Source organism: Tasmannia lanceolata, unplaced genomic scaffold (assembly GCF_043159265.1).
Source record: "Tasmannia lanceolata isolate RefF3 unplaced genomic scaffold, GAP_Taslan_0.1 ptg000008l, whole genome shotgun sequence".
In the NCBI taxonomy this organism is placed as follows: Eukaryota; Viridiplantae; Streptophyta; class Magnoliopsida; order Canellales; family Winteraceae; genus Tasmannia; species Tasmannia lanceolata.
The window spans coordinates 62,124,894-62,228,039 of NW_027518685.1; the positions used below are offsets into that span (position 1 = coordinate 62,124,894).

The 103,146-nt window shown below is 39.7% G+C and overlaps 1 protein-coding gene across 1 annotated transcript; it reads right to left on the minus strand.

Moving 5' to 3' along the window:
* Window positions 1-241: 241 nt before the first annotated feature.
* LOC143885435 (kinesin-like protein KIN-UB) lies at window positions 242-91,107 on the minus strand. Its single transcript, XM_077389605.1, has 19 exons — window positions 90,750-91,107; window positions 70,574-70,674; window positions 70,272-70,394; window positions 68,868-69,053; window positions 68,241-68,462; window positions 67,953-68,118; window positions 65,449-65,598; window positions 43,383-43,471; window positions 41,303-41,506; window positions 32,896-33,042; window positions 28,208-28,342; window positions 27,963-28,094; window positions 27,085-27,223; window positions 26,871-26,963; window positions 21,239-21,364; window positions 20,977-21,102; window positions 1,671-1,814; window positions 771-899; window positions 242-688 (listed from the first exon to the last, which is right to left on the minus strand). The coding sequence occupies exons 1-19, from the start codon at window positions 90,916-90,918 to the stop codon at window positions 528-530; spliced, it is 2,742 nt and encodes a 913-aa protein (XP_077245720.1). The 5' UTR covers window positions 90,919-91,107; the 3' UTR covers window positions 242-527.
* Window positions 91,108-103,146: the final 12,039 nt, after the last annotated feature.

A 103,146-nucleotide genomic window follows, 5' to 3' on the forward strand; every position in this document is an offset into this window, starting at 1 on the left:
CCCAACAACTCCTCGATATTAAAAATTACAACCCCCCAAGCTCACACACACAAAAAGAAAAAAGAAAAAGAGGAGCCAGACGTGAGAGAGAGGGTCGAAGTATAAATGACTAAGGAAAACACGTGAGGGAGCCACAGGTAAGTTATTTAGCCCCTAAATAGGCAGGCCTTCTGAACTCAAAAGGTCAGCCGAGGCTGCCCTTTCGATTCTTCATCCCAACATCGAGATTGGTTAAAATTCATCTAGTTAATGATCATGTCAGCTTAAATAGTAGGTAACAAATAAGAACATTTTAAGTTCAAAGTTTGTTTTTACCTCCTACAACTATCTTCTCACTGTACGTACATAATCAACAATTTCCCCTTAGGCAATGATGCCATCCCAACAAATTCTAAAAAGAAGGGAGACTCAAACAAATTCCTTTCTAATACAAAACCCAAGCACACTTCATTTTAGCAAAAACTTTGAAGGCTCCAAACTGAACATGGGCGGCTTACTTATTCTTCTTAAAACAAAACCTTCATTTGCTAAAATTCTACTCGCAACCGTCGCAATTCAGCTTGGAAAGTGGGGCTGGAAGTCAGTGTCCGGTATGCAAGATTCCTTATGTCTTCTCGAGAACAATCCCGCGAAATGCGAACAAGTTCCCACAAGGCCCCCCCACTAATCATGTCCTTTGCATTCACTTCTGAGAAGAGAAAACGAGATTATGAGTCTTAAGAGATTGATAAGAATCAAATTGTTGGGTCAAGAAGGAAAATCCCACTCACCATGTTGCGCCAAGTGGCACAGTGCAAGTTCGATATGGCGTCTAATTGGTGAAGCGTCATTGTTGGCATTCTGTACAATCCAAGGCAGCGCTCCATCATCAATCAGGAAAGACTTTCCCGCCTTTGTGCCTGTGATGGTAAGAGGTTATAAGTATTACATATCAATACAACAACCGCAATTTTTCTGTGCAAGTGGTACTTAGGACATCCACATCTAATTGAGGTTGTTCAGTTTAAATGTGCTTTGGTGATTTACAACCAATGGGGGCGCCCTTTCATCCCTCTATTGGAATTTGGAAGGCACCCTTCATTTTAGAACTACTCTAGGGTAAAACTTAAAAGAAATGAAGTACTTGAAGTTTTGGGTTTCGTAGCACTTAAAACTATCACAAGAAGAATTTACAGTTTCAAAGACTACAAGGGACTACATAAATTAGCTAGAAATGACTACAGGAAACTAAATAAATTAGCTAGAAATGATTGCATGGTATTCTTGATTTATTTTACTATATGTTCTTGATTTAAGATTTCCAAAGCTGACAAAGAAAGCAACCACAACCACACTGCCTGAATGATGGTTGTGCGTGAAGTAGAAGGGAAAACTAAAGTACACTTAATCCAGTGGCTACTACCAGGGGTTTAATGGTAACATACAAATAAGTATTAATTTTCCAAAATGATAAATTATTGTTTCCCCGAAAAGCTTTTCCTCCATTTATACATTCCTCCCTCTGGATTAACAACCCAGTTCACAATCACAATATTGGAAAACCAAAAGTTAAGCTTAAGTTTGTGGATGAAAATAATTTAAAACGAATTTACAATTTAAATAGAATTATAAAGAGTAGGGATTCACCAAAATGATAAGTGAACTTTAGAGGATGCAATGTAAGATGTTACCTTGAGAAGATGATCTAGACTCGCATTTTGCGAAGTTTGCAATGCCACGTGCAACTTGGGCAAGAACATCAGGATGCCCACATCGTACCATTCCTAGCAATGCCTTTATACCACCTTCAATTCTTAGCTTTGTTTGGAGCTTGTCTGAAGAAAAGCAATACAAAACATAAAAAGAGTGACAACAGAGCAATCACACAAAAGTCATATAAAATGAATAATGACCAGACAATTCTCATAACTCTGAAACATGAAATGTTTCTTGATAACAAAACATTTTAGAACGAATATCAACAAATGGAAAAAGTCCATTAGGTTTTGCCAAATGTTATCTTATTTTCCAAGAAAGAAATAAACAAAACAACCTTAAGCTAGGAAGGAAGAAATTTTTTTCCTGTTCTTCCTTCGCAAGAACTGGTGACCTTATCAATAGAACAAAATGAAAAAGTGGAAGGAAAGAAATAAAGGAAATGTCCCTGAAGTAACAGAGAATACATAATACAAATAGAAGAAAAAAGGCATAAAAGATCCCAATCAAGGCTGTTTAAACGAAGGTTTAAAATTTCAGTTTCGGAACCGGTTTCGGACCTTGAAATTTCGGTCGAAATCTGGTACAAAACCAGAAATTATTATTTTATTCAATATTAAATTTCGGTGAAATATTAAATTAATATTAAAAAAATTAGATTTTTTGCATCAAATTTCGGAAAAACCGAAATTTCGGTCGAAATAAATGACTGTTTCGGTTTTCATCAATTTCGGTGTCGGTCTCCACCGAAATCCGAAATTTCAAATTTCGGTCCAAAATTTCGGATTTCGGTCGAAATTTAAAACCATGGTTTAAACAGAGTAAGTCTCAACTCTTGACATCAAGAAGATTTTGGACGTTTTTACTCCTTCCCGACCATGTCCACCACCTTATTGGAGCTTCACAGGACATGTTCAAGGGGAGGAGTGAAATTGGTACTAGGGTCCACAATCTTTAAAATGACCATCTCTAAGTGCCACGAGCCCGGACCTGAATTTGTAGTGGAAGCAACCTCATTAGCCGAGACCCACCTCCAGCACAACAGCCCCTGTAGATGCTCCTTAAATATCTATACACCAGCGAGTAATGACACAGCTTCCACCTCATAGAGACATCATTCTTGATGATTGGGCTGGAGAAAGTTTTGATGTGTCCCTCCATGTTCTTATTGTTGTGGAGAAGAGAAGGGAAAAAGTGAGTTAGGGCATGACTCCCCCTCACTAAAGTATTTATATAATAAGAGAAGACATACAATGACCATAATGACCCTATGAACAGGTCTTATTCTAACACTCCCCCTTAAGCTAGAATGTATAAATTATACATTCCTAGCTTGTTACAGATATCGTTCAACTTTGCTTTACTTAATGACTTTGTGAACATATCAGCCAATTGATCTGCAGAATGAGTGAATATAGTACATATCTCTCCCTTTTGAATCCTCTGACGAATGAAGTGACAATCGACTTCAATGTGCTTGGTGCGCTAATGGAAGACTGGATTTGTTGCAATGTAGATGACAACCCTGTTGTCACAATACAACTGTGAAGGCAAAGAAGATACGATTCCAATCTCAGACAAAAGTGATCTCAACCAGATAATCTCTGTACTTGTATGTGCCATCGCTCTGTATTCTGCCTCGGCACTCGACTTTACAATGACGTCCTGCTTTTTGCTTTTCTATGATACTAGGTTACCTCCTACAAAGGTACAATACCCGGTAGTTGATATCCTGTCTGCAGGTGACCCAACCCAATCAGCATCTGAGAACCCCTCAATTCGCATATGAGAATGTCTCTTGAATAATAGGCCATTTCTAGGTGCACCCTTCAGGTATTTAAGGATCTGAACCAATGCGCTCCAGAGTGAGGTACGTGGGGAGCACATGTATAGGCTGACTACCCCCACAGCATAAGATATATCAGGGCGAGTGACTCTAAAGTATATGGGCTTACCCACCAATCTTCTATACCTGCCAGGGTCTTCCAATAGATCCCCTTCTTCTAGAACTAGTTTTACATTGAGACCCATAGGCGCAGATACATGTTTTACTCCAAGATTCCTTGTCTCTTCCAACAAGTCTAAAACATACTTCCTCTGTGATAGAGACAAGCCATGAGAGGAATATGCCACCTCTATCCCAAGAAAATATCTGAGGCGTCCCAAGCCCTTTGTAGCAAACTCTTTTTGTAAGAAAGTCTTCAGTTCTGTATTCCCCATGAATAGTACATGTAATGATGTCATCAACGTTCACAATTAATAGAATGCAGCCTGCTGAGGACTGAATACTGAGTGATCTATCGCACACTGTCTCAGGCCAAAACGCACAATGGCTTCACTGAATCTCCCAAACCATGCTTGTGGAGATTGTTTCAAGCTATATATATATATATATATATATATATATATATATATATATATATATAGGGAAAGGTGTGCGTACTCGGTCGAGTAGATAAGCTTATCTACTCGGTCGGGTTAAAAACAGTGGGGGCCCACATTTTTGGGGTGATCCGAACCATTCATTTGAAAGGCCCTTACCTAGATAGGGTGTCCACAAAAAATCAGCCCCATAGGATCATCCTAACCTACGCAACAGTGGAGGGAAAAATGGGGAAAAATGGACAAACACAGCTTCTCCACAAATCTGCCCATTTTTCCCTCCACTGTTGGATGGGTTAAGATGATCCTATGGGGCTGATTTTTTGTGGACACCCTATCTAGGTAAGGGCCTTTCAAATGAATGGTTCGGATCACCCCAAAAATGTGGGCCCCCACTGTTTTTAACCCGACCGAGTAGATAAACTTATCTACTCGACCGAGTACGCACACCTTTCCCATATATATATATGAGGAAACTGTTGGTGAGCTTAAGCTCACCAAACTTATGGTGAGCTAGCTTGCCCATTCACATGGGGGCCCACTTTGTTAGGATGATCCAAACCATTCATTTGAAAGTCCCTTACATAGATGGGGGGTGTACCAAAAATCAGCTCCATAGGATCATCCTAACCCCTCCATTTGTGGAGGACAAAAATGGACAGACACAAATCTGCCCCATTTTTGTCCTCCACAAATGGAGGGGTTAGGATGATCCTATGGAGCTGATTTTTGGTACACCCCCTATCTATGATAAGGCCTTGCAAATGAATGGTTTGGATCACTCCCCAAAATGTGGAACCCATGTGATTGGGCAAGCTAGCTCACCATAAGTTTGGTGAGCTTAAGCTCACCAAGAGTTTCCTCATATATATATATATATATATATATATATATATATATATATATATATATATCCTCAAGCAACAGACAGAGGAAGACAACTCCCCCTGAGCAGCATACCCTGGAGGCTGCTCCATCATGGAGGTCGCCATGTAAAAAAGCATTCTTGACATCTAACTGGTGAAGATCCCAACCTTTTTTTTTTTTGAAAGATGACTGAAATTTCATTAATACTTGTAAGTTATACACCGGGGACCAAGGGTCACATCAAGTATTACATAGCGTCAAAGAAGATGGCCAGAAGTATACTTCTGGCCATAGAGATAAAAGGAAGCATATAAACAGAAAGAGACAACGTTAACTTGGGCAACCCGTCGCCCACACCAACACCTCTGCTTCATTAATCTTTACGATTAAGAGCTTCTACCGCCCATCAGTTCAATCCTATGATTGGTTTTCCCCTATAGAGTACTTCAAACTTTACCAAAAGATGGGGACCCGCAGCCCCTAGCGGTTTACAAACGTGAGGGCAACCATCAAATCCAAACAACCTTATCTCTGCATGTCAGACCCCACCAAAATACCCTAAAAAATGTCTGACTCTTCACCAAAATCCCATAGAGATAAGCTAGATTGAGGAATTCTTTAATTCCAGAATGAGACCCACTACTTCAGAGGTGAACATCTCCTCATCCAGAATTAGGACTGAGAGCTCATCATCCGATGGAGTTTTCGCCTCTGAAGATCTTTTTCTAGAGATCATTGATCATTGCCTCTAACTTCTGCATCCCCATCTTCTTATCCTCCTCCCACCGAAGGCACCGGGAAGCATGTTCTTTCTCCAGTAGCTTGACGAATAAGGGGTGCTTGTGCAAAGGGGAGTGGGATTCTTTAATGGGCCATTTACCAGTCAGCCTAAAAAGCGCTTCCAGCATCCCGTTAGCTTCCTCTTTAAATACCTTCCACTGTTGTTTTAAGAAGTCTCTAGTGACTTCTTTTTTAGTAGGCGAGTGTTTGGAAGCATATTCCTCCAGGTATGCCATCCTTTTCAAAACTTTTAGGGAGGTTACCATTTCTAATAAATCCACCGACAACTTCCTCTTTTTGCCAAGAGGTGAAGAAGAAAGAGCAGAGGAAGGAGAAGACAAACTGCTCTGATTTTCCATCTCAATTCCAAGACCCCAAACCCACAGGAAATAGAAGAGAGAATCACCCAGAAAGAAACGTATCGTCTCGAAGTGGAGGCTACGGAAAGGCCAATTAACCAAATTGAGGAAGAGCTCCTATTAAACATCATTAATTGTGCCGAAGCGGCGCTTCCCAAACTCTTCATTAATTCTTCCTTCAGTTTCTACAATTATTCCTACTACACGTAACCCATTCGCCAATCCTAAAAAAAACAAGTGTATTTGTATATCTCCTCGATTAGACAGATCGTTTCATTTATCATTGGTTTCTGTAAAGCACCAACACACTTCTTCTTTATGACAGTCACAAGGAAAACCCCTAGACCGGACCAGCCACGTGTTCAAATACGGATTAAGGGAAACTTTTAGGACTCCTGGCTAACTTTTTTGAATCTTGATTGACCCTGACCTCAGACAGGTCTACATTCAGTCCCTTGTTCCAAGGTAAACCGAAACCATACTGAGGGCTTAAGCTGGAGCCCAGATGTTCAAGTTTATTTTTCAAATGAGATTTTTGATCCCCCAAATTTTCCTATCCTCCCTTAACCCCTTATGTTGCAAAATCCTAGCTTCATCGGGAGCAGGGTTTAGAACTCCCAAAGGCTTCACCGAGTTTCTTATACAAAAATTTCTAGGTGGTTGCAGCCCAAAGGAACAACACCCACTTTTTGAATATCGAATGTGGCCTTTTTGCTAACTACTTCCTTGGCACAAGTCTGTCCCCGTGTTTGATGAGATACCTCCCCCTGAATAGCTGGAATCCACCTATGTGAATAGCCCTTTATTCCGTTCCTCAGGACTTCTGGCTTTTTCATTCCTTGTTTTAATATGCGCAATGCCCAAGAAACTTTTTCCTGCAGACTGGCCTGGCCACAGGTAAGGGTACAACAGTCAAATCACTCTCCTTTGTCTTGTTCGATGCTTCCTTCCAGGCCCTACTGATAATATCCGGTCTAGAGACCGCCTTAACCGGTTCTGTCAGAGTATTTTGAAATTTCAAATTTGAAAGTTCTTTCTGGGCCCACATAGGGGGAGGGAGAGGTGTCTGAGTCCGTCTGAGGCGCATTATCATGCTGCCACGTGGCCAGCGAGCTAACGGTCGTCTTCTCCACGGCAGGCAAGTCTTCGGCGGGAGGTGCTGCCACCAACATAGAATCCTTTAAGACCTTAGCTTGATGCGGCGCCTTCCACCGGCATGAAGATGGCCGATTTTTGTCTGGCGACTAGGGAGGAACTACCCGATCTACTCCTGTATTCCTTTCAATGACTCGAATCTCGTCTTTCTCCATACTTTGAGGGGGGGAAATCTCAACACCTATTTTAAACAGTGAACCCTGTACCTGGAGATCCACAAATGAAAGGCGAAACTTTCACTCTGGTGCGAGAATTTTTGCCGACGCATATCTCATACAGTCAAAGTGTTGCCCTTTCATGTCTGTTTCAAGAACTTCACCAAACATCGTCCCCAGAGCTTCAACTGTTGAGATGGCCCATGCGTGGAGAGGAATTCCCAGGAATTTGACCCAGGTTACTTTAGATCCCTGTTGATAGTTCTTATTCCAAGGTTTGAGGGATGACAAATAGCTTCCACCTGCGTTCTCCCCGATTTACAATAATCTGGAAGCCATCCTCTCCTCTTCAAACATAAATAGGACCTCGTCAGGAGCAAGTATGGAAGGTTTCGGGAGAGATGGAATATCCCAAAACCATTTAGCTGATCTCCACAGGTCTTCTAGATTCCACTTTTTTTGTTTGATCCTCCCGATTAAGCATGATCGCAGAATCCGCTTTCGCTCATCAGTTTCTTCTCTAGAAACCCTTATAATTGGGGCTCCATTTCTGTAATTAATTGAGGTCTTTCTAGAGTTTGGCCAGACATTCATCTCCTCCCGTCGTCGGCAAGTCAGGGGTTCACCTTTAGTAGTAGCGGATACTTCTCCAGAACTTTTACCATTACATCGCCTACACACCTTGCGCCATTTGAAATTCATGTACCTGCAGCTTTTACAAGTCCAGTCCCCCGGCCTTAGAAATCCTTCATCTTTTCCAGACATCCTTCTTCTCTCCCAATGGCACTTACATTTGTACAATAAGACTAAATCAAACTACAAAGTTCCATAAGATAGACAAGGTGATCCACCATCTTCCTTTCGGTTTACCATTGTGGGGGAGACTCTTAGTAGGATGTTGGAGGAGGCTGAAAAAGTGGACTTCATTCCCAAGATCCCAACCTTTATTAAGTGCAAGGGAGAGGAGAACACGCACTGATGGGATTTTGGCAAAATCAACCCCAAAAGTCTGAGTATATCCTTTAGCAACTAGTTATGCCTTCAATCTCTCAATAGTTCCATCAGGTAAATACTTGAAAGAGAATACCCATCGACAATCAACTGGTCGAGCACTAGCTGGAAGAGGAACCAGATCCCAAGTCTGGTTTGAATGTAGTGCACCCATTTCAAGATCCATGGCAGCACGCCAACCTGGATGAGTAAGAGCATCCTGTAAAGACTGTGTTAACACAACAGAAGACAAGGAGGAAATAAAGCTTTTAAATGTAGGAGTCAGACGATCATAGGAGACAAAGTTAGAAATAAGATGTGCAGTAGAGTGGGAATGAGTACGAGAGGCAATATGAGTCAGAAGCAACTACAGATGGGGGTAGAGAAGATACCTGGGTAGAAGGTAATGGGATCTCGGTCTGCGAAAACGATGGCTCGAGCTGAGTCGGTGGAGGCCCATCTTTTCGCTGACGCCTCTGATGGTGCTTTGTAGTAGGTGGTGGAGCCGATGGTACAACAGAAGAGTCACCTTGAACAGCAAGAGGCTGAGACGGTGGTTCTGATGGTGGAGGAACCGGTACCCGAGCCGACTCAGGAAGCACATGAAGAGAGACTGAAACCTTAGGTTCCAGAAGAGTGGCACTAGGCGCAGATGGAGGACTAAAGAAGGGCTCAAACTCAAAGAATGTAACATCAGCCAACACAACCACCGATGAAGACAGGGACTATAACAACGATAGCCTTTCTAAGTTAGCGAGTAACCCAGAAAGACATCATTCTGACCTAGGATCAAGTTTGTCCCTACCAGGACCTAAATGATAAACGAAGCAGACACACCCAAAAATACGAGGTGTTAGGGGAAAAGGGTCTTGCTGAGGATATAAGACCTGAAACGGAGAAGCACCACGAAGAACAAACAACGGAAGACGATTCACAAGGAAGCATGAAGTCAAAATCGCCTCACCCCAAAAGCACTTAGGGACGCGCATCTGAAACATTATGGTGCAGGTCACCTCGAGTAAATATCGCAATTTCCTCTTGGCCACACCATTCTGCTAGAAAGAGTAGGCACAAGAGGATTGGTGTAGGATCCCATGAGAGGAAAGTTAATCCTGAAAGCCATGAGTACCCGAGAAAAACTCCCGAGCATTATTAGTACGAAGACATTTAATACTGCAATTAAAATGATTCTTTATTTCAGCATGAAAAGTTTGAACAGCAGAAAAGACCTGAGAACAATCCTTTAGCAAATACACCCATGTCATACGAGAATAATCATCGATAAATACTACGAAATACTTAAATCCATTATTTGACGAGACCCTAGAAGGCCCCCATACCCCCATACATCTGAATGAACTAAATGAAAATGACTATCAACTCAACCAACGACTCGGGAAGGAAGGACACCCGGTGGCGCTTCCCGAGTTCACAAGACCCGCACTGGAATGATGAAATAGAAGAAGGAACTAAGGACATCTGCTGGAGCCGCTGAAGTGATGGGTGACCAAGGCGACAGTGCCACTGAAAGGCATCCATAGAGCTATGCAACACAGCAGTAAAAGGTCCGCAATCAAGGCGATAAAGGCCATCCACCTCACGACCTGATCCAATCGTCTTCCCAATCGAAAGATCCTGAAACAAACAATAAGAAGGATACAATGAGATGGAGCACTGAAGATTTTTCATTAGTAAACTGAAAGGAGATTTAGGAACACATAATACAGAAGACAATGAAATAATAGGAGATGGACACACGATACCAATACCAGTGATGGGAGTAGTGGACCCATCAGCTAGAGTAATGGTCTGATGAAAAAGAGCGAAAAGATTAGAGCTGAGATGAGTTACCAGTCATGCGATTGGAGGCTCCTGAGTCAATAATCCAGGACGGAGCTAGAGAGTAAGGTCATGGGTGAACTACCTGACTGAGCAAAGCCTGTAGTGAGAGCTCAAGTACTCAGACGAAGGCGTTGTAACTCCTCATAATCCACCCTAGTGAAGGTAAATGAATCATCAATAGGGGCAGGCACGACAGTAGAGGGTGGAAGAGGCGCCTAAGAGGAACTGGCCGTCGAGAGATGAGCCGAGCGAGACAGACGAAGCTCAGGGTGAAGAGCATAGCATGTCTCAATCTAGTGGCCATCACGCCGACAGTGGGTACTGTAAGGACGACTACGGCCACCACCAACTTGCCCACCACCACGGTCATGGCCACAGCCTCGTGGAAAGGAACCACCGCCCCGAATAGACCGACTACCACTATCATACGCTGCGAGGGCAGAGCTATCAGAAGGAGTTGCGACGGAGACTCGCCAGGACACTGCTGAGCACGTGAATAAGCCTATGTCAGTGACGAAATGTTTCATAAACTAAGGATCTGATGGCACAGATGAGTGAACTCAGGGCCCAGACTATCAAGATAGTGGACCACACAAATTTGTACCCGTTGTCAGCGAAAAACGGTAACATCAGAGGAAAGAGGCAAGAAAATGTCAAGCTGCTGACACAAATAGACAAACTAGCCATAGTGAGCCTCAAGTGACATATCACCACAGCGCAGTCACATCCACTCAGAGTACTTGTTATAAATACGGGTGAGGTTCTCAACCCCAAAATACATCAAGGCAGTGTGATCCCATATCTCCTTCGCGGTTGGTGGGAGAATCACGGTGGATGAGATAGACGGTGTCATGCTCTGCCAGAGGAGAGTGCAAATCATGGCATCCTCCTGTTCCCAACAAGCGTACGTAGGATCTTTAGGCGAGGGAGGCTCTTGACGAAGGACACTGACCTTGCCTCGCCCAAGAAGATATGTCTCAACAGCAACTTTCCATTATAAATAGTTGGTCCCATCAAGCTTGGCAGTAGTCAGTTGTGGGTAAGATCCCTCCACAGGTGCTAAGGTAGTAGAGGATGTGGTAGTTGAGGGTGGAGGTTGTGCACAAACCTCGGTGGTCATGCCCAGGGAGGGATCCAAAATAATAGGTGCCTCCATAGCGACAACAAACGATCAAGAGAAAGAAACCCCCACAACAATCAACCACACCAAAGGGAAAAATAAGAAAGAGATGAAGAGAGACCCACTAGGCAAAAAAGTGGCTCATAATGCGGCTTCGCGAGACAGGGACGAGCGGAGAGATGTGGCCATGGAGAGAGGGAGGCAAAGTTGCGAAGAAGAAATCAATAAAATAAAAAAAAACAGCACATGATGGTTGTGAAAGTATGGTGTGTGGACAATAGGTTAAGGTTACAGAAAATAAAAGATTTTTGGAACAGAAGAGGGCGAGAGAAGGTGGAGGGGAGCCGGGGCCTACTGTGACAGTTAAGGGGTTGGGGGGCGTACGGTGGTAGAGAAGAAGGGGGGGCCGACGGTGGTAGGGAGAAGGGGATAGGATAAGGGGGGTTTGGGGGGTCGAGAAGAGGTTACGAAAGAAAAGGGGGGGAGGGGGGGTATACGGGGGGAATGTTACGGGGAGTTACGAAGGGGGGGTGGAGAATACGGGGTTTACAGGGGGAGTTACGGAGAGGGGGGCCATGGGATACGGGGGGAAAGGGAGTAAGTATGCGTGGGTTACGAAACAGAGACAGAGAGAGGGTGACGGAGGAGGCCACGGGAGGCTGGGTTTAGGGTGAGGCCACAGGAGGTGAGGGTGGGTTTGGTGATGGAGAGAGGTTGGGGAGGAGGGTGACGATGGCGGAGAGAGGTAGGGATGGAGAGAGGTTGGGGAGGAGGGTGACGATGGTGGTCCCTAGGGATCAAAACCCTAGGGCTCTGATACCATGTTGTGGAGAAGAGAAGGGAAAAAGTGAGTTAGGGCATGACTCCCCCTCACTAAAGTATTTATAAAATAAGAGAAGACATACAATGACCACAATGACCTTACGAACAGGTCTAATACTAACACTTATCACTCTGCCTATCCCAGTTATGCCCAAGTTGCCAAGTGAGCTTCCATAAAACTAGAGCTTGAGGATGTTAGGGGGAGGATGGGTTCACTTAGCCACCAATTTCAACAACTTAGAACAAGCAAAGGGAAACATTTTCAAATTACAGAGACTATCCCCCATTTAGAGATCCCAAAACTCTTTTTAAAGGAACCCATAGAGCTATGCAGTATTATGTTTGTATTTTCCATTGTATGTAGTCTTGACCCCCCCTCGGTCGGGCTCCTTATTTTCTCCTATTAATAATAGACCTACAATTCACAAAAAAAATAAAATAAAATAAAATAAAATAAAATAAAATAAATAAATCTATAGAGCTATGGAGAATTTAATATCAACATTTTTTTAAATGTGGTACCGCTCAAGGGATCACACGCCAAAGGATCTTTCTCTCGTCCCAGAATGGAATACGGACCCAAAGAAAGAAGAGATCAGCTACTAATTCTAGGAAAACTCGAGGTGTAATAAAGCTATAGAGATTTTTCAACCAAATACTACGAGCCACCATACAATGGTTAAAAGATGGCAATTGGAATCCTCGACTCCCCTACCAAGATTGCAGTGGTTAGCGAGCCTAATTTCTTTTTTGAGCATGTCAAAAGGGTTAGACTTCTTAACAAGCGCCGCACAACAAAAGACTTCTAAGCTACGAGGCACGGGGCTCCCCATATCATAGCTAAGGGAAAGTCAAACCATCTAAAGTCGAGAGAGCCTTAAAAAAGAATTTTACCAAAAAATACCCTGGGGGAATTTCATCCACACCCTGATGAAGGGAAAAGGAAAAGGAAGAACAGAGCAACGTGTGTTGGTAATAAGGTTCAATGTATTGCAAGTTTGAGTTCAGATATTTGATGAATAGACTAAAACAATACAGTTGGTTCTTTCTCATTGTCCATTAAAACAAGAATAACATACAAAAGATCTGCAATGGGCCTGCAGCTTATTAAGAGACAAAATTTTGTAACTAAATAATAAAGTATCTGTTTATTTGTCCTAGTAATAAGATATGGCCACTTTAACAAATGGATATGAACTCATTTCACCATGCTAAGTTGGAGTTAGAAATCTCCTAGAAATAGAGGTCCTAGAACTAGAGGGGTACAAGTCCAAGGTACATGGGAAAGTCAAAGAAGGCATATTGCTTAAAACTATTTGTTGTGAGGTATATGTACCTTCCAGACACTCAAAAAAGAAGAAGGTATATGTACCTTCCATAGGCATTTACAGTATCATGAAGATCTTGTAGCTGATGATTGCAACGTGATATTCAGAAAGTTTGGCAAGTTTGACAAATGGATGAAAAGCACGTTTACCTTATTGTTCTCAAAATCTAGTATGTTTTGAGTCTTTTGGCTATGAGAGGTGGTCACTAACTCACTATTACCCTTTGGGTATCAAAGAGTTTATATCCAAGTGCTGATGCGAAGGAGCTAAGACTAAAGTTATCTAACAAGAATCTTTCCCAAGGATGAAACCAAGAAGTTGAGCATTTCCTAGAATTGGAAGACAAACTATAAGCAGATAGAGACTCCTCAGGGGATAAATGGAAAGGTGAGACTGCATAAGTTATGAGCTGCTGAACATGGGCATTTTCAGGAAGACTGCCAAAATGTTTTAATACTATCAAGGCCTAATAACAAATATGCCTTCGGGATGGTGATAGTTCATGATGGCTTCTTGTAGACCTTGTATAAAAAAACTGACTGACAGGATATGTTAGTGTATGTATATGCCTATGGGCATATCCGTCTTTTGTACATTTCTCATTATACATAAATACATAAGTGAGGGGGAGACTCCCTAACTCACAATTTTTTTCTCTCATTCTCTTCCTCAACATGGTATCAGAGCCCTAGGGTTTTAATTCCCTAGGGACCCCCATAGCAGCCCCTCACCCTCCCTCTTCTTTTCTCCCTTCCCCTCTTCCTTTTCCCCTAACTCCTCCACTCCCTACTACAGTAACATGTCCCACCGCCTCCCCTCCCCGCTACATTACCCGCTACAGTACCCTTAAATAAAAACCATTTCAATACCCTAAAAATCTGCTCCCGCAGCCTCACTTTCTCTTTGTCTTTCTTCTCCTAATGGCTTAAATCTCATTTACCTACTTTCTTCTTCTTTTCGCAGCTCCGATCTTATATCCCTAGATATGTGTGTCTTCATCATGTCAGCAAGGGTTTCTTTCATGCCCTATTTATCATTTGTCTCTCTTCGAAGCCGCAATCCCCATTATTGATTTCTCTGCTCTCCGCCCCGGCATCATTTCTTCTCGTCAGTTGATTCTCTCTTTGATTATTTACTCAGAGATAGCCCCGTTATTGAGGATCCCACTCTCGAGCAGCCCCCTGTGTCTACTATTCCTACGGCTCGCCCATCCTCCTCTTATAACCCTCCGTCTTCTTCGATGGATGGTTCTTTTCCTCCCATGACCACAGTCAGGCTTGATGGTTCCAATTACCTGAATTGGAAAGTGGCTGTGGAGACCTATCTCATTGCTAGGGGGAAGATTTCTATTCTTCGTCGTGACCCCCCCTTCTAGTGATTCCACTTATGATAAGTGGGAGCAGGATGATGCCCTTATCCGTACTTTCCTATGGCAGAGTATGTCCCCTGAGATTTCCGGGACCATGATAATCCTTCCCACTGCTCGCCAGGTTTGGGATCATACTACTACTACCTTTTGCGGGAAAGGCAACCTCTCTCGAATATGTTCCACATATTCTCAGTGGATGAACCTTCGCCGCGGAGACACTCCTCTCCCGACCTACTATAGTCAGTTTGTTTCTCATTGCTAGCAGTTAGATGTTCTTATGCCTCTTACCACTGATTTGACTACGACCGCGCAGCAGCGTGATTAGATACGTGTCGTTTAGTTTCACGAGACTTTGGGTCCTGAGTACATGCATCTCCATCAGCAGATATTTGGATCTGGCGCGATGCCCACTCTTCAGGAGGTTTACTTGAGTGCCCACCAGTGTACTCTTGGTGACTCTGTGTCGACTCCTTCGGTTGATATTACTGCCACTGCTGCCTATGGCGTAGGTGACCGTGCTGCTCGGGATGGAGGCACCTTTGGTCGTGGTGGTCGTGGCGGTGGACGTGATCTTCCTGCAGGGCGTAGTGGCCGACCGCGTCCATATTGCTCGCATTGTCGTCGTGAAGGATACTATATGAAGACTTGCTATGTTTAGCACCCTGAGCTTCGTCCTTCCTTTGAGGCTTGTTTTGGCCGCTCCGCACACCTCGCTGCACCAGATTCTTCTGAGCCCTCCTCTGCTTTCGTTCCGCCCAGCACTGGGCCTCAGGCTGATGGTGTTTTTATGTCTCGTGCTGACTATGATGAGTTATAGCGTCTCAGGTCTACCAGCCATCCCCGACTGCTACTTTTGCTCAACCAAGTTGCTCCCCTGCATCTCTTCTTACTACCTCCAGATCCTGGATCATTGATTCTGGAGCCTCCAATCATATGACATGTACTTCTTCCACACTTCATTCATTTCGTCCACTTTCTGACCAGTCCATCACGCTAGCTGATGGGAGCTCCACTCATATCTCGGCTGTTGGTGATATTTCTCCTCCTGTTGGACTTACATTGTCCTGTGTTTTATGTGTACCTAAGTCACCCTTTAATTTACTCTCAGTTAGTCAGCTTACTAAAAGTCTCAATTGTTCTGTCTCATTTTATCCCTCTTACTGCTTGTTTCAGGATCTCTTGACTGGGAGGACGATTTGCTCGGGCCGTGAGATAGATGGGCTTTATCGTCTGGGCTGTAGCCCTTCTCGTACCATTTTACACAGCTCCAGCGACGCATATCAGTGGCACTGCCGTCTTGGACATCCCTGTCTTGATAGTTTGCGACGGACATCTATAGTTTTTTCTTCTGTTACCCCCTTTACGTGCGAGGCCTGTGAACTTGGGAAACACCATAGGGTGTCCTTCCCGTCTAGGCCTATTAGTCGGGCCTCACACCCTTTTGATTTAGTGCATTCCGATGTATGGGGTCCCGTGCGGACTACCTCTGTTTTTGGACATTGTTATTTTGTCATTTTTATTGATGATTATTCATGTATGTGTTGGCTTTATTTACTGAAAGATCGCTCAAAAGTATTCTCTATTTTTCGTACTTTTCATTCAAAAATTACTAACCAATTTACTCTCAAATGCCTTCACACTGATAATGATACGGAATATTTCTCAAAGTCCAATGGTTTTGAGGAATTTCTTTCCACTCGTGGTATACTACATCAATCTTCCTGTGCTCACACCTCTCAACAGAATGGTGTCGTTGAACGGAAACTGCAATCATTATTGGATGGAACTCGCACTCTTCTCTTCCAAATGCGAATTCTCAAATCTTATTGGGGCGATGCAGTTCTCACTGCTAACTATCTAGCCAATCGGCTTCCATCCTCGGTTCTAAGCGGCTCATCCCCTTTCTCAATTTTACGTCCTCATCATGAGCCATTTCCTCTTCCTCCTCGAGTATTTGGGTGTGTTTGCTTTGTCTACAATCTTGGACCTGGTTTGGATAAATTAGATCCTAAATCTGAACAATGCATTTTCCTCAGCTCCTCACACACCCAGAAAGGTTATCGCTGTTATGGCCCTCGGTTACGTCGATCCTATGTCTCGACGGATGTTTCATTCTTCAAGACTGAGCCCTTCTTTTCGAGCTCTCCGGATACGACCCCTCTCTCTCATTCTTCAGATCTTCATCTACCGACTCCCGTTCCTGATCCGGTAGTCTGTCCATCTCCATCGTCTCTCTTACCTTCTCCTTCTGTGGTTTCTGTTCCAAATACCTCTCCTCCCTTACAGGTACCTTCTCGGCCCCCGGCTCCATTAATTAAGAAGACCTATCAGCGACGCCATACCTCTGCAGCTCATCCATCTCCGGCAGCGCCATCGCCAGGCCATCAAGAGCTCCCTGCTTCCACATCTGAGGTATCTATCGACTCTCCTATTGCCTCCCGCACTCGGTCTCATAGTACTACTCATCCTATTTCGTCTTTTATTTCATATGATGCTCTCACGCCTGCTTTCCGCAGTTTTGTGTCCTCTCTATCTTCTGTTTCGTTGCCAAAGTCCTTGGCTGCAGCACTTGATCACCCGGGGTGGCGCGCTGCTATGGACCTTGAGATGGATGCCCTTCAGGCAAATCAGACTTGAGATTTAGTTCCACTGCCTCCTGGAGCACGCCTTGTTGGTTGTCGTTGGGTCTATATTGTGGAATATTTGCCCGATGGCTCTGTTGAGCACCTTAAGGCGTGCTTGGTTGCCAAAGGGTACACCCAGACGTTTGGGGTGGACTATGGCGAGACATTTTCTCCTGTGACGAAGATTCCTTCAGTGCGTGTTCTACTTTCTCTTGCTGTTAATCAGGGCTGGCCTCTAAATCAGTTGGATGTCAAAAATGCTTTTCTTCATGGTGAGCTCACAGAGGAAGTTTACATGGAGCAACCTCCTGGGTATGTTGCTCAAGGGGAGATGTCATCCTCTGTGTGTCGATTAAAGATAGCCATTTACGGTCTTAAGCAGTCTCTCCTAGAGCATGGTTTGGAAGGTTCAGTGATGCCATTATGCGCTTTGGTATGAAGAAGTGTGCAGTTGATCATTCTGTCTTCAGCTGTCAGTCTACAGTTGGGTGTGTACTCTTGATAGTCTATGTCGATGACATCATCATCACTAGCAGTGATACAACTGGGATACTTCTTGGGTATTGAAGTTGCATATTCGACAAAGGGGATTTCTCTCTCATAGAGGAAATATGTCTTAGACCTGCTGGAGGAGACAGGTTGTCTTGGAGTGAAACCTGCCTCAGTTCCCATTGACGCAAATGTGAGGTTACTACCTGAAGAGGGAGACTTATTAGATGACCCATGCAGATACAGGAAGCTGGTTGGTAAACTTATCTACCTTACAATCACACGCCCAGATATCTCCTTTGTTGTTGGTGCTGTCAACCAACATATGAGTTCACCTCGTACTTCACACTGGGCAGCAGTTCTTCAGATTCTTCGGTATTTAAAAAGTGCTCCAGGTAGAGGGTTGCTATTCAAGAAACATGGACATCAGAAGATAGAAGGGTACACAGATGCAGATTGGGCAGGATCTCTAACTGATAGGAGATTTACCACAGGATACTGCACATTTGTGGGAGGTAACCTTGTGTCATGGCGGAGTAAGAAACAGGATGTTATCTCCAAATCTAGTGCAGAGGCGGAGTATAGAGCTATGGCACACACAAGTGGAGAGCTCATTTGGTTACGTTATCTCTTGTCAGAGATCGGTTTCTCCCCAATCTCCTTCTCAGTTATATTGCGACAACAAGGCAGCGATTCACATTGCCACAAATCCAGTCTTTCATGAGAGAACTAAACATATCGAGGTTGATTGCCACTTCATTCGACACCGGATTCAAAAAGTAGAAATATGCACAGTGTTCACTAGATCGGTGGACCAATTAGCGGATATGTTTACCAAGCCATTGAACAAAGCTAAATTGAGTGATAATTGTAGCAAGCTAGGAATGTTTGACATATACATTCCAGCTTGAGGGGGAGTGTTAGTGTATGTATATGCCTATGGGCATATCCGTCTTTTGTACATTTCTCATTATATATAAATACATAAGTGAGGGGGAGACTCCGTAACTCACAATTTCTTTCCCTCATTCTCTTCCTCAACAGGTTACATCACTGTCAAGGGCGCCCATGGAAAGGAAGGAGCCCCCTCCAAATATTTTACACCTACATAAGCTAGCAAGGAATCCATCAAACCGGGCATTCATCATTTGCACAAATGTTCAACTTTGTTTCAGGTGTTCACATGTTGTTTTTAAGAAGATACAAGCGGTTCTCTGCCATCAACCATTGTTTAACAAATAGGTGTGCTACTATGACAAGACAAGCGTGTGACTGGTCTAGGAGACTTTTTGGGGGAAAGGGCCAATGACACATGCTCGATAAATTGGATGTGATATGACTTCGATCAAATTCCATCTCAGTGTGCACCATCAATCCATTGGAGGAGACAAGGTGCTCGACTGGAAGTTCAACCTTCAACCATAGACCATGAAAGATGAAACAACAAGCAGATTCATCAATGGACAACTGATTAGTTTAGCGGAAGCAAGAAAAGAGGTAAGATCAGCGCCATAACCTGGGGCAAACCTTGAATCCACAAGGTAAAGATAAAAGAAAATTAAAAACTCAATATTATTCAATAAAAACTAACTCCATACACTCTCATGTCCAACATTTATAGAGTTCCCATCTCCTTCACCCTTGACTTCTTAACCTACTCAAACTCCACATCCTGATAGCACTCCTATTAGGACATCTAATTAGACTATGCCTATGACTCCGAATTAGCTCCTATTAGGACTTCTAATACCACTTTTATTAAGACTTCTAATTGATGTAGACTAACTTCTCTAAATACACACACAAGTAGAATTCTAACCCTACTAGAACTCCTAGTTAGAACCCATCCTACATCAACATTCATGCATGCGTGCCTCCATAATATAGACTCCATTGTCTTTCCATAGCTGAGAGATTCAGCAAGAAACCCTTGGACATGATCATGTCAATGGATCCGTACAACATAGTTTGGAGTTAATAAAGGTCAAATACAGCTAGATTATTTGAAAATAATTAATTTTCATGACTCTTGTAACCATCTTTCCCTACTCAGTAATTTCAATATTTTGCCCTTCTGTCTATTAATGAACAAGGCAATTGTTAAATTGACTGTTGATTTTGATTGGATTCTTTGGAGCATTGCTCTTATGGCAGACAACGTGAGCGAAGTTTTCATCATCACATTTAGTGATCTTTTCTGTACTTCTTTTGTGTGTATTGCTGCATGTGTGCCACCATAAGATGCAGTCTCCTTTGTGTTTGTGTTTCCATAGCTGAGAGATTCACTAAGAAACCCTTGGACACAAACAAGTCAAGGTATCCATAAATCATTTGCAAACTTGGACAACACACAAATTCAGGGTTAATAAAGTTCAACGACATGGGAAAAAAATTAAGAGATAATTTGAAAAGAAATAATTTCCATGACTCTTGATAAGATCTTTCCATGGTCAGGAATCACAATATTTGCCCTTCTGTCTATTACTTAACAAGGCAATTGTTACATTGACTACTTGATTTTGATATCTAGAAGTGGGGGTTCAGTCCCAACTAGAGTAAGATGATTTTTGCAGAGTTAAGACTAATAGATAACAAAGTCAGTTTAGTCAACTTAATTCAGGGGCAGAAAAATGCATGTGTAAATCTTGACTGGCGTGATTGCAACGAAGGTTTGAAATTTCGGTTTCGGTTTCGGTTTCGAAATGAAATTTCGGTGGTGTAAATCTTAAAATTTCAGCCGAAATTTCGGTTTTGGTTTTAAATTTCGGTCCCGGCCAAAATTTAAATCCATGATTGCAACAAAGATGACTCAAAAAAGTCCAATCTCAAGTTATTCTCTAAAAATAGAGAACTTTAAATCACTATGGGCATTAACCTCCTGCTTTTCCTGAAAGTACTAATAGGCACTTTATAACCTAAATTAAAAAATCAATCAATCAACGCTACAATCAGCAACATCAACTGAAAACTGCAAACACAGATACAAAGATGTGGCTTACCATTGCCACATAGATTAGCGATGGCTCCAGCAACCATTCGAAGGGTTTGAGGATCCTCAGCATCAGCTGCAGTCATTGACAACAAACTAATTCCCCCTTGAGCCATAATAAGTTCCTGGTTGGTTTCTGTAATACAGAAAAGATTGATAAACCAAAAGAATGGAGAATTTTGAACACAAACAGACCTGTTCAGTAATGAAGTCAAGAAAATCATATATGATAATATATGTTCCATAAACATTACAATAATACAACCATTTACCATTCATAGCAAGGTTCGCAATTGCACCCGCTGCTACTCTACGTATTGTCTCATCTTCTGAACTTCTAAGAAGCATCAGTAAGGACGTAAGACCACCAACTTCTACAATCTTCTCCTGATTTGCTTCTGCACATAACATAAGTTCAACAGCACAACTGGCCAAGATCAGACAGAAGCAGAAAAGGCAGGATACACCCAATTGATCATAATTTAAATACTGTGAACAATGTAATAATTCGGAAATGGGGGTATAATATGTATTTTCTGGACACCTGCATTTGTGGGCCTTATCAGAAATCTCCCATCACACTTACAGGACTATTATGAAGTCAAAGATGTTGAGCATTTTTTTTACATTGTAAAGATTCAGTTAATTGTTATTAAAGAATTAGATACTTTTTTGTTTGAAAATTGAAAAGCATTAGATACTAATGCACCCAACTTAAAAAGCTAAGAATTACTAATGAATAAATACAAGAGTTTATCAGAAATTCATGCCACATGTTACTGTTCATGACATGCCACGTGTCATTAATCATGAAGAGCCATCTGAGACTGGTAGTGCTAGTTGGTTCCATCAAAATCACATGCTTAAATGCTTGTGGAGGTTGAAGGTGGTTAAGCAACATATATTCAAAATCTCATTGGAGGTTGAAGGTAGTTAAACACATGCCCAAAACTAAAATCACTAATATTCATAAATAAAAATGGCAGCTCTCTTCTAGTTTTAGCTCAAACTATGTCCGTTCACATCGCATGCAGCAACAAAGCCTTTGAACCTGAAAATTGTCAAGGCCCTACTCGTTTTGGATTTTGAGAACTGATTTTCAGTCCAAAACTATTTATTGGGCTCAAAATTGCATTTTATTTTGAGAGCCTGTTTCACCTCTTCATCACCCAAAAATCAGCCTTTCAGTACATGCTATAGTGAAGCAGACCAAAATTCAACATAATAGAGGGCCCAGTGATATCGAGATACTTTCATAGACCCAAAGTACCTATGTCAATAGAAAACGACATGGATACATGTGTGGGGTGCAACAAGATACACTTCCATGAGAAGATAGAGAAAAGGGAGTGATTTTGGATCCACATCTGCCAAACGAAATCGCAGAGAACTTAAGTTTGAGAACATATATTTAATGAGATTTTTAGAGTAACTACACTCCAGGCATTATCTCTGAGAGCTCTTAGTAAGCAATTATTGATTTTATTTTATTTTTATTTTTTGAAATGGAAAATAATGAGATAGTTTTTTCTTTATTTTTCGTTTCACTTTGGGCTCGTTTGGTTTGTAGGAAAGGTCTTTCCACCCTGGAAATGCTTTCCAAGGAAAGTCTTTTCTTTTCCTTTCCTTTCCAGGGAAATCTTTTTCGTCGTTTGGTTTAACAAAGCTGAAATAAAAAGCTTTCTCCTAGAAAGGTATTCATCTTGCATGGAAGCATGCTATTTGGAAAAGAAATACGAGAATAAGGATAACAGGTGGGTGAGAGAAGCTTGGTAGTCCATTGTATAGTTTTTGGGGGCTTTTCATGCTCCCATCACTCCCACCCTCTCAAGTCCGCCCATCTCTTACAACTGGACCCAAAATATTCCATGAAATATTTTTTCATGGCTGCCAAACAAGACCTACTATATCACTTTCGACACATCAATTTAACATTTGTGGATGAAAAAATGGAAGTGTCTTTGAGAATAGGCGTGTCAATAGACCAAGATAGTCCGAATGATCTAAAGGCTCTGAATGTTAATGGACATGATTTGGGCATAGAAGATGGATCTGATCATGGTCCTATCATAGCTTCATGTAGGGGTGCAACTCGGGTGGGGTTGGATCGTGTTCAGGCCAACCCTAACCCAACCCGAGATAGCATTCCCTCAACCCTAACCCAACCCAACCCGAGCCTCCGGTTGAGGATGGTCAACCCTAACCCTAACCCAACCCCTCTAACCCGAAATCGGGTCGGGTTGAGTCGGGCTGGTTTGGGTTCACCTTGGGCCAAACAAAAATATACAATAACCCAAAGAAAATCAATATAAAATTAGAGGACGGAGGTCGGGTTCGGTTCGGGTCGGGTTTCCAAGGCCTCAACCCTAACCCAACCTAAAATTTAATCGGGTTGGCTTTTCCCAACCCTACCCAAAGAAATGCCAACCCAACCCGAGCCACAATCGGGTTGAACCCGTCGGGTTCGGGTTGAGCCCGACCCAAGTTGCACCCTAGCCTCAAGGCCATTATTTATGTAAAATAAGGGCAAATCAAGGTGGATACAAGGTTTTCAAAGTGTGATGAAATGCTCCACTGGTTAAGGTCGCATCCCTTTGGAGATTGCAATCATCGTCTTGAATCCAAGAAATTAACTAACATGAAGGTTAGCACTTAGTAGTAGCACAATGTGGAGATTCATATGCCCAATAAAATTGATGACAATGGCAATATTGAACGTGAATGGAGAACTGAAACTAGATAACACATGGAACAAAATCTTACAGGTTACATTTGGTGTGCAACCCAATTACACACCCAAAACGCAATTGGATTGGACACCCAATTACTCTACCCACTTAGAACTACTAACAAACACATGGTCTGATTCTTCTTCAACTTGGATTCTGCCCATTCTACCACTCAACCCACTTAGAACCACTTGACTCTCGTAACTCTAGATGCATCTGAACTTCATCTCTGATATCCCATGATTGTATTCTTCCATTGTGGCTCACAAAATGCCTAGTAGTTTTAGGTTCTCCATTTCTCCTTTTTCAACTCTTCGAGATTGAAACAGTCAGAAGGAACCCTTGAAAATAACGATGGTCAATACAAAACAAAACAAATCACAGAACATGTGCTCTTTTACCTCGGGAAATCATACAGTTACCTCATGGGGAGTTAGCTGCACCCACGAATGATATAAATACTATTGTTGCTTTAGAATTTTTTTTCTTTGAGCCTAATTGCTTTTTTTGCATCTGGCTCCAATAAGTAATTGGAAGTCAATGTAGCGACCGAAACATGCCACTAAAAGACTCTACTGAGACAAAGACAGGCAAACGAACCAGAGCCAATCCGAATTGATCCTGTAACAGATCTGCTACAGAACGAATACGTTTATTTTTCAAGTGATTCATATCGTCACGGGTGCCCATTGCAAAGCAACTCGGTATCAAGGTCATCATCCATATCGATATCATCACTATCATTAATATCGATATCATCAATAAGATAACCTTTAGGCGCCCAATCATTCCAAATAACGCTTGCATCCTCTGTCTTACTACGGCTGCTGGCACAGAGTTAGCCGATGCTTATTCCCCAGATACCGTCATTGCTTCTTCTCCGGGAAAAGAAGTTCACGACCCGTGGGCCTTCTACCTCCACGCGGCACTCCCAGTTCTTCAGCGCGGGGTAGAGCAGTTTGGTAGTTCGCAAGGCTCATAACCTTAAAAGCTTATCGACTCCCCGAACGGTACTATAAGAATCCGTACTGAACATCCTTCCTGTAATAATACAAGCTCCCATCGCAGTGACATATTTTGGTTCAGACATTTGCCCATATAATCTCACTAAAGAAGGCACCATTTTCATTGTTACTGTGCTGGCTGTTAAAATTAGGTTTGCTTGCCTAGGACTCGATCTTGGTATTCTCCCATTTAATCAATGTTATTAGTAACTTGTACAGTTCACACTCTTTGGCTCTACCCATAAATTATCCAGTGATAGGTCTTTTCACAATGAGATCCATCCATACGGTGCCGGCATTTAAGTATGAAGGTTGGCTAGGTAGCTAACCCTGTTAGTCTCTCATCTCTTGAACCTATTAGGTATTTCCCGGATCCAAAATTACCCCTCCCCCAAAGGAGTTCGGGTTGTGAGACATTCAAATTCAAAATGAGTCGAGTCCCAAAAAGAAAAATAAAGAAAAAAAAAATTGGAGGGAAACAAAGTGACTTAGACAAATCTTGTTTGTCGATAACCTCGGACCAATCAATCGAATATTGATTAATACGTAATCGATCGAAGACTACTTGAAAACGGTGCTTCTGTTCAGAAACAAAATGTTCCAAATGTTCTTGGAAGTTCTTGCTCCCATTGGACCATTTGTATCTATGGGAATGGTCGACATCTTCTCCTCTACAAGAGGAACTGACCACGAGAGCAGGAAACGCACAGGCATGGTCGACAACTTCTCAAGTGGGCTTTGCTCAGTGTGGTAGCTTCTTCTGATCTCAAGTGTAACTGCAGATTTCCCTCCACAATAATGCTACAATGGATCAGATTTTATCAAAATCAGATATTTCTGCTTGCTGTTGAGTCAACTCACTAGCGGACTCAGTCGTCTTCAACCTCCAGCCATTCACGATCGAGTATGGGCATTTTATCTTACCCGTTTATTCTCACCAGTAGAATCTGATCCTGACTTACCCGTGTTCCACATCGAGATGCAGGTTAGGTTTCCGGGAGTGCGGCTGAAAGAAAAATGGTCTTCTTCAATCCACTTGCACAGTTAGAGGGCAGAAACGGGAAGGAACAAGGGTGAGTGTGGCTGAAGGTGAAATGGGTTTTATCTTCTTTTTTTCAAACGAGTTGAATGGGAAACCCTGGCAGTTCTTTCCATCTTGGAAAGGAAAGCTGCATCCAAGGTTTTTAGGCGTCAAGGATTTGAGGGATTTAGGAGCCCTTTCTTTTCCACATGGAAAGGGCCTTCCATCTTGGATTGTCTTTCCTAGTGGAACCAAACAATGGAAAGTAGGAAAAATTTGGAAAAGGCTTTCCTTTCCACCACTTTCTTGTCATCCAAACAGGCCCTTTGTTATCTTAGGGTTTTGCTTCACCATCTTGTTGCTACTTTGCTGTTTTGTAATGCTGATTTGGATCTATAAAGGGAGTACCTTCCCAGTACTTGTTTTTTGAAAAAGAAAGCTTCTTCTTTCTTTTCTTTTTTTTTTCTTTTTTTTGAATCGTCTTCTTTCTTTTTCTTTACCTTTCTCTTTTATTTTGAATCTGATTAAAAAAATGTCTGAGACAAGCATACACATACATACCCACAGAATCACAGGAACCGGTCAATTTGGTTAGCAATACTCAGTTCATGCTCCAGAAAACCGACACTGGGAGAATCACAGTTGTCTGTTACCCCATTCGTTGCTCTTTTTTTCTCTGTGTTTCATGGACATCTCAATGGGGCAACTATTACAGCCCCAGCCAGTGGGATGTTGCAAATTTGCAACACGACAAAAATAGGGACTGTGTGTGTGTGTTCTCTTTCTTGGATTTACCGGACACCATGCTGGGCCATCCTTTCTATGTCCATATTGTTCCTGTCTCCATGGCTAGTAGAGCTGAATCATGAGCCAAAAAATAGAACTGTATTGCTAAAAGGTACATTTCAAGGAGCACATGTTTTATTACTGTAATAAGTTATCAGGCCCAGTTACAACATGGAGAAGCTCTCAAAAAATAACTGAAACTGACAGAGTTTTGGAGCAATAAGTTCACAACTTGATTATGGGAAAACTCATAACCAGAGGCATGTTAAGAGAATCTAGAACAAAATTATCTGAAAAGAATCTTAACATAAAGACGCAGTTTAAGCAGAAAACATACGTATATGTAAAGATATAAATAAGATACCTTCAGCTGCTAGGTTAGCTACAACCTTAACTGCATGAATCCGAACATCAGCATCTTCTGATTCAAGCAAGGACAATATCTTTTGCAATCCCACTGCCATATTGATTGACACTATTAGAGACCAATTAAAAAAAAATCGATACAAAAATACCAGTGACCAATAATTTAGTAATTTACTTCCAAGTATAGGTCGGTTCAAAGCTAGGTGTACTACCTTGTTCAAAGAGTTTGGCAACTGAAGCCTTCTGTCCATCTCCAGAATCTTTGGTTTGTGGATGCCTAACTTGGTTCATCAGGGAATCAAAACCATTAAACATTTTTCCAGAGCCACCTCTGTCGAGACTCCTCCTTGTCTAATAAGACAGAATTTATATATTAAAATGGAGGAAATTTGGATCATGAGGGAAAATATAAAGTGACAAAAAATCTCATATTCTTCCCAAGAAAAATCCTTTCAAACGAGTTTTTCTTTTCAAATAATCATCATGCTCATTAGCAAGAACGCTCTTTGTAGGCATTGGCCTATGCCACATCTACAGCGACAGGATCCACAAATTTTGAAATTAATTCAATAGTCTGACCCATTGCCCTTGAACCCACCATCAACTAATGAATCTAGCCTCTCAAAGTGATTAAAAAAATTGCATCTTTCTTGCTTCCAGCCCATTGATTGTTCACACGTATCAATCTTGCGGGTAGATCTCCTTTCGGCATGAGACTTGGACCCACATGGTTGCCCAATGGTGGGCCATCGGTTCAAAAAGGCCTGACCATGAAAGACTTGTTTGGTGCATCAAGCCCGCTCTTGCTAATCAAGATGGTAAATTCAGAAATGCACACGGCCAGAGGTTGTAAGATCTCTGTATAAAGGGAAATGATATTTCTACCTTTTTTCCCGCATTTCCACACCCTTTTGCCATTTCTTTTCCTAAAAATGGATGCATTTTCAACTACTTTTCTGTCATTTCCTGGAAATGACTTTATTTTCAGGAAAAGAAAGAGAACGCGTGAAAATGCCGGGAAAGGGGATGGAAATATCATTTCCCCTCAATAAAATACCCCAAGCAAGATCAACCTCTATAACGAACATACCTCGTCAGCTTCAAAACTTAATTGCAGCAACTGACTTTTTAGAATTGCGATTTCTTTTTCAAGTTTTTCTTTCTGTTGGGCTTCATCTTCCAGCATCTTGCATAGCTTTAAAATTTCAGCACTTCCGCCTGCCTAGGATGCCCAAAAGGTCATCGTATTTACCACTAATCGCATAAATACACAAATCTAAAAGATACTAAATTATGAGAAAGCAATCATCTGCATTAATTGACGTGTAATCATACCTCTGACCTTTCCCGCTGAACCAGTTGGCTTTTAAGATTATGGAGCTCCTCTTCAGCAGCCTGTCTTAAACGAATTTCATTCTGAAGCAACTGTTTGGCTTCAACAATTTCCTCTTGGGCAGACGACATCGGCCTCTGGGAACCAGACAGGAAATAGTGAGAACCAGTTTCAGAAAATTAATCAGTAAGCTAATCAATAATAAAAAAATGTTGGGGAGCTATCCAAACAAATGCCAAGAAAATTAGAGATCATATGGTTTAAAATTTATAATTAGAAATAAAAAATAACACAATTGAATAAAGTAATAAATAACATGAATTGTCTATCATCCCAGCTGGTTCCATGAAAGAACATAAACATCTAAGCATTACTGAGATTTTTTTATTTTTTATTTTTTTTTTGAGATACTAACTGAATTTATTAAATATAAAACAAAAATTACATCAGGGGAAGAGATTGCCCCACATAAACAACATTTTTCAAAACACCACCCTTGGCTAATGAGTCTGCAATCTCATTGAAACATCATGTTACAAAATGAAATGAACTCCCCCAACACAAATCTCAAATCCTATTTTTAATAGTAATTGAATTAAATCAAAGCAAAAGGAACAAAGAGACCAAGGGTCTAAGAATAGAAGAAAACAGCAATGAGATAAAGCCAAGAAAAAAGAAAATACAGAGAGTAGCAAATCTCAAATCCTATTAATGATGGAATCTTGACACATGCCTATACAATAGCTCCCGAGACTTTTGCACTTGTTGCCAGACTCAATTCTATGCATGTGATCTCTATTGCGGCTAACAAGGGTTGGTGCGGCAACTTGGAGTGGAAAATGCATTTTTGAATGGTGAATGACTTACAGGAGGAGGTGTACATAAAGCAATCACCTAGGTTCGTTACTCAAGGAGAGTTAGATAATGTTTGCAGGTTGAAGACATTTGTGACTAGAGACAATCTCCATTTACTTGGTTTGAGAAATTTAGTCGTACTGTCACTGCATATGGTTTTTGTAAGAGCCAAGTGGATCATTTAGTATTTGCTTGCAGAAGGTATGGTAGGTCTATAATGATGACATTGTTATTATTGCTGATGATTAGAAAAGTATTGATTCGTTGAAGAAATAATTATTGCAACACATCCAAAGACTGGGTACAATATTTTGTTCGGACAGCTAGATCGGAGTTTGGTCTTAGTTTGTCCTAGAGGAATTATGCGACAAATTTATTGAAAAATACTAGCTTATTAGGTACTAAGCCAATTGATACGATTATGGATCCCAATGTTAAGCTATTGTAGGATATTTTGGCAGATACAAACATCTGATTGGGAAGCTTATTTACTTGACTATTACTTGTAGTGACATTAATTTTGCAGTAAATACGTTAAGTGAGCTTATGTGTTCTCCTAGAGTTTTTTATTGAATTGTAGAAAATTTTATTAAAAGAAAAGAAGAAAACAGAACGGCGAGTTGGTCAGTACAAACATGAAACAAGGGCAAAATACAGAAAAGCAAAGGCCTTCAGATCTTACGGGGAAGGAAATAAAAAAAACCTCCAACCAGGGTCTACCAACCCCGCCCGGGCTAACCTATCTGCATCGCTGTTAGCGGATCCTCTCACGTGGAAGGAGGAGACTAGAAAAGGCATGAAGCATGTCCAGCGAGTGGGTAAATCGCCAAGGATGAGGGTGGCTACCAAGCATCCACTTTATGATAGTGAGGGAGCCTCCCTACACCACAAAAGAAGTCTAAGACTCTCTCATCGGTGAGTAATACCTTGAAGGAGCACCCTTAGCTCGGCTTCATTCGACTATCCCTATAGGACTGGAAAAAGCCTACTTGATACCGCCTCTCTCATTCCTAACAACTCTTAGCCCGGCTGGCCCCGAGTTACCAAAGCTTGAACCATAAAAATTCAGCTTATACAACCCTAGTCAGGAAGAGCCTATCTGGAGCAAGGGGTTTCCTTCTATTCCATGCTAATGCAAATCTATCTCCAGTACGGCCGTAGATCAAAGCTAGAAATGAACCTAAAGCAAGAGAAAGAATTCACCCAAAAGATAGTGAGCGATATAATTTCTGTGAATGCAAAGAGCGAGCAAATAGTCGAGTTACGAAAAAACCGATCATTGCTTTCCGTCCATATCACCCAAATGGTAGCTAGAAAAACTACTTTCCAAAGGATTGTCCATTTTCTTTCCCAACGAGCCATGGTTCAACAATCCAACAGATCGGTCATACGAGAGGAGAAAACCCACCAAATCCACCATGAGAACCTTATCCAGGAAGGCTGTTGATGGCTACAATCGTAAGGACCAAATTTTAATTTTTAGGTTCCTTTAAGTTCTTTATGTTATAGTAGGGCCATCATAGTCTTTTCTTTTCTTTTCTTTTGAATGGTTCACCATAGTCTTTTCTTATCAAAATCATTTAAGTTTTTTGAGTTACGAGTGTTTTAAATATGCCTCACACATGAATTACGGGGATTTTAAATAGGTAACTTGTTTTTAAAGTCATTAGAGGGTATGTTAGTCTAAAAGCGTTAAATTTTTGTTTAGGTCTTTAGAACTTTCTAGTTCTATTTTTCTGACAGAACTAGAAAGTGAGCTTCAGGGCACTTTTATTTTAATAATAAAGATGATAATGAATGATGTATTGATGGGTGCTATGGAATGATGAAGGAATAAAGCTTTGAAGTTTTTTCTTTCTTTTGTGGATGTGATGTCTACTCCTTGCAAAGGTGAAATGGCTTCATCTTTCCAAAAGTGAGAGGCCTCGGGACTGGTAGTGTGATTCTAGCATAATCTTCTTCAGTTTTTGTGAGATGCCAAAACGCCTTTGGTGAACTGAAAACTCTTGGTGGGATGCCTTAAGGTAAGTATCTTGTTTCCGTTACTTGCAATCTCTATTTTTCTTCTTTTTCTAGGTTTCCTCAACACAAACAATATGCTCAAGAACCGAAAATATTCCTTTTCCTTGCCTAAAACCTCAAAATTCTAGTTTTCTTCTTGTTTTACCCATCCCATCTCAGTCTAAACCTTGATCTTTCCCAAAACCCTTGCCTGAGCCGCCCCGACATACATCTCCACCTTCTCGGCATACGCATGCACCCTTCTAAACCTACACTCCCTCACCCTTCAATGCATGTTATGTAAATCTAATATTTTCCCACACTGATCCATCTTCTCTATCCAGCATAACACAATCCACTCCCTCACCCTCCAGTGCGACGAGATCATGGCGAGATGAGCCGTTTATCATTATGATAGGTCTCAAGTGGAAGTGCTCTGACGTATGCAGCTGAGATATCCAAACAGATCGAGAGATTTGAACTGTTCCTGAACCTTGTTCCTACATGACCTGATCAATTCGATCAGGTGTCATCTATTTTCATTGTTCAACTGTTTGACAACATGAAAAAACCAAAAGCTCTGCCCACCCTCTCTATCAAGGGATGGAAGGGTAGAGGCCTCGACCAACTTCCTATGAAATCACTGTCCAAATTAAACAATTGAAAATTATTTAGTGCCCTGCTAATTAGCATATTGGGGAAAAAGATCAAGATAAATAATAGGGCATCTCAAAAATATTTTGTGAACACACACACATATTTAGTGCCTTATTTAAATCCATTTGAGAACCATGGTAACCTAACATAACAAGAGAAACCAATTAGTGAATCTCTCTAGAAAGAACATGAAAAAAGAAATGACATGAATCGGCTATGCTCATCTTCCAATTCAGAAGCAAAAGATGTAAGGTCAAAGAACCTGGATTCCAAGTTATACACCAGTCACCAATGCCTACACAAACAAGCATTGGCGAAATAGACAGGGTCAGTATTTATCTCAGCTAGAACATAGTGTGGGCTCTTCCATGGCCATGCAGACGTGTAATTACAAAAGGAGAAGAAAATTAGTGCCAATGGGAATATACTGGAAGAAATTTTGTTTGCTGGGAATACAGATAATAAAAAAACAGGATTTTTCCAACTGCAGAAAACATTTGTCTAGCAAGACGATGCACATGGAAACATATCTAAACAAAGAGATGATAAATATGAAGCAATCAATTATGTATCTCAAATCTTATTACCGTACATCATAACACCAAGAATGTGACTTCCTATGCAACTAGATGAATGAGATGCAAAGAAGACTAGTGGTAAAGAATAGGACATGATATTGGAGTCCCGGGGCAAGTAAACTAAAAAATAAATAAATTCCCATTGAAACAGCACATACATGCATGCAAGCTATTGGCATATGATCTACAACAGCACACACATGCATACAAAGAAGATTAATAAGTGCTCAAAGTCATCCCAGTTATCATTCTGCTACATCAAGATCATGAATGAACATAAGAGATGAATAAAATGCATGAAAAATAAATAAGTAATCTAATCTTTCAAAAAATGGGAACTTGTGACAATAAACATTATTCAGGAAGGAGGAATAAACCTCCTGTAGCAAAAAATAAATAAATTCTCATCGAAACAGCACAAACATGAATGCAAAGAAGATTAATAACTGCCCACAGTCATCCAGTTATCATTCTGCCACATCAAAATCATGAATGCACAAAAGAGATGAATAAAATGCATGAAAAATAAATAAATAATCTAATCTTTCAAAAAATGGGAACTTGTGACAAGAAGCATTATTCAGGAAGGAGGAATAAACCTCCTGGCTACAGGTCTTATCCAGCCATTCATCTTTGGCCTCAATTCCTGTTCTATCATTGCCAAGCTTTTCCTTATTCACTACCCACCGTTCCTCGAGCTTCTTTATTGATTCCATATAATCCTCTTGGAACTTTAACCTTTCATTCTGTAGCAAAGAAAAAGGAAAACAAGGAAATGTTATTTGCATGAAAATTAAATTTTATGTTAAATTAAAGGCAACAAACATAGCAAGCACTTAAATCCCGAAGATGAATGGGGTAGTGAGCCCCAATAAATAAGCTGAAAGAATGGCATGACATACAGATAAGGCGGGCTGCAAAGTTATAAATTCCATTTCGTTCGCCGTTTCGTTTTGGCTACCGGAACGGAACGTTTGGGTGTTACATCTGTTTCGTTCGGCGTTTCGTTTAAAACTTTTCGTTCCGCTACGACGAGGGAATTTTTTTTTAATAGTTAAAAATATGAAAAAAAATCCAAAAAAATTAGAATTTGTGAGAAAAATAGAAGAAACAGTTAATTGAACAAAATATGTAGAAGATCCAACATTTACTTAAAGGAAAATCACTATCAGCTGAAGTGCCTGTGTTGACCAACATGTTGACCAGTGTGTTAACCAGTGCGTTGACCAGTGCCTGACAAGATGAAAAAAATTTAGAGACCAAATTATAAGACTTTTTTTACCGGACTTTTGGGATTTAATAATGTTTGGACATGATAGATTTTATGAATTTTTAAAATTAGAAAAATATCCCATTGTTTGGATGTTAGGATTTTGATCCGACCCATTTTTTCGAATTTTGTACTAGGATTGGAAAGTTGACTTTCTATCCTTTTAGATTTGGGTCTTGAAACTATTTTTAATAGATCCAAATGGGGGGTATTCCCTTATTTACATCTAAATCTTAAGTAAATGGACAATAGACAATAAAAATAGTAAAGACATTTAGAAGAGAGAATCAGGAAGCATAAACGGGAAAACGAGAGAACAAGGAAGAAGAAACAAGAAGAGATAAAAAAAATAGGATTTGGGGAATTCCGGACGAAACAACACATTCCGCCTATTTCGTCCGGAATTCCGGATTCCGATGGAATTCCGGCCGAAACGGAATATATGGCTGTTCTGTTCCAGATTTTGGCCCAGAACAGGAATTCCGGTCCATTCTGGCCGGAACGGAACGGAATTTATAACTTAGGCGGGCTGACTTACATAGGAGACATTTTTTTTGCTTAGTTAAGTGAGTCGAATGTAGAGATACTATCAACTAATATGTTGACGATATATGAAAGAACTTACCACACAATGAACCAAGCAAACAACAAATACCCATAGCATGAGTAAATGACTACGGATTTACGGATGAGTACATTTTAAATTAAATTGTCCTAATTATTCAATTGTTACCAAAAAAAAAGTAATTACTCAATTCTAAGATGACATGCCTCTCTTTTACACATGACCGTTACAAGTTGCATCTTAGATCATGATCCACCACATTTCACTTATGTATCTCTGTCACTGATAATAATGGCACTTTGACTTGTGGCGTGGCTTTGAACTTTTTGCAAGAATCTGGGGAGCATCTATTAGTGAAGGATATTTTAGCATCTATTGGTGTTATTGCTTGGGAGTCTACAAGGACTTCAGACCCTTATAGGTTGGTGCACAACCTAGATAAATTTTGGGATTTATCAAATGGTTTAGCGGTGTCCTCTATTCTTGCATGTGAGGCAAACGGGTTAGCAAATTCCCTGGTTAGGGAGGGTGTAAGTATTTCTGTTTTATTTATTGAGAAATTCTTGCCTTTTTGGTAAAAAATTTCTCCATTCCTTTACTGAAATTGTCATTATCTTTGGCAATATTAATAAAGTTACCATTTATAATAAAAAAAAAGAAATGGAATTTCGATAACGTATTATCACAAATCGAGCCAGGCAACTAGTGCAATGTTCAACTCCAACAATTGACCCTCTATGTCAGGCAATATTTTAGGAGGGCTATGCCTCAAGCATGGTTTTAAATTTCCATCGAAACTGACGTGAAATGACCGAAATGTTTCTCTTTCCATCTCCACCGAAACAAAATCTCAATAGATTCCTTACACTCCATTATTTCCTTCCAAATCCAACCGAAATGATCAAAATTTTGAGAGAAAGTTTTAGGCTGAAATTCATTGTCGTTGTTGTTGTCACAAGTTGACGACTGGATCGTCTTCTTTTAAAAAAGTCGATTGGATCGTTTGGTTTGATTGGATCTTTTTTAAAGAATTTGATTGTCTCGGCAAGGGAAAATCTCGGGTTATATTATTATTTTTATTTTTTGGATTTGTATCGGGAAAATACGCGAACAAATAAAATATATAAAAATATAAATTAAGAAAAAATAAAAAAATATTTTAAAATTTTCGTGATATTATCGCGATAAATGAAAATATTGCTATATTTTTTTAATTCTCGGGATTATTTCGGAATTTGTCGTTCCATCAAAATGTCATTATAAAATCACTATATTTTGAAAATGTCAGAGATATTTGTGACCTAGCAAATGGGTCACAAAAAATACTTCTGTTAGCCGAAAGTTTAGACAGAGAAAATAAATGAGTTAGGATATCTTTATACTAAAACATAAAGGAATGTACGAATTCCTAAATGCCCTTAGGCAAGTTACATATTCCCACACTCCCCCTCAAGCTGGAATGTAGATATCATACATTCTTAGCTTGTTACATATATCACTCAATTTTGACTTATTTAAGGACTTTGTAAACATACCAGCTAATTGGTCCCCTGACCGAGTAAACATAGTGCAAATCTCTCTTTTCTGGATTCTTTGACGGATAAAATGACAATCCACTTCAATATGCTTGGTGCGCTCATGGAAGACTGGATTGTTGGCAATGTATATTGCAGCTTTGTTGTCGCAATAAAGCTGCGAAGGAAAAGATGAAATGAAGCCAATTTCAGAAAGAAGTGAACGTAGCCAAATAAGTTTCGTGCTTGTCTGTGCCATTACCCTGTATTCAGCCTCTGCACTGGACTTAGCTATAACATCATGCTTCTTACTCTTCCATGAAACAAGATTGCCACCTACAAATGTACAATACTCAGTGGTGGACCGTCTATCTGCTGGGGATCCAGCCCAATCTGCATCAGAGAAGCCTTCAACTTTCATATGGCCATGTCTTTTGAACATCAATCCCTTCCCTGGAGCCCCTTTCAATTACTTGAGAATATGTGTCACCGCAGCCCAGTGAGAAGTACGTGAAGAGCTCATATACTGACTGACAACTCCAACAGCATATGAAATATCTGGCCGAGTAACCGTGAGATATATAAGTTTACCGACAAGCTTGCGATACCTGCCAGGATCCTCCAACAACTCTCCTTCTTCTGGAACGAGTTTCACATTAGGATCCATGGGTGCAGAAGCTAGTTTAACTCCAAGATTGCCTGTTTCTTTTAGCAAGTACAAGGCATACTTTCTCTGTGATAAGAACAAGCCTCTAGAAGAACGAGCAACCTCTATCCCCAAGAAATACCTGAGCTGACCCAAATCCTTAGTAGAGAATTCCTTTCACAAGAAGGTTTTCAAACGTTGTATACCTTGTGAATTGCTCCCTGTGATGATTATGTCATCCACATAAACTATCAACAAAATACACCCAGCTGAAGAGTGATAACTGAAGACTGAGTGATCCACTGCGCATTGTTTCATGCCAAAGCGCATGACTGCCTCACTGAATCTCTCAAACCACGCACGCGGAGATTGTTTGAGGCCATAGAGTGACTTGCGTAGGCGACACATGTAGGAGGAAGTCTCCCCCTGAGCAACAAACCCTGGTGGTTGCTCCATATACACCTCCTCAATCAGGTCGCCATGGAGGAAGGCATTCTTCACATCCAGCTGATGAAGGGGCCAGCTATGATTAACAGCAAGAGACAGGAGCACACGGACATAGGGAATTTTCGCAACGGGACTGAAGGTCTCAGTGTAGTCAACACCAAAAGTAAGAGTGTATCCTTTCGCGACTAACCGTGCTTTTAAGCGCTCGACAGTACCATCAGGGAGGTATTTGATGGAGAAAACCCACCGACAACCAACAGGACGGGCACCAGCGGGTAGGGAAACCAGATCCCATGTATCATTACTATGAAGAACGCTCATTTCTAGTTTCATAACATCACGCCGGCCAGGATGGTCAAGAGCCTCAGCCACTGACTGTGGTAAAGACATAGAAGACGAGGAGGAAACAAATATCTGAAAGGTACTGGTGAGCTTATCATAAGAAACAAAATTCGAAATAGGATGTGCAGTGGAACGGGATCTCGTACGAGATCCAATAGGAGAATCAGAAACAACAGAGGAAGGCGGAAGAGAAGATACCTGAGAGCGGGAGAGAGGGATCATCGGCTCAGAAGATGATTGTGCGAGAGGAGGTAGAAGAGACCTATCTGTAACTTGGCGCCGTTGATACTGCTGTGTAATTTTAGGTGGAGCTGGCTTCTCCAACGTGGCAGAAGAAGTAGAAGCTGCAGAAGCTGGCCGCACGGAAATAGGAGATGACAGAAGAGAAGCAGGTAGATCTGGTAAGGGAAGCGAGACCTCGGACTGGAGAGAAGGGGTGAAAGATGCAGCGCCATGTTGGAAGAATGCCTCAGACTCAAAGAACGTAACATCGGCTGAGACAAACCAGCGACGCAGACAAGGGCTATAGCAACGATAGCCTTTCTGCGTACGGGAATACCCCAAAAAGACACAACGCTCAGACCGGGGATCGAGTTTGTCACGGCCAGGTCCAAGGTGATGAACAAAACAAATGCATCCAAATACACGAGGTGTCAGAGGAAACTGTTCCTTACTAGGAGATAAAATCTCGAAAGAAGAGGCACCCTCTAAGACAGAGGAAGGAAGGCGATTTGCTAAGAAACACGCCGTGAGAAGGGCATCATTCCAGTATGCCTTAGGAACACTCATCTGAAAAAGAACAATGCGACTTACTTCAAGCAAATAACGAAGTTTCCTCTCAGCAACACCATTCTGTTGAGAGGTGTACGCACATGAAGATTGATGTAAAATCCCATGTTGAGAGAGATAGGATTGAAAGCCATTAGTATCAGAAAAATATTCTCTAGCATTGTCAGTACGAAGACATTTAATATTGCAATTATATTGATTCTTAATTTCAGAATGAAATGTGCGAAAAGCAAAGAACACGTCGGATCGACTCTTCAGTAAATATAACCAGGTCATGCGTGAGAAGTCATCAATAAACACAAAAAAATACCGAAAGCTAGTACTAGACGCGACCCTAGAGGGTCCCCATACATCAGAATGGCCTAATTCAAATGGACTAGACACTCGACTAATGATCTGGGACGGAAACGACACACGCGGTGCTTCCCGAGTTCACAGGACTCGCACTGAAAACTAGAAAAAGGTCCGGGAACCAGAGAAGTCTGCTGCAGCCGCTGAAGTGAAGGATGCCCCAAGCGACAATGCCACTAAAATGTATCCACAAAGCTATGTAAGACAGTAGGCGGCCGGCAGTCAAGACGATAGAGTCCATCTACTTCACGACCCGTTCCAATCGTCTTCCCAGTCGAGAGATCCTGAAACAAACAGTAAGATGGGAAAAATGAGACAGAACAGTGAAGAGATTTATTAATTTGGCTAACTGAAAGTAAACTAAATGGTGATTTTGGTACACATAAAACAGAAGATAAGGTAAGAGCAAGATGAGGGGAGATATGACCAACACCAGTGATAGGTGTAGTGGACCCATCAGCAAGGGTGATAGACTGAGAGGGAGACGAGAAAGAGCGAAAAGAAGGAAGCTGAGAAGAGTTATCAGTCAGGTGATTGGATACGCCAGAGTCAATGATCCATCACCCTGAGCTAGATAGAAGAGTAGTGGGTGAACTACTTGACTGGGCGAAACCTGCAGAGGGAGGACGAGAACTGAGCCGCAGACGTTGGAACTCCTCATAATCGGCACGGGATAATGTATAGGTAGAATCAGCTGGTGCAGGAACAGAAACAGAGGGAGCGCAATCTGAAGCCGAAGCAGTAGTAGCACCCATGTGAGCCGAGCGTGCCTGACGAAGCTCGGGATGCAGGGTATAGCAATGGTCAATATAATGTCCCTCGCGCTAACAGTGAGTGCAAAAAGAACGGCCACCACCCAAACGACCACCACCACGGCCGGCACGGCCACGACCACGACCACGACCAGAGGAGGCTCCACCACGAGGCGGGCGAGTACTGCCATCATAGGTCGCGAGAGCAGAACCATCAATAGGAACAGATATCACTGGATCACCAGGAGAGCACTACTGGACACGGGAGTAAACCTCGGTAAGGGAAGGAATAGCGCCAGAACCGATAATCTGCTGACGAAGATGCATGTACTGTGGACCCAAACTCTCAAGGTACTGCACAACACGGATCTGATCCCTCTGACGGGCAGCCTCTGTGAGATCCATGGTAAGCGGCATGTAAACATCAAGCTGCTGACAGAGGCCAACGAATTGGCTGTAATGGGTGGCAAGAGGAAGATCACCACGGATTGGCTGTAATAGGTAGAGCAGATCCGACTAATGTTTGCCACGCCAGAGTAAAGAAGAGTAACCTGATCCCAGATCCGTTTCGCAGTAGGCAGAAGCATCAAGGGCCCAGAGACGTGAGGGGCCATACTCTGCCACAGAAGGGTACAAACAAGAGCATCCTCCTGTTCCCATCAATCAAAGGTGGATCCGTCGTAGGAGGAGGATCACAACGAATGACGTGGGCTTTCCCACGGGCAATAAGATACTTCTCGACGACTGCTTTCCAAGTAACGTAGTTTGCCCCATCCAACTTAACAGTAGTGATATGTGGGAATGATCCATCCACAGAGAGAGATGATGACGAAGAAGACGCCAAAGAGGGTGTCAGACGAACACCAGGAGCCACTCCTGTGGAAGGATTGTCAAGCACCTCCTCCATAACAACAAGCAAGAAAGAACCAGACAATCCAAACCAAGACGAATAACAGGAGATAACAGAATAGGTGGGCAAACTAGGATACGCTAAGAAAGCTAGACGCGGCTCCAAGAATGATGGGCATCGACAAAGCTTGACAAGAGGTAAGCCATGAGGCACAGAGGGGAGCCGCAAAGACAAGACAAACTAGAATCAAAGTAGGGTAAGAGATGAAGATCTAACACATAATAACAGGGAGAAAAGAGTGGTAGAGTTTACCAAGGGATGAAAGGAAGAGGAGGAAAAATGATGTGGGTTGAAAAACTTGGAGTGTGAGGCTTACCAACAAACCTAGGAATTGGGGGTTGGAAAAAAAAAATTCTGATGCGAGGCGAAACACAGCCCTGGAAACTTATTTCCAGGAAAGTGATTTTGTGGGTGGGGGGGTGCAAATCCTCGGTCCTGGAAAAAGTTTTCCGAGTTGGTGAGAAAATATTTTCCTGGAAATTTTTTTTTGGGGGGGCGGGGGGGTGCAAATCCTCGTTCTTGGGCCCTGGGTAGAAAATGTGTGGGGAGTTGTTGCGCGGGGGTACAGGACCAGGAACTATGCGCAGAAGAGGAGAAACGTGGCGGGCAGGGGGGAGGGAGGGCCTGGTGCCTTCGGCTTGGAGAGAGGTTGGGTTTCGCGGTGAGAGGGGTGGCGGAGAAGATGGAGGCTGATAGAGAACCCTAGGGATCAGAAAACCCCAAGGCTCTGATACCATGTTAGCCGAAAGTTTAGACAGAGAAAATAAATGAGTTAGGGTTATCTCCCCCTGACTCATATCTTTATACTAAAACATAAAGGAATGTACAAAGTCCTAAATGCCCTTAGGCAAGTTACATATTCCAACAACTTCAAATCAAAAGATCCAATCAACTTTAAAAAAAAAAAAAAGGCAATCCAGTCGTCAACTTGTGCCGTTCAAAAACAAATGTCTTAGGATAGAGGAAGGCATTTTGAAGTCATAAAAGGGATCTTTAGGATCATCTCGGTAATGTTAACATTTTCACGATGACTGCTACATGGTGTCCACCTGTTAAATGATTGAGAGCAAGCATTCATGTCATTCACCAAATTTACAAGGAGCTGAAATCCTGTTACTAAAACTTGTATTAAGCAACCATTTAAAATATTTATTGACTCGGTTAAAATATAAGAGGTGGTTATATTGAAATTAAAAAACGTATTTAAAAGTGGGATTAGACATTATTGGTAGATTTGAGCTGATTTCTGGTTATTATGCAAAACTTTAAGGGGCTTTAGGTTGAGAAACTAAAGTCAAGGGAGAGTTTGGTAATATTCCCAATCAAATATGATGTCTAACTCCAACCATATATTAGTTGACAATTGCATAGAACAAGAGCTTGTACGCAAACAAAATAAAGTAGATATCCAATAACTAACCTCCAACGCATTTGCATAGTTTCTTTCAGCCTCAGAGATCCGATTCTGGGCTTCTATGTTTATTCTCTGAACTTCATCCTCAAAAACTTTCTGCTGCCTTTCATGTTCTGCAATTACTTTGTCTAATTGTATGTCAAGTCTTCTAGCCAAGCTTTTGTAGTCAAATTCTTCTTTTAGCTTCACCATATTCTCCACTTTCATTGCCTACGAGATAAAAAGCTTCAGTGTCTCTTTAATCATAAGAATATCTCTTCAACAATTTCTGATACAACATTAAGTTTGAACAAATTCCAAAAGAAGGTTACTAAATTATTCAGATAACAGAAGCAAAACCTTAAAGTACAGGATGTCTGGGCATAAGAAAAATTAAGCCTAAACTTTTGGCTGGAACAAGTAGTCTAGAAAAAGAAATTGATGCCATAAAATCAGTCAGTGTAACGACAGTTGTAATAGAAACAAGATATGCAAATACAAATGTGTAAGAACAAATTCTTCCAGTAAGGGTGCCTTCCAATTGACGTAAAACTCGGTAAAATAAAGTATTACGCCATTACCCACATTCATGGGTTGTTCCAATCCTCATAAAACTTTGTTTTTCCTCACTTGCCCCGAATTAAAATTCCAAAAGTCATACTTGACGTTCGACGGCCGTAATCTTTTTTCTCACATTTAGGTGGTAATTAAATTCCAAAATGTGAGACCTAGCCCTTCTCGCCTTCGCTTCCACTCCTCTTGCACCTTCCCCGTCTCTCCATCTCGTTCTTTCCGTCCATCATCTCCAGCCGGATGCTACAGTTTTTATACTTTTTTAACACTCCCCCTCACGGGTGGCCCCTCTTTTTAGGGCTGGCCTACACGTGGCACATGTGGCCCCACTTTTTGGGTTGGCCATTGCATGTGGATTTTTTGCCAGCAAGGAGTTTTGAACTCAGGCATTTGCTTTGACACTGTTAAAGTATAAAAGATAAATAACACCTTTCTCCAACAGCTTAAGCTTTTGGAGAAGTTGGTAAGTTAACATGGTATCAGAGCCCTAGGGTTTCTGATCCCTAGGGATTACCTTCAGCCTTCATCTTCTCCATACCTAAATCCTAACCCTAACCCTAATCTCTCTCCCTCACCTCCATCTCTCTCCCTAACCCTAACCCTAACCCAACCCCCACACCACGCCTCTCCAGCCCCACCTCCTCCCGCCCCTCGTCCCACACCACGCCTTTCCTTGTTTCGCACATTTCTTTATTGCTCAAGAGGGGCTGAATGAAGAGAAATGGATCAAAGACCATTTAAAATTCACACAGTAGAGTTTGAAATTTGTTTTGCAGTTTTGCTAAAGCTCTATAGTATCCGTTCATGTAATTATATTACAGTGTAAGGTGTGATCACAATAGACATGCCTGCCTAAAGTCATCAATCAGACCAAATTTCATTGTATCAGAACAATAACAAAACCCTTGAGCAGTGCAACCCTTTAAAATTGTTGTAAAGCAATAGATGTCGAGGTTGTCTGTCACTCTGACTTCCTTTGGCCTCTAAGTCATGACACACTGACAACCCCTTCCACATCAGTTTTCCTCAACCAGTTATCTCTCTCTCTCCAATTGGCAATTTCCTCGAGGATTTTATAGATCACTATTTCAAGTGCATACTGCAAACATTGAAATTAAACTACGAGTCCTTTCAACAGTAACATAGCATGCAAACATCTAAATTAAACTCTGCAAATATCTAAATTAAACTGCAAGACATTTTACATAAACATAGTATCATATCAAAAAAAAGTTACAAAAAGAGGTTCTCCAGATATTAAAAGATTAAGGGAAAAAAGAATACAGCAAAGACAAGATGTAACGTTTTCTTTTGTTGGAAGTTATAAGCAAACATATAGAGAGGCTATGTTTCATTTTGCTTCTGAAGAAGACATAATCCCTGCTATGAATTGCACACAACATAGAATAAGAGATAGGGCATCATATGACCAAATCTTTGAATACGCGTCTTGAGTATTCAGTAGAAATTACAGAGTACACAAAACAATATCAGAGAAACAAAACATAGTGAAACTACGATCTGACAAACTCACCCTTTGTCCAAACATTATTGTACTTGCAGTTTCTCCTCGATGGCGTGGAGATGGGCCGATCGTTACAACCAGTGAAGTCCTTGCAGTGCCTGGATATTACAACAGGTCAGGCAACAGATATGTGCCAGATAACATAAGTTAAGCATATCATGGATGTGTCGATCATAAATCCACTAATCCAATCCACATACTCTAAATGTTAGTGTACATGAAGTCGGAAGACAATAATCAAATACCCGGCAACCATAAATAAATATTCGGTAGAACCAAATGATGTCTGACAACTATGACAAGTGTCCAACAACAGTCTGTGTATTCTGCAATTATTAACCATGTCCCAACAATGATAATGGCACCCCTGAGTTGAGTAAATGAGCAAACAATCAACCATTTTCTATTTCAACAGTAAAAATAGATAGATCTAGAATGATATTGCACCCAAGGATTTATTACGAATAGCAAAAACCACAAATAACAATTAACAACTATTTGATGATGCTCCGCAACAGGTAATAGAACAAACAAGAAAATAAACAGTTGCTACCAAAACAAGATCCACAATGATTATAGTATCACATGAAAATCATCAAAACAAGGTGTGAAGAAAGCGGACGCTCAATTGTAGAAGAAATCAAAGGGCAGTCCAAATCTGACGAGGAAAATGTGATAATCTGCTGCAACTCTCCACATGTAGGTAGTGGTTGGATAGGATCTCACCAACATAGGGATGTCAACAATGCAAGCATGTTCATAGAAAAGATGGGATCTCACCTATGTCGGTACGTAAGCCGTGAAAAGATATTTATATACACCTCTAACTCAGTACCAAAGGGATGACAAATCCAATGCCCAATGCACCCAGATTCAAACTAATGGGAAACCATTGCTTCCATAAGGAGATCAGCTGCATTAGCTGCCTAAACTCCAACAAGCAGACAGTATCCAAAAGTTGGTTTGTAAAGTTCACGAAAACCCCAAAGACTAAGGATGGGCCTCTTAAAAAAATACATATCGGGGATAGAGCAATTTTTTCACAAGAAACACTAGGAAAAACGAGACTAAGAACTCATAATCAGGTATGCGAACAGGAGGCCCTCTATCAACTAACATTCTATTAACTGATAAACTACAATAATAAATAAAATGTCGACATACAAATGTTGCCTCGTGGTTAAAAACTAGTAGTCTCTAACATTCTTTAATTATTTTTTTTTGAAAATTGACAATTTTCATTAATATTAAGTTTAGCAATCAGGACCAGTAGTCCCATCCTGCAATTACAAAATATTAAGGCAGACCGACATGCCGGATCCAGTCCAAAGAGATAAGTGGATCATAGACATTGGTTTGAATACATCCATGAACTACACAAAAGACATCCCTATACTGCACAAAAGACAAAAAGACCATATCCTGTACATCTTCTAGCATCCACAAAGTATGTACCATCTAGACAACATGAGTCCACCACTACTACTTAGCCACCATCCAAGGATCTTGGAACATCATCTTGCAAGACTGTGGTGTTACCCCCATTGAACTGAACTCTTTCAAGTTCCAGCATCCCCAAAAAAACCTAGTTATAAGAGTAACTGTTATACCTTCATTTTAAAGGGTTGATTCCAGCACCCCTGGTTAGTTCACTCTTGATTTCAGCTTCCACTCTCCCTACAACCATTTCCTCTATATGGAATCGGTTTCTCTAAGGGTTCTTCTTTGACATCAGCTTATGGGTCATCCTCTTTGGCTATTTCGATTGCATCCGCTGCAGATCCCGCTTGCATCAACCAGAACATTTCTCTAGTCTTTCCTATGTTTTCCTGATATGACATCCCTAATACATCACACATTGTCAGGAAATCATTAAAGCCTTGCGAGTCTGGGTTCCCAAATTTGTCCACAATGTTCAAGAGCAAAATTCCTTTTTCCTTTATCTAGCCTATCTAGAGTCTTAGACTGCTTTAGTTGACCCTGTTCAACCCTTGGACTTCCTGACGCTAAGCCCTGAAAATCTTCACCCAGATTTGTTCGCTTTGATTCCAAATTTGCAATCGCTGATTGTTTTTCCTCCTCCCATAACTAAGGGTGTCAATTTTGGCTCGGGCTCGGAAAGCTCGCTCGAGCTCGGCTCGAATCCTTAACGAGCCGAGCCGGCTGGCCAGGCTCGTTAAGCTTAACAAGGCTCGTTAAGAATTTAATATATTTAAATATATTTTATATATTAATATATACACTAAAAGGGTTGTCCAGGTAGTGAAAGGGGGAGGCAAAATATGTCACTTCTTTTTTGGAACCCCATTTGTTACTTGGACCACCCCCCGTAGTGTAAAAAGAGTAATCAAATTACACTAGAAAGGGCTGTCCAGGGAAGATGAGGGTGTGAACTTAATATAACCCGAGCTCGATAAGGCTTGCGAGCCGCTCGCGAGCCTGGCCGAGCCTGACCGAGCCGAGCCCGAGCCCAGCTTTTGAGCTTAACGAGCCTGCCAAGCTCGGCTCGGCTCGGCTCGTTTACACCCCTACCCATAACCGTCTTCGCGTTCGTCTTTCTTTTTCCAGCAACTTTTTGCAGATGGGCAGATTACGACGGGGTGTATGAAGTTCCTCCCCACTGATCATGGTGAGATGGGAAGAGGGAGCACCCATGCTTTGAATTGCTTCCCGATCTTTCAACCATTGTTTCTTTAGTAGAGAAATTAGCACCTCAGTTGGCGTGGGAGATTCCTTCCTTGCCAATTTTTCATTATATTTAAGAATCTTTAGGAGCTCAAAGTCTTCGTCCACCAAAGTAGATTCGCCCCCCTACATTACTGGGGCCTTCAAGACATGCTTTTTCAGACATAACTGGACCAGAAGAGGGTTGTAGGATTCTCAATTCATGGAGGCTTTCTGAGTGAGGCTTTTCTTCCTAACCCCTTTTTAGGATGGGCACATTTGATTTTCCAACCCAAAGATTAAAGCCCGCCGCGTGTAGCCAAGACGCGGACATTCGGTCCAGAACCTTTTGTAAGACTATATTTGCGCCCACGTGTAATTTTAATATCAGGGCTCAAATTCGATCTAAAAAATCTATCTTTTAATTTAAGGGCCTTCCGCTCCTCAGCAGAATTAAAGGTGGAGAATTCCACAAATTCTTTTCCACCCGCCTTGCCGTTTGAGCCACGTGACGCTTTCCTTTTTTACTTCGTAGTACATGGCAAGGTCACGGGTCCCATCAGGGCCTTCCTACTCCCTGACGAGACAATGACAGGATCTAGGGAATCACGAGGGTAGGTGGGGATTTCAAAATTTGAAAGTAGGGCCACCAAATCCAATTCAGGTCTGGTGGCCACGGCCATAGATTCCGGTAAGCGAACCTCTACCGGAGAGCCTTTATCAGTGAGAGATTGTTCGATATTCCCAAAAAGATGAAGGTTGTCTTTACTGCTAATCAAGGTTTAAAATTTAGGTTTCGGTAACCGTTTCGGACCCCACCAAAAACCGAAATTTCGGATTTCGCCGAAATTTCGGTCCGAAATTTGGGAATTTGATTTGGTTCCAAATTTCGAAATTTCGGACCGAAATTCCAAAATTTAGGGCCGAAATTTTGTAACACATTTTTTTTTAATAAATAATGTCATTAAACCGAAATTTCAGACCGAAATTACCGAAATCCGAAATTTGGTAAATGGCGAAAAATTGAATTTCAGAATTTTTCGATTTCGGTCTCGACCGGTATCCGAAATTTCGGATTTCGGTCGAAATTTTAAACCATGCTGCTAATCTCTCCCACAACCGACAAGGCCAAAGAATTAATACTGTCTTCAGACACGACTTTGATTCCCACCGAGTAAATGGTGGAATCTACCCTTAGATTAATTGAACGAGGGATGGAATTCCAGACAGGGGAAATAACCAGGGTAGAGGCAAAAGTCAGACAATGAAAGTGATTACCAAAAAGCTGGGTCTCAAGGACCTGACCCAGATGCGATCTCAAAATTTCCACCGTGGCAGAGGACCAAGCATGAAGAGGGATATTATAAATCTTAAACGAACAGTTCTAGCTCCCGAATTATACGCAGGGAACCAAGGTTTGAGCAAGGAGAGGAATTCCCCAAAAGATTGCCCCCCACGCCGGAGAACGGTCAAAGCTTGGGCTTCCGAAGAGAAGCAGAAGAGGATCTCCACAGGATTGATGGCAAAAGGTTTTTTCAGGTCAGGGATGACCCAGAATTTCTTGGCCCAATCCCAGATATCCTCTACAAGCCAGGATCCAGATTTCAAATTTCCAATAAGACATGTTTTGAGATGTCTTTTTCTTTCTTCCACCACTAACATCGAGATCTCCAGACAACCATTCTCTTCTCGGGGAGCCACTTGGGCTGCTTGGGTCTCCAAACTAGATTTGAATTGTCCTTATTACGGGGAAGTAAGCATTTCCTGCAGACGGTACGTGTACCAAAGTTCCTGTAATTGCATTTTGAACATAACCAGTCGCTCCCATTCGAGAGACCTCTGCGATATGATTCCACTGCTCGCCGACCAGGGAACTCCCTAACTCCAAAATCCAATCTCCTTCCCCTAGTATCCCAGTCCTCCAAGCTTCCCAATGAACCCGCATGTGATCTCGGCGGATACCATTGGGCCCAATGGGGCCTCTCCAAATCAGTCTCCTGCCCAAAAGAGAATAAGGATCTTCTACAACAGGAGTTGGAGATCCCAAGCGATTCAAAAACTTCCATAACCGATTAGCCTCCATCCAAGCAGGCCAGATAGGGCTCCGAAACTCGCTCAAGGTTAATACCACAATCACATACTAATCCAGGAGGTTGATGGAACCCCAAGGGTCCCGCAGGGAAAGTCCTCCGACCCCTGAATACTTCCCTCCGACCCCTGAATACTTCCCTTATGGTCATCTGCTTCCCTCCGACCCCTTAATTTTATTTTAAACAATTGGAACCTTTTTTTCTAACATTCTTTAATTAATAATAATTAATAATATTTTTTATATTTTAGTACAACATTAAAAATGAGAGAGCACCGCTTAAGATGGTTTGGGCATATCCAACATAGGACTTTGGATGCTCTAGTGAGAAGTGACTTGTGCCAAATTGATGGAGTAAAAAGAGGAAGGGGCAAACCAAAAACAACTTGGGCAGAAACAGTGAGGAAAGACTTGATGGCTAGGAACATAACAGAGAACATGACCTTGGATAGGAGAGAATGGAAGAAAATGATCCATGTAGACAAACCCAACTAGTCTCACAATTAGACTTAGTCAATTTGAGCTGGGTAGATTCTTTCACCTTCTTCATGAAAATTTTCTAAAGGATTCATTAGCCGACCCCAACTAGTCTGGGACAAAGGCTTAGTTGAGTTGAGTACAATATTATAGATTAAATTGTTTATCGGCATACATATATGCATATATATAGGTAGTTTTTATAGTGTATCCATGCATAGGTGCATGTATTTTATGAAAACTAAAATGGGGCAATTTGTTCTAAAATATAAACTATTCCTTTGTTGTGCCCCAATGCGAATAGCTTGTACCCTGAAAATCATCTTCATTGGAGATGCGCAATGCCCATAGAACAATCGCATATCCCTTTACAGTGGAGTTCCATGCTGTCGATGGAATCCCCTAGTAGAGTCTCATCACCTAAACCTTTGCCCTCAAGCATCCAATGCCCCCCTATTATTAGTTAGATCGCTAATATAATCCCAGTCCATCCCAGGTTCATCTAGTTATTTCTACCATACTCTATTTTATTGGATCTATATACCATTGATTCAATCAAATACACTCATTCCAATTAAGAATTGGAATGGGTTTCTAATGTGAACCCTTGACAGCAGAGAGAGAGAGAGAGATAAAGAATCAAGATCAAGAAAAGGGAACCAAGATCACGAAAAGTGATCAAGACCAAGATCAAGTTCAAGAAGGGAGATCAAGATCAAGAAAAGAGATCAAGATCCGAAACAGAGATCAAGATCAAGAAAAATGACCAATATCAAGAAACGAGATCAAGATAAGAGATCAAGATCAAGAAGAGTGATCAAGATCAAGAAAAAGAAAAAGATACAGAAAGGACAGCGGTTTATAAACCCAACTGGGAAGGGTGAGAGAAGTGATGGGAGAAAAGATGAGACAATAAAGAAAGAGAAATATGAGTTTGGCGATAGAAAAGTGACCTAATATGAAGCATCACACTTCAAAAGGCATAACACACACACACATAGAGAGAGAGAGTCAACAGTTCCTACGCTCGAGCTCAGATAGCATATCTGCACTAGAGTGCAGGAAACAAGGGTGGGCCCACATTTTTTGGGTGATCCTAAGCATTCATTTGAAAGGCCCCATCATGGATTGGGTGTATACCAAAACTCAGCTCCATTGGATCATCCAAGGGTGTCCATTTGTGGGTGAGAAAATGGACAGATATTGTTTGTCCACAAATCTGCCCATTTTTTCGCACCACAAATGGAAGGGTTAGGTCGATCCAATGGAGCTGATTTTTTGTACACACCCCATACATGATGGGGCCTTTCAAATGAATGCTTAGGATCACCCAAAAAATGTGGGCCCACCATGTTTCCTGCACTCTAGCGCAGATAAGCTTATCTGCCCTCGAGCGCAGGAACTGTTTCCTCACTAAAGTATATAACTTATCTACTCCCTAAGGCCCTATATATGAGAAAATAGTTCTTGTGCTTATCTGCGCTCGAGTGCAGAAAACATGGTGGGCTCACATTTTTTAGGTGATCCTAAGCATTCATTTGAAAGGTCCCATCATGGATGGGGTGTGTACCAAAAATCAGCTCTATTGGATCATCCCACAAATGGGCATATTTGCGGACAAACAGTATCTATCCATTTTCCACCCCACAAATGGACACCCTAAGATGATCCCATTGAGCTAATTTTTGGTATACACCCCATCCAAGATGGGGCCTTTCAAATGAATGCTTAGGATCACGCAAAAAAGGTGGGCCCACCCTTGTTTCCTGAACTTGAGCGCAGATAAGCTATCTGCGCTTGAGCGCAAGAACTGCTCTCTCTCCCTCCCTATAAATATATATAAGAGTTCCTACTCCCTAGAGTAGATAACTTATCTACTCCCTAAGCTTAAAATACAGTAGGGGCCACATTATTTGGGCAATGCAAACCATTCATTTGATGGGCCCTCACATAGATATGGTCTACCCAAAAAATCAGTTCCATAGGATCATTCCAACCCTTCGATTTGTGGAGGGAAAAATGGACGGGTAAACCTTCACAAATCTGTCCATTTTTCCCCCACAAATCTAAGGGTTGGGATGAACCTATGGAGCTGATTTTTTGGACACCCTATCTATGTGAGGCCCGATCAAATGAATGCTTTGGATCACTCAAACAATGTGCCCCCATTGTTTTTTAAGCCTAGGGAGTAGATAAGGTATCTACTCTAGGGCGTAGGAACTCTCTCTCTCTCTCTCTCTCTCTCTCTCTCTCTCTCTCTCTCTCTCTCTCTCTCTCTCTCAATATATATATATATATATATATATATATATATGAGGAAAGTGTTGGTGAGCTTAAGCGTCCCAATCACATGGGTCCCACATTTTCTGTGGTGATCCAAACCATTCATTTGCAAGGCCCTATCATAGATAGGGTGTGTACCAAAAATCAGCTCCATAGGATCATCCTAACCCCTCCATTTGTGGAGGACAAAAATGGGTAGATTTGTGGACAAATAATGTCTGTCCATTTTGACCTCCACAAATGGATGGGTTAGGATGATCCTACGGAACTGATTTTTGGTACACACCCTATCTATGATAGGGCCTTGCAAATGAATGGTTTGGATCACCACAGAAAACGTGGGACCCATGTGATTAGGCGCTTAAGCTCACCAACACTTTCCTCATATATATATATATATATATATATATATATATATATATATATATAGCATAAGAGAAAAGGAGAGAATTATTTGAATTTCTCCCAAAATTCTATGAGAATTACACATCACCTGTTTTTACTTTTTTTAACAAAGGCTCCCATTCAACCCACATATTTTCAATCCTACCCCCTCCTTTATGCTTTTTAACAAAGGCACCCATTAAAGCCACATAATTTCAATCCTACCCCCTCCTTTATGGTTTTGTAATAAAAAAGGTGGACAAAGTCAACATAGTGACTTGCAAAATTACGGATTGGGTACATATGTTACATAATACTACGAATTTTTGTGAACATATTACATAATACTACGGATTCAGGACTCCTTTCAAAATATTGACGAATTCCGGGCACCTTAAGAGGAACCACATACTATGGAAACCTCTATATATTGGAGGGCTAGGATCAGCCTATGGAAATGATTTCACGAGCACAGCCTATTTCTGTTGTGTTCCATCACATGGACGGTTTGGATCATCCTATGATGTGGTCCGTACAGTTCTTTGTCGGCCTGTGCATCGCACGGGGTTTTTTACTAGTGTGTGTGTGTGTGTGTGTGTGTGTGTGTATATATATATATATATATATATATATATATATATATATATATATATATATATATATATATATATATATATATATATATATATATATATATAAGTTAAAAGGAATCCTGCACGCGGGGAGTGCCGCCACGTGGCACTCTGTATCCTGTATATTAGCAAAGCCTTTACTCCCCCAATCGTTTTTTCCCATCGTTTCCTAATTACACGTTTTCAGTTACTCATATATAGAAACCGCATTTTCGGATTCTACCACTCCACATTTCCCTCTACCACACGAAACCTAATTATAAGTTCTCCTCCTAAAATCTCTCTCTATTCCAATCTCTACCCAAAATCACTCTCTCTAAAGTGTGCGACTAAAATTTCAGAATTACAAGTGCTCCCCCTAAAATCTCTAACTCTATTCCAATCTGACGTAGGACACTAGCATTAGTTTCTTTATTTCTTTCCCATTAGGATTAGTAACTTTCTTTGGGTAGAGATTTTTTTAGTTGGCAAGATTATTATTATAATTATAATTGATTTATTTATGTAATAGGATTTAGTTTCTTGTTTTTAGTTTCTTGTTTTTCTATAAATATGAGAGCATGTATGAGGAAAACAATCAATCATGGAATAATATCAAAGACGTTTTGTCTCTCTATCCCTCTCTTTTTCTTCTCCCCTTTCCTAGTGGATTCTAGGGTTCTTCTTCTTCTTCCTAGAAGATTCTAGGGCAATCTTCAGATTGTACTCTTCAGGTACGATTCCCGTTTGATCCGCTGCATTACAATCTCTACCCAAAATCACTTCCTCTGTCTCCCTAAAATATCTCCCATCTCTTCATAAACCGCTAAATGATGGCGGAGGCTCGAATGGTTCGATTTCCTCTTTCTTTTTGATGAAAAAATAGTATTTGCCAATTTTGAATGGTTTTTTTTTTTTTCCTTTTTTTTCCCATTGCAAAGGAAGATGGAGCAGTGGATCTTGAATTTCTTTGGAGTTCCTTGCATCACTTGATCTTTTACCAAAGACCTGGTGCCCCCTTCATCTGTTTATCTTTTTAATTAAATATCAGATATTCATGCTCGATTGTTCTTCTCATTGTGGTAATTTTTCACAGAGCACTTCAGAAAGGTTGATTTTGGATAATGATTTTTTTGTATCTGATTAAAAACTCTACAATTGACTCAATTGCATGATGATGTGGGTGCCTCTGCATTATTCTACCACTCTATTGGTGTTTTCTCCATTTTTTTGTTTTGTGGGTCATTGTGGAAACAAGCAAGAACGGAAGGACAAGCTGGAGGCGATTTCTGTCCGTGTTTCATGAAATTGGCTGTTTTGGAGGATTTAGGTTAGAGGAGATGATGAAGTCGATGGAGTAGGTTTCTTCTATTTTCTATGGCTTCATGGTTGGTTATTGATAGCTTTTCGTTACCGATGAAAACTAAGAGATGGTTTTCTATAGCCTTTTAAACTTCATGGTTGGTTACTGTTCCTTTTACCATTTTCCATCCTAATACATCTACATAATAATACACTCTTTTTACTCATTTTCAGTATTTTGATTTAACTTAGCTTCTTAGGTTTGCGGTTAGTAACTCTTTTTTTCTTATTTTTCCTTTTTCTTCTCTCTGCAACTACTCTCTATTTCTGCTTTTTTCATTTTATAACGTATAAATTTACATGCGGACTCAGATCCATGGCTCCTTTTCATGTCTATGCTTTTAGTTTTTTGTTTACGCTGTACGCACTAACGCCGGCTTTAATTTTTTGCATTTGATTTACATTGATGAAGCAAAACAGGCAGATTGTAGTACTCATGAGAAGTATTACGGATTTAGCCTCATTAATGATGTCAGGAAGTAGACATGGTAATGATGGCTTCATTCTTATGCTTTTCTTTTTGTTTTTTTTCCCTTTGCCATGTTGTTATTTCCTTTGAATCAGTCAGACAACAAAAACCTAAAAGCTCTATTGAATGGAAATGACCACATTCCTATGGTTCATGTGGTCTTCTGGCTTTTCTTTGTTATTCTTAGACTAAAGCTTCCATTATAGTATATGTATTTCATTTGATTCATTACGGAGGATACACTTAATCTTTGTTTGTTTGAAAATTTGATGTGATGGATACCAGCTATGCCAATTTTATGAATGTTGGAGAAAAAATTTATGCCCAGGTTAACCATCGACTTTTTCCTTTTACTTCCCTTTGTCCTGGGATGTTCATGGCAAAAACACTTTAGATTTTGTTTCAGTAAAGCAATTTTAGCATACAATTTTGTTCATGTTGTTGTTGAGTTCCTTTTTATCTTAATGTAATTTGCACATGTCGTTTCTTTTTGTTGTTCAGTTCCTTTTATCCTAATGTAATTTGCACATGGGTAACTCTTTTTTAATTTTTTGGAATGGTGAGACATTAAAAGCACAGTATTTTGTAATACATGAGACCCTTATCAACATTTTTGTTTGCAAAACCATCATATATTTGCTGTAATTAGCTCTTTATTGCTTCCTTTTTTCTATGAAACCTGGATTTTTTATGGGAAAAAAAGTGCTGCTGAATTTTTTGGTATTCATGGATTTTGGTTGGGATCTGTTATTTTTTTACTCTATTCTTCAGTGTGGTTTTGCCTTAATCTAAACACGAGATATTAGTCACCTGTAGTTGGCTTTCAAAGTGCAGCTGATTTGGAGAAGGCTAAAGCCAAAGTTATTGCTAAGCTGCACAATGTTTTGCATGGATTGCGACTACAAGTATAAGAGGCAAACTCAAGGCCTATCAACTAAACATAATAAATTGATTCATTAACTTCTGAGATCGAAAACTTTAAGGTAGATCCAAAAACTCTTATGCTCTGTTTGGTTGCCGGGTTTTTTTTGTTCCTGGGAGTTTTGTGGGAGAGTAAGTTAAATTTTGGTCCCATCCCATGTTTGGTTGCCTTTTAGCACTAGGTTTTTTTTAATCCCACTCTTGTAATGATTACTTGTGGGATGAATTTTTTAATCCCACTTTTGTAATGATTGCCTTTTCATCCCATCCCAAGATAACCCCAGGAACAAAAATAAACCCAGGAATCAAAAATAAGCTTGAGAAGAATTTTTTTCTACCCAACAGTTCAAGCAACCAAACAAAGGTTTTTTTTTTTCCCACCATATCTCCCAGGGTATTTTTCTCTCCCACATACCCAAACATGGGATTTTTATTTTACCAGGATACTTCTAGGACTTTTTTTTTCCCACCTATCTCCCAGGGTATTTTTTTCTCCCACATAACTCTCAGGAACAAAAAAAACCCGGCAACCATACAGAGCATTAAGAGTTCAAATCTGATTTTTTGTACTCAAAATTAATCAATTTCTTGCCTTAAATGTTTTTCATTCAAAAGAGCTTTTTTACATTGTAATTCTGAGTTGTACTCGTATTTTCCATGCCTTTTATCGGGATGTCTCCTGCTTGTGAGATGGAACCTTAGAGCTGCTAGCATTTTTGTTGAAAGCGACCACAAACTTCCTTCTTCTCATCGGTTTATGTGTAGTTTTACTAGGGGTGCGTATTCGGTTCAAACCGAACCGAAAAAACCGAAAAGTTGAAACCGAATATATTTCGGTTACCCAAAATTGGAACCGAAACCGAAACCAGATAGGTGAGGAACCGAACCGAACCGAAATGAAACCGAAAACCGAAATCACTGAAAATCATTAGATTGGGTCATTGGGTATTTTTTCTTACTGAAAATCAAAGTGGGTTTGATGGAGGGTGAATGGAGAAGAAGATGGTTTGATGGAGATTAAAATCAGAAGTGGAGATGGCGGGTAGGGAATATGGCGGCTGTGGAGGATTTTGCCGGATTCCGGCAAGGGTTCCAGGAGAAGAAGGTAGCAAAAGTGGCTGAAAAATGGAGATGGTGGTCGGAAAATGTGCAGAGAATGTGGCGTTGCGCCGGATTTGCAAGGGGCAGTAGTGGTGGCACTCGGGTGGAGACGAAGTTGGCTCGGATCCCTTCTCTGCACTAATACGAAGGTGGCTCCGAGCCATAGTGAAATCTCACCCAAAACCATGGAGGCGAAGGTGGCTCAGATCCCTTCTCTGCACCATAGTGAAATTTCACCCAAAATAATTTTGTTAAAAATTTGTAATGGAGCCATGGAGGTAAAGACTACAAGTCACGTGGATTGTCATAAGTTTGTTGGAGGATGCGAAAACCAGCCCATGGTTTTCAAGAAATGGTATTAGTGCTCAAAAAGTCAAAAGCTGTCAGGAGGCGAAAGCATTTTTAAATTCACTAAAAACAAATGTGCAAAGACCAAAGAGGACAAATAAAAGAGCAAATGGAATCTTAGCAAAAGCCACTATTCGGTTAATCGGGTAGAACCGAATTTTCTTAACAAAAACCGAAACCGAAAACCGAAATTGGGACAAATTATAAACCGAAACCGAACCGAATCATAAAAAACCGAACCGAAATAACCGACCAAATTCGGTTCGGTCGGTTATTCGGCTTTAACCATAGTGAACACCCCTAAGTTTTACAGTCCATAAATTCATGTTTTGACACATCGTTGACATTAGCCTTCACTTGTTAATTAGTCTAAATTATCTAAATTAAAGTACTCTTTCTAGCAAATTAGATTTTTTAGATATCTTTACTTTAATTGGAATGGTCTTAGAATAATTCTTTCTAAAATGTATGAGTTCATATCATAAAATCATATAAATTTGAAATATCTCGCTGATCAAATGAAATACGAATGTGATTTGTATGTTTCGCATTTGTTTCAAGTAATATGGTGATTCAAGTAATACTTCAAGCCCTGCAACTAGTATATATATATATAGCAGAAGAGAAAAGGAGAGAATTTTGTCCATTTAACATGTCAATGTGGATGATTTTTACCGTTTTTTGCCCTCCCCACATATCTGTACATACTATCTATGTGAGGGTAAAAAATGTATGAATGTTCAGAATTATTTGCAAAATCTGTGGCATTAACACCTCGCGGGTAATTTCGAATCTTGATTTGCTAGCCACCTTCTCCAAACGCTATGTCTCGCCCATCCTTTGCAATTGTATGTATTCAGAGATTTGTCTTCTTAGATGTGATGAAAAATTGCACGGAAATACTATTTCTTGAAAGGTTGCTAGCAATAATACGTAAAGAAAGAAGCTAGTAATAATAATCATTACGTAGAAAAGTTTGGGAGGGAAATTACGGACAACGGGTACCTAGATATGACAATTACGGAAAAAAACTACAAAGAAGAGGTATCAAAATATGACCATTACGAAAAAACTACTTTTCCTTATTAATTTTTTGAGAATATTATGAATTCCGCACACCTGTAAAAATATTTACAAATTCCGGGCACCTTCAGACGAACAACAGATTATGGAAACCTCTATAGATTGGAGGGCTAGGATCAGCCTATAGAAATGATTTTACAGGCACAACCTATTGATGTTGTGTTCCATCACATGGACGGTTTGGATCAACCTATGATGTGGTCCGTACAGTTCTTTGTCGGCCTGTGCATCGCACGGGGTTTTTTACTAGTGTGTGTGTGTGTGTGTGTGTGTATATCTATATATATTGATGAGAAAATCCTTCGGTCAAATCCGATCCGATCGAGCACAAGTAAACGAAAAAGTAAAATAAGATACGAAGCCACAAGATGAACACCAACATTTACGTGGTTCGGCCAAGCCTACATCCACGGGTGAGAACACGATCTTCCACTATGAGAAAAACAATATACAAGGATTACAATGGATTAAACCCAAACCCACAAACTCGCAACCCTTCCCTTGTCCTCTCAACCAAGACCATACCCAAGAGTAACCCGAGAGATAACCCAAGAGAAAAAAAACCCCGAGAAGGAACCCCAAGAAGAAACCCACCTCTTATTCCTCTCTCTCTCTCTCTCTCTCTCTCTCTCTCTCTCTCTCTCTCTCTCTCATCACAAGAGGAAGACCTCTTGTGTTTGCCACACACTCTTTGGTCATGCGTATGACCTTTTTTTTTTGCACTCTGCCACCAACCTTGAACCCTACACCTCAGTGAGTATGACAATTATTGCCTCAAACCACTAGAGCATGTAGGCGGTTGCTTTTCTGCATATGACCTTTTATACCTAGGTTTTCTGCAAAACCTAAAAACAACTTTCCTCTTTTTGCTTTTGCTTCCCACGGCATGTGGTGGCAAATAAGGCAACTTTCCCAACATATACATATATATATATATATATATATATATAGAGAGAGAGAGAGAGAGAGGAAAAAGAGTGTGCGGTCGAGCGCACCTAAGCTTAGGTGCGGTCGACCGCACCAAGGGCCCAAACACATGGGTCCCACATTTTTTGTGTTGATCAAAACCATTCATTTGCAAGGCCCCATCATAGATAGGGTGTGTACAAAAAATCAGGTCCATTGGATCATCCTAACCCCTCCAAAAGTGGAGGGCAAAAATGGGCAGATTTGTGGCAAACGGTGTCTGTCCATTTTGACCTCCACAAATGGATGGGTTAGGATGATCCTATAGAGCTGATTTTTTGTACATACCCCATCTATGTAAGGGCCTTTCAAATGAATGCTTTGGATCATCCTAACAAAGTGAGCCCACATGAGTTTGGGGCCCTCAACCGCACCTAAGCTTGGTGCGGTCGACCGCACAATCTTATTCCTCATATATATATATATATATATATATATATATATATATATATATATAAGAAAAGAAAGAAAACTAGAAAGTTCTAAAACCCTAAACAAAAACCTCACTAATGACTGAAATACCCTCTAATGACTTAAATTTCCGTAATACATATGTGAGGCCTATTTAAAAAGCTCATAACTCAAAGAACTTGTGTGATTTTGATGGGAAAAGACCGTAGTACCTCTCCAATAACTTAAAGGACTTAAAACACCTAAAAGACTTAAAAATTAGAATATGGGCCCAAGGATGGTCCCCATCAATGAAGCACGGATACGAGTACGAGGCTCGGGTACGACACAATACGGGTAAGTGGATAAGTGATTTTTTTTAAAAAATAGGAAGCGGGTACGTTGGGGGAACGCTGAATATAATATTTTTTTATATTTTATAATATATTTATAAATTTTAAATTTAAATATTTTGTTAAAGAATTCACAATTTAATTGGAGAACAATCAAATAACAATAATCTCACGAAAATCTAATATTACTTCACCGAAATCTAATTTCACTTATAAGTTGTTAGGTTTTTAATTCCGGGATATATATATATATATATATATATATATATATATATATATATATATATATATAGATATTTTGATATATTCACCTCCCCACTTTTGTTAACTGGGACAAGCCTTCTACTGTAAATCTGTAATTTTCGATTTAATTCAAACTGGGTATGCACCCGATACGTACCCAAACCCCTAAAATGGATTTTCTTTTTATTGGCTGTTTGAGTGCGTACGCGGTACCCACCCAAAGAGTACCCAAGCGCACCCACACCCAATACAGGTGTGTGGGCCTCCGGAGCGTACACGTGCTTCTTAGGTCCCCATCAAACTCCCCCGCTTGAAAATATTTGGCCCCGTCAAACATAATGATTGGCATGATGGATGAGAGTTTGTCGGCTCCGATCCTTGCATAATCTGCAAACAGATCGCCCTTCCAGCGGACTAAGTATTTTGAACACACAAGAAGCATTGGGCAATTGTGTTGTCGGTTTGAAGTAATGTGAACACAAGGTTCACCTTCGATAGAGTCCTTATACCGCGAAAATATAGACTGAAAAAGTCCCAAGTCTTTTGTTTCGTTAGATCTGTAGATCCTCGCTCATGCGCTCCCAATTAAGCAGTGAAAGTTGGGTAGGGATCCAAATACTATGGTCGGTGATTTTTTTTTATTTTTTTTTTTTTGAAAATTAATGGTCGGTGATTTCGTTGTCGCGATATGAAGCTTCTGCTGATTATTATGTCAAACCATCCCCTAGGGGTGGCAATGGGGGCGGGGCCGGATAATGCATTCCTCGTCCCCGTCCCCGCCTCAAGGGAAATTCCCCATCCCCGCCCCGCCCCCACTTTGGGGATTGTGGGGAATCCCCATCCCCGTCCCCACCCCACACACTACAGGAAAAATTGCACGTCCCATCTCCGCCCTTCTATAATAACAATTTCTATTTTTGTAATCCAATCAAACAATTATTAAAGAAGAATTTAAAGTTCCAAACTAAAATATAACATTTTATGGAGGTATTTTCATAATATTAAAGATATATAGGGATATTTATGTAATTTTATAGATAGGGAATACAGGGCGGGGTGGGGCCAGAGCCATCCCCGCCCCCGCCCCCGCCCCCGCCCCCGTTTCGGGGAATTTTTTTAATCCTCATCCCTGCGTGGGGCGGGGCAGATCCTCGTTTTCACGGATTTTATCGCCAACCCTACGTACGCCTCTTCCATGCATGTTGAATATCGTATGTTGCCCTTTTAACCATTAGATATTGTTTGTGAGCTAGCTTTTGACGGAACCACCTCTGAACGATGACTGCTGCTTTCTAAATACCTAAGTAATGTAAGTGAGCCATATATTATCGGAATTGTCATTGGATGATGAGTGTTTTCCTCGTCTGTAACTTGACGTCGAACACTTTCTATGCTATCAATCCTCGTACAAAAGCCTGAATCAGATGACTAAAGTAACTTGTCTCTTGTACACTTGCTTGGCCAGGTACATTCGTCAAGTTTTCTAGATCTTCAGGCAAGCAGATAATTTTATCGCACAAGCTTTGGCTTTCTTCTCTTGAATCATTCTAGCTTATAGTATTTTGCATTCCTAAAAAGTCTTCAAAGAGAACTTTTCCAAAAATAGATTCCTCATGTCACACCAACAAATAAAAACTGGTTTTCCCATTAGACATCGTTTCTTCTTCAATGTTAGCCACCACTTTAAGGCATGCCCGACCAAAGTTGTCCTGGTAATGTAAATATGCTGCCATAAATACGTCTCTAGCGCTTCTACCCAATCAAGAATGCTCGTTCATTAACTCCATAGAATCTTGGTAATGTCTCGAATCCTCAGATGAGCTGGGATCTTCTCTCCATATTCATGCTACCCTAAGTAGCCACTCGAACCTAGGCTCTAGTACCAAACTGATGTGAAGCCATGATAGCCAAGAGGAAGAGAGAGAGGAAGTAGGGAATCAGGATCAAGAGAAGAGAATCAAGTTCAAGAAAAGATATCAAGATCAAGAAGAGAAATTAGAAAAGAGATCAAGATTCGAAAGATAGATCAAGATCAAGAAAAGATATCAAGATAAAGAAGAATGATCATGATCAAGAAAAGATATCAAGATAAAGAAGAACGATCATGATCAAGAAAAAGGGAGAGATAGAGATAGAAAGGAGAGCGGTTTATAAACTCAACCAGGAAGGGTGAGAAAAGTGGTGGGAGAAACGAGGAGAAGATAAAGAAAGATAGAAAGATGCGTTTAGGGATAGAAAAGTGGCCTGATATGAAGCATCACACTTCAAAAGGCATAACATCCACTCGAGAGAGACGGAGAAACTTCAATTCTTTTTTCATTCCATTGCATAGCATTCAAGAAAAATTGCCCTAAGACTTCATATATATAAGAAATGAAAGAAAACTAGAAAGTTCTAAAACCCTAAACCAAAACCTCACTTTTGGACTAAAATACCCTCTAATAACTTAATGACCTAAAATTCTTGGAATACATGTGTGGGGCCTATTTAAAACACTCATAACTCAAAGAACTTATGAGATTTTGATGGGAAAAGACCATAGTACCCCACCTATAACTTAAAGGACCTAAAAAACAACCAAAAGATTTAAAAATTAGAATGTAGCCCAACGGATGGTCCCATCATACTCCCCCGCTTGAAAAGATTTGACCTCGTCGAATATAATGATTAGCATGATGGATGAGAGTTTGTCGGTGGCATAATTTGCAAACAATTGGCCCATCTAGCGGACTACGTATTTCCAGCGCACAAGAGCAATTATGTTGTCGGTTTGAAGTAATGTGAACACAAGGTTCGCCTTTGATACTCCTTATACCGCAAAAAATTAGGGTGAAAAATCCTACTTCCTCTGTTTCCTTAGATCTGTCGATCCTCGCTCGTGAGCTCCCAATTAAGCAGTGAAAGTTTGGTAGGGACCCAAATACTATGAACGGTGATTTTGTTGTCGCAATCTGAAGCTCTTGCTGACTATTATGCCAAATACTATGAACGGTGATTTTGTTGTCGCGATCTGAAGCTCCTGCTAACTATTATGTAGAACCATACGCCTCTTCCATGGATGTTGAATATCATTTGTTGCCCTTCTAACTATCAGCTATTGTTCATGAGCTTGCTTTTGATGGAACCAACTCTAAATGATGACTGTAGCTTTCTAAATCCTTAAGTAATATAGGCAAGCCACATACTATCGAAATTGTAGTTGGATGATGAGTGCTCATCTCATCTATTGCTTGACATTGAACACTTTTCGTGCTATCAATCCTTGTACACAATCCTGGATCTGTATGGCTAAAGTAACTTGTATCTTGTACATTTGCTTGGCTAGGTACATTCGCCAAATTTTCTAAATGTTCAGGAATGCAGCTAGTTTTATCGCACAAGCTTTGGCTTTCTTCTCTCGAATCATTCTAGCTAGTAGTATTTTGCATTCCTGAAAAATAATCGGAGCAAACTTTTCCAAAAATAGATCCTCATGTCACATCAACAAATAACAATTGGTTTTCCCATTATGCGTCATTTCTTCTTCAATGTCAGCCACCACTCCAAGGCATGCCCGACCAAAGTTGTCCTGGTAATGTAAATCATTTGGTCATAGCATAAATACGCCTATAGCTCTTCTACCCAATGAAGAAATTCTCGTTCATTTACTCCATAGAATCGTAGTATGTCTTTAATCCTCGGATCCATGAGCTGGGATCTTCGCGTCATATTGATGCTATCCCAAGCATGGTTTTGATTTCGGCCAAATTTGTAAGATTTACACCGAAGTTTCCACCAAAACTGAAATTGCCACCACAATTCCACCGAAATTTCATTTTCGGCTAAGGCCAAAACTGAAATTTCAAACCTTGATCCCAAGTAGCCATTCGAACCTAGGTTCCGGTACCAAACTAATGTGAACCCATGACAGCCAAAGAGGAAGAGAGAGAAAGGAAGTAGGGAATCAAGATCAAGAAAATGGAATCAAGACCAAGAAAGGAGATCAAAATCAAGAAGAGAAATCAAAAAAGAGATCGAGATCAAGAAAACTTATCAAGATCAAGAAAAGAGATCAAGATCAAGACGAGAGATCCAGATCAAGAAGAGTGATCATGATCAAGAAAAAGAGAAAGATAGAGATACAAAGGAGGGAGGTTTATAAACTTAACCGGCAACGGTGACAAAATAGATGGGAGAAAAGAGAAGATGATAAAGAAAGATGAGTTTAGGGATAGAAAACTGACCTAATATGAAGCATCACGCTTCAAAAGGCATAACATCCGCATGAGAGAGAGAAACTTCAATTCTTTTTTCATTCCATTGCAGCATAGCATTCAAGAAAAATTGCCCCAAGGCTACACACATAAGAAAAGAAAGATAACTAGAAAGTTCTAAAACCCTAAACAAAAACCTCACTTTTGGACTAAAATACTCTTTAATAACTTATGACTTAAAATTTTCATAGTACATATATGGGACTTGTTTTAAACACTCATAACTCAAAGAACTTGTGTGATTTTGATGGGAAAATACCGTAGTGCCACTCCTATAACTAAAGAAATTAAAGAAACACCTAAAAGACATAGAAATTGCCCAAGGATGATCCCCATCAGTTTCCCATTCATTTCTTCAATCACTGATAAGAACAAATAAGTAACATCAGTCTCATGAAAATGAATCATTTTGACGGACTTCCTAAGAATGAATGAAGCCTTAAGTTGCAGTAGACGATCAAGAATACCTTGATCAAAATCTGAGTATTATATTCTCTTCAATTTATAGGTGGGAGGACGGGGACTAAAAAATCAATAAGGTAGAATGATGATGGGCAGCAAGGAGCATACACACACAACTGGACTAGTTTCTTGTTTTAGCATGTGGCATGGTTTTAAATTTCCTCCAAAACCGACACAAAATGACATAAATGTTTCTGTTTCTATCCCCACTGAAATGCTTGTCGAAGCTGAAACACATACCGAAACCAAAATCTTGTGTATTAATGCTATATTATATCAGTATGTGTTACATAATTATATTTATACGAATTGCATGTGAAATGTGGTGTATGTGTTAAGTATAAATATTTATATGAATTAACAGTGAAATGTAGTATGTAGCATATACTGAATTATCATACATGCCTGACAGCTCATGTCACTAGGCGTTCGATGTCGTTAACCCACTATGGATGGCTATCTCGCTTATGTGATGGTTTCTAAGGCTTTTCTTTTTCTATTTCTTTTTTTTTTCTTTTTTTGAAATGATATGGTTTCTATGTAGTTGTGCTTATTCTAGCATTTCTTGAGTTTCATCTTAATATTCTATCATTTGCATATGTTTCCATACGTTTCAATGATTTTAAAAGATCCCATGATTTTAAAATTCTACCGAGATTTCCAACCGATATGTTTTTGTTTCTGTGGAGACCAAAATGTTTCCGTTTCTGTGGCGACTGAAATGGTTCCGTTTCTGAGGCCACAGAAACTGAAATTTAAAACCTTGGCATGTGGTACATGTTGGGGCATATAGGAACCTATCCCATAGATGTGCACCACCATGGATGCCTAGCAAGCCCAAAACCCTCAGCAATTGATGAGACAAATTTGTCTGATTAATAGCGCGTCCATCTTCCCTCTATCAACGTATTTTTTTCCTATTCTATGGCATCTACGCAGGCATAGTCCTGCTGGACTGCCATTCTCGCTATTGTACTGGGACATCTTGTCCCCTCCCATTTTTTCAAATAAATTTACTGTTAATTTTCAAAAAAAAAAAAAAATAGCCTATAGTTATCAAGGGTTCACTATTCAAAAAAAAAAAAAAAAAGTTATCAAGGGTTCACATTCAATAGCAATGATTGACACATGGTGTGCAACTAGTCCAAAAACTCATTTGCTGATGAGATTCCATCTATTACCTTTCAGAAAAAGATTCCATTGATTGCCAAACATTCACATTCAACACAATGATATGTTGCATTTCACAAATTAGTAAGATTTTGGGCCATAGCACATTGGCGGTGGGTCCCATCTAGTGGTGAGGGTTCGGCATGCCAAACATACGTCGTGTTAGAAATAGAATCGCAGCCCCCAGAGACAACAATATATATAGTACAAAAGAATAATACAATACATCTAAAACATGTTTGATCTTAACATAGAATAGCGAAAAATAATAATTAATACTAGCTAAGAACTAACAAAATCTCTTTCAACTGCACATGTTAGTTATTATTAGAGAGCCTACTGTACACTGAAATCATGCGCACAATGTCAAGAGTTGCTTTACGCAATTCGATTTGAAAACAAAGTCATAAAAACGCCAATTAACCTATGCAAGAAGAATAGGTCACCTCCAAAAGAATCTTTAAGCAATCTTGTAAGCTTTGAATCCCGAACAGGCACATGTGGACTGTTCTCTGCTAATGCATTAATGCACTTTCCTAATGCACTGAGTGAAAGATTAATAGACTTAGCTTCCTCTAGTGTATGTCCCTCACTTCCTGCCAAATAAGATAAAAAACTATGAATGCTATAGCATGGTATTAAGTGGTTCAATTCATAGAGTGCAGGCATCAGTATCAGCATGTAAGAGAACTATCTAATGCATGTGGTTCTTGGAACTTAGCATACTCTAAACCTTAGTCATTTGGAAGATTGAATGGACATAACAAAACATTTGAGATACATAATCCCTATGCAACATCATAGTTTAAGACAACAAACCCGACGTTCAGCCAAATAGACATGACAGACTATACCAGAATAAGCAAAAGAGAAAACTAGAGGCAGGACTAAGAAAAAACCAGGCTCCAAAAGAGTAAAAACAGATATTGTTGAATGCAATGTTAAGGAAACCTACTGAGATGACACTTTGGAATTTAATGGCATTACATAATTCATTTTTTGAAAGAAATCTAATGAAAAACCTTAGAAGCAGGAATCTTCCCTCATGGGTGCCGTTCCGGCCCCGGAATCGCGATTTGACGCTCTTTACGAAGGAGCTTAGCGCGACCCCGAAGAGACGGAGACCGCTCCCATGACACTTCCATCATGCTCCTATTACTCCATCAGTCCCACCATCACCAACTTCCTTGCATCAAACTTCGACTCTTCAAAGTACTTCATTGGAGCAAGCACAAAGGCATCTTCAAAAGGCACGAGGAAAGAAGGCATGAAAATGGAGATGATTAGAAATTACTACTTTTTGACGTACTTAAATTTTGAAAGTTATCGTTCAAAAAAATTGAAAGTTATATATGGGGATGGTTAGAAATTACTATTTTTATGTACTTGAATTTTGAAAGATACAAAAACAAAATATTACATACACGCTCCCATGGCGCTCCCAAACTTAGACTCTTCTAGACCCCCCACTCCCGCCTCCGCCCCCGCACCTGCACCCGCTTCGTGTTCTCAAGCCAATTCCTATCAAGAAAACCTTGCAATGGTTTATCAACTCAGTCATGAGACGCAAATGAAACTATCAGATGTCTACTCTACTAGTTTCCTGTTCTTTTCGATTCTTGCCTGCTCCAACTTTGTTATTTTTGCAACAACTTGTTATTTTTGGAAGATTTATTCTTCAAAATCTTGTATTTTGTCATTTTCTTCATGTTATTTTTATGCACTGACTAGTTATTTTTGGAAGATTTATTCTTCAAAATCTTGCATTTTGTCGTTTTCTTCTTGTAACAAAGTTGGAGCGTCTCATGACCGAGTTGATAAACCATTACAAGGTTTTCTTTATAGGAATAGGCTTGAGAAATTATTTCCCATATCTCTTTGGTTGTTGATGCAAGCATGAAGGGTCTACTGATTTGTGGCTCCATAGAACCATTCAACCAAGACATAACCATTAGATTTTCTTTTTCCCATTGGTCATATGACTGATCAATCTCATCTGGTTTGTATACCAACTTTCCTTTGCCACCGATATACATCTTGCCAACCTGTGACCACCCGAGTGTCATGGGCATTGACTGTTATGGGGCATTACATTGCTTTTAGGGGCACTTTAGGTACTTCACTTACAGATAATATCCCTATATGATTCCACCAATTGGCTCTCCTATCAAAGCACTATAAATAGAGAAGCAAGGACTTAATATTTCTCCATTCCTTTCTAGGGGAGTTCCTAAAAAGAGAAAATTTGCAATAAAACAGAAAAAGGCGAACCATAGGTTCCAAAGCTACATGTGAAGCGGAATAAGAATTGTCCCTCGGCTACCAAAATTAACAGTACGTGGTATCCATCACAATGAGCTAACATCTTTGCTTGTCTGTAGTGCACCACTACAGTATCGCCATAATCCAGAGCATTGAGGGGAAGCTGCCAAGGTAGACCTCTCCTAGGTAGGAGCCAAATGATAATGTTTATCAAATATCTTCAACAATGGCAGACTATGTAAGAAAGCTCAACGCCTTCCAACAAGGATTTCTCATCACTGAGCAAAGGAACTCTTCACATTCCATAAGGATGTGTATGGCTAAAGCAAATGCTGATTTCCTCAAAAAGAAATGAAGAAGGCCACACTTGTTTACGCGGAATACCAAAGTAATACGCGCAATACCAAAGTTTCAAGGTTGGTGATGGTAATGGATATTATCATTTCAAAGGGCACTCATTTTTTGTTAAGTAGCTCCCACAAGAAAACGGAGTTGCAGAGATCAGTTTCACCATAAAACAAATAAAAAATAAGAAATTGTACCATGTATTAGGTGAACAACATAGAAAACTATAGAGCGAAACACCAGAAGGAACTTAGAACAAAAAAATAACTCAGCTGCTTGAAACAAACAAAATGACAACCACAAACAAATAACTCAGCTGCTTGAAACAGACAATAGCAGATACCTGACTTATCAATACGCTCTGAACCCGCAAGGTCTACCACCACTAGCTTGCTTTTTCTTACAATGGGTGGCCTAAGATGTTTGACCAAGTTCGAGGCATTTCCATTCTCAATTGAAAGGCCTACTTCCTTGTCATGCCTTCCTTTGACAGACCTTCTAACATGTACCTATACGGAAGAGTAAATAACCACACAACATAAATGGTTTAAATCAAGTCACCACCCATCACAGGATCCGGCAAATTCTATGTGCTTGAACATCCAAGTAATGGAAAAAGACAGTCATTCACCATTAGAATAGCATGGCTACGAGAAGATTCAGTATTCAACTTTGTGTTTGCAGCAAATCGGTGAGCTTCTCCATGTCGTAGTAGCTCCACAAAACTTTGTTGATCCCTGATTTCTACTAGATTTGCCCCAGGTACCGAAACATCTCCAGTTTTGGGGTCCTCCACAATGGGAATGTTATCATTTCCAGGATCAAGGAGGTCCTGAATTGTCTCCATATAAAGCTGCACGTGAAGTTAAAGATCAAGAATATCAGTAAACGTAAATTCTTCAAAGAAGCCTTGACAAATATATAGGCAGCTTCCATAAGTTAGTAAAGCAAAATGAGTCAAAAAATCCATACTAAATAACCAGATAAAAATAATTAGCAATATTACTGTGAAACAACAAATTACTCCAAAAGCTTAAGCTATAGGAGAAGGCACTATTTAATCTTTTATACTTTAACAAAACCCCTCACTGTGGCCCCTCTTTTGGGTTCGCCATTACGTGTGCATTTTTAATATAAAGGAGTTTTGAAACCAGGAACTTTGCTCTAATACCATGTGAAGCAACTAGTTACTCCAAAAGCTTAAGCTATTGGTGAAGGCGTTACTTTAACAATTACAAAGCTATAAGAGCACAACCACCTGCAAGTACGAGACTGATACGGAATCGGTCTCTAGAGAAATATCTGCAAGAATATCCTCCATTGAGCGAACCATAATGCCGCGAGCAGCAGTGTCTTCTTCTCCAAGTCGTCCTAGTGTGAACGTCTTACCAGTGCCAGTCTGTCCATAAGCCATCACTGTTCCGTTGTAACCCTCCAAAACACTCTACAAAAAAAAAAAGGATCTCCGATCACATGTTGTTCGGAATTGAGATCTCACACAGGAAATGGAAGTACAATTGAATCCATAAGAACCAAAACTTGCAAGAAATTAAAAATATGTAAGTAACAATTGTTCTTTTTGGGTGTAGGAGTAAAAAATTTTGAGAAGTAAATAGAAGGGTCAAGCCCAAGGGGAAGCCAGCTACTGTTTGATGCAAAAGATACTTAATTTTGATGTTTATGTTGACAATGGGTTGTTTGATTAAAGTAGCACAAAAATTCAAGAAAAATCCGATGCATCTGAAATCATTTTCTCCAACAACTTTCCATCAAAAACATTGATAATGATTTGTTTTTGCAATTTAGTATTTGCTAGTAAGGGACTAATGTCGACTCTTCTTTGGCGAATATATTGACTAGTAAGGAATTGATGTTGACTCCTTCCCTTCGGGAAAAAAAACATTAGTTCTGACTTCTGAGTGCTCAAATATAGCAATCAACACGGCATTTTAGTTCTTTAACACCATAAAGTTTATCTGCTCCTATTAATTAAAATTTCCTATTGTTCAAAAAAATTCAAGAGTAGGATTTAAAAGTGAGATTTGCTAGGCAATTTCGCACCTCACTTTTGCAAGAGAGAAGAGCCACCTCAGATGAATTAAATGAATAAGACAAAATCTCCTAAAAAGTGAGCCTGTGTGGCTGTTCTCTCCTGCAAAAGTGAGCCGTGAAATGGGTTTCCGTAAAAGTGCCTAGCAAATCCCTTTAAAAGATAGGATGGTAATTGAAATTATCAGAAAATAATGTTATTGACTCTGTAGAATCTTTTCAAACACTAACTGTGGCCATAACGGTATCAATTCATAATTGTGCAAGAGAAATACAAAAATCTGTCAAGACCAAATCTAACTATCAACACAAAAACACAAATATAATGATACGGAAGCACTAATCACCTTCCTCAAATGTGAATTCACAAAGAGGAACCCTCAGCAAAATAATTTGACTTCTGAGCCTTAGAAACTAGCAGTGTATTAGAAAATGGAAGCAAGTAATAAATCTAAAGTGAAAGAAGCCTTGCAAATATAAAACAAAAGCTCAGTTCTACAAGAACCATTAATGACCTAAAAGAAGGAGAAGAAATTATAATACAATTAACTGCAAGGAAGCATAGTCATGGACCGAAAATTCAAGGACCTAAGTCAATGTTATATGTAGATACCTCCACAACAGGTTTTGCCACAACTTCATATACACGCTTTTGAGATGCAAATTCAGTGAGCACTTCATCAAACTCGTAGGTGTCTGAATCCCAATTATTTTTGCGAAGCTTCAACCTTTTAAGCTAGATGAAACAAATGATAGATAATATGATCAAGTTACAATCTTCAATGAACCACATTCACTAAGCATGACAAATGGAATTAACTGGCATTTTTATTTTATTTTTGAGAAATTACATTAACTGCCATTTGATATTGCAATATAGAGTTTTAAACAATAAGAGAAGTGCAAATGTAAAACCTCTGGTTGTAATTCTACACAATCAGCAAAATCGGCATCTGCAACCAACTCCTCCGCATTCCGAGGTCGTAGTCTTACAGCCACTCGAACCCTTCCAAGAACTGCCCCAGACATTGAACCAAGAAAGGTTAAGAAAAAGTGAAGGCGTGAATCAGATGAAGAAAATGAGTGAGTGACAGAGAAAGAAACAGAGAAAGAGAGAGAGTAAGAACATGGAAACACTCAGTGGTCCTGGTAATAAAGAACTGGCAATGCACACCGAAGGAATAAAATGGAATAGTATCATAATATCTTTTGAGGCCTAGAATGTTGCAAGAGTTACGAGAACATCTTTCTCCCATTGACATTAATAACTAACGTTTACTCAAAAAATACCCCAAATTTTTGATAAATAATAATTTAACTACGAGAGAAGTAGGTATTAGAAGATGAGAGATAAACAAAAGAACTCAACTGCAAGATTATAATAGAGACACCGAGAGATTGGTGAAATAGAACATTCTTCAATTCAATCAAAACTCACTTCAATAGAACTGAATAAATCCAGAAGCTATGGCAATGTAACTTACTCATCTAAAAGTCTTACATTGGTTGCCTTCCACAATAAATAGGTTAAAGAAAATGTTCAAATTATTTTCCGGGATTCTAAAAGGGACTATCTTCCAAAAACCATTTTTTAAAATTTTCTATTCTCTGGAACTCTAGAATCAGAGCATCGCTAAAAAAACTGGTCAAAGACATTCCCTTAATTGCACTTTGATTTAGAATCAGACCCTGGAGAAATATCAGCAAGAATACCCTCCATTGAGTGCATCATAACCTTGCGTGAAGCAATTTCTTCCTCTCTAACCAATCATAGAGTAAAAGGCTTCCTAGTGCAAGTTTGACCATAAGCCATCAATGTTACATTGTAAGCCTTCAAAACACTCTACACAGAGAAATAATGGCCCATCACACAGTGCCCAAAATTAAGACCTCAAACAAGGAACTGAAGTATGATTGTTTCTATAAGAGATAGACAAAAAATTTGAAATGTCGTCAGCCAAAACTTGTAATATAAATAGGAAACATGTAAGCTACAGTTCTTCAAAGAAAAGATGAAAAGCCAATGGAAGGGTTTAGGCTAACATGAGGCAAGGGAAAACCGTGTGTGTTTGATGCAAAAGATATTTTATTTAGATGTTTCTATTTGAAAAAGAGCTATTACATTAAACAAGTGCCAGAACATTGACCAATTCAATTGAAATCATTTACTCCAGCAACTTTCAATAGAAAACAATTTAAATGTGCTAATTAGTATTCATTTCAAAAAAAGAATTTGCTGATCAGTATTGCTAGCAAGGGAATGATGTTGATTGGAGAAGATATGGACCACTTGTTTTGTTGGAGGTACATTAGATCGCTTTGACCTCAACCTCTACTTTCTTCCGAATGAAATGACAACCGTTTATGATGTGCTTCAGTCGGCCATGACAGACAAGACTAGGACACACTTGAATGGCACTTGAATTGTCACAACCAAGTCTCTAATGCATTTACATAACTCTAGAATGATTAAAAGAAAAGAAGATTAAATAAGGCATCAATACCCCATTATGAAATGATAGAATGAAAAATCAATGAGGGCATTACATACATTGCTAGGAGAATGTAGCTAACTGGTTAGAAAGACTAAAAAATTTTATAGTGGGATCACTGTTACGAGTACACCATTTTTTCAGGTGGGGGGTTGACAGAGGATTTGATGCAGACTCGGAGGTTCGCGGGTAATTTCAAAGAACCTTAGGAGCTTAATGAGTTATTCTTGCAATAAAGTAGCTTAAATCATACTCAAAATCAGATTAGAACATTTAGAAAGACTATGAATAACTATGTTTGCAAAGAATCTATGTCTGAATACAAGCTAGAAATCAAATAAAAGATATCACTAGGGCCCAACAAATCATCTATCAAATAGGAGAATAATATCGGTAACAAGACTAGTGTAGATCGGGCAATCCAAAGGAAAAGTAATTCAAGATGGGGTCCAAAAGGCTGAAACACTAATATATGACGATCTCACCCGGTAAAAAGTCAGCATCTCAGTCTGAATCACACGTGTAAGGAGGTCCAAGAGGATTGGGGGGAAACCTGGAAGGTCCAATCCATCCAAGGACGGAAACAATCAGCGGTAGGACTATCCGGAGCGGAGAAAAATTCGTCATTCACAGCCCAGACAGTGATGTCGAGACAGTGATGTCGCTATGAGATCCATTAATGCAGCAACGAAAGGATTGTAACCAACGCGGTTATCAGCTGGATGATGGTAGATAGAACGGGAAAAGTGGAGAAGTAAAGAAAATAGTAGGAAGGGGGCTGTTGGGGAAGGAACAGCCCCTAGGTGGTTGTAAGAGTCCCTGAATAGCGCAAGGCAGCAAGGGAGAAAAGGAAGATATGGGGAAACGAGAAGGAGGAGAAGCTCAAAATGAGAGGATGGGTTGAGCAGCCGTAATGTGTTGTCCAACCGCACGGTTTTGAGAGGGGAGAAAACCATGGGAACAAGAGAAGAGAAAGATGGAGAGATAAGAAGAGGAAAGAAAGAAGAAAATAAAAGAAAGGAGGAAAGATGAGAAGAGAAATGATAGAAGGGAAGAAGAGAGAAGTAAGTGAGGGGAGGAAAGGGGGATGGCTACCTTTGCATCCAAGGGGCTTGTAAGCCCAAGGGTTCCCATGAGTTAAGCATTCACCTTACCTTCTTGTTTTGATGCTAGCAAACTAAATTGATTAGCTTATATGACACTAATGTGTCATATACAGGAATTTCATGTCTTAATCGCCATTACACAACTCAACTCAACACATAGCTTGTGGATCAAGAAAGCAAGGAGCAAAGAGCTTGCACCTACATTGGAGTTATCACCATTTGGAGATGATCAAGTCAAGGAGCTCAACATGAAGATCCAACAAGTTCCCCAGCAAGTCTCAAGAAGGAGCTTGGAGTTAAACATGCCATGGTGACACCTCATGTACCTCAACATGCATTGAAGATTGGAGGACAAGTCACAAAAGCCAAAACAAAGTTCAAGATGTTCACTAAAGCCGAAGAAGTCCAAGAAAGTGCAAAGGAGTCAAGCCATTCCAAGATGACTCAAGGTTCTTATTTTTAGAATGTATCTGGAGTCCTCTTGATTTTATGTTTAAATGCACTTTCAAAAGGTTTTCAAAAGGTTTTCATACTTGACTTTTTACATCATTGGAAACCATACACACACCCAAATATGTGTTTGAAAACCTAGGACTTAAGCCCAAGATCAAAGCCCAAAGTCCCTGGATTTTAAAGTTAAAAATGGAATTTTATTCAGGGCCGGTCGACCGTGTTATGCCAGGCGACCGCGGGATGCTACCTGGAACTCCAGGGCATCTCGAAATTTATCAGGCCGGTCAACCGGGGTAAGCCGGGCGGATATGTTTTTTGGATTTCCAGAAAACATCCAGGTTGGGCTTGGAGGTCGACCACCATAGTCCGGTCGACTGCGATAGTGTTTTTGAGCCGAAATTTTATTTCAAACAGGTAGCCCTCGCCGGGTGACCGCCCTAGGGCCGGTCGACCGCGCAGGTATGAAATTTGAAATTCAAGCTGAGAGCCCGATAAGGGCGGGCGACCGTTGTGCCTCGGTCGACCGTCGCGACATGGAAATAGATTCGTTGGGGCTTGTGCAGGTTGACTTTTTCAACCCTGTATTTTACAGTTTTACCCCCAAACGGTTATATTTCCTTGTGGGTATCCAAACATTTCTAAACAACCTTTTGGCAAGATTAAATCCTATCTTCTTGAACCTAAACTTTTATATGAAAGGTTAAAACCTCTTTGAACTTGTATTTGTACATTCTATCAAAAGGTACTCCATAGGCTTTACATTTTATCTTCTTTGGAGTGTTTGTGAGCTTTCAAAGTTGTAATCAGCTTATCTAAGAGGCAAAGAGAGTTCTTATTTTTATTTCTTCATTTGTTTGTGAGGGTCTCCGATTCGGCCTGTTAAGAAAGGTGAATCATTGTAAGAGGGAGGTTCCCTCGCAAGGCTTTGTGTGAAAAGGGTGTGATCCCTTTGAAAGAGAAGTTGGTGTACGCCTTTGAGATTCGCCCGTTGAAAATCTTATTGGTTTAGTAGAGATCCCAAGGAGGAAAACTTGGAAGAGTGGAGTAGGTCAAGTTGTGACTGAACCACTATAAAACTTGTGCCTTGTGGATGCTTTCTCATCTCTTTCTCTTTGCACTTTGGTGGTTAGTAATCTCTACCATTTACTTGTGTTTATGTTTCATTGAACAAGGGTTAGAGTATATAAGCATAAAGTCATAATCTAATCCCTATCCTACATTATATTTATTGATTGATAAAGTGTTAGACTTGTTAAGGCTTAATGGGTAAATTGATTTTAATAATCCACTTAATTAAGCCCCAAATTTTTAATTAGCCAATTCACCCCCCCCCCCTCTTGGATTGTCACCTTGTATTTCATTTGGTATCAAAGCTAAGGCTCTTAAAGAGATTTTTAAATTCAAAATCTAAAAGAGATAAAGATCCGTGACAATCCAAATGGATTTTGAGCTAGGTCAATCCGCTATAATTCCTCCATTTTTTTATAGATCAAATTATAGAGCTTGGAAAGTAAAGATGCTTGCCTATCTCAAATCATAGACATTGACATCTTAGATGTCATTGAAAGAGGATTTTCTATTCAAAGGAAATGCACCAAAAATGATGCAAAATTATTTTTATTAAATTCAAAAGCTATTATTATAATATGTTGTGGACTATGTCCTAATCCTTTTGAGAAAATTTCATCATGTACAAATGCAAAAGATATTTGGACTAATCTTGAAAATTTTTATGAGAAAAATAGTAGTCTCTCTTCAAATGATAAAAATATTGTTTTTGAACAAAAAGAGACTACAAAAATCTTTTGCAAAAGAAAATTCTTTCAAACATTCAATTTCCGATTTGGAAAAACAAATTGAGAATTTGAAATCTGAAGTTAATGAATGCTTGGAAAGAAATGAAAAAGTAAGTCATTTAAGCAAAATCTTGATAAATAAGAATGATGACTTAATTAAAAAGTGCACTATCCTTGGAAAAGAAAAAGAAAGCCTTGAAACCACAAACAAGAATTTAAATGAAAAATATAAACTTGTTTGTGAAAATGAAGAACATTTAAAAATTAATTCTACTCATCAAATAAATCATCTTAAGAATCAAATGGATGAATTTGAATTAATGAATAAAGAACTCTCATTAAAGAACCAAAGATTACAAGAGGATAAAGACAAACATACATGTTCAAATATGTATTCTTGTGGTTCTAGTTGCTCTTCATCTACCCTTATTTATTCGTGTTCATATTGTGGTAGACTATGACATCACAAATCTAGGTGCAAGCTTAGATTTGTAAAATCAAACAAGTTTGTGTGGATAAGAAAAAATACACTTCCACACACAAACTTGGTTGAATCCAAAGTAATTTGGGTTCCAAAATCAACCATTCAAATTATTCATTGAACACTTAGATTAAATGGGTTGTACTTTAATTGCTATATCATATGAATTCTATCTAGATACTATTTCAATGTTACATTCAATGTATCTAGATCACTTGTGCTTTAATGATATACAATTTCATAATTAAGCATAGATACATATCAGTAGTCATGTTTTTAATAGAATGTATCTTTGCCTATTGAGCTTCATGATCACATCATATATCACTTATAGTCTATAAAGAAAACAAAAAATTACCTCTTTAGACTATATGTTATAGTTTATTGAAAATCTTTTAAGTAAAATTCATTTAAGTGCAAAAACACACACATATGCTTAGCATCCACAAACTAGATGACCTAACGTGTCAAATTTTGCTAGACATAGATCAAACAAGTGTCACATGTTGTATCTAGCAAAATCCATCAAGAACACATCCAAAATGAACTTCATTGAAAATATATGTCCATTTAATTTCTTGAGCTTAAATGTTAAAAAATAGAAATGAATTTTTAGATCACATAGCCTAGGGATCGAGTTTACATGTTCATTAGAATCCCATAAATGCGAGAAAAATAGGAGAAAATCGATTTGTCCACAAAATCCCTTGAAAATATCAAGAAATTGAAAACAGGGGTGTGACGGTCGACCAGACCTTGGAGGGCGACTGCAGAAGGCAATCTGGAGAAAAATAAGTCGAAACAGGTTAGACGCGGCGGACGACCGCGTGAATCCGGTCGACCGCAGATGATCGAAATGGGAAAAATAAAAAGGGACAGGCGGGTCGCAGCAAGCGACCGCGATAGCCAGGTCGACAGCGACGGTCGAAAACTGCTTTTTAAAGTTGTGGTTCACAATTTTACTCCACGAGCTGGCAATCTTGATGCAGTCAAGCTATTTGAAGCACTCTTAACTCACTGCATTATTAAGAAGATTCACCTGTACCTCAGTACCATTATCTTGGGATTCATGGATGAAGAAGTTAAGAAGGGAAAAGAAGGTTTACCCTACGGGATGCTCATCAATAAATTGCTAAATTATAACGAAGTAGATTTGATGAAGGCCTACTTCACACTGCCTGATCCTGTGATCGATTCTTCTACCTTGATTCAAATGGGAGTAAGAGATACCACAGGGGGAGGTAGCAGTAGAGTTGGCTCTAATAGAGTACCATGGGGACAGGCTGAAGATGAGCAAGCACAGACTACTTAAGCCTCAGAGATCATATGAGCATCTCGTCAGACGGATTGACCAGATGAACGCAGAAATAGGTCGGCTTACTAGGGCTGATATTCAGAGGGCCACTGATCATTCCCAACTAATGGATACCTTAGCCACTGACGAGAGAGAGAGAGCTCGAGAGCATGATGAGCTATTACAGGCTATATCAAGATCCCATTCTCCTCGACTTTACTCCTCCCCTTGATCAGCCTCCTCCAAAGATGTAATGGATTCACCAGTTTTTTTTTTATATAGCAGATGGACTGTAGTTGGTACACCAGAAATGGTATACTATAATGCTGCTAGGATATCCTTCTCCATTTCTTCTTGCCCTAAATGAGCTTTAGGAAATTATTATTATGTTGTGATGAATGTTATCCAGTAAGGGTTTTATGCTTGATGGATGTTTATGCCCTGCAGGGGCTTTCATTTTGTAGATGTGGTTGGATATGCCATGTTTGGCATATGTTTGGATGATTTTAGATATTTGCCCAAGGGGCATTGAGCTTTATGGTTCATTTTGTTTTTCATATTCAGAGATTATGTGATTTTATCCCTTGTAGTGGTGATGAGTTCTTGTTCCTCACACCCAGCATTCATGTATCTCTGATGATGTTTTGACATGATGAGAAGAGGGTGTGTCTCTTCCATCTATTGGTTCATGTATATGGAGTTTTATGTTTCCTATATATACATGATCTTTTGGTTGCTATGGATGTGTATCCCCTTCTTGTTCATTATTTTGATATCCATGTTGTTATTAGATTGTACTTGCCTCAACTTTATAATCCTATGTCTAATAATCATCCATTCTAATTCAAATTGTACTTCTCATTTGAATGGAGCAAAAATTAGAATGATTAAGGTAATTTAAATCAAGGGCCTATGTGCTTAGAACTTTTTACATTTAGATTTGATGCACATAGTCAGGGGGAGCTTTCACTTGCAAATATAACTATCTAGGGCCAAACAACTTAAACTCAAAAGTTATTTTATAGTTCTGACCATCTTCATGCTCAGGAAGAGACTTGTATGCCCTATGACAAGAAAACCCTACATAATGCAACTTGTGAACTTGAAAGGTTAAGTCATAGATCTAAGCATATATTTGGTAGATACTTATCTGCTTCAAAAAGTTGCAAATGAAGCCAAGTATTCAAATCATTCTGCCCTGTCATGCCCTACAACATAGGTTTCACCTAGGGCCAATGACAAATTCATAAGGGGAGAGCCAAATGGTTATATCTTCATGCTTTTATAGATCATTGTGATGTGCTCACAAGGTCTATTGCCCGTATTCTTATGCTCAACTTGCGAATCATTTGATCAAAAAAAAACTTATCATGCATTTCACTTTTGTTTTCTCTTTGATAAGCATTCCTAGAGCTTGAATGGTATATCATACACAAGGCATATAGCTTAGACAAGCTATTATTGTAATGACTGTGATTAACTCCTTTCAAAACCCTAAGATTTGGGCCATTGGATCAGTGGATCTATTTTCAAGGGTGGGGATCAACGATCCATCGTTGATCAACCCTTGATCTTAGTTTTTAATCAATTTTTCCCTTTGATTTGCTTGGATCCATAGATCTCAGAATCTATAGCTATTGAATGTTATAACTAAATTCTCTAATTGAGAGAAGAAAATAAGTCTTGTTGTAAAAATAAATTTCGTGAAAAATATCACTTAAAACGTGGAAAATTTCTTTGTATTAAAACTGATGGGAAGAAACCCACGCTTTCCCTTGTATGAGAAAACGTGCACATGGTGTGGGCCCACCTAAAATCTTTTCAAATATTCCATTGAATTTGTATACTTGCTTTTAATTAGTAATAGCATTGCAAAACTACTAAGTATATATATATATATATATATATATATATATATAAAATTAGGGTAAGTAACAATGTTTGTATGATAAATAAGTTAGGAATGTTGGGAAGGGAAAGATTCTTTTCGTTTTGGAGATTTGATATCCACTTTGAAAGGAATCTTGTATGCCTCATTTGGTATGGTAGATTTACTTATGTAAAATTCAAAATCTCTAAATTATAGCAAATTTCTTAAAAGACAAGATCTTGTGATTTTGGAATATGAGCAATCAAATCCCAACCATGGTAGGACGCCCAACTCATTGAGAAATCAAGGGATTTGATTGTGAGCAACTGCCATATCTCCTTCATTCTCTTTTATATATCTTCTATATTTTGTGGTCCATTGGGAAATCAACGGATTTTAAATTCCCAATTTTAGGAAAGCAACTAAGACTACAACAAAAGAGAGTAGAATAAAAGAAACTTGGGCCTTCTCACACGCCCAACTCTTGCTCCCTTTTTCCCTCTATATCTCGCCCATATTCTTCCCTTCCCTTGTTCTCCTTGCACACCTCAACAGTAGGAGGAAGGAAGAAAGGAAAAGTGAAGATAAGAGCGAAGCTTTGACCTCCTGTCTCAAACTCATCACAAGTAAGTATATTGTACCTATTTATGTTTTACTCAAGTTAGGCTCAATCCACTTGATATTGGTTTACCTAATATAATCATATGATATTAATGGGTTTGATCATCCAAACTGTTACAATTGGTCTGAGTCTATAAAACCATAAGAATTTTCTTGTCATCTCCTTTGTTAGAACGGTCCAAATTACTTAAGGGTTCTTGATGTGTTGTTGTCACTTAAGTGCATAGCTAAAATTTGAGATTAATAGGATCTTAAGGGTTTCCTTATATTTTACAGACTTAATTAGTTGATAAAATCATGGGTTTCTACTGAGTTGTAAATACTCCAAGTCTACAGTTGAAATTTTTATCGAATCATAGGGTTTCAAGTAATAAAGTTTTTATGCAGTTTTAAATCTCTACAGAACTATGCGCACAAAAAAAATAAAAATGAATGATACTTTTTATATAGATTGATTTCTCAACAGTGGAAGCCCACTAAATTTTCAAAGAAAATGATAATAGAGATTTGATATTTAACAATTCCAGGTCATATGTTAAATAAAGTGATTTTTTTATTTCCAAAATAATATCTGTATGTAGAAATAAAACTACTAAAATTTTATTTTATATAAACCTTGATTTTCAACAGACATATGTACCTATTTACATAAGAACAACCTCGCACAAGTATAATTTTGCCCAAACAGTGCTAATGATATGTACAACGATAAAACGATCTTTATTACATGAGCCTTTTTCCAACAGTTGTATTAAGGTGGAGTGAATGATTTCTTTCAATTTTCTCATAAATGATTTCACACCTAGATCAAATGATTTTTTTTATGTTATGTCAGTTCTATACATATATACATACATACATACATATATATATATATATATATGAGGAAACTGTTGGTGCGCTTAAGCTCACCAAACTTATGGTGAGCTTAAGCGCCCAATCACATGGGGGCCCACTTTGTTAGGATGATCCAAAGCATTCATTTGAAAGTCCCTTACATAGATGGGGGGTGTACCGAAAATCAGCTCCATAGGATCATCCTAACCCCTCCATTTGTGAAGGACAAAAATAGACAGACACAAATCTGCCCATTTTTTGTCCTCCACAAATGGAGGGGTTAGGATGATCCTATGGAGCTGATTTTTGGTACACCCCCTATCTATCATAAGGCCTTGCAAATGAATGGTTTGGATCACCACAGAACATGTGGGACCCATGTGATTGGGGAGCTTAAGCGCTTAAGCTCACCAACAGTTTCCTCTATATATATATATATATATATATATATATATATATATATATATATATATATATATATAAATGATGTGTTATGAATAATCAAGATTTGTTCTCATCAGAACGCACATCATCAAAATGATTTTTAACTCCAAACACTAAGATTTATGAAAATATTCTGTGTAACCAGTACATATGAAGTAAAATATATTTCAATTCATAAATAAAAAAAAACAAGTGTGCTATTCTCGTTCGGGTATATATGTATCTTATAAATTTTAATTTAAGAAAAAGGGCTACTAAGAGTAAGAGGTTAGACGATTCTGGCTTTCAATCCTCCTCTAATGTATGCTATAATATTTAGATGGGCATCTTAGTATCTAAATTTATGCCAGGTCTGTCAAACCGCCCTCTTATTTCAAGGCCGTTCCAGAGCATCCCCCTCACAGGTTCAATAAAACATTTTCGATAAGGCATGTGATAGCTAACTTTGCTCATATGGCTTTCAATTCATGCAACAAGAATGGTGAAGTATCTAAATTTTTATGGTTTTCTAAACTATGCTATGATAAATGAAATTTTGTCTCTTGTATTACATGTTGGAATTGGAATCTGATTTCTAATAAGGAATTATCAGTTTAATTGTTTTTATCATATGAAATAACTTGGAAGTCGTATGGAAACATAAGAAATATTCGAAAGAGGATATGGGAAAGGGTGATGGGAAACCATTGAGTTATCCCCGTAAATAAAAGATATACAACTTGGGAGAACCGCGCAACTCCTAGTTGATGTCGGAATCCTTCGGAGACCAAGAGTCCCTAGGCGGTATGATCTACCGTAATAAGTTCACGCGGAGTCGGCCGTGTCGGCAAGAATAACAAGCTAGTGGGAGCTGGAGTGTCCTGGGTTTAAATGAAATTGTTATGATAAGAATGTGGTAAATTTATAATAGCTCCTATTTTTATTGAATGATTCTCTTTCAGTTATTATTACATTTGTTCACCCTAAATGACTTTTCTATTCAGTTGCAGAAGATTTTGGTAAACCATTATTTTGGAAAATTACAATTGTCTTATATATAATATATGGATCTTGATATGTTGTTTTAAATTGAATTCTTATACTGGTTCAGTTTCTATCATCCTGCTGACCTTATATTTTTCTCCCCGGGATTAGAGAATTCTAATGAGGGTGCGTTTGCGCACGAGGACGTCTAGGAGCGTAGGATGATGGGAGCAAATAATTAAGGAAGATGATACCCTTCGTCAAACCTTTGAATTTATTTTAAATTGGCTAGTTCAAGACTTTACTTAATTGAGTAAATTGGTTTTAAGTTAAAGTTACTGTAAGCAGACATTTTGGAAATGGAATAAGTGCAATGGCTATTTAAGTTTCGTATATGGTTTAAGAAAAAAAAAATTAATTATGGGTATTTTGGCAGGTGTTTGCTTATAGCGATCCGGTCATGGAAATCGGGTCGTTACAATTATTCATCTTGAGACCCCACTTGCACTTTCCCTTGTAGATCCCTACGTTTTTGCTATTGCCAAAATGGAGAGAATTTTGAGAATTGATTAGGTAGTCCAATTGTATATGCACCATATTTTTAGTCATTAATTATATTTGTGCATATAGTGAGGGGGAGCTATGCTCTATTGTATATATCATATCATGCATACTCATCTATTTGGTTGATATCTCTTTCTTCCTTAATCAATTTGTTTGCCATCATAAAAAAAATGGGAGAATGTAAGCCCAACGGTTCCCATAAGTTAATCATTCACCTTACCTTCTTGTTTTGATGCTAGCAAACTAAATTGATTAGCTTATGGACTAATGTGTTGCCTTGAGGTGTTGTGTCATATACAGGAATTTCATGTCATAATCGCCATTACACAACTCAACTCAACACATAGCTTGTAGATCAAGAAAGCAAGAAGCAAAGAGCTTGCACCTACATTGGAGTCATCACCATTTGGAGATGATCAAGTCAAGGAGCTCAACATGAAGATCCCACAAGTTCCCCAGCAAGTCTCAAGAAGGAGCTTGGAGTTGAACATGCCATGGTGACACCTCATGTACCTCAACATGCATTGAAGATTGGAGGACAAGTCACAAGAGCCAAGACAAAGTTCAAGATGTTCACTCAAGCCGAAAAAGTCCAAGAAAGTGCAAAGGAGTCGAGTCATTCCAAGATGACTCAAGGTTCTCATTTTTATAATGTATTTGGAGTCCTCTTGATTTTATGTTTAAATGCACTTTCAAAAGGTTTTCAAATGGTTTTCATACTTAACTTTTTACATCTTTGGAAACCATACACACACCCAAATATGCGTTTGAAAACCTAGGACTTAAGCACAAGACCAAACCCCAAAGTCCCTGGATTTTAAAGTTAAAAATGGAATTTTACTCAGGGCCGGTCGATTGGGCTATGTCGGGCGACCGCGGGATGCTAACTGGAACTCCAGGGCATCTCGAAATTTATCGGGCCGATCAACCGGGGTAAGCCGGTCGACCGGGGTAAGAAGGGCGACCGCGGATATGTTTTCTGAAAATCCAGAAAACATCCAGGTTGGGCTTAGAGGTCAACCGCCATAGGTCCGGTCGACCGCAATAGTGTTTTTGAGCCGAAAATTTATTTCAATCAGGTAGCCCTCACCGGGCGACCGCCCTAGGGCCGGTTGACCGCGTCGGTATGAAATTTGAAATTCAAACTGAGAGCCCGATAAGGGCGGGCGACCGCTGTGCCTCAGTCGATCGCCGCGACATGGAAATATATCCGTTGGGGTTTTCGTAGGTTGACTTTTTCAACCCTGTATTTTATAGTTTTACCCCCAAACGGTCATATTTCCTTGTGGGCTATATATACACTATCCAAACCTTTCTAAACAACCTTTTAGCAAGATTAAATCCTATCTTCTTGAACCTAAACTTTTATATGAAAGGCTAAAACCTCTTTGAACTTGTATTTGTACATTCTATCAATAGGTACTCCATAGGCTTTACATTTTATCTTCCTTGGAATGTTTGTGAGCTTTCAAAGTTGTAATCAGCCTATCTAAGAGGCAAAGAGAGTTATTATTTTTATTTCTTCATTTGTTTGTGAGGGTCTCCGATTCGGCCCGTTAAGAAAGGTGAATCATTGTAAGAGGAAGGTTCCCTCGCAAGGCTTTGTGTGAAAAGGGTGTGATCCCTATGAAGGAAAAGTTGGTGTACGGCTTTGAGATTCACCCGTTGAAGAATCTTATTGGTTTAGTGGAGATCCCACGGAGGAAACCTTGGAAGAGTGGAGTATGTCAAATTGTGACCGAACCACTATAAAACTTGTGCCTTGTGGATGCTTTCTTATCTCCTTCTCTTTGCACTTTGGTGGTTGGTAATCTCTACCCTTTACTTGTGTTTATGTTTCATTAAACAAGAGTTAGAGTATCATAAAGTCATAATCTAATCCCTATCCTACATTATATTTATTGATTGATAAATGATTAGACTTGTTAAGGCTTAATGGGTAAATTGATTTTAATAATCCACTTAATTAAGCCCAAATTTTTAATTAGCCAATTCACCCCCCCCCCCCTCCTCTTGGATTGTCACCTTGTATTTCAGGGCTATTGGACATAAATAGGGATGATGCACGTTTTTTCCAAAGAAAAGTAGGGCTCAACATTCCCCTTGTCTCCTTATATAAAGTGCTAAGTGAAAGAATGTAGTGAGCCCTCCCTAACTCAACTCAACTCAACTAAGCCTTTGCCCAAAACTAGTTGGGGTCAGCTAGGGCCCTCCTAACAACCAATAAAATATAAACTCACTTGTGCCATTAAAATGTAACTTAAAAAAAAAAGGGCGGCCCGATGCACGAGGCTCCCGCCATTGCGAGGTCTGGGGAGGGCTAAATGTACGCAGCCTTACCCCTGCTTTGCAGAGAGGCCGTTTCCGTGACTCGAACCCGTGACCACCAGGTCACAATGGAGCAACCTTACTGTTGCGCCAAGGCTCGCCCTATATTAAAAAGTAACTTAAATGCCCCTAATTAAAAATAGAAGAAGTCCACTCACCCAAGGGCATTATGGTCAAGTATGGGAATAGGCCATGAAAAGATGATACGGCCTAGGTGATGTGGACACCGCCACGTCTAGGTGGCACAAATAATATCCAAAAATAGAAAGTAATAACACAAAATTAGAAACTAAATAGATGTAATGTCAATAAAGCAACATGTCATCAAGTCTAGGTCACATCAGTTCTCGCCCAATGGGAGGAAGTCGACTCCGTCGAGTAAGCATCCGTAACTCCTCTCACAAGATCCCGTCAATGTGATCCACGATGAGTGTCCATCGTCCTAATGTCCATAATATCCTCGATCTAGTCCACGGTGGATGAGTTCACTCGGAATGGTAATGTGGTGACATAAGCTGGTATAGGTATAGATCGGCAACATTGAAGACAGGTGAAGTCGAGAAATCCTCGGCGAGGCCCAATAGATAAGCATTCGGACCCAACGCTTGAGGATCCTATAAGGCCTAAACTTCTTCCTCTTTAACTTGTCGTAGGCTCCAACTAGAAATCGCTCACGTCTGAAGTATGCCATCACTAAGTCTCCCACACTTAAGGTTTGCTCTCTCATGCTCGTACTTTTAGTTGCTTGCGAGCAAACACTCCAATACCTCTTGTTGTACACAAGATTTTAAATTTTCGGTTTTGGTTTAGATCAGCACATAAACAGAAACATTTCAAGTTCGGTTGGAAATTTCAATGGAAATCTAGTTAAATTAAGGAAACGTACGGAAACATAAAATTTTAAGATAAAATTTCAGGAAATACTAGAATAAGCATAAATACATACTTACAAACTGTCACATAAATAAGAAATCCATCTATGATGGCTTAATCAAATCAAACACCTAGTGACATGCATTGTCGCACATTTCAAAACTAGTAAAGTCAATAAAGTACATTGTAATAAAGAATAAGAAAGCACAATGGCCAGTCATTCTCCAAGGACCCCAACTTCATGCCAATACCATAGAGTTATGAGGTGGTATTGGTCCCATGCCTATCTAACATCACATGGATAAGATACGATTACTTTGTTGTGCAGTCCAATTACGCCTCCTACCAAATCTCATTATCTATGACCACCTCGGTCTGTTTTTTTTTAATGAAATTGGCTACCATTATCGGAAAAAAATTGAGAAAAATAATGTAATGTAAAGTAAAATGAGTTACCAAAAAAAAAAAACATTTCCACATTCTAAGCTTAATTAGAAACTCATCATTTGTATGATGCATAGGTTTTGAAATTTGAAATTACCAAGACTTCATATTGAAATGCCCACCTTCGATTCAGCTAGGAAGGGCCCACAAAGCATTTTGACAGAGATAAAAATCTTAGATGTTTTTCTACCTTTTCAATTGGTTTTGGCACCACTATTTGCACCATTTATATCCAAATGACAATTTATCTATAAATGCAACAAATCAAGGTTGAAAAATCAAAGAAACATATTTTATTGAAAAAAAAATCTTAACTTTTTAGGGTTTTCCAAAACAGAATTTTCCAGCAAAAATTCTAAACATTTTAGTGTTTTCAAAACAGAATTTTCTATAAAACAAATCCATGGAAAAGCAGGAAAAAACATGTTTCCTCAATTTGCATGGTTTTTTTCGATTTACAGAAGATTAGGGTAGAAGTTTTTTCCCATTTTTGAGAAAAATAGTTTTATGCTCTGTAAATCATAAATATTTCCATTTTTTGTCATTTCGACCATTTCAGTCGAATTTCGATAATTTCAGACAAATTTCAGTTATTGTGGTCGAAATTTTGACGAAAATAATGAAGTGGAACAAATCCATTGAAATTTCGTTTCGGTGGGGATAGAAACAGAAACATTTCGGTCATTTCGTGTTGGTTTCGGTGGAAATTTAAAACCATGGTTGTAACTCCTTTATATGATGAACGGGATCCTCGATCTTAGCACCGCTCCAACCGGGGTAAGATATTGGATTACGGTCTAGCAAAGGGGTTATGGGAAATCCATAAATAATTTCTAAGTGTGACTTTCCAGTGGATCTATTGATGGAACTGTAGGCAAATTTTACTTAAGGCAGAATCAAGTCCCATTGGTGAGGTCTCTAGCCAGCAAAACATCTTAGTAAATTCCCCAAGCTATGATTGACCACGTCCATTTACCCATTTGTCTGGGAATGGTAAGCACTATTAAATTGAAGCAGAGTCCCCATTTTGCTCCATAAGGTTTTCTAAAAATGACCCGGGAATCTAGTGTCCCTATCAGAAGTGAACGACCTAGGAATTCCATGTAGACAGACGACATCTCTGAAGAATAATTCTGCTACGTGTGATGCACCAGACGTTTTCTGACAGAGAATAAAGTGAGACATTTTGAAGAATCTATCAACTAACAGAAAGGAGGAGTCGAATGACCTCGTAGTTCAGGGTAAACCTATAACAAAGTCAATACTAATGTCTTCCCAATGTCTACTAGGAATCAGCAATGGAGAATACAAACATGTGTTTTGGGTCTAGCCCTTGAAAGACTGACACGCACTACACCAACGCACATAACAAATCAAGTCGTGTTTTAACCATGGCCAAGAGCCTCTGCTTGATCATGGCAAGAGTTTTTGCTTACCCAAGTGGTGCACCAAGCCTCAACTATGTAGCTTGTGCCTCGTGGATAATGCTCTCACGTAGCAATCCCTCAGGAATGCACAACTGAGTGTCGTGAAATAGAAAGTTATCATGGGCAACAAAAGTCGAACTAGGAACCACACATGTCGACTGACATGACTCCCAAATAGGACAAAAAAGGGACCAGTCGGATACTAGTCAACAAGGAGCCAACATGGTCAAAATTGGTGGTCTGGTAAGATTTTGGCTTGATATTTGGTGTGTGATCAACCAAAGAGAAAGACAGGAAGAGGAACGTACCACAACAGACAACTAGAGGGGTGTTCTTAGCTCAGACGTTATGTGGATGATCTTCGCAAAGCTATTAACCCTTAGTGGAGAGCAACGAGGACTAGAATCTACTAATCAAGAGAGCGAATCAGATTTACACAATTCAGTCTCACGCTAAGGTGCACCAATGGTCTCCTTTTCTTTCTGGCCGTTCAACATTAAGGAACCATTTGGATGCACAAAAAGGTGGCCAGATGGGAAAATCAAAGTAAAAGAACACATTTTCCTGGTCTCCTCTTCTCTCTGGTCGTTCCATCATTAAGGGTCCGTTTGGATGCACCAAAAGGTGGGAAAATCAAAGTAAAAAAACACATTTCCACTTCCGAGCACTGTTTGGTTGCCATTTACTAATCAAATGGCAGTCCTTGTCAGTAGTAAACTTTCCAAATGCAAGCCATTTTACACTGTTTGATTTTCCTCTCAAATCAGGAGAAAAAAAAGGAAAATAAAGAAATGGGAATCTACATTCCTTTCCTTTCTACTTGTATGTTACATGCATCTAAATGGAACCTAAGGCAAAAATTATATTTATGGTGAAGTGAACTCACTGCAAGGAATTTGGATTCAAAGGGAATAACTGCAAAGGAGCAGATGGAGAGGAGCAGAACATCCCAGGCCGGCTTAGACGAAGATGGCGACATGAAAGTAATTGAGGACAATTTATCATCAGAGGGAAAGGCAGCATAAACCCTTGTCATCGAGCAATGAAAATGAAAACTTTGTTTCGAATTCAGGGGACATATTGGAGGAATCAGATGATGGTACTGATTGGCATTTGCACCTTGGGAACATTAATTGTGAACATGAAGAAAATATGGTAACTGATAGTGCTGCTAGTCTGGAAACCTAAGTGGGACTGTGGGAGATCGTAAATCTGAAGCTCTAGCCCTGTTCAACAGGGAGGAGAATATAGAAGGCTAGAAAGAAAATGGTATCGAACCATCAGTCAAAACTATATCGATGTTAGAAAGAGGATACAAAAGGCTGAATTTTCCATCAATTAAGATGTGAAGAAATCCTTTAAAATTGGATCGCATCGATGAGGGCATCCATTTGTTTAATTATGAAGAACAGCTTATCATAGAATATGCAGGGATCAAGTTCCAAACCCAAGATTAGGGCAATTAAGGAGCTAGATTCAGTTGTTAAACCATCTGTTGTGCTAAACCAGCATACTAAGAAAGGGAGTTGTTCATCTCAATTAGTTTGTTCGTTCTGGGGCAGTGGGGCTTGTGACAGGGTCTTATTTTCCATTTATCGAGAGGTCGGAGGTATGATAATAGTCTAGAATAGCCGGGTAGGAAGGCTTACCCACTAAATCATTTCCAGAGTGGATGACCATTTTTGGTGGATGGTACATTGGGTGTATTGTCCGAATGATCCGAAGATCCAATCGGGCTTGTGGCTCGAAATTGAAGAGGTGGGGAGGCGGGGATCTTACCCGTTGGTTTCAGGCTTTCAGCCTTCAAGAGGGGACTTCAACACTATGCATTGCTTCAATCTTCTATTCAATAGCTTATGGTTAATAGATTTTCACTCAGAAGGTATGAGATTCGCCTAGTCAAACAACCAGATGAGATTAGTTGTGGTGGCGAGATTGGATCGGGAAGAGAGCAGGGCAAGAGACTCTCAGTCATTTTCAGAGATGCAGATGACAATATTCGGTGTATGGTCCGAATGATCCAAAGATTTGATCGGACTTATGGGTCAAAATCTAAGAGGTCGTCCGTGGGTTTTAGGAGGGGACTTCAACACTATCAAATTTGTGGATGAGAAATTGGGTTGTGATAGGGTTACAACGAGCATGTATTGCTTCAATCCTCTGATCAATAGCTTGGGGTTAATAGATTTGCGCTTAAAAGGTATGAGATTCACCTAGTCAAACAACAATTCGAGATTAGTTGTCTCGAGATTGGATGGTTTTTTTTATTTCTTCAGATCGGTTATCTAGATCAAGAACATTACTTAATTAAAATGCATAGTCCTAGAGAGTACTCAAATGGCATTCTGGTACTCTAGAAACACAATCCCATCAGCAATTGTTATCAATAGGGCTCATAATGAAAATGTATACTACCAATGCACAAACAGCAGAGGGGAGTAGGATTCCACCGCCCGATACCACAGAGAACACAAATAAAAAACCCTAATTCTCATGTCCCAATGACAATCCAAGACATAGTTTCAAAACACCCCCACGTCATTGTTGACTTGCCCGAGTCGACTCAGTTTTTACCCTGGCCACATTCTTGTCTCGAGTCCACATTTTACCCTACAAATTCAGTCAAAACTCCTTCGACTCTCTCGAGTACTCCACCACGCCAACCAAGTACTCTGCCATGTTAACCAATCACTCGGTCACGTCAACCGAGTACTAGGCCGCATTGTGCTGAGTTCACCAGGATTTGCTTTGGCCGCGTTTTGAAACACTGATCCAAGCAGGAAATTATGCCAACAAATGCAAAATAGTTCACAGCCTCCACTAAATCTAACCTAAAATCAACCAAATCCATCTAAAAAATTCAGAAACCAAAATTCAAAACACAAATGTAGAAGATCCCCTGACAATCTATCAAAAAAAAGGATCTCAGCAGCGCTCTTTACCAAAAGGCAACAAAATCTGAAAACTCTCGGAACTAGCAAAAAACAAAAAAGAAAGAGAGAGAGAAACCACAACCCTATCCTTCAGAAACAGTAGCACTTTGAACAGAGAAAAAGAAATTGCCTTTAAAAAAGCAGAAAGAATAGACTAATGCTTACCTCCGGCATCCTTTCCTCCGGCGAGCGATCCAGGGCTACTCCGGCGAAGAGCCGAAGTCGGCGAAGGCTTTGATTTAACAGAGGGTTTGATGTTCGAATTCACAGAAAGAGGTTTATCGACTTTCAGAGAGGATTTAGGTGTGCCATTTCTGTAATTTCCTGAAGCCATAGGTACTTCAAAGAACTTAAACCATTAGTAGGAAAAATAACAACTTCAAACACAAATCAAACCATAGTTTGATTAAAAGAAAAGGAGAAAGGGAAGAGATGAAATGAGGAGAAATATGGAGGGGGGGAATGCCCTGAAATTGAGGGTAGAGAAGGGCGGTTCAAAAATGAATGCTGCTGGTTTGTGTTATGTGAGGGGAAATATAAAAGCGAAAAAAAAAGGAAGTGGTTTTTCAAAGTACGAACGAGAGGGACAGCCCGTCAAGGGTAGTGGGGCCCACGTGCGGGGAATTCAGAGCGAGATGGTCCTTCGCAACTTGTTTCTTTTTTGGGAAGTGATATATTCGTCCTCTTTCTGCCCTGGGCCACTACGTCTAAGGAGTTTATTGCTAGCCTTTTTGCAATACACGGGGTGGATCAGGAAGAAAGGGGACGAGTATCTCCGTTCGGTTGCCGGAATTTTTTTTGGTTCTTGGGATTTCTGTGGAATGAAAAACTCCCCGGGAGATTAGTGGGAAAAAAAACTCCCTAGAAGTATCCCGGTAAAATAAAAATCCCATGTTTGGTTGACCGGACTATGGGCTTTGTTTGGTTGCTTGAACAGTTGGGAAGAAAATAATTCTTCTGCAAGCTTATTTTTTATTCCTCAGATTATTTTGGTTCCTGGGAGTTTTTTTTTTTTAGGGTAGGATTTCGTACGGGGTTATTTTGGTTCCTGGATTATTTTGGGCCCAGCAACCAAACGTGGGTTTCCTGCGGAAATTCTACAAAAGTCCCAAGAACCAAAAAAATTCTGGCAACCAAGGGGATCAGAAATCCGCTCGCGTCTGTCCTACCCTGCCCTTTTAAATCTCCCCCCTCTCTCTCTATCTCAACCCTTTTTAGATATGCACCGCTATCAGTGCATCTCTCTCCTATGTTCTTTAATTTCTCACAATTAATCTTAGGTTATTTTCGAAACGTATTTTGTGGATATTGTGCCACATCCACTCGGAGGGGAGTGGAATAAGTAATCAAAATGGAGGATACAAACATTGAATTTGCCTGAAGTTATCTAGGAGAATAGTGGTAAATAGTGTTCTGTTGCATGGCTTAGACTCAGAGTAGGGGAATAAGATGAGAGGGGTATAAGAAGGGGAGAGAGAGCCCAACAATGAGAATGTGCCATTTGTGTAAGGTGGCAATTGGCCTTGGCATGAGTAGTACTCGAGCTTAGAAGATCCTCTCGGATACAGAAGCCAGATCCAAAATTTGTGGATGTGGCATATGCAGAAAGGAGCTAGGCATGAGTAGTAGAGAGCCATCGTTGAGGGAAAGTGTTGAGAGTCATCACCGATTCTACATTGCGTCGAAGGGGCGTGGCAGACACGGGCCCACATGGATCATTCATAGTTAAACTAGGACCTTAGTTTTGGAAGCTTCTAATTTTGTTGGAGTTATTGTTAGAATGTTATTTGGTAGCTTTAGGAGGTTGGATTGTTTTAGGAAACATACATGGTTTTGGAAAGTGGAGAGGAGGTTGAGTTAGATAAGTTTCTAAAATGCTTTTTAGGTTTTAGAAAAGCGGTAGAGTTAGAGCAGGATTTTATTTTATTATTTTTAGAAAGTGGAGTAAACATACACATAGGGTAAGTTCAATAGTGTTTTTTAGTTATGTTTTTTTTTTTTGGTACATAATTGAAGAAGTGCTAAAATGTGAATGCTGAAAATAATAGAGAAGAGTAATGTACAGTTAATGCATTAAAATAATATTCAAATAGAAATTCTCTATCCCCGCTTTGTCAGTTTTGGCTTCAACTTTGATCTAGGTTTCAACCAGGGGCGATGCAAGAAATTTTGCACAAGGGGGGCACAAATTATAGTAATTTTTTTTCTATCTTAAAATTAAGATAGAAAATTTTAAACTTATTTTCTATCTTAGGAATGATTGGAAATGGGGCATATTTTTTTAAAAAGGGGGTAAGTATAAAAAAATAAAGGTATATTTTTTTCCCAAAAAATTAAGGGGGGGCAATTGTCCCCCTTCCCTTTCAAGTGCCATCGCCCTCAGTTTCAACAACTTTATAGTTTGTTGGGGGTTACGAAGAGAGATATAACTTTCTTTGTTGTGGCTCAAGATTATTTAAAACCTTATAAAAATAAAGTTTATTTTAACTCTTAAATATCTTATTCTTAGACGACATCTTTGGATCCCACTGAAATCGTCCTCTATTTGCAAAATAAATTTATTTTGAGTTAATATTTGCAAATGATACATTGAGGCTATTAACTAAGACAAGTGCAGACATGTCATAACCATTACTTGTATATAACGTTATATGCAAAGATTGCTGCTTGCAAAACGGGATTCCGTTTGGAAAATGGAAACGAAATCCCATGCGGTGACACATGGGCAAGAAGACAAGGAATTGAACTTGAAACTCCAGGAAAAAAAACTGTGGAAATGACCAAATCGTTGATCGATTTCACTTTGTCTTTATTTTCCAAACAAAATCATGTTTTGGAAGTGTTTTCCATACGCAAATAAGACCGCAGATAAGATATATAATATATATGCAAATAATTTTTAGGGGTCTGTGAAGAGGCTCATAAGTTTATGTATTTTAAATACTTTATAGATGTACATTTTCTCTGTAACTATTAAATACTTTAAAATAATTAAAGAAAATATTCCAAGCTCTTATAAGTTTGTGGTCTTCTCAGAAATCACGGTAATTATTTTATTTTAGAATATATTTGAAGGGTTCACATCATCTGGTCAATCGATCAGATAACTTATCTAGTCTATCGAAAAGAAACAGAGTAGGGCCCACATTGTCTGGGTGATCCAAACCATTCATTTGATGTGCCTTGACATAGGTAGGGTGTGCCCAAAAAATCATCTCCCATAGGATCATCCTAACCCTTCGATTTGCGGAGGTTTAAAATTAACACCCTTCATTTTAAACCTCTACAAATCGAAGGGTTAGGATGATGACTGTATATGATTTTTTGGGCACACCCTTCCTATGTCATGTCCCATCAAATGAATGATTTGCATCGGGACCCACTCTATTTCTGGTTAATTTACCATATATGTTATCTGGTTGATCAACCAGAAATACTTTTCCGATATTTGAATCCTAGCAAATAGCAATTTACGTATTTTCCAATCGCTAGAGATCCAGAGCAAGATCTATCGAATGGAAGGTCTAGATCTATCAAAGGTGTGACCCACTGACTTGTGCATTCCATGCCTGAAAAGTAGACCTGGCAAACGGGCGGGCCGGGCCGGATTTGACCCGGCCCGTACGGGTCCGGGTCAAACGGGCCGGGTCAAAGTGACCCGGAAAATTCTACGGGTCATTGACATTGGACCCGCACCCGGCCCGTACGGGCCGGGTCGACCCGCGGGTCACCCGGATTTTTGACGTATTTTTTAAGAGTTTTTTTTTATTTAGGGATTTGCTAGCCACCTTCTCCTGGGCTATTTTTCGGCTTGTAGCCCCTCCTTTGCTGCAAAGATTGGGTGAAGTACGGTCTCGGGGCAAAAAGAATAAAGAGAAGTAATCATTACGGATTTTTGAAATATTCTCAGAATTTCTAAGTTTGAAATGAAAAATTACCGTAAAAAGGTCAAAAGTAAAAAAATTACATATAAAATATGACAATTACCGAGAAAACTAGGAAAAAAGTAAAAAAACCGTCTTTTGCACTTTTTTACGGGCACCCGCGGGTCCACCCGACCCGGCCCACTTTTGACGGGCCGGGTGGACCCGCGGGTCAATTTCTAACGGGTCACCAACAGGTGACCCGGACCCGTAAATTTACGTGCGGGCGCGGGTCCGGGTCACTTTTTGCCAGGTCTACTGAAAAGTGACTCCCCCCAGTCCACTCTTTAGAAGAAAAAAACAGGCGGTTTAGGGATTTGAACAATCAGGAGTATTATTGCCAACTGACCCCCTGAATTTGAAAGAGCAAAAAGGACGAGTGCTAATCGGGAAACGTGAGAGAAGGGGGCTGCTTTACGTGATGATTTGGTCTGAATGACTGATACAATTTTGAATACAAAAAGAAACCATAAAGCTAGTAAATGACTGAGAAACGTTGTCTATTCATGTTCCTACCCCCTAGCGCCAAAGGGAATCCAACTTTTTAAGATGTGATTTGCTAGGGACCATAGCAGAAGGCATTTCTCCTATAGTCTTTTGCATGAGTAAGCACCCACCTCAGATGAATTAAATCAATGAGACAAAATCCGAGCCTGTGTGGCTGTTTTCTGTTAAAGTATAAAAGATTAAATAACGCCATCTCCAACATCTTAAGCTTTTGGAGTAATTGGCAGTCTCAATATGGTATCAGAGAAAGGTATTGAGTTCAAATCTCCTCGACAGCAAAAATCCATATGCAATGGCTAAACTTAAAAGAGGGCCACATGTGCCACGTGTAGGTAAACCCAAAAGAGGGGCCGCATGTGAGGAGGAGTGTTGAAGTATGAAAGATTAAATAATGCCATCTCCTACAGCTTAAGCTTTTGGAGTAATTGGTAGTCTCAATACTTTCTCATGCAACAGCCAACCCGAGAAATGAGAAATGCCTTCTGCGATGGTCCCTAACAAATCCCATTAAAATTAAAGTTGTGTTCTTTAACACTTTTCATTCACTGTAGAATGGATGGAACGGAATTAGGCAAAGTCGCTCACCCCATTTTGAGAAAAAAGGACGGCAAGCGGTATTTCAAGGGAGACTTGGAGAATCAAGAACTTGTCAAGTTTGCATTCGGTTTTTTCACTCTCTGCAGATAAAAAGAAACATCTAATTGCTCGGGAGAATAGCTGAAGCACAGGTCCTAACAAACTCAAGGGTGAGGAGCTAATTATTAAACTTGGTCTATGTTACTTGGTTCAATTCAATGGTTTGCTTGCTTTGGGTTTAAATTCTCAATTCATGGTTCGCCATTTTTATATGAACCTATTTTGTTAGAACATATAAGAAATTCTAATATTTAGCACCATAGGATCGAAAAGTTCTCAACACATCAAGGCTCAATCAGATATAATGTTATGACCACCTATTAAAATAAGGAAGTGATAGTGTTTCCCCCTTCTCTTCACTGGGCCAGCCTCCTTCCAGTGTATCTATGAGTCATGACTACTCTTTTACACTACAATGGGTGGCCCGGGAAAGAAAAAGGGGCGATTATATCATTTCCCATTAAAATAATGCAACAATTTTAGGCCAACAAAAGCAATTTATGTGGGGTGATAAATGATAAATGTGCATATTTTTCCTTCTATGTGAAATGGGTATAAAACAAAATTCATGCCCATTTTTTCACGTAAAAAATAAGCTTAAAATTTATTTTACACCCATTTTACGTTGAAAGAAACAGAGCCAAAAAAGAAGGGCAATGATATTTTCCCCCCTCTGATGGATATTTTCCCCCTTCAGCAGATATCGTTAGGATATATAGGGGTGTAAATGGATATTCGAAAATTCGATTACCGTCCGCATCCGAATCCGTTTAAAGCGAATATTATCCGAATCCGCTTCAAGCGGATATTATCCGAATCCGTTTAGGAGATATCCGGTTCTTAACGATCCGAATCTGGTAAATGGTGCATCCGATCCGTTTAACATCCAAATCCGACAAGTACATCCGTTTATCTCGAATATCCGCATCCGTATCCGTATCCGTATCCGTATATCCGAATTCGTATTCGAATTCGGATATCCGGATTCGCATGCAAACTCGGATATCCGGTTACGGATGCGGATATTCACATTCGAATTCAACTTCAATTAGATAATTTTGGATATTTAACCAGTTGATTTAAAGTTACAGACATGAATCGAATTCGGATACAGATACGAATTCGGACATTTGGATATGATTTATTCGAATTTGGATATTCGGATACGATTTGAATCCGGATAAACGGATACGGATAATATCCGTCGGATGCGAATTCGGTAACGAATAATAATTATCCGTCGGATTCGGATTCGGATACGGATACGGATATTGAATATTGTAATCGAATTCGAATTCGAATTCGGATATAGCACTAACATATTCGAATTCGATCCGTTCACACCCCTAAGGATATACAAAGGGGTGGAGGAGCCACCGTTAAGTCCAAAAGGCTTAAAAGTTAACCATTTCTGTTGGGGGGGGGGGGGGGGGGGGGGGGTGATCTCACTGCCCAAAAAGAAATATGCGTGAGGGAAAGTACAGGTGAGGCCCACTTGTTAATTGAATAAACCATTTACCTGCAAGTTGTGTTATGGATGGGCCATACACTAAAATTCTCTCAGATTGGGTGATTCTAAGCCTTTGATTTATAGGAGAGTTTCTCGTTGAATATAGACCGTTGATTTTTATATATTAACTAATGCCGACTATTGGAGGCCAAGAATCTGTGCAATGAAGCAAAATTCTGGTGTATGACGCATCCAAAGAAGGGCCCTTAGATGAACGATTTGGTTCACTGAACAAGTGGCCCCCACTTGTACTTCTGCATCCTCATAATCTTCTAACATCCATCATATAATAACTCTATTTGGATTACTCGAAGCAAATCAAAGAATAATTTACTGCTTAAGGGCACGTTTGGCCACCATGAATATTTTTCATGAGAAATTAGTGTCTCAAGTGGTGAGAATTGGGTAAAAATCAGGAAACAAAAAAATCTACTCAAAATAGGATCGACTTTTTCCTATTTTTAGCCACTTCTCACCCTCATCGCAATTGTGCCCTCTCATATCTCTCCTTCTCCCACCCGCGCTCTACCCTTCTCTCATCACTTGGAGACACTACTTTATCATGAAAAAAACAATTCCAAGACATGGCCTAAAAGTTCAAAACTGTCATTCCATTGCTAAATATTATTTAGAAAGAAGGTTGAGGGTCTTTTGACCCTCCCAAATAATAAAAAAAGGAAAAAGGAGATACAATCAAAGCATATATAGTTTTATTGTCATTTTCTTCTCTATATAATAACAACAACAGCAAAGGAAGCCCACCCTTAAGAGTCTTCTTTTCTGAGGTTTTAATCATGGCGGTTGCAAGAAGAGGGAGACAGGGTCGGAGCCACCACGGCCTGAGCATTTCCCATTTTTGCTTTGTCTTTTCTAAAGCACTTTGTGTATGTAGTTGAAATATTCAAACCAGATGGTCCAGATGAATAATACTTAGACTAGACCCATTGTTAGAAAAGGCAGACCCCACCCAGAGCCTCCTTTGGTTTGGCCTCCCCCCCCCCCCCCTTCCAAACATTACGTTTAAGAAATTAATGAAATAATAAGTCATGTACTCAGTACCTAGGCATATAAGTATCCGAGTAGACTGGTATGAGAGATGCACGTGCGCACAAGAGCTTATTTGGATTCTCTTCTCATCATACCTGGAATGTAAAATTTAGTATTCATGACATTCAATATGCGCCATTACCACAAATTCAATAGAACTAATCAAATCAATATTACATATCTATCAATCTATACGAATCTAACCATGCAAACAAACTTGAATGCACAAGAAGGAATTAAGAACTTATCTCCATTGATCATATGGCGGTGTTCGACCTGGGATGGGTACTCTACTGCCTCACTAGTTTTACCTGGTAGGGGAGATCTCCTTTAGTCAGGTTAGATGGTAATAGAGGCCAACCTCTAATTTATAGAAAAATACCTCGTATAGTTCCACCCACAATAAAACTCTATTTGGCTCAATGTATTTAACCAAGTACATCCTTGATATAGTTTAATTTGGTTATATTAACCATATATGTCTCAATAGATATGAGATGCACTTATTACCCTTATAACCTTTATTGATCACTTTGGTCAATGGTAGTTCAAGTAATTTTACTCTTAGTCTCATTCTTCAATCTAGACTATATTGAACTTAGATGAATGATTACCCACAATGAGATCTTTTATGATAAAGCTAAAAGCATTATGAAAAAGACAAACTAAATACATACTGTACTTCTGGTGATAGATAGGTAGCCATTTCAAATCATATCACACTAGAAGGGGCAATGTTCGAGAGAAAAGACTATTTTATCCTTTTTACCTAGTTTATATGTTAATTTCTTTCTTTGCAACTTTTCCTCTTCTTCTTCTTCCTCCTTCAATTTCTTCTGAGTTGTATCTGTAGTTGGTGATGCGCGAATAAGGCAGTGTAATGAAAAAACATGGAAAAAGTTAGAGATGGAGTTGAGGGTAAAATGGTCTTTTGGAACGTTCGGCGCCCCTCCAAAGGCAATAGAGTTGAATGGCCATCCGTCGGTAAATTCAAATTCTTGAACTTATTTGCTTTTGAACTTCATTTATTTGAAGCTTTGTCACTTCTGGAAACAGGAAAATGAGTTTATTGGGTTAAACTACTCTATCATAAATCCTAGGTAAACTAGAAAGAGGGATGCCACACTTATATCCTTGAACTACAGTTAATCTGAAGTTCAATTTTGATTTTTGAATGTGTTTGCCAAACATGATTCTATTGCCAAGCACACCTATGCATTCCAACGAGAATCAAGAGTATTACAACTCTAACCTAACCCAGCCCGGGCTTCAACCCGAGGGCCAACCATTACCCAACCTGCCTCTAAATTACTCAATCCTAACCCGACCCGTTGTTTTCAAATTGGGTTGGATTTGGTCGGGTTGACCCAAGATCTAAGGAGAGTCTTCCTAAAGGTTTCCCAATCCAAACCCAACCCGTGATTCTGAAAGGCCAACCCACCCCTAGCCGAAATCGAGTTGAACCTGACAAGTTCGGGTCGTGTCCTCTCCCGAGTTGCATCCTCCCTGACAGGAAGGGTAGTTTCTATCCTTTCCCACATTGATCCTGATTGCCCAGCCAATGGGTCAATCTTAGAAGGCTAGAAACGGTTAGTAAGCAAAAAAAAATGGACAACGAATGCATTCAGGCTTGCAGACAATCCATTAGTTAAAATCATACCAATCATTTGATTGGTATGATTTTTAGGCATTGGCTCACCAAACATGGTGGAGTTAGAAAACCGCTTATTCGTAGGGATAACTCAATAAACATTCCTCTCTGCCTACAGGCTTTTTTATGTGATGATTATTTGTTCCTTCAGAGGGCATGTAACTGAAATCAAGACTATTTATCTTGCATATCATCATGAGGAGAGCCACAGGGGTCTTGGTCCCAAACTAGTTTGCCGGCCCGACTAGTTTGGGACAAAGGCGTAGTTGAGTTGAGTATGTTTCTTTCCTTTGTTATTTGTTTTCTTTCCATGGAAAGTTTTTATTAGAAAACATTTTACATAGAAAAAATTTACTAGAAATTTTTTTATGGGATATTTTTTTACACATTTTTTTTATGGCTAAGCTGGGATTAGGCAGATCCCTACCGGTATATTAAATAAATAAAGATGATACAATAGCATGAACAAGACTACTGCCCAATCTTTAGAACAAAGTCCAAGGAAAAGGGCAGAACCACTAGAGTCATGATACCCTTGAAGACACGAGCTGGATTTGTGCACTTGGGACCTCGTACTTAGGTGAAGCCATGTTTACTGATCCAGGAGGTCTATCATCGTCTGGCATTACTTTCTTGTTCTCTAGCTTATCCTCAGCTCCTGAACCTTTGGGCATTCTGTTCTTCTTTGATGGAGGAATTTTCTTTTCTTTCCTTGGGGTTGCTCTTCTTCGCCAGCTTCCCGTTGACTCGTTAACTTTTTTATACCTCATGCAATCTTAGATGGGGCCCATAAATTTATATAACACATGTTTTGATAAATAAAGGCCCATCATTTTTGCACCGCTGCATAGCATTAGTGGACCAACCATTTTACAGTGTAGGGCCCTCCATTTCTCTCTTAACGTTATTCGTTAAGTTTTAAAGGCAAAGAAAAACTTTAAAGGGGGTGAATTTATCCCCGAGCAGTGAACCATTCTCACAGAAACGCTTTTTTTTTGGGGGGGGGGGGGGGGGAGGATTAAAAAATGCATGTTTCGCTACCATATTTTTTTCTAGAATATTAGATTACCTAATGGTGAGAGAGGATGGGAGAGAGAAAGAGTGAGGACAGGAAAGGAAAGGAAAGCCTGAAAAAAGAACGAAAAAAAATATCCACGGATTTATTTATTTTTCGACTCATTCCTGCCCTCTCAAGTATCTTTTTCAATGACCTTCCTCTCTCTCTCTCTCTCACCACTGTGAAACTAAATTCATGGTTGCCAAACATGGCCTAAAGTACAAATATCTCATTAAAATGACCAATGTACCCCTATCACATGAAAAATGGTAATCTGTTTCTTCATGTAGTGGGATTGAAATCTATGAAAAATGGGAATCTGTTTCTCGCCCCAAGAGGTATTCTGATTCTCCCACAATCAGAATGAACTTTTATTGAAATTTTTTTAATCAATTTTTTTATTTTAATTTTTTTTTCTTTTATGTTTACAGAGGAATCAGAATAGTTCCCGGCAATCTAACGCAGCCCTGTTTGGATTGCAGAAATTTCATGGAAAAGTTTGGAAATGAAAATTTTCAAAGATTTCTTATTCTTTATACTTAATAAAATAGATGGCATGAACCAACCCTAATCAATTTTTAGTTAGAGAGACCTTCAATTTATAATAATATCACTTTAAATTAACCACAATCATATTATCCGAGTTGTGAAAGGAAAAAAAATTACAAAGAAATTTTTTCCATTAGAAATGTTTTTCTTGCAATCCAAACAGGGTCTTAGTGAAAATGTGAAGATTAAAAAATTGCTTACCTGATGTCAGCAATGGAAAGACATTTGCTTTGAGTGCGTTCAGGGTCAAGGGTGAAGGATCATTCACCAAAGTGACTGACAAATACCTTCTACCCTCACACAGAAGGACCACGTAGCATTTCGATGGTATGGACTCACATCTTGCACGCCCTCTTTAATTAAAAGGGGAAGGAGATGAATCAAGACTAGCTTTTCTCCCACCAAAGAAAGGGACCTTATATCCATCTTCATAGATGAAAAAAAAATTGCTTAGTACCTTTTGAAAAGTCCTTGTAAAATATCTTTAGCTTTTATTCGTCTGTCAAAGAAGGCATGTGACTTCTTTTTCCCTTTCTTGGTGGTTCTTGGCGTAGAGAAATGGAAACTCCATTCTTTAATTTGTGCCAGAAATAATTAAAGTTGCCTCACAATGCAAGCTCCCCAATTCTTTTCTTATGTTGTAGCTTATGTCTGATGTGACTATTCTACCATCTGATCGAGACCATTTAATAGTATGTTGAAAAAAATAAAACAACTGATGTCCACAGTTCCACATTCAGTGAATTTAAGAGATTTAGGATGTCTACTTAGAGTGATTTTTGTGGATCTGAAATCCAAGGTGAGACCCATTTGGTGGATGGTCTATAATGATGATTGGACCCTTGATTTTCTTTCACAATTTAGGGGTGCAACTTGGGTCGGGCTCAACCCGAACCCGACATGTAAAAAACCAAGAAATACCTTCTTAATAAGATCAACCACAATGTGTAGAAAAACACCAAAAATGATGCAAAGAAACACAATCACCCAAGAAACACAAGAATTACGTGTTTGGCAGGTACCTACGTCAATTGGTGAAGATCTTCATTATTTCGGTCTAGTGTTACAATCTCTCTTCTTCTTGCCAAGAAAGTACATAAAAACTCAAATCCCGTAATCCTAACATGTGGCTTATTAGCTTATATATCAATGGCACTACATGAAGAAATTTGACGAAATACACTTTACACTAAAATCATAAATTAAATTCTCCTTTTGGGGCGCTGGCCCGAAAACCCCAACAGGGGCGCACTACCCCCCTACCCTTAGCAAGTTGACTGCGTAGCTCAACCTGAGTGTGCATCACTCACATTAGTCCGTCAGGGTTCTTTATAGTGCCAGAATACAAGACATATGCACAACACAACAGGCTCAACCCGATCTCGGGCTAGTTTGGCATTTCCTTGGGTTAGGTTGGGTTAGGGTCGGGAAAAAGTCAGGTTGATTTAACCTTGGCTTTGGTTAGGGTTGAGGCATTGGCCCTTGGGCAACATGACTTGACCTCCCTATGATTTTATCATGATTTTCAAAATCTTAAGTTTATATTTTCTTTTGTTTTTACGCTAGGCTAACCTGAACCCAATGCTATCTTTGGTTGGGCTAGGGTTGGCCTGAGCGTGACCCGATCTAGCCTGAGTTGCAACCCTATATAACACATGTTGCGATCCATTGGAAGAGAGTCT

What these genes read in the sequence shown, in the direction of transcription:
- LOC143885435 (XM_077389605.1), bottom strand. Translation starts at nt 90,918, where the DNA reads ATGGCTTCAGGAAATTACAGAAATGGCACACCTAAATCCTCTCTGAAA. An exon ending in CGGAGGAAAGGATGCCGGAG is followed by an intron (nt 70,675 to 90,749) that starts GTAAGCATTAGT and finishes TGTCTGGGGCAG; the next exon opens with TTCTTGGAAGGGTTCGAGTG. An exon ending in ATAAGACCTGTAGCCAGGAG is followed by an intron (nt 28,343 to 32,895) that starts GTTTATTCCTCC and finishes TCTGGTTCCCAG; the next exon opens with AGGCCGATGTCGTCTGCCCA.